Source organism: Myripristis murdjan, chromosome 10, assembly GCF_902150065.1.
Source record: "Myripristis murdjan chromosome 10, fMyrMur1.1, whole genome shotgun sequence".
NCBI classification, from domain to species: Eukaryota; Metazoa; Chordata; class Actinopteri; order Holocentriformes; family Holocentridae; genus Myripristis; species Myripristis murdjan.
The window spans coordinates 5870547-6014725 of NC_043989.1; the positions used below are offsets into that span (position 1 = coordinate 5870547).

Below are 144179 nucleotides of genomic sequence, written 5' to 3' on the forward strand. Positions count from 1 at the left end.
GCAGGTAAACATGCGGCATGTTTTCTCCAAGATTTTATTATTTTCTTGTTTAACAGGCGATGTTTGTTCAGCTCGGAGGTGGTGTCAGCTACAAAGCTGCACTCATTAGGGACAGGGACAGTGGAACAAATCTTATTTTGTTTGGGCACTGATGATTTTAGCACGCAGCACTGGCTCTACAGTGTGTGGCTCAACGGGCAGAGCAATGCAGGCACTAAAAAAAGGCAAGGTTTGGGGTTAGATTCCCATAGGAGCCGTGTGTTTGCTGACTCATGGTGCTTTGGATAAAAACATTCAGCACATGGTGTTGGTTAGCGATATTTTAAGTTTAACTGTATATAAATATACAAAGCAGACAAATCTTACCATCAAATGTCTGAGCAGGTCAGCTGAAGGCTCAGACACTCTCTGGACTTTGGATTCAAGTCATGGCCAGGAGAAGGGATTTTGTAATAGTTCAAATTCAGTCAATAGAAGAGACTTGGTGACTCCTAGGTCAGCAGTTCTAATTCCTTCAAGGAAGTATAGTTTCCTGCACAGGTCAGGAAATTCATGGAAGAAGAATTTTGACATTTCCTTGTTTGAGAAGTTTGTAATTTGTCAGAAAATTTGGGAAAGTATGGAGAAATATTCATACTGTGGTGTTATATCTCATGTTATATCATCTATAGAATGATATGGCAGAGGTAGAAAAGGCAAGAAAACTGCAGCTGTAAATCAAACTGAACCCCAAAATCGTATTGAGGAGTTCAGGTCTGGAAAATAATTGAGATTTGAAAGGCGAAGCAGCACAGAGTAGCCTTCTTCTTCTTCATCATCATCTTCTACCGAACATGCAGAGCTGTGTGAAGAAGGCTGTTGCTAAAAATAAGAGTACGCTGTGTTCAGCCTCTCTTTCTTTGGATAAATAAAGGTTACAAGAACAATAGAGGTACCGCAGTGTGTCTGTCTTCCCCCTCAGGTCTCACCCCTCCCACCACCCCGCCTCACAAACCCGTGGAGGACGAGCTCTTCAAGCCAGCCGAGGGAGGGAAGGGCGGCGGAGGAGGCGGTGGCGGTGGCGGAGGGGAGTGCGTCCACCCCACCGCAAACACCAACGCCAACGCCACCTCCAAGGGCTCGTCCTGGCTGAGCCGCAGCCACCACCAGCGGAAGCTCCCGGAACAGACGGAGCTGTACGCCCAGCTGCGCCGCATGGGCCAGGCCGGCGACGGCGACGTCCACCGCACCTTCGGCGACCACGACTACTGCGCGCTGAGCCTCGGGGAGAGCCGGAAGCGCAGCGCCGCCATGCTCGGCGCCATCCTGCGGGCGCAGGAGGGAGGAGGCGAGGACGCGGGACGGACCCAGGCGCCCAGAGGAGCCGAGGGTCAGGCGTCGGCCGAGGAGCACGAGGAGAGGCTCTCGCTGTCGGAGATGGTGCTGGAAAAACGGGAGGACGGCGGCGTGGTGGTGGTGATGTCGTCGCCGCTGCCGTCCGACTGCCAGTTGGCCGCGGCCACACCGCCAGCCTCGGAGGAGGAGGCGGAGCGCTCGTCGGCGTCTCGCTCGCCCTCGCCCATCCTCCATTTGTCCCCCGACTCCCCCGCCAGCAAGACAGACTCCAGGTGAGAGTGTGTGGGAAAATGTGGGAGGAGTTACGTCATGAGAGCAAAGAGCAGAGAGAGAGAGGGCGAGACAAAGACATAAAGCAAAAGAACACTGCAAAAACGCAAAATCTTACCAAGATTATTTGTCTTATTTCAAGTCAAAAATGTCTTATTTCTAGTCAAAATAAGACATGATCACCTCAGAAGTAACTTGTTTTTAGACAATTGTCATTGACATTGGCAAAATTTGTTTCTTGTTTCTAGCTAATTTTCACTTATTTCAAGTGAATTTTCACTTTTTCCACTGGCAAATTTTGCCAATGAAACAAGCAAATTTTCACTTGTTTCAAGTGAATTTTTACTTGAAACAAGTAAAAATTGTCTAAAAACAAGTTACTTCTGAGGTGATCATGTCTTATTTTAAGTGTAATGAGATATTTTGACTAGAAATAAGACAAATATTCTTGGTAAGATTTTGAGTTTTTGCAGTGAAGACATAAAAGAACCGAGATAAACAATCAGAGCAGCGATGACAGAGAGACGAGAGACAGAACAAGGACAGTAACGTCTCATGACGACTCGCGTCTCGCTGCAATCAGCGCGAGACGCTCTCTCCTGTTTGTTCCGCCGCTCACCTGTTTCCTCACGTCTGACATTTTGATTTCACCTGCCTCGTCTCACAACTTTCCTCTCTCTCTCTCTCTCTGTTTCCCCCCTCAGCGAGAACTCTGAGATCTGCGCTGACGACAAGCAGAGGAACAAAGCCACGTCTGACGAGGTACGCCGGCGCCGCGCAACTCCCTCCTCCTGCTGCCTTGTCATCGTGTGTTAAGGCCACGTGCAGCTTTTTGCCTTGAGTCAGCGAAGCATATTGCTCGTCCCACCCTTCTTCCTTTTCACTTTTCCCCTCTCACTTGTCACTCGTCCTGCGCCGTAAGATCAACTCTAGGATACTCACACTGCTGCATTACTATGTAGAAACCCATTACTGGAAAAAAATGGCGATGTTCAGGCTGCTTTTTCTTAACTACTTCCTGGCATTGCCGTAATAGCTGCAACCCAGCTCATGGGTAGCCGCGGTTTCCAGGGCACCCATGAACCACATATCAGCTCTTAAGTCCTTACCGCAGCAGCCCGGGCTCGATTTCAAGCTGAGCCCTTCGCTGTGTGTCATCCCGTCTCTCTCTCCTCCTGCCTTTCCTGTCTCTCTCTACTGTCACTATCGAATAAAGCAGAAATAGCGTTTTGTTTCCACATCATTGAAAATCCAAATTCAGGCAAAGACAGGATTCAGGCACACGAGGCCACAGGCTGATCATGCCTCACGTGTCTTAAGTTGCATGTTGCAGCTGTGAAATCACATCGTTGAAACTGAAGTGCATGTAAATGTGCACGTTTGGCATGAACACACGGGCGTCTGAGGCCGTCCTGCACTCGGCATCCAGCCTTCCCCGCTTGAACTCCCCTGTCTGTCCGCATCCTTTATTGTCGTTCCTCCTGACTGTTGCCATGGTTTCCCTGTTGCCAGGACAACTGCCAGGTGTTTTACATCCACAACCTGCCGAGCAGCGTGACCCAGAACATGCTGAGGAAACGCTTCCAGGTCTTCGGCAACGCAGAGGACTGCAGCGTCATCATCCGCAACGAGTAAGTGTCCGGCTCCGCTTGAATTTCTTTGAAAAGGTGGGACATGGTGAGGGTTTTTTTTTTTTTTTTAAGGCCCTGCAGTCCAGTTTTTTTTTTACCACTGCATCACCTCTGAAAAGATGGGACGTTGGAACATTATAAGGCATCATTTCTGGTAGGATTTTGAAGGCAACTCATCTTTACCACCACAGAATTAGCACCATACACACCTTAAAGGGAAACTCAGTTGTCATGGCAGCGGCATACTGTTAAATATCTTAAAGGGAAACTCGGTTGTCAAGGCAGCAGCTCACTCTGGCAGCGCTCTCATACAGTGTTACTATTAACAACCTGTCAAGTACATTTTGTTTTTGGATTCATTTCGGGCGCTGATGCGTGAAGCCGGTGACTCTCGCCAGTGTGCCGTGTTCAAATAATCAAACTTTGATGCAAAAGCATGTCTTTGAACTAAATTTACCCCTAATTCTTTGCACTTATTATGCAGCACATTTGTGCTCCTACAAGGCAAAGTGTGCCTGTGACGACGTACACTGAACAGAAAAGAGTTTAAGAGAGTTTTTACACCTGTAGTCTGTTTGCTGTGGTTCAGATCTGTGGAGAAGTTAGAATAGAATAAATCTTTATTGTCCTTTATTGTCTTTGGCTCACCAACATGTAAAACAGACAACTCTAAAAATACAGACAACAACATACAAGATTGCATAAACACACTAAGTGAAATAACAAATAGGAATAAAAATAGAAGTTGAAGTTGAGATTTTGTTGCCCCGTTCATTTGCTTTCACACAGAGATGAATTGAAATCAACCAAAATCTATCATCATCAACTTTATTTCACCAGGATAATCCACAATAAAAACAATAAAGCAAGACATTCAAATCTCTTTAAACACATTACATTGCAAAGCAGGAAAAAAACAATGTAAAAGTCTATCAGATTCATGTTAATGTAAATGTCTGAGGCCAAGATTCACGATACAATTGGGCGCCGACTCTCTCCCAAGTGTTGCTCAGTGCATAGGGCAGCCCGTAGTCTGGAAGAGGAAAGATACACCTGAACTCACCTGAGTCCAACATGCACACCTGAGCTACAGAAGCCGCTTGAGGCCAAAACTCACGGTGGGTTGTTTTGGCCGACGCCCGTGTGCAGTCGCTGGTTTCAGGCCCGCCCAGTTCAATCAGACTAAACAAAGGCCGGTGTGAAAATGCCCTAAGATGCACATTTGATGTTCACATGGAAATATACTGATGTTAATGTTGCATAACAGATTGAAAAAAACGTGAGGAAATGTCAGTAACAAGTCATGAATACACTTCCTCTCTAAAAGCACATAAAGAAATAAGCACACTGGTCCAAATGCCTCTAAGTAGATGGGTCACCAGATACAGCTAAAATGATAATCCTGGTAATAATTGTAGATATTATCACAATTAATTACCTCATCGTGATTCTTAGTCTTAAGGATTTTGTGCAACAATTTTTTTTTCTACTCCCAGTATCTGCTTTCAACATCTGGACTGTTTGCAACGACTTAGTTTTTTTTTTTCAATGAAATGAAATGTCAGCATTACTTTCTGTGTGGTCGTGCAGTAAAACTGCTAATCCTGGAAGCTGCAATTGCAATATATAATTGTACATGATTACTGATGCAGCCCTCCAGTCTTCCTGTGTTTGTTCCAGTGCAAAGTCATCATTGTGCGTGACCTGTTTTAAATCTGTCTCTATCCGAAAAGTTGGGACGTTGGAACTTTTTTAAGGCACCAACATTCGTCACTAAGAAATGAAGTTCGCCCTCGGGTTAATGCACAAAAACCCTCAGAACAGAATGCAATTTGGATCGCAATTAAACCTATTTTGGCATTTGTGGTTCTTGTTCATGTTTGGCATTTATTTGGAGATTTTACTCTTTGAGAGCAACGTTCTGGTGGGAAAACTCCTCGCTGCAGTAAATGCCAGGGTTTCAGTTCAAAGACGGCTAAAATCAGTAACCAAGCAGGAGTCTGTGGTTTCTGTAGATCCCATTCTTCACTGGGTCTTTGTGGTGGGCTTTCTCTATACAGGACCAAACTCCATTTACTCCGTCCCTGTGCATTCGCTTCACAGGGCATACAGGATGAATATTAATGCACATTGATTTCATGTCTTATTCACCAGTCGCCGTCTCTACAGAAGGTACTATTAACATAATGCATGTGTCTGTCTCTTAACCTGTCTGTCTGCCCGCCCTTGTTTTGTAGGGAGCGCTGCGGCGTCATAAAGATCCGCCAGTCGGGGCTTCAGAGACACTGGAGGGCACGGGAGACGCTTTTCCAAAGCGGCACTGGAGGCCTAAGGAGGGTGACCAGGAAACGCTACATAGACCTGGGTAACGAACAAATGAACTCTGCCTGGCTCAGACAGTGGCAGCAGCTAAATCACGGTGTTGCTTCATATTTAATGACTTTTCCTAATGTAATGGGTTCTACCGGGTAAACATGAAATTGACAGGATGATATGTTTTCAATGTCCTGTACACACTTTGTAACGCATTGGTTATAAATAACAAAAATCTGTACTTAGAAATAATATATAGCTATTAAAACACAAAAAATTAATATTTCTTTCCAATTTTAGATCAATCAGTGAGATTTTATGGTGATTTTAATATTTTTTCATTGTCGTGTAATAGGAATACTGGATGTATAAGTGCGGGTGGTGGGGAGTTATGTATTATTTAAAGGACTAACAAATAAACATAAAGTATTTGACACATAAACTTTAGTAACAATTTTAGTTATAATAATTTTGTGAAAGTTTAAACTGCAGGGGTCAAATTGACTCCAAACATAAAGGATGTTCAAAAATGTGAACATAACAGGAGGGTTAAGATACTTAGGATGACTGTTTAAATTTGTGAAAGTTTGAAGGACCTCATTACCTACAAATCTGGGTTCCATTATTGGAAAGTGAAGCGAATGTGTATCAAGTCTAACAGTTCCTGAATCCCAGTACCGGGTGTCAGGTTCTGTTACTTGGTACATTTATATATGCTTCTTATATCTATTCATACACACTGTTTATATTATATATACACTGTTTACATTTATATAGGCTGTTTATATTTATTTACATATACTGTTTATAGTTTATACATACTGTCTATATTTATACATATTGTTTATAATTGATATATACTGTTCATACTTATATATTTTATATTTTATATTTACATTTCTTTTTTTTTTTTTTTTTACCTTGCTTTATTTATTTATTTAGGCTTATACTGGGACCTGAGTTCTAATTTCGTACCACTAACGTGTAAATGTGAGCTGGTATGACGATAGAGTTCCTTGAATCTTTGAATCCTTGAAAAGCAAAAACTAAAGTCACATTTTGTTCAAGGTTGTAAAATTCAACCTCGGCTCCACAGTCTTGAAGTTTGTGAAGGTCCTGATGCTTTCAAAGAGCATGTACAATCTGCACCGTGTAATGGATGGGATTAAAATGCAGCTAAAGTGCAATGCTTCAGCAAAAGTGTGCCGAAGTAAAAGTAAAACTGCTATTCTGATCCGGATTCCTTCTGTTTTATGTCCTCTCTCTCTCTCGTGCAGATGAGGCTGGTCCGGGCCCCGTCAAGAGCAAGTACGATGCGCTGGACTTCGACACGCTGCTGAAGGAGGCGCAGAAGTCCCTGCATCGCTGACAGCACAGCGCCCCCGACTGGCCAGCCTTAGTAAACTGCAGCGAAACAGCTCCGCCCTCAGACAGGCCTCTCAGTACCTCCACGCAAGGCAACCTCGCAAAATGTTTACATTTTTACCATTGGAGTAAAGTAACGAAAAGGACCTTGTTTTTTTTTTTGGTTTTTGATTTGTTTTGTTTTGTTTTATTTTTTTTTAAAGTTTCTTTCACTGGAGGATACTGCTTAAAAATGAGGAAGCCGCGGCGAATACGGGGGGAGTTAAGAGACAATAGAGGAAATCGGACTTTTAACAGCAATGGTACAACAACTTCAAACAATAACAACAAGTTCTGTGCTGAACAACAATAACAACAAAGCTGCTTCCTGTCTGTGTTGGTGACATCATCACCCCGCGTCGGAAGAGCGGGGCTGAGAGACCTCTGTAGCAAAATACCTTGCTATCCCTGCGTTGCGTCGGTCGTCGTGGTGTGTGTTTCTGCGTGTGCGTGTTCTTTGTTTTCTTTCGTTTGTTTCGTAACAAAAAAAAAAAAATCCCTCCCTCTCTCTGGTCACGGGTGGTGAAACTGCAAGCTGTGTTTGCCATGAAATCGTGCGGTGGTATCACGAGAAAAAAAAAAAAAAAATTAATAGTAATAACAATAACCCTGCTTTGTTTTAGCGAAAATTTGTGGATGTTATAAAAGTTAAAAAATGAAAAAACAATCTGTGTGTGTGTTATGGACAAAGAAAATAACAAAAAATGACATTTAACGTAATCATTTGATGACTGAAAAAGTTTACAAATCTAAAATGAAGAAGAAAAAAAATCATGTTTTTTTTTTTTTGTTTCTTTTTTGTTGGTTTTTTTTTGTAATTGTAGTGCTTCCTTGATTTGATCTATGCACTGTAAGGAGGTAAATGTCTCCACTGTCCTCCACCTTTCCCCCTTGACTCGAATCTCTAACTCTGCCACGCCGAATCCGGGCTCTGCTACTGGCTGCTGCAGGCTGCGTTTGGCAGGCGCTGTATCCACGGCGACGAGACTTCGACTCCGATCTGGAAAAATCACTTCTGAGAATGATTCCCAACCCGTTCAACCTAAAGACCTCAACTGATGATGAAGCACTTATTTGAATGTCCCATGTGTTGAACTAGGCTCAAAACAAGCTACCCCCAAGCTGACCCTGTATTCTTAAGATTATTATTATTATTTGACCGCAATAATTTAATTTATTAGTTGGATTATTTGCTAATGTGCTCTTGGCCGGCACTCGTTCTGAATTAAAATGTCACCCCCCTTCATTAACTAACTGCCAAAGTGCCATCCCTGAAATTTTCAGTGATGCCAAAATATAGACAACATTGTTCATCGTTGGTCCAGAAGTGATGGGTCTTCTATGGACCAATCGAAAATTTGTTTTTTTTTCCTCTACTCACATGGGTTTGGCCCCGCCGTTTGTTTCCCAAAGTATGCCCGAGCGGCTGGAGTCAAATTTAACTTGGGCCATCCCGCCGGTGAACGTTCAAGAAACGGACCGCCTGTTCGCGTTGAGGTTATTTTTCCAGATCGGGAGGGGTCTTCGCGTCTCTTTGATGGGGTCCCACTGAACATGTGTCCGCTGAAGGCCTCGGCCTGTTGACACCCTATAAATGCTACAGCCAATGCAACAATTACCGTTTACATGTGGACTTCAGCAAGCAGGTCTGACATGGGGAAATGAGGATGGTAGCTGTTGGCGCTTTCATGCCCTGAGTGCAATACTCAATTCATCATTCCTCCACCCACGGTTTGTCCGAACCACTCCGGTCTGATGTCTCGCCGCACAAAAGTCGTCCACCTTGGCACAGAAATCTGAATCACTTCGATTGTAAAGGTGCAACATCGGTGCACAAGACTCTCACACACTCGCATCTTGCCGCTGAATCTCAAAGGACAACGAACGAACGACAAATCCTCCGCAGTTTAACACGCTCTTCCGTGATTCGTCCCACCACCTGCTCCACCCGATGAATCGTCATCGCTCGTCACAGACAGATCTGTCAGCTTAAATGGAATGTATTTCAAAAAAACAAAAAAAAAAAAAAAAAAAAAATCTGAATGTATCCGCCCTCGCTTCTGCTCGCCCCCCAAGATTGTGGAGCTTTTTTGGTGCTTTAAAAGGTAGACTTGCTAAGTCGTCCGGTTACCTCGACACAGAGCTGATGCTGGCTTGAAGAACAAGCTCGGGTAGCGCCTGACCCCCCCCTGATGCAGCCAGTAGCATCGGCCCTTCGAGGAAGAGACAGCCTCCAAGCCTGCCAATACGGTGGTCACCGAAATGCCACAAACAAAAACACTGCAGCCAGGGCACGAGCGAGGGATGGGTCTGAAAATACCGATAATGAGCATCGGTCGGGAATCCGGTTTCTCGTCCGGGAGGTGTTGTATCAGCTGAGCCTCACTACCTCACATCCACCCATCCCTCCTCCCGTCTTTTATCCTCTCTGTCTCTTGGACACTCTCCTCCTCTTTTATACGTCTGTCGATCTTCATGTAATTGTCCAAAAATGTTCTCTGTGTGAGGGTTTTCCCCGACCGATGGGTAGTCATGGGGAGTTTGGGGGTTTTTTGCGTGGTCGGTTTTTATTCTGTAACCTCTTCTGCTACTGCTAAGCCCCTCTGAGGGAAATAACTCTCGCTCTCTGTCTATCTCTTTCCCCGTCTTGCCTCACGGCGAACGGTTTTTAGCGTGTCAGTTCGTTGGCGTCTCGACTGTGTGTCCTAGTGTATCCGAGTGTCTCGTCTTTGTCTCGTGTTTCCAGTTGGACGCTGTCGCTGCTCGGGGCGGCCGGTGAGGAGGAGTTTGCAGCTGATGGTTGGTTTGTTGGTTGGTCGGTCCTTGAGTTGCGCTGGGAGGCGAAGACTCGCAATCTTCTTCCCCTCCCTCGTTTTCTAATTTTCTTCCGGGGACATGCCAATCCTCCATCTCTCCCTGTCCTCCTGCTCGTCCTCCTCCGCTTTGAGCATTTCAATAAAGCGCAGCCCAACTCGCTCGCTCTCTCCTTCTTGAGCTCTATCTCTTTCTCTCTCTCTGTCTTTTTTCCTCTGTGGGTTCAGGGCTTTGTTTCCTGGCCCAAATCCTGGCAAACTTCCCCTTTTGTAACAGATAATCCCTCTTGCTACTTTTGCGCCCCCTTCATCCTTTCCCTATCTAATCAACTCCTTGGTAACACACACGAAATATTGAATGTTTACATCACTCAATTCTCCTTCGACTTTATTAGGAACGCACACTAAGTACAAAGCCGCCTTATTCAGTGTTGGGAAAAAAAAAAGACTAAATAGCAGCCGAGGCGGCCGAGAGGGACGCGTCCTCTTCAGACTCGTCCTCGAAGGCTCGCTGATGTCCAAAACTAGAAAAATCAATTTAGTGCTACACATACTGATTGAGAAACGAGGTGTCATCTCAAAAAACACACTAATTTTTTTTTTTTTTTAACTGTATCAAAACTAACGCAAACAACTGAATGAGTATTTGTGCTTAGTATGTATACTACTAAAAAGTGAGAGAATGTGCTGGTTTACATATTAAAAAAAAAAAAGAAACTATATTATATGAATATATAATGTGTATATAGCACTATGCCTCGTTGTAAACATAAAATGTATTGTGTGTTTTTTAAAAGGTGGTGGGTCATTGTTGATTGCTAATCAGACAGGAGAAGGTCAGGTCGGTTTTGTTCCAGTTGGTTAATGGATGTTCAGAACAGGGAGAAAAATGAAGGGAAAACTTATGTCGAAACGACTTCAAGCAAAAAGTCCAACACTGCTGTAAAAGAGTTACAAAAAAAAAAAAAAAAAAAATTGAGAAGTATCCCTTTAGACTATCATACTAGAAGGTTCTTATTTCTTTTCTGTCTTTTAAATGACGAATATTTTTGATGATTTTTTTTCTTAAAAAGCAATTGAGATGCAATACGTAATAATATTGATGATGATATTAATAATAATCTTGTTTACGAGACAGCCTTTCTGAAAGACTGAGTTGAAACACGTACAGCGTAAGGTTGGTTGTTCAACCTCAATGCGGGCAATCTCTGAACTACAGATTCAATAAATAGGCTACTGTATGTAGACTGCTGTAAAACACATTAAAAAAAAAAAAAAAACAAAGTACAGGAAGAATGTGGTCAGTTACATCATATACACAGAAGACGTTGTATACAAATATAAATTGTACTAATATACTCTTGCACAAAATAACGCCCCAAGTAATTAAATCTCTGTTCACAATATTTGTTTTTTTTCTCATTGAAAGGAAACTGTAACTGCGCTTTTGCCACATTTTGATGGTGCACAGGTTTGTTTAAATCTGATTGAGTTGCATTGGACACTTAACTTGTATTATGGCAACGGCTAATAACTAATCGTAACTATTGTGAACATGTATGACTCTGATATTGGAACGTGGGAGGGAGAAAAAGAAGAAAAAAAAAGAAAGTTGTTGCTGGTTTGACCCCGTTAAATCTTTTCGGACTGATTGCAGATGTCGGCACTGGAGAAGTCCCGCTGTTATTTTTTTGTTTTATTTTATTTTTTTGGAAATTGTTTGGGTGAAATCAGCCGCAGTTACCAAATATCTGCAGCGCTGATGCGGGAAGATGCAAGACGATGCGTCACGGTTGGGAAACTTCGTGAAATGAGCACGTCCTGAAATGGAAATCTGTTCCTGTACAAAACAGAGGGGAGTAAATGTCCCGAACACGAAGGGGTTCGGTGGCCGAGGCACAGCTAGAGAAACACTTTGACATGGAAACAGCGCAGTGGAGAGTTTTCATTTTCAGAGAAAGTTTTTTTTTTTTTTTTTTTTTTTTTTACTTTTTACTGGCGACCAAAACCTTTAAGCAAATTGTTTTAGATGCCTCACCCTAACCCTGACTCCTCGCGCACCTTAACCAAAGTTCATTTGCCCCAGCAGCTATTAGCTCCTCCCCTTTTCTCATGACATGAAAGTGAATATTCGATCGTGTGCCTCTGCCACGTAATCCTTTCGCTGCGTAGGATTGTAATCAACACGCATTTCGTGTTGATACAACGTTTCAGAGCTGGTGCCCATTTCACGAGGTGCGGCGAGGCGGTGTTGCGTGCGGTGGGATTTCTCCGGTGTCTGCCGCTGTGGCTGTGACAGCGCCTGCGTCGTCACAGAGCTGAAAGACCGTGAAACAACCCGACTCATCCTGGCAAGCCTTAAAAATCAATAGGGGGAAAAACGAAGCTACCACTAGCTTTTACTATGACCGTTTCAACTCCTTTCCAATCCAATGTGGTTTATTATTAAATAATTACTGACGTAATTAAAACTTTTTTCAATACAGCCATATTATAAAAAGGTATATACATATATATATGAATATATATTTGTGTGTTTGTGTAGATATCTAGATGATTATATACTTTCTTATAGAAAACTTTGATGTTGACCATTCTCCTCAGTGTTTTGAGAACACGTTGACACATTTCAACATTATAATACCGCTGTCCGCTCAGTCTAGGGGTCCTAGGTCGAGGGGCAACAAACCCTAATCCAAAAAACAAAAAAAGAAAAAAAAAAATCCTTCCAAAGGGAATTACCCTCGTCAGAATGCAATATCTTTCTTTCCACTCTTCATTTCAGAAAAATGGCAAGAAAACCAGTAGAAGTGATAGGAAAGGTTGACCAAAAAAAAAAACAAACAAACAAAGCAAAACAACAAAAAAAAAAATCAATAATAAAGAGTGAATCTGACGATGGCTCGGGGGGAAATGTGGCGTCGCGAGCGGCCCGTCAGATTCAGTTTTATAGATGTCACAACGTTTCCAGCTACACCGCCCACTGAAATCCATATTTGCTTCATTTTTTTTGTTTTTTGGTTTTTTTTCTTAATGTCACTATCACCTTTTGTTTGGTTGGGAAAACAATGTAAATCTGTATCGAGCTTCAACATCAGATGAGCCCGTTCCAGGACAGGAGCGCTCGCAGCACGGGCCCGCTTCAGGGTCTCTCTCCGTTTCCACGTCGTGTTTCCATCTGTGAGCGGCCGTCTGCGGCGCACGACACTCGAACCATTTGCACGTCACGTTTCGACACCCCGGACTGTCACGAAACACACGGAAACCAGAGGATCATCCGTCAAACATGATGGCAACTGTGATGTCAAATAGGCACTTAGTAGGGACTGCAAACTGTCAAAATCTGCTAAATGTGAGTGGATCTTTTTTTGGTGGAAGAAAAATATTTTGACATAAAGGGCATACATTGTTTTTGTTGTGTTTTTGTTTTTTTGTTTTTTTCATCGCTATTGATTTTATTGATTTTATTGTCTATTTACATCTTACGACTATCAAATTCACATAAATGATTTTTTTTTTCTTTTTTTAAATTAGTTTTTGGTAAAAAAAAAAAAAAAAAAAAGGTAAATACTGCTAGTAAGATTTTATATTTTTACATATGTTGGTTTTATTTTGCGTTTCTTCTTTTTTTATTTATATGCCACTTAGTTTGGATGTCTTTAAATGGTGTTTTTTTTTCGTTTTTTTTTTTTTTTTTTTCTTTCTGTTTTGTGTGATTTCATATGTCTTGAGAATGTGGAGACAAATGCATTTCAGTATTTTTGAATTGTTAAAATCTAGTTTCATAGAAGCGGAAGTATCTGATATTATAAATTATATTTTAATTCATGTAAATAGTTTAAAACAGAAGACTATGGCTTCCTTTTAAACTGAATACATTTCTCTTCAGAGATTGTTTACATTATAAAACTGTAGAGATGTGCTCCTCATATACTGTATAAAGTACATATATTCATTGATTTGCCTCCAAAAAATAAAATCCTAATGAACAGCATTCCCTCTGAGTGTATGTCATCATTTCGGAAGAAGGAAGAAGGCGTACATAGTATTCTAGTACATAATAGTAGTATATATCTAGTACGTAGTATACATAATATCTATACATAGTGTATAGACTGACAGCAGAATAATAACATAATATGCTTTGCTGCTGTAATGCTTGAAATTTCCCCACTGTGGCACTAATAAAGGAATATCTTATCTTATATGTGTGACGTTTAAGCACAAAGTGAAATGGAAGGACAGTTTGAGGTGGAAAATGAGATTTTGTCGGTTTTGTTGGTCAGCACCGGGTCGTGCAATAAGACAAGGCCAATCATCTTTTCTAAAATTTACTTCGATATGAATTTGTGAACAGATAATTAGACAATAAACGAACAATGAGACTGAGAAGCTGCTGATTGTGTGGCTCCCAGGGGCACCGCAGAGAAAACGACCCCCAGGTTTAAACCCTGATGAAGGAGGCTGATCCACCGCAGGAAGCGCATGTCGATTGGCCAGAAGACAAAAGGAATAAGCCAATAAGTGTTAGTACAGGAGGAGGAGGTGGAGGGTGTTTGGAGGGAAATTCAAATGAAGATGCTGGACGGGGGCGGGGCACGGGTAGCCACAGGTGGCGGGAGGCAGAGTCATTTTGACCTCTGGAATAACTTCTGCCTCCACAAGCGCCGAAGGAAAATGACTTTCCTGTTCCACCAGTAACCTAACTTACTGCCTCTTGATGCTCTTCATGCCTGTAGCCGGGGTCGGCAACCTGCGGCTCTGGCTCAGTTACCTTTATTTATTTATTTATTTATTTTTTCACAGTGGACAATTGTCTCATCTTGGAGTTCGAGGTGATACTGTGACACTGACGTAAAAATCTTTTAATGTTTAGTCAACGAAAATATGCATCACATCGCACGACGTCCACGGCCCAGAGCCTTCCCCTGCACGAGGCGAATCTCGAGTTTCCGACCGTCGGCCCCGTTAAGCTCACCACGACTCCAAAAAAGTCTTGCAGGAAAATAGAAAGTTTAATTCTGCGTGAACAGATTCATTTGCTTGTCTGCTTCACACGTGGCGTCATAATTAAATACAAACTGGCCTATTTTCATGTTTACTTTTTGCAGCTATATGTTTTATTTATTTCAAAGTGTGCTCCTTTTTTATTTTATTCATTTTCCACAAATATGGAGAGGACTTAAATAGGCCTGCATAGCTCTGAGTTTCATTTATTTCAGAGTTTGGTGTTTTTCTTTGTTACAACATATAAAAACAGCAATAAAATGTCAACACTTTTCTCTATCGCCGTTCTATAATGTCATAAAAGCAACAAACTATAGCTTCTGTATATGTAGTATTAATACAAATCTTTACCAGCTGTGTTATCAAATATGTTTTGCAGCTCCAGATGAATTTTATTTGGTGGAAGAGTGGGTAAAATTGGAGAGGTTAGGCGTGAGATATCAAGAGTGTCGTTCCTAACACCAAACCCAACCCTGAGCCTAACCTTAACCAACCTCACCAGCGGAGGCAACCATTACGAGCCAATCAGAGGCAGAGAAGAACGGCCGGCGGCGAGGTTGAGGTTTGCAGCTTTGCTCGCCATAACCAGTCGGCGGACAGTCAGCCAGCGGGCGCTCTGCAGACGGCTGCCAGCCTGCAAGCACGTTTCATTTTGCCAACCAGTTTTTAACTCATTTTTACTCACATTTTAGTTCTTTGAATTTTCTTATTTTAAATCGACAGAAGCTTCCGTGGTCGTAAACAGTGTTGGGACCAATTACTCACAAAACTAATAAGTTACAATTACTAATTACCTCTGTAAAAAAAAGTAATTTTGATTACTACTGCAGAAGAGTAATTCAATTACTGGGGAAAGTAATTTTTATGATTACTTTTTTTCTTTTCTTAAATCCTCTTAATGCACATATTTTTGCGTTGCTGTTGCAGTGTGGACATTGCTGTCAAATTTCATCTATCATTGTCAGTGTTGGGCATGTTACTTTGAAAAAGTGATTAATTATAGTTTAAAGTATTGATGCCAGCTTGTCCGGGTGGGGAATTGAACCCCCGGTCTTCTGACTGGCAGGCGGAGATACTACCTGCTCTGCCGTTGGAGAACATATATATTTTGTGTATTTTGTGCCGAGTCATTCTCCATGCATGTTGATACGTTACGAAAAACTGCAAAGTCCAACTTGACCGGTTTGAAAATTGACACACCGCTTTTCCTCCACAAGACGCACATTTTTTGAATAGGATAATGAAATAATAATAATTATTAGTAGTAAGTAACGGCCAGTAACGGCGCATTTTATTGTCAGTAACGGTAACGGCGTTGTAACGGGGGAAACAGTAATTTCTTTGATTAGTTGTTACTGATAAAAGTAACGCTGTTAGTAACACCGTTTCTTTGTAACGCCGTTACTCCCATCACTGGTTGTAAATGATGAAAACTGCAGCGGTTCAGTCCGTGGAAAAAGTTTTAGTCGAGTTCCACTGAATTACTTTTTAACATGTTTCACTCTGTAATTTCCTCTTACAGTATTTGTCTGTATCTTCATGCAGCGATTTGTTCTAAATTCCTCATTATAGCTTCTTGTACTCCCTATCTAACTTCACTTTTATGATTAAACTGCACTAAATATCAAAAGTGAAAGGCGAAGACAGATTTTGCATTCAAACTGAAGAGTTCGAATGCAGATTTCCCCCGAATGCAGCTTTCTAAAAAATGCAGATTTTGCGTCTACGGCTAGCGTCTTCATTGTTGCAGCAGTCTCACGCCCGCCATTGTGTTTGGTGTTATTTAGATACCAACCGAGAGAAAAATGTGAGAAACAAAGGTGACATTTAGAAGACATTTAGAAGTGATGATCATTACGTAACCCTGTCATACTGCTAACTTGCCCAGGAGAATGCCATGATTGATTAATGCTGTGTTGATTAATATTGTGGTTATCACTGAGAGTAAAATTACAAACACTTTGGAAAATATTATATGAAACGTGCAGCTCTGACACCACTTGCAGAAACCCGATTTCCACACAAGGAAGAGTGAAATTTCATCGCATTAACGCGTGCAGCGGCATTTATCCGGCTCTTCGTGCGGGTTATTTGACCGGACACTTAAACAAAACAATTTGCTATCTTCCACACTTCAAAGCTGGAGTGGTTTCTGCCTTTTGGCGGCGTAACAGCTGCGCAGCGTGTGGATTATTTGAACATGTGTGAGCCGATACTAATTTGCATGAGTGTGTTTGTTTACAGCTGGGTGTTAGCCAGCACACGGGAACGCATGTACGTCTGCAGCTATCAGGCTTTCCTTGCTGTAGGGAGGTTCAGCACCACGCTCTGCTACCAGCGCTCTACACACACACACACACACACACACACACAGACAGACACTCCCAGCCCTCCCCTGGTTAAACAGCGTCCTATTAACAGGCCGAAGGCAATTTTCCGCCAGGCTTCACTGTGATTCACATGACAGTGACAGCAGTGACGGTTCCTCGTAGTTTACTACCCCGGCACCCCCCCCGTGTGCTGATGCTGCTCTCTGATCCCCGGCGCTCCCTCGCCAGCAAACACACACATTTCAGTTTCATGCAGCACTAACGCTTGGCTTACACAGGAGGAGGAAAATGATAGATTCTTGGGACGCCTAAATATTCTTGGGAGGGGATCTTTGTTGAGATTGTTTTTTTTTTTAATTATTTTATTTTACATGGGTCAGTTGAAAACAAATAATGTACACAGCTCCTGAGGGGACAGGAGATGAGGATAAAAGGAGGATAAAATAAAATACTAATGCCATTTTTTTGAACTTGGCACTGAGATATTAGAGTCCTTTCAGAAGAGAGTTACACTGCAGTTTGTTAGGAGCGCCGGGCGGGCCTCGTCAACTCATGGAGCTGGAAATTTAGATGTTTACCACTAGAAATGTGCACTGGAATGGCCAACAAAGCTAAAAAAAAAAAAAAAAAAAAAAAAAGTTGGTTTACTCATGTTTATGAGTTGTGATGTATCATCTTGACATGTGGACAGCGTACCAGGTCCATGGTACATTGTTGGTGTATGGTTGCACTGATACAGTTCAATTCACCTGGACACAAAGAAAACTGCAGATGTGTTCAAACTTACATCTGATACTTTAACCAGAGCATCTTAAAACACCAGCAGCCTAACCAGAAAAATAATGCTGATGTGTTTCGGCCTGTACAGTGTCAGCTTTATTTTTCTGGTTAGCCAATAAAATGAAGGCGTAGTAACTCAGTACTCTACCATACTCCGGTATTTTTTGGGATGTGCTACCTTTATCTTCAATGTACAGTTGTTTGGGCTAAGCACTCCAGAACAAGATCGCCTGGGTTGATGCACAAATCTAGCTCCTCTTCAGCCAAAATAATTCATTCACTTTGTACTATTACTGCACGTCCCTGTAAGTACTTTATATAATTCAGTAGATTCTCATTACCTTGAATTTGAGTGTACCTTTTTCTAGGTTAACACACAATTTAATGTCATGGAATAATGCCACTGTGAAGCGTTCACCTCTTTATGGAAGTTAATTTTGCCGCCCAAAGCCAGAGAGCACAGACTAAAAGAAAACAGCCTGACGGCCCTGTCCTGTCCTGTCCCGCTGTCCTCTGGACGCTCGTGTCTGTGGGCCGGTCGTGACTGCAGCAGGCTGAGCTGGTCTGCAGTGCAGAGCACAGTATCGCACACAGCAGGGCTGTCTCTGTGGGCTGCAGCTTAGCTCTGACAGGGACACCACAACAACACGCCGCTGCCATGTATAAACCTCGTAACACTGATTTGTTTCCTTATATCGTCCCTGTTGAAACTGGATGCACGACTATGGATCGGTGGACTTTTCTTTGTTCGCTGATCCATCCTGTCTCACACAGCACTGACTTGATTTGGACAAAACTGGGGGCTTTAATGCAAATATACAAATGTTTCAAATAACACTGATTTGTCCAAGAGCGGCGCTTTACTGTTTGTTTATTCATTCAGACACGGCTAACTGGATTTTGACTAAACTTGAGCTGATGTTCGAGTTCAAGTTCATTCAGAGCCCACACTTACCGTCTCAAAGGACTTTACCAGCCCACAGTTTACACAAAACAAAGCGATACACCCGACCTAAACTCTCATACAGACAAGAAAAAACACGACAAAACCCCCGAAGCCAAAAAGAGGAAAAAAAAAATCAGAATTCTTGGAAAGGAGTATAAAGAGAGGAAAGCCACTTTGAGGCTGGTCCAGAGCGGGCAAACTATCAGCTCAAATCAAACACAATCAATTAGCGAAGTGAAAAGAAAACCAAACAAATCAAAGGAAAATCGTGCATCATGCATGATGATGATGATGCATCTGATGTTGATATTGTGGCATAAAACTACTTTCTCATTTGCTATTTTTTTTTTTTTTTAAATCTCTGCAAATGCTACTTGGGTTTGTGCAAAATTTGGTGCTTGATGCACTTGAAGATTATATTTTGGCATTTTTAGAATATTTCTAAGATGTGCCCGGCGGCGTGGCTGACAATCAGACGGTTCTTGGTTTGATCCCCAGCTCCTCCAGAAGGTGTGTTCAAGTGTCCTTGAGCAAGACCCTGATCCCCTAAAAGCTCCTGATGGGCAGCTTGGCACCTTGCATGGTAGCCCCTGCCATCAGTGTGTGTGTGTGTGTGGGTGTGTGTGTGTGAACTGGTGAATGTGAAGCATACATTGTAAAGCGCTTTGAGTGGTCAGCAGACAGAAAAGCGCTATAGAAGTGCGGTCCATTTGCCATTTTATGTAACTCCGTTTTTTGTTTTTCTCTAAACCTACAATTATCCAAATTGGCCCTTGAAACAGACATGAAACCCTGAATTTAACCTATTTATGTAAAGTTTAAATAAATAACACAGTGATAGCAGAGAGAATAATGTATTTCTGTATCACAAATAGGTTTTCTCATGTCCCATAATTCATATTTCCCTCAGAATCGTGTCATGCCACCTGAGGGGGATTTTGACCCTGAGCCTCCCACCACACCAGCGTTTGGTGTCACTTTACTGCACAGAAGCAAGCGCATTAAAGGCAGTGCAGTTGGAGTATGTTGTTGCAGAGATCATGCATATTGCAGGACCGGTTAGATAAGCCTCTTAGCTGTTCTCCTGAGGAACGCAGAGGCACAGTGCAGCCACACACACACACACACACACACACACACACACACACACACCACACCTGCTGCGATTCACATGATTTGGCATGGCTCTCTGCACACGCTCAGACAAAGTTGGGGGAAAGAATCACGAAATAGGTCACGTCCTCCACGCCTTATCTGCTCTTCTTTGCTCTCTGCTCGTCTTTGTTCCTCTAGTCTCTCTGATGTGCTCTGGTCCTGAACACGAAAAAGAAGAAAGGCTTCCTCACCCCCGGCCCTTATTTCACACATTTCTTTTCTTTGTACACTTATCCCTCACAGGAATCATGTGTGATATATGAGTTGGCCCTGAAGCTCTGACCCTTGCAGCGGCTACTTGCAACATCAGTGATCTGGAAATTTAACATACTGTGGCACTTATAGGGAAGAGAGCGTCAGCAATGTATCTGCAGGCTACATCACGGAAACGCCAATAGAAATGTGTTGCTGGGGCAGGCTGGCAGAGCGAGCGACTCCCCGCGGTCGAAAACCTGCAGCCGGTCCGTGCTCTCTCTCCTTCACTGTGCTCCTATGAAAAAAAAAAAAAAAAAAAAAAAAGTCAAGCATTGCTTTCTCCGCTGTGGCGTGCAGGCTGGCAGCTCTGCAGTCACGACTGCCCCCGATCCCAGCCAGAACGGGGCTGAAGCTCCCGTTCCTGCAGGCGCACCGGCTGTACTGCAGCTGCTCGACTCTCTCTCTCTCTCTCTCTCTCTCTCTCTCTCTCTCGAAGTCTCTCACCCTCCCTCCCTGCCTCCCTCCCTCTATCTCTGTGCCTCGGCTTGCTGCAGTCACGGGTTGCCCCTGCGTCAGAGCCCGGCTTTACGAGCTGCACTCAGCATCGCAGCCGTATACGGCAATCGCCCAGTCCGAGCTCCCGGCGCGCCCTTACGTCACGGGGACTTACGTCATCGCAGCGGTGACGACACACTGGGATTACGTCTGCCATTACTACAGCAGGGAGAGAGGCGGGGGGAGAGGGAGTGATGAATTTAGCGCATGCACCCCCCCCTTCACTTCCTCTCTCCTCCCTCCTCCCTCCACGAGGCTCCAATACCCATCAGATTTCATTATCCTGCTCCACTGGGTTGCAGCTCTGCCTGGCATCACTCTGTGTTTTGTAAGAGTATTATGTATGGCTCTAGGTGGGAGAATTAACACAAGTGCACACATAGACACACAAACGTGCAAGAGTGTGGTGCGGCAGGCGGATATTTATACACCGTCAGCCGTTGTGTAACTTCTCTTTCATGCGTCTATCTGCATTAGCGCTGCAGCCGGCTCTTTGTTGCACGTTATGTTACCGTGGCAGAATCAAACCGCCGCACATCTCTGCACACGGGAAGCCCTTCAAATTAAAGCTGCTTGCACTGCATCGTCGTTATAGTTCGAGGATGTTGTGCTTGTTTTGCTTGACACTGAAACTCATTTGGACCCGAGTTGGTGTTGCCCTAAAATTAGTTTCCACAAAAAAAAAAAAGGAGTGGAAAAAAAAAGTGTTTCCCTAGCTTCTGTCCTTGTTTTGTCCTCGGTGTTTGTTTATGTTTTGACTCTGCAGGAGGAAATTATCATGAGGCAAGTGCACCTCACAAATGACAAGCAGACTAATGTGCCGCCAAAAACTTCCCTGTAGAACAATCTGATGCCTGTGATTTCAGATAATAAGACCACAAGTGTGATCTGATCTCCAGCTAGGTGCACAACTGTCAGCGAGCTAATTTTAATCTCTATAATCCTGTAAGAAAAAAAAAATGTATATTTTAAAAGACTGTTTTGTCATTTGAAAAGACAGCAATAGGGAAAACAATTTCGCTTTTTTCTTCCCTGGCATGGAATCGAGGCGAAGGCACACGAACGCCTGGGGAAACATTTTTTTTTTTTCGGGGGAAAGTTTTGGCACGACACTCGGCCACCTCCTGAACGCTGCTGCCTGTCAAATGTTTGCTGGGTTGTAAACTTTTGATGGTTGGATGAGAGAGGAAAAACTTAACTTTTTTCCCAACAGTTCCTCTTGGGAATAGAGTCGACAGTGCAGCAGTCGTTCAGCAAACACGCAGTAAAAAAAAAAAAGGGATTTGTACAATGTCTGTATACGCAGATACAACAGGAAAATGTATGAATACAGACATTTACACGCACACATACAGTGCAGATGCTCTTATGAGAGTGTTTGCTGCAGTTGACACACAGATAGAGCGAGTATAGATGGTAGTCTCTATTATGCATATGCAGAGCAGTGCAGACACACACACACACACACACACACACTGCAGTTTTAGCTCAGCACAGAGGCAATACAAAGTGCACTTTCTGCAATGGCAACAAATGTGCTTTTCTTTGATTTAAGTGATTTCAATCAAACTTTAATACTTTAATAAGGAGGCTCAGATTTACACACTACACTACGTGAGCTAAAAACAAACTACACACACACACATATGCTTCTCAATGAAAAAGTACAGACACCAGTGCCATTCAATATGAAAATAGCCATGAATCTTTACTCATTTCTTTGCACAGCTACATGCAAGCCATTGCATCGCTCAATATTTGAACACAATTGCACTCGTCCGCTGTAGTTTCTGCACGAGCGTTTACATTCAGCGTGTGTATTGTTAAAAATGACATTTACACCATGAATACAGGCTTCACACACTGATTTCGTCCCACAAATCTTCTCCAAATCCTACACCTCAGTGCAAAAAAATAAGCTCGCAGCGGCTGGTCGACACTATCCGATTCCACACCGATCCGGTCTTTGCAGGATACAGCTAATTCATAAGCCTTGCTCTTTTTTTTTTTACGCCTGTCTGCATTGCAAAGTTATTCATTCTTGTCATTTTACAGCCACTCTTGACAGTGGATAATAATAATAGTGCAGCTAATGTCATGAGAAGCTAGCAAAAAATACAAAATAAATGCTGAGGTTTGGTTCACGGACAGTATAAAAATACCTGGTTTGGATTCTGTGACGTGGAACGAATGAATGTGTTTCCCCACCAGCTTTCTCCCTTCGTCTGTTTATAAAACTGCATCAGAAAGCAAGAATCTACAGTTACACAGGAAATGATGCAAATATCTACATCTGTCTCTGAAATGCCACAGCTGAGCTGCCGGTCTGAGCTCATCGCTGTTTGCTCGAATGTCTATTTGCTCGATCGAGGGCTCTTGAACTTTTTCAATCAGGGGTTCAAGTGAGAAATGGACCTTCTCGTCTTGGGTCTTTGAAATGTTTTGCTCTTTGTGTCACGTTGAAGTTGACCCACGGCCCCGTTTTGGCTCCTAACCTGTTCGTTTATGAAACCAAAGAGCCAGATTTTACAAGGTTTTTAGCCTAATAAACATTATGTTGTAACATGCCCACTGACTAAAAATGCTAATTACAGGCTAAGTGCGAACTGTTTCACAATAAACTCAATGACATGTAAATGCAATGAGCCCCTTAAAATTTAGAATTAAGTGTGTCTGATTTTCAAATTATGTTTCTTTACGGATATGGACTTTAACAGGTCTTAACCCATTCTGAGGTTGTTTTATAAGCCCATCTTGGGTTTCCATCTCACATGCACACTTTCTTCTGTACCTTGTGGGTTTTTTTGTGTGTGTGTACAAAGAAATAAATAAAAAATATTTAAAAAGACCAAGGTCGAGATAAGCGGTACTCTCTCAGACATCATGTCTTTGGGATCTTTGCTTCTTTGGTCAAAGGTTTTCTCTTTAATGAATATTTTTCCATCTGCCTTTCATTCCTTTCACCATCTGCCAGAAGTTGCCAGAAACTCTGAGAGCTTCAGCTCAGCTTGCTCTGGAAGAACAGCGCCCTCTTCCTGTTTTGTGCCGTAAAGCAACACGGCAAATGGAACGATGGAAAATGTGTCAAGTCGGTAGAGGCTGCCGGTCTTCTCAGTGACTGTTTAACTTGTTTGGGGCAATTATATTAAAGTCTGAGTTGATCCAGTGGTGGCCCTAACCCAAGCCCTAAATAGCGAAAAGGATAATGGCCTGGACATCGCTCCTCCTTTAAAAACCGTGTGACAAAGTTTTACATGTTTATGAGGGGCTGCTTGAATCTACCAGTGAACCCTAATAATCTGAAAAGGTTTGAAGAAGTTGTAACAGGTATGTCCAAGTTTATAGGTGAACAAGGAAATCCCCAGGCAGTCTGACATGATCTTCTCTTCCATAAGAAAGAAAGAAATACAGAACAACATCTATGTGGCTAAAAGGGACAGGTACAGCAGATCCTCCGTGTTGGAAAATGCAACAAATCACCATCATCTGTGATTTTACTGAAGACTGCAGAGCGTCCTCTCTCTCTCTCTCTCTCTCTCTCTCTCTATCTCTGCCAAGGCCTGGACTTCCCAAAAGCATTTACATGTTGCCGTCGTTTTCTTTTCATTTCATGTCACCGGGTCATTGAGCAAAGTCTGAGTTACACGTGTTGTTTTGAAGGAATATCAGTGAAACGCCGCAGTGAGTGACCTTGAACGTCTCATATGTTCTGCTCAATGGAAAGGGAGTGAAAGGGGAACATATAATGAGGCACACAGAGAACTGGCTAAAACCATGAAGACTTCTGTGACTGTTTTTCCCATCTCTGGAGATTAACTTAATGGGCCATATGTAATGGCATATGTGTCATATTTATAGAATGACTGATTGGAATTTGCTGCATTTGAGAGTTTCATCCCTGAAATCCAGTGAAGACGCTAATGAAATCGACTTTGCAAATACTTACCAAAACTTCTGCACCAGGATGCATTTAACTCATAAAAAAAAAAAAAAAAAAAAAGATTTTGGTCATTTTGTAATCCAGTCACTGGGTGTTTTTTTTTTTTTGCTTATTTTTTATTGATTTTATTGATTTTTTTAATATCTACAGTGCCACTAATACATGAATCACAAATGACTGCAGTTGAAAAGTTACCACATTTCCAATTACAATTGCGATTCTACATACAATTACTTTGCACTGCTATACATATTCTGGAAAAAAAGAATCAAGTCCAAGTGGACCTATAAGAAATGTGAAGAGACGGAGAGGAAGAAATAATGCAGAGAAATGCAGAACAGGATAAAGTAAAAGAAAAAGAAACATGCAGGTAGAGTTCAGTGAGATGCATGTAAGACGTGTTGAGATGTTACGTCACCGAACTGAACTGCCAGTAATTAAACGAGGTCTTAAAAATGGGATCTAAAAAAATCTGAAATGGAATGAAGAGAAACTGATTTGAGTGCTAAAAGACTTTTGGGAAACCCAGCGACCAGCGACCCGCAACCAGTAGTTAGTGAGCTGGAGGTGTGGCTTCATCTCTAGCAGATAACACACGTCTTTGACTGTGACTGGCCTCCTGCTGCTGCCCCTGTTCACAGAGAAGGAAGCAAGCAAGGGAGGAAAGAAGGAAGGAAGGGCGGAAGGAAGGAAGGAAAGATAAAACAAAGACGGTTGAATTCAAATCGGTCATCGAAAGAAATGCCATAAAAGTTAGCATTACCTTTTTACAGCTGTGTGTGTGTGTGTGTGTGTGTGTTGTGTGCACGAAAGCGTCCCACCTTGCTTGGCCGCCGTGGCTTGCTGAGTTGCCTCCTCGGCGGCCTTCTTGGCCTCCTCCAGGGCAGCCAGCTTGGCTTCGTGCTCCTCCTTCAGGGCGTTCCACTCCTTCCTGTTGTTCAGCAGACGGTCCAGCATGGGGGTGATCTCCACGTGGAAACGGCTGAACTCCTGCGGAAGGCGGACGGGACGGGGCGAGGCGGCTCGGTCAAATCGGTCACACACACTGTAATCTGTGTAATCTGTAATCTCGACTTCCTGAGGTGAGCCCAGTTCAAGTCTGGGACCAGAGCGACCCGACCAGTTCAACACCACAGCTGCCATCACAGTAAGTACTGTTGCTTCTGAGCATAACTTGTTATTTTACCAAGTTACTGCTCCTAAATAGTGACTAGTTACTTTAATTGATACTCTTTATTAACAGTACGGTAACACTTTACAATAAGAGTACAACATTTAACGTTAGTTAATGCCATAATAAACATTAAGTAACAGGTAATATACATTGAGTAACAGTTAACTAACCGTTAACTAATGTGTCTAAGAATCATGTACTAACGCTGTTCATGCTAAGGTATTAATTTATATGTTATTTAAGGGTTATTGTAGAGATTGTTAACATTAGTAAATGCCATAATAATCATTAACATAATAATCATTAAGTTAATTAACCATTTCAGCATTAACTAACGTGAACTAACGTTAATTGTTGTACTCTTATTGTAAAGTGTTACCAACAGTACTTTTACGTTACCGATGCTTTTTAAATCTGCATTTTGCTGAGGCCATTCCTGCTGCTGAAAAAGAAAGCCTTACTGACCATCAACTCAGCAAGAAAACCTTCATTTACATTTATTGAAACAACTGAGACTGACCGAATGTTGTCAATGTTTGCTGACAGCAAATGCACAAGTATCACATAGGGAGGAACGATGTGGTATAAAAAAAAAAAAAAATCTTTAGTTTTGCTGGGGTCTGTGCCACACAGACATGTTTTCTTTTCTTACATCTGGAAAATGCAGTTTGTAGGCCGGGGTGTCTCTGTAGCACCATCATATTTTATTTACAACGTTCTGTCACACATTTCACCTTTATCAAACAACTGCAGCATTTAAACAAAACATTTTAAAAATATAAGTAGGTTACCTGTTACTACAAATAAGTAATCTGATTAGTGTCACTCATTACTTAGTAACTCACTGCCCAAAACGCTGAGTGTGCAGTCAAAATGTAACCCAATTTCTCTGATAATAGTTTAAAATAAATAAATAAAAACCTTTATTTAGGCACTTAAGCCCTTAAGTAAAACAGAATTGGACATATCATAGAGATTTTTTTTTTTTGGACAGCAGAATTGTGCTTGGTGGAGTAGATGAGATTTGCAGACTGTACTCCAAATCTACCAGCAGTGTGACCGACTGGTTTCACTTCTGAAACGGGTGTGAAGCCCGGTGACTGACCTTGTAGACGAAAGCGCAGACGAAGTCGATGAAACCACACTGGAGCTTCGGCAGATCGGCCGCCTTGTTTCTGTCCATCATGGGCTGCACGAAAGAGAGGAGAAGAGGGGAGTTTTTGCCATTACTTTCGGTTTCATTTCAACGCTTTAGTGAGATTATAAACGAGCAATAATCACCATTAAGGTTGTTATTACCATCGTATTACCATCGCAGTTTGGCACTATCCCATTAAAGCTCACCTTAGGGTATTATGACTTTTATACAACAGTTACCAATGTGTGTGTGCTGTCTGTAAAGTTTTCGTCGATACAGTCAGCAGATGTATACAAATAAAAAAAAAAAAAAAAAAAAAGAAATATTACTGACCCGCTCCTATGTTGTCATATGTTCCCCAAATAAATTGTTATCCATGTTGTAAAGACTTTGTGGCTCCAGCAGGTGTCGCTGTTTCTACGTGGAGTACAGTACAGTCCATATCGACGATCAGTTATTCCTAACAACGGTCATCGTTCAGAAATATCGGCCTACAGGAAGCCCTCACCGACCAATCGTGTTTGAGTATTTAACGAGGTTATGCAATCATGTGAGAACTTGCAAACAGATGCCTCTCTTTAGAGGCAATTAAATCTTAAAGGGTAACTCCACACTAAATCACAAACACCAAAAAACGTCTGCTACACTGCCCTCTACAGGCTGAAACTCTCAGGCACGCCGCACACCCAGGCAGGGATGTGGCAGCCGGTAGTTTTAGCAGCTGTCCCCTAGGGGGCAGCGCAGCAGACGTTTTCTGTTTTCTCTCACTCTTTAAAATGAAACCAGACCCAGAATCATCTTCTCATCTGGCTTTTTACAGTAAGTTCTTCCAGGTTGGTTCTCCCAGGTGAAAGTTCCCACCAAAGTTCAAGCCCGGATTTCAACAAGCTGCTGCCCCTGCTGAAGAGCCCTTGAGCAAGACCTCTCCTCTGACCTCAGTTTCCCTATAGAAATGATTTAAAGCTACACAAGGCAAAGCTTTTATGTAAAAATACAAATTAAAATCGGGTGTTGCGTGCCGTCACGTCTCCACCCACAAATCAAAACTTGGACATTTGAGGTGAGAACCATTTAGACTCAACTTAGACTTGGACTAACTTAGAATTTAGACTTGAAGTGCAATATAAGGAAAACGGTTCTTGTTTTTTTTATTGTCGCCCTAAAAGAGATCAAACTGTCTCCTAACAAAGGTAATTATAGTTTTGCATTTTTCACCAGCTTTGAGTTTTATTTTATTTTGACTTTTGGTTTTCAACTTCAGTTGAGTTTGAATTAATTTGTGAAGCAGAGTTGCTAGTTGAAAAAGCTTACTTGTAGTTTTGTTTTTACTACTTTCAGTGTTACTTTTAGTCTTTTTGTAATGTGATATTTGTCAGGAGGGGGATTCAAAAAGGTCAGAAAAAATTTTGTGTAACAAAATCTGAACAAAATAAATAAATAAATAAATAAATAAAAAATATATTCACTTAAGATGAGCGACCAAATAAAATAACAAAGACAAAAACTAAAGACATTTTTCCTGCAATTTTAGTTTCTCTTACTAGTTTTGGCAATAGAGGTATCTTTTTTGTTAAACCTCTTTTTTCTTTTTATTTCAATCCACAAAAACGTTCTTCACACCTAGTTTTCGTTTTCCTCTCTCGCCTCGCTGGTTTTCTTCGGAGCGAAGCATCACACACCGGCCAGGTCTGTAAATCTGAGAGCGCGACGTGCGGCGCCGCTTGACGAGACGTCATGTTACAGGATCACGGGGGCTCAAGTTCAAATTTCTCAAATAGTTACTTCTCGCCGCCATTTGGAGCCGCCGATGTTTGACGTTGCCCAGTTGCAGCTTCATGTTACCAGCCACCTCCAGACGGTTTCCAGCACATGGTGGGTGTTAGCTTCCCTGCTGAGGCCACATAAATAACTCTGGCACACAGGTGGATAAACCAGAGTTCACACTGGCTGTAATTGCCGGCAAAATTGCCCGTCTACATCCACTCAGAAAGTTGCTTGAGTGTCACTGCCTCCGTAAGCCCTCTTTATTTTTCTTTGCGGTGAGTCACTGAATATACTGGTAGGAAAATATGAACTGACCGAAATGAAAAGTTTCCCCTGCTGACATAGATGCTATTAAATTCAGAGCTCTGTGAAGTGAGAGAGAGAGAAAAAGAGAAAGAGAGAGAGAGAGAGAGAGAGGGAGAAATATAGAGCGATATGGTGCTCAAGCACATCAAGTGTCTCAAGGACATAAGAAAATGAAAGTGGGGGGCGAGAGACATAGAGGTAGGGAGGTGGAGAGAGAGTCAGGGGATGGTATGGTTGGCTAGGTTAGGGCCAAAGTGACCGCTCTTTCTGTTTCAGTGCACCACATAATGGCTTGTACATCAGTCACTACCAGCGCCACGGGGAACTAAATCTCTTCTCATTTGGCCTTTCATCTCTCTCTCTCTCCTTCTGTCTCTGCAAGTCTCCCTCAATCTCTTTCTTCTCTCTTTCTGTTTTATTTGCTCGCTCTCTCTCCCTTTTGTACTTTTTTCCCCCCTCATCTCTCCTCTCCGTCTCTTACCCCCTCCTTCTTCCCACTCTCGATCCTAAATTGAAGCCCCGAGGACAGTTGTGTCCTGCCTTTAATTTGCATGATTCCTATCCACCCACCAAATCCTTTTTCTCGTCCTAGTTTGTTTGAAGAAATTGATGAAAACGCTGGAAAAAGAGAAAGGATATGAAATATAAACTGGGCAGGTGAGACCAATAAATCCCAGGGTGCCACTGATATTGGTCTCTTTGGTTGCAGCAATATGTCAGTCTCTTTAAATTTGACCGTTTTCACGCCAAAAAAAAATGCTTAATGTTAACAAGGATTTGTTTTGACGTGAAATAGGATTTATACCATGGGACGCAAATTCTCCCCTGAAACCTGATACAATAACAATAATAATGAGTAACAAAATTATTTTACTGCACTTTTTTCACAGTGATCATTTTCAACGGCTGTTATATTCACATTATAAGTGAACTATTTGACACAGACACAGCCCAGAGGATCATCGGCTGCCCTCTGCCCTCCCTGGAGGAGATCTCTGCCTCCCGACGCCTCAGCACAACCAGATCCATCCTCAAGGACTCCCTTCATCCAGCTCACCACCTGTTTGACCTGCTGCCCTCGGGGAAGGCGCTACAGGTCAACAAAAGCCCGCACCACCAGACTTACAAACAGTGTTTTTCCCCTGGGTCACACGTACACTAAACAAACAATAACCCTGACTATATATTAACTGTTAGGTGTGATCACGAGGACTTCCATGTGCAATTTTCAACGAGCCTCTACCTCATTACATCATTATTTATCTATTACTTGGTTATCACATCTGATCATCCGTTTAGTTTTTACTTTGCTGCCTTTTATATTGTGACTTATATGTTATGTTTTACTTCGTTTTCAGTCTTATTGTGTGTTTTTTAGTCTTAACTTATTGTGTCCTTAGCACTGACCAGAGTACCACTGCAATTCTGTCATATAAGTACGCTGTATTCAATATGATGACATTAAAGATTCATTCATTCATTCACTGATATGGGTTTTTGAAGGCTGACAACAGTATTTTTAACTGAAACCGGTGATGGCCTTTATTTTGAAATGAAATTCAATATGATTTTAATGCAAAAAAACCTTTCCCCTGTAACAATACTAGTCTAAATCTAATAACGGTAAAACCTGCACAGGTGTATTTGTGCAGAATCTGGTAAAACTGATGCAACAGCATCAATTCATGCTAAGGTCCGCCCACAGCCCCCCAGTGGAGTATTGATTAGTTCAGTGAATATGCAATCAATCACACTGCGCCGTATCAGTGATATGAGAGGTGAAGAACACTGACTGAACCAGATCTCGTCAATATCGGCCTCACATTTCAGTTTTTTTTTATTGTGTTTTTGCTTGTTTGTGTTTCCCTTTTCCTCTGAGTTTCTGTCTTCCTCTCAGTTCCCCCTCGTCCTCCCACATCCCCCCGTCAGCCCTCTAATAATAACTGCAATGTGATGCGTCACTGATGACCGCAGGGAAATCCTCTCTTTGAGGTTAGAGGTCAGGGTCAGCGGGTACAGATCCGGTGTGTTGCTTAGGGGCACTTCAGTAGGATGAAACCCCCCCCCACTCCCCTCCACCCACCCACCCCTCCCGCCCTGGCTTGCTACGCCCCCGTTCTTCCCCTCCCCAGCCTCTCTGTCTCCTTACAATGGGCTGCTGCTCCAGGACGGTCCTCTCCAGGTCTCCCTGCTCCCAGAACTCTGCAGCTACAGACAGCGCCACCTACGGGACAAAAGGAAAAAGTCACTGAGACAGGAGGTTCACGGTGTTGATCATGCACAAGGAGTTTCTCTCAGTGAGGCTGGTGCAGGAGCAGATCGACAGCTCAGTGTGACATGAAGTACATACTGACGCGCAAAGGTAAAGGTACAAATTCAGACCAAACCAGCAAACAAAACCAGTCGAGTTTAACAACTTAACAACCCCACACGTCTTAGTTACGCAGTTGGCGGTGAGAGCTTTCTTATATCTAAAGGTTGTAGAATTTTGTTCAAATTTTAGCGTTCAAATAGAAGTCCGGTGCAGGTTGCATGCCGTAGGAACCCATTTTGTTGCTGGACTCCTGCTAGTGGAAAAGGCCAAGAAACTGGTTTGTCACTCACTGATATACCGACTTTTTTTTCCCTTTTTTTTTCATCAATAAAATACTGGAGCCTCCTAGTGGTGACAAGTAAACATTGCTGGGAACAGGGTGAGGCAACCCCAACCCTGCCTGCTGTAGTATCCAATTCATTATTATTATTTTTTTTATCTTTATTTAATCAGGGTATAACCACACTGAGACTGACATCTGTTACTAGTGGGCTCTGGATTCCTCTCGACATCAGATCAGACCTTTTACAGATGATTGTAACTGAATCGGGGAGCTCTATATCCTCACAAATCCATTTATAATTACATTTAGCCGACACGCAGAATGAATCACCAACCGTACAAACAATACACCACGATGATGCATCTTTCAACATTCATGTGAATAACATCATTACCTCTCCTCTGTATTTTGGGGGAAATTCTCCTTTAAGACCCAGTTAGTCATAAAGCTAGTGTTGCAGCACAGTTTCGACGTGGCCGATGTGAGTGCCATTTTATTGTAGGACTGGCAGTTATTGAGTAGAAAATGTGTCCATACTCCTTGTTAAAATCACCTTGCAAGGCTTTCACAATGCCCCATAAATGAATATATTATTCATTGCCAACCCGGCGGCATCAGGTTGTGTGACTTGATGAGATCCAAGACGGAGTTGTCTATCCTTACAACCTAAAAATGGCGCAATCTTGTGAATAATATGTGAATTCGGTATCCAGGGTGGAAACCTAATTTTAGAAGGAGTTAGTCATCAAGCTTGTCTCGGAGCACAATTGCCATGAGGCTGGTGGATACTGTCGACAGATATCCTGACTGTGTGCCTGGGAGGCTGGAGCTTGCTGAAAAAATAAAATATCAGCCATAAAATGTCAGTGGAATATCGTATCGCGGATGGAGCAGCTCCAGGTTTTGTCATTCGATGACATCTAAGATATCTCTGCGAGACTTGGATGTCTTCCATGTCTTCGGTGACAAATCTGAAAGTGACAATCTACAATGTTCAAGCTGTTCTAGGCGAGATGTTTTTGGATAAATCCGACTATTTTACCAGGATAAAATCACAAAGTGGGGCTGTGGAGGAGAGGAGAGTCGCATCCCTGCTAATTGAGATGCCGTGGATTCACCGAACTTGTCCAAATAAAGTTCTGGGGTCGGACACGGTCACTTCTTCCTTCACAACAAGTGCCGAATTCAAACTTAAAGTATCATAACAGTGTGTCTGCATATTTTAACCCATTCACTGCTCACATACCTTATATTACTACCAACCACAGCCCAAAGCATGCCATATATTTTTCGATTTACCTATCTCAAGCAAGTTTCAAGACTCTGCAAGTTGATTGTCATACTTTTCTGAGATGACTGAACTCCAATCATAGCCTTGAAGGTTGGAAAAACACAATTTGAAAGAGTGGAAAAAGAGTCAGCAGTAATGTAAAATATATGTGAACTGTTATCAACGGACTAAGACATGCAAAAATATTGTTGTGATCCTCTAAAAGTGAAATACAAACTTTATATTTAACAGGAGCAAGCCATCGCTCTGTGCAATATTTTACCTCCTATGAAGCATCACACACTGGCCCGGGGTGGGAAAAGTTCAAGCCGTTTTCAAGCGGTTGGAGATTGCACGTGCAAGCTGCAATATGTTACCTCCTCACCTGTTTTCAAGGTGGAATTTATCTTTAAGTCAAAAAGTTAGTCATCCGAGAAGTTTCAGAGCTTGATTCACACAAGGCTGGTTGATATCCTGACTGTGTGTGTGTGTGTGTGTGGGAGGTGCAGCTGAGTCACTCACTCAGGTTCAGAAAAGGGTGAAAATGAATATATTTTTCTGCCGGTGACACACTGACAGTTCTGGTGATTGTGAGAGGAAATGATTATTCTATTATTAGTCATTATTGTACTCAAATGTGCAACTGATTTTTCCTTCTTCACAATTGGGAGGTTAATTATTTCCCTGCACTGTTTTGATGTATGTTGTGTTGCAGAATATTGCATATCATTTGGTGGTTATTCATTCTTCTTTTTAATGTATATTTTCCTCTATCCGTTGGCCCTCTGGCCTTTTGTAAGTCCCTTTGTAAAGTCTGTTTTCAGGCGGTATGTAAATCAACAGTGTTATAATAATAGTACTGTACTGGCCTGAATATAGGAGAATATTTTTATCTGGACATTGCATCTGAGAGAGTGAAGTCGTCCTATACTCGAGGACTAGACAGAGAATGTTACTGTACATCCAAAACAGCAGGTGGCGACACAGTGCTAGTTAGGGTTAGCGGTGAGGATGAGGGTTTATGGGAGGAGCCGGTGGAACAAAAGCGAGCGTGAACGTGCAGGGAAAAAGCTGAGGGGCCAGTTTGGGCCAATCCGTCACATTGTCTTTGGCCAAAAAGAGTTAGGCTAGTTGGGCTGGCAAAGCGCAGGCAAAAACAGAAGTCATTTTTTTTGTCCTTGTTTGAAACACTCCGACCGAGGTGTGCAAAGCGAATTTCCGAGACATTACTTGCCACAAACAAAAAGCTAATATTATTTTTGGATGAGCTGTGGTACAAATTAACATTTTCGAAACATCTCAGCTCGTCTGTCTTTTACCTGCTTGCCATGGAAGTTTTACCTGCTCCATGTTGTGTTCACTATCAGTGGAAAACAATCAGACACACGGGGACGCACCAGACCTGTCGAAGCTCTTGCAGTCTTGCATCACCCTTCATGCTTCAGGTGCAGTTTTGAATCATGAGCTGGCTTTCAGGTTTTCACGACACCACATACGATCATTTCTCACCAACACAAACACTGTGGACTTCCCGTATGGCCAACAAAACTAACCCTGGATAAAAGCATGTCGTCGTGATGCTCTGTATATATTTACTTTGTCCTCTTTCTCACAGCTTTGGATAAAAATGGTTAAAGGATTACACTGTTGGTAAGCCTGTATACACATGACACACTGCCAAAACTGATGAGCATGGGATGCAGACTGGAGCAGCAGTTTGCAAAGTTGGGTATAGGAACTCCCAGAGGTCCTCAGTGGGCTGCCAGCAAAATAAAAAAATAGATAGATAGATAAATAAATAAATTTAAAAAAAGAAATGAAATACAATACAATAATAGTAAAAATAAAATAAATTAAAATAAAATAAAATAAATAATAAAAATTACAATAAAATAAGAAAAAAATCTTATAAAAATAAAGTAAATAAATGTGAAAAATAAATAATTAAATAATTAAATAAATTAAAGCTTAACTTCATTATAATTTAAATAATTCAAAATTTTACAAAAAATAAAAAAAAAGTGAATATTTAAACATAATGTTTTCATTTGAGTGTTTTGAACACTTTTTCAAATCAGGGTCCCTCAGGGAAAATTCATGCAACATCGCCTCAGGAGTCCAGAACATGAGAAATTTTGAAAAGCCCCGGTCTGGAGATTAGAGATACTTGTGAGCAGATGTGGCTGGTTCAGATCCCCGGGTGCATGCAGAAGTCTGGGCAGGAACGTGACCGAGAAACTCTTCCATCGCTTGAGCCTGAACACTCCTGACCTCCCGTTCGCTTTCGTCCGCAGAGCAGCTGCTCAGAGGCTGAGAGCGGACGGCCGCGGCTGTACGGGGCGGCAGGTGTGCAAGTTTATGAATATCAAACAAGGCCGAGCTGAACAGCGTGGTGCTTCTTTTCATTTCTTGGATAAACAGCGGCTTATGATTATTATTCTAAAACCTGTTCACGCCTCTTATCAGACAGTGTACTGGTGAGGATTCAGCAGGTCCCGGTCTGTAAAAGAACGATTTGCCCTAAGTCTGTGTTTTGTCACTGCATGTGAAAGCGGAGAAAATACAAAAACCTGGAACTCTTTGTGTGTCGCTACAATTTCCTTAATTAAAAATTACCAGCTCAAATCTCTTTTCTCATTTCATTTCAACCCCTCCACCGAGGCAGCCAATCAGGGCAGCGGTTCATTCAAATAATCCACAGAAAACAGAAAAGAGCTTCACAAGAGTTCCCACTAAGTCAAAAGTCAAATTCCCTGAGTTTTGCACGACTTACAATTCCATGACGAGTTTTGTTTTCCTTTACCAAAATTTAAAGCACACTTCAGATTCAGAGTAGGGCCGTGCAACAGAGTGCAGACTACAGCGATCTCTCTCCACAACGACAAACAGAGCAGGAAAAGTGTTTCCCACACCATGCAGGTGGATTAGCAGCTACCCAAATATAATTCAGCCCATTCCCTTTAGATCCATTAGTTTCACACCAACCACGCCTGCCCCTTGTGGTCACCGTGGTCAGACGCACGGTCTTAAACATTTTATTAGTAGGGCTGGGTATCAAAACTCATTTCCTTTATGGCACCTCAAATGCCTCGCCAATGCACATTATTGGATAAAGGAAGTGTCATTCAGTACAACTTTAGTTTCGATACATCTTTAATGACAAACCGCCTCCAAACGCAGCTGAAAAAATCCGAGTTGTGCTTTTTGACTTCATAAAACACGCCATCGACGGAAAAAGGTGACAGAATAGACACACACACAGGAAAGAGACGGAAAGAGAGGGGCGGGGCAAGCTGTAAGGTGCACAGTGACACCGAGAAGCGTGTATGTGTGTGTGTGTGTGTGTTTCCTAATAATCCTTAACTTGTCTCAAGAATTTATAAAATTCTCCATCTTTCCACGTCCGTGACCCTGGGAGCTTCCACTCTGACAAACACTTCACGACTACAAAGGGCCGTGTAAAATATGAGACCTTTAAATCGCTCTGTTGTTATTATGGCTAAAATATTGATGTCGGAACAGCTACGGGACTCGGTGTGTGTGTGTGTGTGTGTGTGCGTGGATATGAGAGTAGACATTTTCAGTCAATCTTGGATAAATAAAGCAGAAAAAAAAAAAGTTACTCTAACAGCGCCTCTCAAACAGCGAGCCATGCACACAATTTATACTGATACAACTATGCATGGTGGCTAGATGGCGATGTGTATATTACATACTTTGCTGAAATAGAGCGCTGAGGCTGCCGCGCCGTGATATGAGTAATGAAAAGCGGCACGTTGATTTGATGCATGGGGCCGTCAGGATTCACCGCCGAAAGCTGTTGAGAGGAATGGCGGCGCTGACAAAATGTCATTCTCTATCTAGTTCATCATTGCTATCCGTCTCATAGAAGCCTATGTGTGTGTGTGTGTGGGTGTGTGTGTGTGAGTGTGTGTTTGTGTGAGCTATTACTGTGAACTGCTGGATACTAGCGAGGCTGGATCGCTATTTTACTATTCTGAAGTATGAAAGGCTCAGTGGTGCTTGTGTAGAGATCACACACGCACACATGCACACCTGTACACACACACATGAACGCACACACACACACACACACACACACACACACATATATATATATATATACCTTGCTCTGGACCTCCCATGGTTTGGCGATAGCAGACAGGTCACAGGCGGTCATCATCATGGCCCTAAAAACACAACACATAACTCAGATTGGATCTCTCTCTCTCTCTGTGTGTGTGTGTGTGTGTGTGTGTGTGTGTGTGTGTGTGTGTGTGCGCGCGCGCTCACATGACGATCTCTTTGCGCGTGGTCTCCAGCATCATGTACTTGGTCCAGTCATTCCAGTTCTCGTAGGTCTTCGACTGATCCACGATCTTCTGGAACATCGCCCTCTTCCTGCCCAGATATAAAATCCACTATAAAATCATTTTTCCATAACTGTGCAACAATAAAAGTCCTTGGAATGAAAAATAAATACCTAAATAATCATAATAATCATAATAATAATAACCAGATCAAGCTCCACAACAGGTTATCTCAACAATATCCCAAGTTATTATGATTTTTTAAAATATTGCTGCCATATTGACTTACTGGCTCTACTCTGAGTATCTTAAATTTTGGCATCATCCTGCACTAGTGGGTGCAAATTAAAATTTCAACCCGTAAAACCTTCACTAATCTTTACACATCCTCTCTCCTCCACCTTTTCCCTTCAAATTAAATCGTGTTTTCTCTCCCAAACTGAGATGCTATTGGCATGTGTCCCGCCCAGACTTCCTGTTTCAACAGGAACGGCATGAAATCCGGACAGTAAGAGTCTGTTTCATGGGGTCTTTGAAAAACTTAGACCCTGGAGGGCAAAGTCAGATGTGCAGGAGAAACTCTGTGTGATGAAATCGTCAGCGGCTTCACCGTTTAGCTGAATTTAAGTTAAAAACAGCCTTTTTAAACAGAACAGGAGTGACGTGTTGTACAGCAGCTGTGGGTCGGGGCGCGGGTCTTGCATTATTGGGATTTGGTCAGGTTCAGAGCTAATTTACAGCAAAATTGCGGGTCGGTGCAGTATTGAGCTTTGTGCATTCACGTCGAACACGGGTGTGTAAAACTGGACCTGTGCTGGACTCTGGACTCCACCCATCAGTCGAGACAGACAAATGGATGGAACGAGCCTGTAATTTATCGAGCCGCTAATAAATTTTGTGCTTTTCATCAATTTGAATGGTCTGTGTTTTTTGCAGTTTCAACCACTGTAGCTTTAAAAACCTGAGGTATAAATTGCACCCACGACAAAATTTAAGATCTGATCATCCCAGATACTGAAAACTGGCCACCCAGCGGAGCGAGCTGGGGTTGACACGTGCTCGCACAAGCAGCTCAGCTGGCTGACAAGTTGTACAGTAAACAGAGGAGGCCAGGTTTCTGGTTTTGGTTACCAACCTACACAAGAAAGAGACATAATAACTGGAATCACTCCAAGTCAGAGATGTCAGGGATCTGGCCCAGGGGTCAAATTCAACCCGAGAGCTCATCTCTTCCGGCCCCCAAGATGTTTTAGAGGGACAAGGGGAATTAAACAAAAATATCTTTAAATCAAAGTACTATTTCATACACTCCTGCTCTAAGTAATGAGGTAAATCTGAGCCTTTTGGACATTCATTTGCCTGCAAAACATTTTACTCTACATTTCAATTTTTATTTGGGCGAGGGCTGAGATAAACGTGTGGCAGCTGACTTGTGGTGTGTTTGCTGGTCACACAAACTTTAACGGAGTCTCAACAGAAATCTCAGGTGAGCGGATAATAACAAGTTTCAGGTTGGGGTGAATGTTTCTCCCAGTGGGGCCTCTCGTTGTTCTCTCACTTAGTTTTCTGTCCTCGTGGCGCACACATCACAGAAACACAGGACAAAAAATCACTTCTTTCTGTCTGTTTGCTGAACATGCCTTGTTCGGTCAGCTTTCTGCACGGTAAACAGCCCAAAATCACGTTTTACTGCTCTCTGTATTTGTCTTTCTGTCTGTTCTTGTGTAGTGTACATACTCAATCCTATTGTGCCTTTGCTGGTCTTTTTCTTTTGTTTTTTGGGGTTTTTTTTTGTTATCTAAATTTTTCTAACTTCTCTTTCTTTCTCTCTGCATAACAAGACTTTGAGTCGTGGACGTACAGGTGGAAGAAATTGATGGATAAAGCACTGAAGTGAGCAACGGATAGATGAAATGGATGGATGGAGTCAGATGGATGGACGGGCGGACAGATAGATGGACAGACATGTTTACATGCTGCGGTACTGACTTGAAGTAGAGAGCCAGGTCGGTGGCGATGATGGCGATGTCCATGAGGTGGATGACGGTGTCGTGCTGGCGGCGGTTCAGATTCTGATAAATGTTGAGTGACTGAAACACAGAAACAGAAAGTCACCAGGTAGTTAAAGCCAATCCCCTATAAAATAATCTGATCAATATTACAAATTAAAAATTTTTTTTCCATGAAAAAGCATCCCTTACTACCTCAAAACCGCTTACAAACTCTAAATCTTCATTAAAAATACGCAAATCTATGAACCTGCTGCCCACTTCCTGCCAGCTGGCACACTGGCTCAGACATATTTGAACATCTAACCATGAAAAAAATTATATTTTAGCTCAGCGAATGTCTTACTTATGAATGAATGAATGAATGAATATGTTTATTTCGATCACAGCAGCACAACATATTAAACATAATTAAAGAATTAAAGAAAATGAATATGGCTGGTCGAAAAGGGTTTTCGGCTGAAGCAAAAGCTTATGGCTGCCGAACCCTTGCAATCAATTTCATTTCTGTTTCATCCCGAAATTCTTCATAACGATAAGCAAACAAAACACAGATAAGATATTAATTCTACTGTTTACATATACATACATGCATAAGTGTGTACCTGAGTGCACATATATACATATAGTACATGCCAGCTGTCATACAAAAAGCATACAAACCAACATACATACTTTTTTTTTTTTTTTTTTTTTACACAACCAGTATCCAAAACATTCACTAAACAAAAGGCCAAAAATCTAAATTTTTTCAAAGATTAAATTATAAGGCATCTGTAATTTTTTTTTTTTCATGATTTTGATCATTTACTGTTATCAGCATTTTCTATTTTGTATTTATCAAATATCTTATTTTTAATAAGATGTTGTTCATGTGAAGCAGCCATTTCATGTTCATGTGTTTGAATTTTAAGGGTGATGGGGCTGCCATCTCTAAGAGTTGAAGGTTGCACACATAAACAAAATGGTCCAAACAATTTATTGCATCTGTCGAGCCACTGCTATCGTTCGTGCCGCCTCCATATGACTTTATTCAGCTGATTCAATCTCGTCACTCTTCTGCATTTATAATTGTGGAGCCGAGTTTGCATATGTTACTTTTACAATGGCTGCATTTAGCTGCCAGTCTACTTCTCTAGGAGTTCTTCACGTTTAATCTCCTGATGTACCCTTGGTGAATAAAGGTAAGAAAGAAATGACAGCCAACAATGTTTGCCATAAAGACTTTGTCATGTTGCCAGCTGACATGCTGTACTGAAGAAAAGTGGGCTCGCTCACTTCCTCTCTCAGCAGAGTCTTGCCAAAGTCCAGATGGTGCCTTTCCAAGATGGAGGAGCCGTGAAGCTTTGCCAGAGGATTACCAGACCTGGAAACACACACACACACACACACACAGACACACACAAGCTCAGTGTTACGGTGTGATAAATCACGTGAGCTGACCCCAGGTGGGCTTGGCCTGCTGCGCGCTCGGCTAATAGCGGCTCTCATTGCCTCATCTATCAGCAGCCGGAGCGGAGCGGCCGCAGGTTTATCTGGTTAATATCCAGTCGCTGATGTTCTCAGTGTGTGACATTACCTTCACCTGAGGAGTTCAGGTCAGCTTGTGCACATACACCAGAACAGTGGCATTTGTTGGTGTGAGCAGGTTACACCGGCTTGGGCTTAATGGAAGAGTCTAAATTTCCCCAAATAAGATAATGTGGTAAGTGATCCTTTGTTATGTGTAAGCACTGCAGGAGGAGCCACGTGCAGGAGGCGGCAGGCTAGCAGGCTCCAAGTGCTGAATTTTTAATGGGAATGAAGGCAGGGAGAAGTCACGAACAGGCAGGCTGACAAACTCACGACGAACTGAGAAAGAGCTGAACTGAAAGCGAGACTGAAATACAAACTGAACCGATTGGCAAAGTGGAGACCCGTGGAGAGAGGCAGGGACACAAGGAGGGAGGGGACAGAGGACTGGCTGACGAGGAGGACAAAGAGGGAGCAACTCAGGGGAGGAGCAAACAGGACCAATACAGAGCAGGTGTGGAGGAATCAGAGATGGGGACTTGAGTCATTGCGACTTGGACTTGAGTCAACTCAAGTTGCTGTTTTAATGACCTGTGACTTGACTTGACAAAAAATAAAAAACCTGAGACTCGACTTGGACTTGGAAGTTTAAGACTTGGTTCTTGTTCATTTCATGTTTTCAGTTTGAATATAAAATATAAAATAAATATCTCTAGCCTGTAATATTACCCGGTATACAAGCGCACTCTGGGAACGGTGTTGTAATGATTGGATAACGACCCTGTCAATCAGTCATGCCCTCTCTACTCCCCACCTTACGTTTTGGAGAAACACGCCCCCCATATCAGACGGTCATCATCATGTCGGTCCGTCATTTGAAGAGCCGTTCTGCTGAGTAAGTGCTTGTAAATTAGCCAATAGCCTATTACCCTGTTAGTCGATAGTTAGCTTAGCTAACATTAGCTTGATACAAGCATGGTTACGAGATGGTTTGCATGTGATTTATAGTCTCTTACTGACTATTGGCGAGTTAGTGCATGACATGTAGGGCCCCATTGACGCTAGGAAAGCAGATCAATAAAACAGAGCAATAAAGCAAAAAGTCATATTTTTTAAACAGGTTAACTCAATTGGCCGATAATATTATTTGATGGTTACTAATATCTTATATTTACTCTTTATTAAGACCGGATTCTGCAGGTAAGATTGTAAAAATGTGACTTGACTTGACTTGATCTATTACAGGACTTGACTTGACTTGACTTGACATAACCTGTGACTTGACTTGACATAACCTGTGACTTGACTTGATCTATTACAGGACTTGACTTGACATAACCTGTGACTTGACTTGATCTATTACAGGACTTGACTTGACATAACCTGTGACTTGACTTGACTTGACTTGACTTGACATAACCTGTGACTTGACTTGATCTATTACAGGACTTGACTTGACATAACCTGTGACTTGACTTGACTTGACATAACCTGTGACTTGACTTGACTTGACTTGACATAACCTGTGACTTGACTTGACTTGACATAACCTGTGACTTGACTTGACTTGACATAACCTGTGACTTGACTTGATCTATTACAGGACTTGACTTGACATAACCTGTGACTTGACTTGACTTGACTTGACATAACCTGTGACTTGACTTGACTTGCCCAAGAAAAAAAATACTTGGGACTTACTTGAGACTTGAAGGTTTAGACTTGAGACTTACTTGAGACTTGCACATGGGTGACTTGATCCCATCTCTGGGAGGAATATGTGTGTGTGTACAATATTCTGACAGCAAGCAAGCTTATTGAAATGACATGTAATATTACTAGAAGTTGGCTGAAGATTCAACCTGTCTTCGAAACAAAAGCACCACTTTTGGTTTTAACGTATTTTACAGAGTGATTTGTGAATAACACTTTTATTTTGTGAACAACCGGAAGTGTGCTTATTTTGTACTGTGGCTGGCTTATGAGCTGTTTTGTCAGAGCAAATTTCCAAAACATGCGTTGTTTGGATAAACTGATTACATGTTGATAATCTACATGGCTACTTTGTCACCTGAAATTTTTTAAAAACATATTAAAGTTTTTGTATTTGCAGCGTTAGAACGAAAAGTGTAGCAGCTTTTAGAGCCCGGTGTAAAGTCCTGATTTTGTGCCGCTCGGTGTGAAATGCATTCTGGGATACTTAGCAATATACGTCAGCGAAATTTTGGCTCACATTATCTAGTTATAGTCCGGTGCTTCTTCCAGATTTTTATCGGACAGAAACATGAATAAAAATAAGAATATCTTTCATCAAATAGCACATCACTATTATAATAACAAGGAACGAGTTAAAAAATAAATATATATATAAAAGTCATTCATGAGTTAAGTAAACCGTATAAAATGTAACTTTACTACTTATCACTATACTGATGCAGGAAAACAGCCAAGCTTCAACACACACACACACACACACACACACACACACCTCAGACCACTTACTTCATCTGGTAGAGGTTGTTGGTTCCTCTGTGGTCGATATCGTGGCAGAGGCCAGCGGTCACCATGGCCATGCTCTCCAGATCTGTGTAGTAGCGCTTCAGATCACCTGTCTGCACATACACACACACACACACACACACACACACACACACGCACACACACACACGCGCGCGTATACACAAAAAGGTATGAGAGAAGACGGTGAAGTTATTCAGTGTCTGTTAAATACATGCACAAAAACATGTACACAAACACACACACACACACACACACACACGTGTACAGAGCCCCGCATTCATGTATGTGCACACACATTCACATACATATACATACACATTCACATTAATGCACATAAACATAGATGTGTAAATGCAGGTTTGCACACATAAAGGAACATATTTCAGTCAAATGCAGAGAGATCATTACACGCACACACACACACGCACACGCACACACACACGCACACACACACACACACACACACATACACACAACCAACCACTAGTGGTTAACAGGGTTTCCCAGCAGGGGCTGTATGAACAATAATGACACTGATTCACTTTTCATGTACAGATGATTCTCTCTTTTGCTAACTCATACACATGAATGCATGCAAGCGTACACACACACACACACACACACACACACACACATACATTTATATGGGCCCAGACACACACATTGTTAAGTGTGCAATATTATTACATTTCAGGCATACATGCATAAAAATCTCATGTAAATGGACACAAGCACACACACACACACGATCACATACACACTCAAGGAAATGAAGGCGGAGCTCAGGAGGCCTCATTATAGCCAATGAAGCGTGGAGATGGAAGTGAGGGCAGCTGAGGAGAAGTGATTACAGGAAATGAGAGAGGAGGGGAAGATGGATCATTACTGAAGACAGGAGGAGGTGAGGAGAGGAGGGAGGAGAGAGGAGGAGGAGGAGGAGGAGGAGGGGACGGACCAAGAAGAACATGGAGAGAGGAGATATAGAAGATGAGGAGGAGGAGGATGGGAGGTGGGGGAGAGGGACGGAAGAATCATCTACGGGGTTTCAATCCACCTTTGTGAATTTTGAATTTGTGCCTGACAAAACCTGAAATGGAAACACTGGAACTTGGGGGGGAAAAAAATCCTAAATCCTAAATTTGAAAAACAAAAACAACAACAACAACAACAACGACACAAACATTTGTTACACTTCTATCTATCTATCTCTTTCTTCTCACCATCAGCAGAGTGAACATGGTCTGTCCGACGTTGAATCCGTGTCTCCAGTTGTGGTAGGTGATCCTCCTGTAGCCTTTACTGAGTGAATAGATAAACCGCACCAGGACCTGCAGAACACACACACACACACACACACACACACACTAGGGCTGTGAGCCAAAATACAAAACCAATTCTGAATATTGTATTACAAAAAAAAAACAAAAAAAAAACAACAACAACAGCGATTCAAACATATTTGAATATTTATTTAAATGTAACAATAATAATATAAATATTAATATGAAAACATTGTATCAAATGCATCATTAAACTGCAGCATGGCCATAATATTCTCAGGCCTGTTGTTCACGAGACGTCCACAGGGGGGAGCAAGAAGGGCAGTACGATCCAGTACGAGGTACGTCGAGAGCCTAAGTCACATTTTTTCAGCGCACATTCGTTATCGTTCACGTAAATCATTGCACATTTGAAAGTTAATTTAGGATGAACGAATGCTGAATATTTTTTAGACTAGCAAATATAAATTCATCAGCCCTAAAAGCAAAACTTGGTTAAAGGTACAATAGTAAACAGTGCTGGTGCTTTCACTTTCACTTTCACTTTTCCTATGGCTATCTGTTGGCCTGGTGCTTCATGCAGCTCTTTCAGCATTTCTTTTTTATGTGCCAACATAAGTTGTGTTGTGGAATAAAAGCATATCCTTTAACCACGATAAATGAAGCTTATAATTGAGTCTGTGTCCAGCGGGTATTGCTGTACACATCTGTTTTATGTTCTAACACCACCCTGGGGGTTAGATGGGACTTAAACGTTGTAAAATTACAGAGTATGCCTTTAAGCAGCGCAGTGTAAAGGGCTCATCCTACTGCGCTAATGCACAGTGTGTCTTTATCAGAGACGAAGCATTCGGGGGGAAACAAAGTCGAAAACTTCTACTCCCGTGATATAAAATACATGGAGGATCGCCCCAGCCACCATTTTCCATTTTCCTGGTGTCTTCACGCTGTTTTTACGTCCACAATTCAAGAGGTGAAAGGCACTATAACCAGTATGACCAGGGCTAGGTAATGAAAAACAACAACCAATTTAGTGTAGTACAATGGCCTGTACTACACTCAAACTGCCACTTCCACACAGTAGTCCAGTCATTGCAAGAGAAGCAAACTCAACTGATTTTGTATCCTCAGTTTGTCCTGAGTGAGGGGAAAAAAAGTCCCAAGGAATCCCATTGGTGGAAAGTTTTGAAAATCACCTGTATATGATCATATAATACCAAAAAAACACTGTTTTTAACACACAGGGGAAAGGGGTTCAAAATTTTACTTTCAGATATCACTATAAAAAATCACAAGTTGATTACACACACAAAGCCAATTACAAGTTCTTTGAATTATTCTGTTTACACATGCATATCACACATTATCTGATTTGATTGTTCATATTTCTATTTTGTTTTTCTATATTCCTTTTTTATAATGTTTATATTGCTTTTTGCTATTTATTATCTGTTTATACTGTTTATAATGTAAATTTTGCTTCATATCTTGCTATCCACTTTGCTGCTGTAATGCGTGAAATTTCCCCACCGTGGGACTAATAAAGGAATATCTTATCTTATCTTATCTTATATTGATATGCACTAATTGGAATAAATGCCAGAACAGATATTTAAACAGTGAATTAAAAGGTTACTATATATATAGTAACCTTTTAATTAACTGTTTAAATATCTGTTCTGGCATTTATTCCAATTAGCGCATATCAAATCAGATAATGTGTGATATGCATGTGTAAACAGAATAATTCAAAGAACTTGTAATTGACTTTTTTTCTTGTCTTTGTGTGTGTAATCAACTTGTGAATTTTTATAGTGATACCTGAAAGTAAAATTTTGAACCCCATTCACCTGTGTGTTAAAAAGGGCGTTTTTTGGTATGATATGGTCATATACAGGTGATTTTCAAAACTTTCCACCAATGGGATTCCTTGGGACTTTTTTCCCTCACTCAGGACAAACTGAGGATACAAAATCAGTTGAGTTTGGTTCTCTTGCAATTTGCCCTGGGTTGACCCCAATTTTGGCCTAAAATGACTGGACTACAGCATAAACAAAACAGTGGTGGTGCCATTCCAGTGAGATCTTAATGTGGATCAGAACGGGCGCGTGGTTTTGCACATCAGTGACACACAGAGGTGAAAATGCAACACATGCTTGTTTTTTTTTTTTTTTTTTTTTTTTTTTTTCCACAGTGACCACCTAACCACCCCCGGTGACGCCACACACACACCTCTCTGGGAATGTGGAACTTGTCCACCACTTTGAGCTCGTAGTACATCTTGATGCCGCACTTCACCAGATCGAGCTCGGTGTGCCAATAGTCGTAGAAGTGAAACTCCAAGATCTCAGACTTCTTCGAGTTCGGCAAAACCTCCGACTGTGAGACAGAGACGGACAGGGACAGGGAGCGACAGTTGCTGTTATTGTGGATGCGGGCTGTGTGTGTTACCATGGTTACCGTGTCGTACTGTAAGTGTGAGTGTGTGTATCGCTGCTGTTATTGCGGTGGTCGATATTGTCGTGGCTGTTTGTTTGTTGTCTTGTCTGTTTACCAGGATCTCTTGGAGCTCCTCCTCCTCGCACTCGTCAGGCTCCTTCCCCCATCTCTCCCTGGTGTTCTGGAGGAACACACGCACACACACGCGCACACACACGCACACACACACACACACCAAATGCATCATCAGCCCTCACCTTGAATGTAATAATTCAGTATCAATCAACTCAGTCTCTCTTTAAGGCCAAACTAACTCCCCCCCCCCCCTCTCTCTCTCTCTCTCTCTCTCTCTCTCTCTCTCTCTCTCTGACAGATCACCTCATAGAGAATCTGACAGCTTGTTTCGGCTTATAAATGATGCTCACCTACTGCTTTATATCGTCCCGTCCACCAGCTGTTTGCGGGCTGGTTTTGTCGTGTCTGGCACTAACAGTCATGGGGTCGGGGCTCCATTCCCTGTGTGGTTGATCGCCCTCTTCCTTCTCTCTCTCTCTCTCTCTCTAGTTACCAACCAGTCTGTTCTTAATCTCGTCGTGGTGACGCTAAACCTGGCTGAGCGGCAGTCACCAATCATTTGCCATTTGTCCAACCGCACACTCCAGCGGCTCATTCTCCATGATTAGTCACTCTTCCTGGCTGGGGTCTGATAATTAGTGAAATGATCTACTGAAGTAGTTAGAGTGAAGCCCAGCAGGCCCTTAACCCTCCATCAGCCACGTTTAGACATCCCTGTGGCAGAGCACCAAGCCTTTATCTCTCTCTCTTTCTCTCTCTCTTTCGCTCATACTCTGTCTCACACACACGCACTGTTTCACTGTAGTTATGAAACTGTAAATTACAGATTTCATCCTTGCCCCCCTCAGTGCTTACAGTTGCTTTCCATAATGTACAGTGTGTCCTTGTACACTGCTGACTGCCGTTCTCTCGTCTTTATGACTTTTTTTGTGAAAAAAAACTCTTTTTTTTCTCCCTTTCTCTTTATTCTGCATTTGAGGAGCTCGTTTGCAAATCACACGTCTCCAACTGTGTTCATTTCTCTAAACCATCTTTTCTCTCCAGGTAATATAATAATAATAATAAAAAAAAGATCATACAGGTAAGCTAATGCAGAGGTGATTTGACTTTCACTGTAGACTCTATGGGCTCTAGTTTCCCGGCGCAGCGCGGGGTGGCGCAGTGAGGCGAACCCCGCGCAGAGCTAGTTTCGACCGGCGAAACGGCAGAGGCGGACAGTGTCCAAGTTTCGCAGGCGGAGGTTCGCCGAGATGGGAGTGGCGGCGCAGCGAGGGGAGGTGCCGACAGATTCGGCTTGGCGCAGTGACAGTTTCGTGCCAAAAGGCTTCGCCGAGGTGCGCCAAAAGCTCGCCATCTGAAACCACGTCTACTTTCAGCGCAAGGCGGAGCGGAGCCGGCGCAGTGGAAGTTTGGCTGACTGGCGCACATCACCAAAACCTCACGATCAGCACAAACGGTGCCAATCTCCTTTGATCTGACATCAGCTGTGACGGGACAGTTGATATGGAGATATATGTATGTGCTGATTGTGATCGTAGCATTGAATAGTGTTTTTGTCAGTATTTATTGCATCGTTCATGTGTCTAACATCCCGGAAGCCTGCCTGTGAGGTTTTGGTGACGTGTCCGCACTGCTCGCCGGTCTCCGCTCCGCGCCTGTCTCCTGAGCTCCGCTCCGCCTGCGGCAATAGACCTCCATGTCAGCTGTGTAAACTTTCATTACGCCTTCACGCAGCGCATTTTAAAGGCAAGGACAGGGGCTCATTTGATTGGTTAAATGTGAATCGGCTGTGTCAAACCCACTCCACGACTTCTCTCCTCCCTTGCGCCGGTAGGAGGGACGGCGGAGTACTTGCACCACCGAGAACGGCGTGCCAAACTTGGAAAATCCGCCTGGCCACTCCCAGTTGGCGAAGCGCATCTGCGCTACGCCCCCGCCTCGCCTGGTCTGCGAAACTAGAGCCCTATGTATTTGTCTTTATTAGCTAAACAGTAAACTACAGTTTTGGCCCTTGTGACACCCTGTAGTTACGAAAAACATCCTTGTAATATTTCTTGCAATTTCTTTAGTGTTTTTCAGACACGAGGATTTGACAGATCAGTCTTATTGCTGACATAATAAGGCGATATTGCCTTTTCAGTAAAATCCAGACGTCGCAATGAGAGGTGAGGCTCTGATTTTACTAATTTAAGAGTTTTGCAATAATCTAAATAGTGTTTCTGAGGCTTGTCCACTTTACAAATAATGTAATTATGGGAAAGAGTTGGGAATATTTGCCATTTTTTGGCATCAAAATGCTGAAACCTAAAGATACAGGCTATTAGGACAGAGTGTCAGCTATCAGCTGAGTCGATCCAAAAATCTCTGTACTGTCGGGCTGCAACTAAGGAGTATTTTTATTGTCGACTAATCCAATGAGTGCTTTCTTGATTAATCGATGATTTCATTTACAGAATTTTTAAAAATTATAACAAATGCCTATCTGAGGCCTGTATGACCAGCAGCCAAGAAAGTTTTCATTTTACAGTACAGCAACATGAAGCAAGTATACCTTAGCATTTGTGAGGCTATATCCAGAAAAAGTCGGTATCTCAACTTCATAAATGACTAAAACAATTACGAAAATTCAGTTATCAGAATTAAATCATTTTCTGTAACTGGTTCAGCTCTTCTGCGCTGGTGTCGTGCTGGAAAACCCAGATCTTTCAGAATATCAATATCTTTCAAAAAGTTACCATCAGCATGTTTGGTGTGTAAAAGTTCGTGTTGTGTCAAAAGTCTGTTTTTACTGACCAGAACGTTCTGGATTTCGTCCTTGCGACACTTGACGTGGTACATCACCATGTCCTGGAAGATGTCCTTCCTGTTCTCCAGCTTGTTCATCTTATCGTAGGTGTCGGTGTTCAGCACCGACCAGCCGAGGAACTGGGTCATGGACTGGATGTGTGTGTGTATGTGTGTGTGTGTGTGTGTCCATGTATTTGGGATTGGGGAAGAGAGGGAGAGAGAATTAACATAGAATACATAAACGCAGCAGATTATTTATAGTGCCCATTCCGCCCAAACAACATAAAAATCTCCCAATTCCCAAAATCAATTCCCATCTTGTGCTTGGCACAGCGCACGCAATCCTGCATAAAGTGGAGCATAAATTATATAGAGCACATGAAGCACACCAGTCACTGCTCCAGAAACACATCCATCATTTTTACCCCACTAATATCATCAAAGTGGCGGTCTGCGTGAGATCCTCCTCTCTTCCCTTTTGGTGACGGCTGTCTTTGCACTTCACTTCCCAGAATTCACTTGTTTCATTTACACAAACGGCGCGGCTTTACTGCACTTTTTCAGGCAGTCATTACATTAGCCTCCTCCTCTCTTTGCCTTTTCACGGGGATTCAGTCTAACATTTCTCTTTTTAGACTTCTTTGGCTTTACCCACTGAGGTTTAACTTAAAGAGGCCATAAAAAAATTTGCAACATAATTTCTTGATTTGATGTATTTTTTTAGTAGTTTGTATTTTTTTTATGTAGTTTTATTTGATGTGACAGACAGTGGGGAGGGATTGCTAAAAGACGTGCTAAGATTTTATTTAAATTTTTTTAATATATGCCCACTGGTGCAGCATGGGGTCACAATTAACAATTACACTGTTTTTCCAAGAGGTCAAAGTAATTAAAGTTCATTTGATGGGACTTTAAGGAGCTCTTTGGGTTAGTTTACTCAACCTGTCCTCATCAACGCATAAATTCAGAGATTTACAACAGGAAATTTGCACATTAACAGGCCATAAAGTCAAGGTAAACTCAAGTACCAACGCATCACCTTCACACATGTGGACAACTTAAAAACAAATTCCCAGCTCAGTGGTGAATGCTCTACATGTGAATCGCCTTTTGTGATCATAACGTGTTTAAATGATTGCTCCAAAATGGAAAAGTTTTCATGAACTGGCTATAGGCTGAATCACTAATTGCGCCGTATACACGGTGAAATAGCAAAAGTGACGTTTATTCAAATTGAAATGTAGGAATGGAAATTATTACTTTAAAGCGCTTTGACTTAGAAGAACAGCTGCAGATAAAACTCGGAGCAGAGAGGCAGATAGAGAGGCTTCAGTAAAAAGCCTTGAGGCCCAGTGATAAATAATGCAGGCACTCTGAATGGCCTGGGTTTATTTATAAAGCAATGACTCAGTGTTTGTCTCACGCACACACACACACACACACACACACGCACGCACACAGACGTACACACAGCTGTGGTCACCCGCAAATACACAACTCCGCCATGCACATACCAACACACACGTACGGTGCGAACAGAAATGGAAGCACGTGCACGAGCTCATACAAAGACACGCAGACATGTGGACGGATGCCTGCACACGCGCTCGCAGGGTCACGTGCACACATGCTCGCAAACTTTCTGACACACACACACACACAGCATGTACCTCCATCAGAGTTTCGTCCATTTCATCAAAGGGTTTCCCGTCCTTCCTGTTATAGAAAGTGGCCACGCCCACAATTTCTTCCTTCTTGTTGACGATTGGCATGGAGAGGACGTTCTTTATGGTCCAGCCAGAGTTGTCCAGAGGCTCTTTCTGCACACACACACACACACACACACACACACACAGGCCGATATATAAATGACAACATAACTTCCTCTACTCTGCTGCTTCTGCGAGTACAAAATGAAGAGGGAGCAGTTTTCAGGAGATGTTAAAGGGCTTCATCATATCATTATTATACCCGCACTTTTTTCTTACATCAGTATCATCATGTCATCATTAATATCATAAAAGTGGAAGCAAATACTACACAAAATTCATTGTCACCGTTTAACTTGAGGGAAAATCTGAGCAGAATCAGTCTTACTGCCCACTTTGTCAAACGTGAACCGAGGCTACAGACGGCTGAGCTGTGCAGGTCCCACTTTTTACTGCATGCTTGTCAACTACTGCTGCGTTTAGGTTTCATCTCCAAAAAGAAATGTTTTGGGGAAGTTTTTGCTGTTTTCATGCATCAAAGCGAGCAGTAGATCTGCCGATGCAGTGTAGGAAAGCGTGTCAGCGTCACGTTGTGCATGAAAAATGCACGTCTGTATGCATGAGCGGCTTCAGGGGTATGACTATGCGTTTTTTTCTGTTTTTACGGTGCTCTATTGCTATTATAATGTCATGTAACAATCACTGTATTGATCCGTCAGTTAGAAATTTTACCGATTCAGCTGCATCATTTTAGATTCTATGAACCAAAACATTTTGGAACAATAATAATAATAATAATAATAAATACATACAATTGTGACAGCCCGACAGAATACTATGAATTGCAGCTTCCTTTCCACATTTTTGAAATTGAAATCCACTTTTGTAATTTGCAAAGTCTAAAAATTTGGATTTGAAATATGGAATTGAATCGTTGACTCAGTTTGTGGTTTACAAATTTGAATTGAATAGTTCCAGACACACACAAAAAAAATCGTTCTTAAATTGAATCAAACACCCAATTTTGGTCTCGTTCTCTCCGCCTGAGCAGCCGAATGCTGCGTGTTGTCGGAATTCCTTTTCGAAAGTCATTTTGGGAATCGCTAACTTCAAGCAGAAGCCAAAGCAGGCCAGTCGCCAGGAAAAGATGTTGGGTCTTTTACGTCTCTGCAAACCCAGGATACATTGAAATATCACATTTTCAAGGTTTGTGATAACATATTGTGAGTGAAAAACACCGCATGAGGACACTGGCAGATGGCACAGTCAGTCGGTAACATTAACCGTGACCTTTTCCCCAGGGCCGTCTCAAGGAATTTGGGGGCCCCAAGCAAAATTGACTTGGAGGCCCCCCACCTCCCCGGCGCTGACACCCCTGGACCACAGCAAAATAAAACTTACGCCCCACGCCATCCCACCCTGCCTGGCCAAAGCCTACAGGAACCACAGCAAAGACATACAGTTTAAGTTCACCCACACTTCATTACAATAAATAATTTCTGACAGTGCAAATACCGCTTTAATATGTTGCATACTGTACACATAGTAATATTTACTTTTGAACGTTTGCAAAAAAAACAAAAAAAAAACACCACCATCCCAAAACAACGAACATATAAAGATAGTGCAAATTGCATAGTAACTATAAAATCACACTCAAATGGACATTTCTCCAGTTTGTCGTTGCATTTAGTTCATAACCAGTCACTGTCTGGGGGCCCCCGGCCAGCTCGGAGCCCCAGGCAATTGCTTGGTTTGCTGGCCTTGTTGCTACGGGTCTGCTTTTCCCAACCTTAACCGCGTCGCTGGCGGCTAACGGCGCTGACGAAAGCGGCAGAAGTGGTTAAAGCAGTCGAGGTGTTAACGTGAAATTGACTCAGGCTGCAGCACATCGGCTGTAGCTCTAAATGTTCGTATGAAATGTGATTTTGGCTCCGAGACGTTGACATTTCAACGTGTTTGCTGGTTCGCAGAAATGTAAAACGGCGACATTTTATTTTGCGGGTTAGAATAAGGGGTTGGGGCACTTTGAGGGAAAGTTATGATGTCTACCAGAGTAAGACGATCCGACGGTGGATTTTTGCTTTTAAAATTCAGCACAGAACCGAATGAGACACTGAGTATAATAATGATAAATATAACAGGGGCTTTATCGGCCTCCAGGAGCCAATTTAAAATGTTATGGTAAGGAGAGAAGCGAATGGGGGGATATATTACTTATTCAGGTGGAGCTATATGGCAGGCCGTGTCTTTCTCATTGCTCCCCAGTGAGCCACTTACAGCACATTAGGGCACATTATATAGCTACATTCATTTTTTACACAATACTCCTGCATATGGCTCTACATTATTTTTCTTAACAGGCTGGGAAGGAAACGTTTACATGTGATGCCATTACTGCAGTGATGTTACCAGCAGCTGGTGATGTCATCTATTCATTTCTATATAGTAAAAGAAAAAAAAAAACTGTAATCTGATTACAAGCACTTGGGCAAAAAGGGCATGAGGCTACCTCAAAAGTGCGACACGTAAATGGATGTAAATGAAGGAATTGTAAGCTGAAAAAAATGTAAGAAAAAAATGTTTAAAGAAAAGTATAAGTTAAAAAAATAAGAATATTTTATAATTACATACTGATTTTTTTCATAACTTCACGTCATTTGTAAAGTGACCTTTATACATGATAACACTGAAAATTTGGTTTGTTTGAGGCTAAAAGCATCCGCTTTGCACCAGCTAATTTTTTTTTTTTTTCACATTTACCCCAAAGTCTCTTGTAAATTTGATTTACAAATTAAAAACACATGTAAACTTGGTTTAACTGTTAGAAAAAAATCCTGCCTTTTCAAAATACTTCCAGCCATGGAAAGCAAATCTTTCCTTCGGGATGAATAAAGTATCTATCTATCTATCTATCTATCTATCTATCTTTCAATTCCATAACTTTCCATGATTTTCATGACCGTGGGAACTGAAAACACGTTTCCTGCATATTTGTTGGGTTTGGAGCTTTTAGACCCACAATGTATTTGATTGTGATGCTGAATCTGGGCTTTCATTAATTTAATAGTAATTTAACAAGCACTGGATGTTGAAAATGAAGCTTCCTGTCTCCATGTTGTTTTGGGGATAATGTTTTTTTGTGCGTGTGTCCATCTTACCTGGAATTCAAAAGTTTCATCTTCGGCTGCGTTCATTATGTTGCAAATCTGTGGAGAAAGGGAAGCAGAGAAGAGAAGGATGAGAAGATGAAGTGATGAGATGCAAGGTAAGGCTATTTGACTTTTCATTGGGTTCAGTTTGGATTTGAGGAAAAAGGAAATCTACATCAACAAACGTCTGTCTACAATGCACATTTACAGTTGTTCAACCCCTTAAATTAAAGCTGTGAGTCTGCACTTCAATCACGTCTTGATTACTCCATTTCAAATCCACTGTGATGGTGTACGAGAGCAAAATTATGAATATTGTGACGCTGTCCAAATACTTATGGACCTAAGTGTATTCCCAGAGGACATTAAATATCAGATATGAGCCCTGAGGTGAAGAAACAAAGGTGAAGATGAAGAAGATGATGAAGACATGAATGTTGGCACTTAAAACAACAGCGAATGACCAACATTTTGGCTCTTTCAGCCGTCATATTTGCAGGATGACAAGCTGGTCTGCTCTTTTACGAGGTGAGCATGTCTTAAAACCTCCGCTATAGTCTGACAAAAAAACATCAGTGTCAATCTGACGTGTCTTTTTTCCTCAGTTACTGAAAAGTTGTCCGTATGGGCGAATTAGGCTTTCCTCTCATGTGAGGAAAAGGAGGAGAAGAGGAGGAAGATGAGAGTGGGAGAGTTGAAAAATGGGAGAAACCGGAGACAATGAAAGGAGAGGACACCGGGAGGACAGACGAGGCGTGGGAGGAGGGCGCGGAAAGACGAGTGACGAGGAGCTCGGCGCTTTTGCGTGACGCACAGTGTGATTAATTACAGCGGCCGCAGAAATTACAATTATACATCACAAGCTGCGTGCGAGGCTGTGCACATTTCATTTCCACAACGGCGTGCACACCGACAAGTGTGTAATAAGGCCTAATGGCGTTCTGCTCGTCTGGCCACCTGCAGCTCGCAATGAAGATCTTTTAAAATGAAGATATTTTAAAGCATGCTGGTCTTACATGGACTCCCTCGCCCTAAAAACGAAAGCTTTGATCTAAAACTTGGGATGAGAGAAGAATTTTGCTCTGAATTAAATATCAGGAAGGCTGAGGACACAGAAAGAAACTTAAGCGATTTAAAAAACACACATGGTGCCACATAGATAACTTCAGATGTGAAGGATGTGCACAAGGATACTGATTTTTTTGGGGGAAAACCAGTTGTATTTATCCTTTTTTTCATCCACAAGAGTGTTTTACACATATGAGAATGCAAAAACGTGTATGCCATCGTGATATGAGCATGTGCAAAGAAACTGAGGAGCGATTGCAGCAATTTGTTAGTGTTAGCTACATCTGCAAGTGTAAATACGGTTAAAAACGTCTTAATGACACCCAAAACTGCAAAGAAAACACAGCTGGAGGATGAAAACAAGGATGAGATGTTGAAATGAACAGAGAAAGGAGTCAAAAATGAATGCGATAACAAAGGAAAATTGCATCTCAAGAAAGCATTTAGCAAAAGTTGAATTTTCGGGGACCAAAAATGGACAGTGGACAGGAGGTTGAAACGAAAAGAAAAAAGTTGCATTTTCCAAAAAAAAAACAAAAAACAAAAAAAACAGAAAAGTCTCCCTGTAGACGTAGCGTTTGTCATAAATGTGCTCATGTGAGGTGTGATATGACATTTGAATTTAATCTCTTAATCAAAATTATAAACACACTTCATATTCAGAGGGTTTATTCCAGTTTTTTTATGATTGAAGTTTTTACTCTGCAGAGGAAATGAACATAAGATGAGCACAAATAAAATACACACGTTTGGTAGTTACTGATTTTTAAATTGAGGCCGACAAAATACCAACATATTCCCTGACTCGTCCTTTCAAAATTCCTTAAATTTCCAGAAATTTCACGACCTGTGGGAACCCTGCACTGCAACGTCCGGGCAGATGTGGTGTAAAATGGCACGGTCATCTTTTAGCGTGTCCCCAGCCTAAACATGAGTCAGCGTATTGGTATTGTTTTACTTAATCACGCCCGTGCTGAAAAGAGCAGCCGCTGTTTGACCTATTCACCGGCCAATTATTCATTTGTTCCTTCCTTCATTCATTCGGCCCGGGCAGCGGCACGGCACGGCGGCCACAGAAACCGTCTCAGCAACAAAAGGTCACATGTTCAGGAGCTGCGGCGGCCAAAAGCGTGTCCATCAGCGGCCATGTGACCTGTCAAAGCGTCCTTCAGCAAGACGCCGCTAACCGCCACGGCGTCTCTCTGTAAATCAGACCGAATGAAAGCCTCAGCCTGCAATCTGAATCCAATTACACCTCTTGACTTCATCCGGTCTGATTTAGGAGCTCTTACATGTTAATTTCCCATTGTAATCTAAAAAAAAAAAAAAAAAAAAAAAAAAAAACGCCTTTGTTAGACGGGCAGGTTACACAAGGAGGGAGAATAAAGGAACTGATGTGAGCTCCCACTGAAAACTAAAACTCAGCCTCACGGGGTGTAAAAGTGAAAGTTTGGTGGTTCAGTTTTGCGTCCTCTGAGATGCGTGACCAAAATCATAAAACATTACGTTGCACATATCCATCTGGCGTATATTCTTGGTATTTACAGCTGTTTATGCATCACTTAATTATGCAGCAACTTGTCCTCTGTCCTGTTGGGCTTTCAAAACCTGAACCTCACACAACATGGACCTCAAACGAGGAAATGTGTCTAATTTAATATTTTTACGGTGAATCAGTTTCATGTAATTATTCCTTTCCGGTAGAGGATTTGCCAAGTGTGTTTATTACCATGTAACATTAATCAACAATAATCATAGATGGTTTACTTCGCTCAATATTGGTGATGATAGTTGCCGACTCTTAAATATATCAACTGTGAAAAAATGAAATCATTATTACCTTCAAACCCCGAGCGCAGATTAATCTCTAATCTCTAATCTGAGAGTTTTGATTGCATTTGAAATGCTGAGTGCCGCCGTTTACTTGGATGAACATTAAGCAGCTTGCAACTCGTAAATGCGACCAAGTTGTGTGAAAAAGTTTCCAAAAGGCCTCAGATTTGACTCGGTATTTCGCTGGTACCCCGGTATTGACTCTGGAGACATTTCTACTCATTTCGCTAAATGTCGAGTGTGATGATAATCTCACAACAAAAGTATGCTCGAATAAAAAGGATGAAAAATGTGGAAGAGAAGCCACTGACCAGCCCAGTCTCGGCCACGTAGGTGGGTAAACCGCTGATCAGCGCCCAGTGGTCAGGCGGAGGGCTCCTGGGGAAACACAGTACATGACAAGTTCAGGTTCATCATCACCATCATCATCATCTTCAACAACAACAACACCAACAGGTAAACAACCAACAGAGCTTCCCAAAAACGTTCCCCTGCTGCTGCTTCTTTCTTCCCTTCCTTCCAAACTGCTCGTCTCCCAGGAAACAGGATTCTCACTCATGTCAAACTTTTCCATGACTTTCCACGACTTGACTTGACTGGAGCCCATTTAAGAGCCAAAAGTTGGATTATTTCCTATTTTATGAGGCTTGTTTTCTGTCTGAATGAGTAAACATCCTGGTTTCCACTATGCTTGACTTTAAAAGCTCCATCAAATGCAATGAAAATGCGCAGTCTGCAAAATATATCAGGGTGCATTCCCGTGAAGTGACCCACTTTCAAAGTTTCCTGATATTTCAAGCTCTCTCTGATCTTCCCTGTCTGGAGTTCACCTTTTCCAAATTCAGTGACATTCCAGAAATCCCATGGCTGTTTGAAAGTCTTTGGGAAGCAACCAGAAGATTTCAGGAAAAAAAAAAAGAAGCTAGGTAACAAGGAGATAAAATTAGGATGGCTATGTCTTCTAAGTGTTGATCTAATTGTTGTTTAAGAAAATGATGATGTCAAACAATCCTGCAATTTCTCATTTCTTAACACATCTTTTCATCTGAGCCTCTCAGTATCATCATTATTATTGTTATGATGATTAAAATCTGTAAATAATTGCTCAGCCTGGTTAATGCAAGATGCTATAGAAAGACTGATAACACAGGTGATGTTTTGACAGTGGTTATTCGTGGTAAAGGAGCCGCCATGTTGGATGAGCAATGAGAAAACAAAAGGCCACAGAGTCATCACCTCACAGAGCCAGATGTGTGTGACGCTGGGATGCTGCGCTCGGTAAAATCATCTCTTTTTAACCCCTTCACACACCAAACCTCTGGACATAAACTAATTTTTCTCTGTGTTGTTAATCTCTTCATCAAAATTATAAACACATTTCATTTTCAGAGGGTTTATTCCAGTTTTTTATGATTGAAGTTTTGACAACATCACTGTCCCGCTGTTATCACTCCTCCGACACGGCGGCGTGCCCCTCGTTACCGTTGACAACCACCCTCCAAACGCGCTGTTACACATCTGGGTTGAGACTCACGGTATGACTTTGATGTCCTCTTTGCCGTGGAGAATGTAGTCAATCACCTTGTAGAAGATAACTTCCTTGGGAAGACAAACAATATAACAATTACAAAACGGCACAATCCTCATGAGATAAACTGACTGCAAACCCTCCCAGCACAGTGAATTTACATTTTATCACTGCTCATGACAACAGTCGCTGTTTTCTTATTGCTCAGTATTTGAATACTAAATGTGGTTGAATCTGCAAAAATATTCCTGTTTTAGAAGTTCACAGCACAGGAATAGTGTGTAAAGTAGTGCTCTGTAAGTAAATACTGTAATACTGAGGCGAACTACTGTGTCAATACTACAATACTAGGAGAAATATTAGCAAAAGTAGTGGAGAAAATACCTAAAATCTGTAATTAAGTCCTAGAAAAATACTCCAGTCATAGTCCTGCATTCATAATTTGACTTAATAATTGAGTAAAAGTATCGAGGTATGATCATATTTCAGTATGAAAAGTAAAAATAGGTTTCTTTCACTGTTAAATAGTTGATGCATTAGCCTGTAAAAGGGATTTTAATGTTGTGACTCTGATTGTCCCACATCCTGTTGGCTGGTTGACACGCTAAGAGTGCAGCACATGAGATGTTTTGCACGGAAAAGCTTCTTCTGCAAAGGAACTCCTGCCGTCAGATAAATAACAGCGCAGGAAAAAAAAAAGGACAAGATTTCCCTCTGGAGCGTCGTGCAGGAAGAGGAGAAAGTCACACTAAATGGAAATGCTCAAGTCCCAACTCCCAAAGTTGTACTTAAGTGCAGCAGATGAGTAACTGTACTGTTACTTTCCACCTCTGATAAGCAGTAGTACAAGCAGGACTGCATGTACTCTACATTTGACTACATTTGATAAATATTTCTACAGCTTCAAGATCCTCACCCTGCCGTCAGGAGTTTTGGGTCCATCATATGGAGGAACTTCTCCCATTAGAACTGGCCACAGGTCAAAGAACTCCTGCACACACACACACACACAGGAGAGAGAGAGAGACACACACACACACAGAGAGAAAGAGAGAGCAAGTAGGATTAGAGTTGCATTTCACAGCCAGCTGTGTGACTGTAAGTGATGTTTCTGTTATTTAGGTGTGTTTTTTTTTTTTTTTTGCCTAAAAAATGCCGACACACAGCACAAATCTGTGAGTGTGAGATGGGAGGGAAGCAAGACGGTGCGTTCACTGGCAGACCTGAGTGCACAAAATCAATGGGTTTGGACATTTCTGTGCTTTTTTACCAATGATTGGTTGAAGCAGTTTATTTGAAATATGTCTGATCGTAGCAACATTTTACAAATCAGAATGTCATTGTGTACATTTTTTAAGAAAACAATTTAAAAAATCAGCGTTCTGTGAGCAATCTGATGCCGTATGGTGTTTCAAACACCCCTAAAACCAGAGCTGTCTCCTGCCTCATTTGTGAAGGAGGTGTGAAATAAAGTTGCGTGATGCATTTGGTTGCAATATCCATCGGTCTTCGAATCTCCCAGAATTGCCTTTTCCTACCAACGATGCACAACATGTATGTAACACAGGCTCACGTTGAATTTATATGGAGTAACAGCATTCTGCTCACAGTTTGAACAGCTAATCTCAGCTTCACACTTGAGCTCGACTGCAAGATAAAAACCAACTCTGCTTCTGCACCACGTTGAGGACTTTGTCTTTCTGTAATTTCCAGCTCTTCCCGATGCTCAGCCGTCTTGGGTGATACTTTGTTCTGTCTTTGCAAAGCGCACAATTCCCCCTGCATGGGAGCCCAAAGCTTCTGCTCTAGCTATCCTTCAACGTTAAGTGTTCACTTCAAGAAGCCCACTGTCGTTACCAGAGAGCCATCTGTGGTGGCAGACAACACGTGCTTGTTCTCAAAATAACAGGTGTTAGGATTCAAATGGCAGCTGCATGTATAATTATGTGACAGAGGCGGCCAATGAGTAGCATTTATGACAATATGTTAGCTCGAGACACAATAGACTTCTGAGCTATTTGCTCGCTTTATTGACACAATTGATTCAAAACTCTGGAAACCAAAAAAAAAAAAAAAAAGGGAAGAGAGGAAATTCAAGCTGCGCGGATGAGACAAGGAAACCCCAGAGGAGCGTCTGAAAATGTCTCTGCGAAAAATAGAAGGATTAAAAAATATCAGGTCAGTAAACAGAGACCCAAAATGACGTAAAAATTCAAGCAGGAGGAGAATGGTATTTGGTATTTGTTTTCCAGCATGTTTAATTAAAGAGGTAACCTGTGAGAGCCTCTTTTTTTTTTTTTTTTTTTTTTTTTTGGACTTGTTGTCATTGCTGTTGTTTTATTTCTGCACTGTACTTTGCAGAGCTCATCATTATACTTGATCCAGAAAAGTCTTTTAGTTTGAAAAGACACCCACTAAGCATTACTCGGCTTCTGTATTCCTTTTAGCATCGCTGTTATCGGTCCTAACAGGAAAAGAGTTTGCAAAACTTGGCCGACCGTTAAGATTTGGCACATGGAAATCTAAAATTATGAGGTTTAAACTTGGATCTTCCTGCATGAGAGGACGGCGTACTTTGTTGAGTTTTTATTTGTTTGCTTCCCTGCTTTTCCCGTGTGCGTCTCCGTGGTAACCCACCTTGTTCTTGGTCATGTCCAGCAGGCCCACAGAGTAGCGGTCACAGTTGAGGAAAGCTCTGACGGTGTACAAGGCTTTGTGGAACTGCCTCTCGATGTCTGTCAGCTCTTCAAACACCTTGCTGGCCGACCACAGCAGCACCTGAGCAGCAACAACACAGGACGCGACACGAGGCTTCAGGACAGGCCGTCACGTTTATTCTCTAAACTGTTTTTCAGACATTTTTTGCTAGACTGTTCATCTGTTTAAAATGAAATCCATATCAAACATGAGCTGACAGTGATGTTGAGAAAATGTGTGCAAAGTAACAATACCCAAACTTCTGCTTGTTTCCAGAACATTTTGGTTAAAGCCCTTTGATATTTGGCTATCTGGCTTTCTTTCTACGGCTTTTCTATTGTGGTGTCCAAAATAATGAGAGTTCCCTCAGCTAAAGGACTTAAAATGTATTTAGAGCCCTCGGAGACTGTAAACAGTCTCCAAATAAAGCTGAACTTGAGCTTAAACCTGAACTCATTTATTGTCATGACAAAGGTGAGAAATTCCCACATGACTGTTCTCACATCGAGGTCACATGCCATGAGATCTGATTTTGTATCACACATCATTATGTTTTGGGGGGGGGACTGAAGTCCATACAGCTTTTTGCTGTTCACACTAATTAGGAAACATCTGATGTGTGTAACATACGGGGGGAAAGTCACGAGCACTGGGACATTTTAAAGTCGATTTTTTAATGAGGTTTTGTGAAAAAGGAAATCCCAGCGCTCAAAACAAACGAGACTAAACCACATGTTGTGTGTGAAGTGTCGCTCACTTGTCCCCTCCTGGTCTCACAGTTGTGCAGGTAGCTCAGGTGGAAAACCCTCAGCACCAGGTTGCCAAAGTTCAGGTACTTGTTCATGGTCTGGAAGAAAACAACACACACGTTCAACATGCAAGTTTCATCATTTGACACTTTTATTTGGTCTGTGAGCAAAGTCATGCAGAGCACAACCACAAAGAGAGAGAGAGATGTGTGACACACCTGCAAAGACTCTATACACTCCATTTTCCTTTTATAGTTGAATCTCAACACGTAAACACCGCACATCGTTTTTGCATTTTCTTTGTTTTGTCAGGGAGGAAGGACGAGTAACGCACAGGCCAAATATTTACTTTCTTTGTCACTCTTCCAGCATCTCCTCTCCTGACTGAAAAATGTGCCCCTTCCAGCTCTCAGTGGGGAAAACGGCCCGGTCTATTAACAATGATTTGAGAGGCTCGTCTAGCAATACATCAGGCGAGTTTGACTTTTACAACAGTTCAATAGAGATCCAAACTAATGCAGGACTGATGCATGAATGATGCATTATGGGCGACTTGTAGAACAGCTACTACTTGGACTTGGCTGCGAAGCTCCAGTTCAGACAGAGTCAGGACGTGTTGTTATTGTGGCCCGAAGAGAAACACACTAATGCAAAATTAACGATGGTATAAACTGACAGAGTTAATCACACTGGTTATGATTTTTTTAAAAGTCGGGATCGATAATATTTGATGCTATTTGGAGGTTTAACTATGTCAAATCGAATGGTTCAAATTCAAGAAGTAAATAACGATCAGCTGGTTTTCAATGTACAGTGGTCCCTCGTTAATCGCGGGAGTTGCGTTCTAAAATCGCGAAATCCGTGAAGTAGTCAGCTTTATTTTTTACAATTATTATAGATGTTTTAAGGCTGTAAAACCCCTCACTACACACTTTATACACTTTTCTCAGACAGGCATTAACATTTTCTCACTTTTCTCTCTTGTTTAAACACTCTCAAAGTTCAAACCTTCGTAGAAAAATAAGTCCAGTAGTATTATAGAATGAAACCAAAGATCAAAACCTCCCGGCACGGAGGAGATTGATTGACAACGGTCTACAGTCCCTTAGCCAATCAGGATGCAGAACACAATGCGCTGTAAAAAAAAAAAAAAAAAAAAAAAAGCATGCAAATTTGCACTAAAAAAAATCGGCGAAACTGAGAGGCCGCGAAAGGTGAACCGCGTAATAGCGAGGGACAACTGTAGTGAGAAAGATCTTGGAAAAAGCCAGGATCAAGACTGTGTCTGATGTTAAGACGTTATGTTTGATTAACTGTTGATTGGTGGACATGAGCGCAGGCCTCTTACACACTCCTTCTCGTTCCTGAGACCCGCATAAAATGCAGGAACAAACAGCTACGAGGCGCTGATGAAAACCGGCTTATATGAAATGTTTAAGAGAGAACTTCACCCAGGAGCCATAGTATATATATTTTACATCATTTGCTCACACCATGTTGTCTTGAATGTCAGATGAAAAAACTTTCTCATCCCATGCCTCATGGAAAACAAAGGGCCCTAAAACTGGAGCCACTCGGTGACTGACAGCAGCAAAAGGGACATGAAAATATCTGTTTTTTTATCACATATATTCACCTCTATGTGACTGGCCTGCATGTTCACTGAAAGTACAACCGAAAACAGAAAAACAAAATCTGCCTTTATGCTTTCTTCCTTCCTCTGTGCACTTTATTCACGCGACACACTCCCTCTCTGCTCTGCCTTGTAGCTGCTCTGTCCTTTGGACCAGAACCAGAGCTTTACGGCTCTTCACGTCGTCGTTCTCTCATGAATAAATCTTTGTTTGTGCTGTATAAAAACCTCATATGTACGTTGCTCCGGATAAAAGCGTGTGCCAAATGTGAACTGTAAGTTGTAAATTGTAAGACCCGCCTTCAGCTTGTTCATTGGCCAGGAATCCTGCTCGTCCATTGGCTAATTTTTGTCGAAGTCGCCGATCAACTTTATTTTCTATTCTAACAGAAATGGCTTCAGTGTTTGGAAACGTTGTTCTCCATGAGGCCCTTGCGATGAAACCGCTTTCAGTGGACATTCAAGACAACTGTGACTGACTAAATTATACGAAACACATAGTTTTACATGAAATGTTCCTTTAAGACTAGTGTGAAGTTATAGACGGAGCTGGGTGTGTTGAACATTTCTCAGTCGGGCAGTTCTGAACTTTCAGGAAGTCACAGACTATGACAAAGGGGGATGCAGATTGTGCAGGAAAACTCGAGACAGACACATTAAAGGGTAGTCAACGTAAAGAACGGCCGTGTTATTAAACTGAGAGGAAGGACTTTTGTGTCTTTTGTGGCTTCATCCTCCAGTAAGTACATTTAATACGTCTCGCACAAAGGTTCCTCTGTGGAGTCAAGGGAGGAATCAGAAAGCCCAGGCAGGTTTTTTTTTTTTTTTTTTATGTGAAAAGCTTTTTGTTCGTCTGGCTATCCTCTGTGTTTCAGCAGAGCTCCAGTTCAAACCGGGAAGGTGGGATTCATTTCAGCACAAATGGAAAAACAACTCATCAGGGGTATCTTCGCCGAAACACACGGAGGGGCTACAGTAATGAAACGCTTTTCAACTTCTGCACATGAAAGAGTGCCTTTGGCTTTAATTTTCCAGGTGTGCACAACAGATGCCGCCGCTGTTGGGATCGGTACAGAGGTACATATAATTAGTGAGTCTTGAAACGTAGTACGACAAAAAGTTTTTGTGTTTACAAAAGGCGAAGGAGGCGCTGCATGGCTCTAATGGCTCTTTAGTGGGGCGGGTACAAGTCCGTTTAGAGACAAAGCCCTGGACGTCTTGCTTGATATCAATTCATAGATTATGGATAGATTGATATCAACCAAGACGTCCAGGACTTTGTCTCTAAAGAGTTTTGTGTTTCCATGGGCAGGCTTAAAATGAGCATATTTTGAAAATAATTGAAAACCAAACGAAGAGAAACCATAGGCATAAATGTGTAAATTCATAAAACGATTGTGTTGTTGTGAGTGTTTAATTTGCTCACAACACTGATTGCAGGAGCCGACGTCATGCAGCAACACGATTGGCTGGATGTGTTTCCCTCTAAACACAGATCTCACAATTTTGCAACACTAAGAAAAACTGATCCTGAATCTGTGCATGAATTTATGCATTATTTCTCTGAACTGGTGACATTATCGTATGTTGGTCACATGTTGGCATTACTGAATGTCGTGCAGAGGGCAAAATTATTGCACAACTATGATAATTATGGTACATCTGGCAGCGCTGACTGAGTGTGTTTCACATATTTCTTTACACAAACCAAACTCAGTCCTTGTTAAGTGAACCAGCCGCAAATAAACTCAGTCGTCTTTGGCAAACCACATGCCAAGTGGACTTTAAAGAGGATTTAGCGCTCATTTTGGGTCATGACATGATTTTGAGGTTTTTGAGACGCTAATGAGAAATAGAGAGACGGAAGCTAGAATTTCAGAAGCGTGTAAACGAGAACTTAAAAGAAAACAAGGATGAAGGAGATACTGTCCTTATCCCCTATTTAAAATAAAGCAAGAGTCTCTTCGTGACTCCACATGACCCCCCGCTCTCCATGACTTGCCATTTTGCCTTTTGTTCTTACCCACATGTGGGTATCATGGCGGTGCTGAATATGTATGGTAAACCTCGGTGGTGAAACAAAATGCAAACCAGACCTGGGCCACTTTTGTGTTCAACCACAAAGGGGAACCAAACTGAGACCACCTCAAAGGTTACATCAGTTCGGTTCGTGTTTTCGGGGGGAGTCTGAGCTCATCCGGTATGTTAACATATGCAAATAATTTGCTGAGTCAAGGCGCTGAATCGGCCTGAGGAGCTGATATGGCGTAAGCGTGGAAACACCCTGAAAGCGAAGGCGGTCGGCGTCTGTCTTTACCTCCTCGTCCTTCTCAGTGAAGTGCGGCCCGTCCAGTTTGTTGATGGCCATCATGACGGCCACCATATCTTTGCCGTTCAGGATGGGGACGGCCAGGACGTTCTTGGTCTTGTACTCCATCAGTTCGTCCACAAAGTCGCTGAAATGAGGATTCTACAAAGAGAGAGACACAAAAGGGGTGAGAGACGCACACACAGGACGGATGAAGGGGAACTTCTAATGACAATTTTGATGTTTGAACGCATCACAGACGCACAACAACGCTGCCAGCAGAGGCCGTTTCATCCGGAAACCCCAAACCCCGTGTGTGTCACTCCAGTAAAGCACTGCTAATCCTGCAGGCGTATACACACACAGGTAATTTCGCCCATTTTTCTGAGTTTGGCTGCAGTCAACAAAGGTTGGGCACAGATAAAAACAATAGGCAGTATGCATGAAATACAGTTTTCAACGATTTTTTTTTATCTCCTGTTGCTCCCACATTGTCTGTTTGCTCTGTCAAGCTGCTTTGCTGTTTTTCCACTTTGATCCCATTTGCCACCATATCAACCAGTCACACCACCAGTGCGCCGTTATGTGCCAGCAGCCTCGGTTCTACATGGTTTGTGGATCAAATACTGTTGTGAATGGCCAGAGTAGGTCTATGCACTCTTACTTTACTTCATACAGACCTACTTTGAGATTTTTGGCAAATGTTAACGTCAAGCCTTTCATATCAATGTGCTGCACATAAGATTTTTATTTATCCAAATCAGCCATGGACTTTTTTTTTTTCCAAGACTCTGCCAGCATTAAAGCAAGAGGCCATCAGGCTCATGCTGGCCGAATTTCGTAAACACCATCCACACTGGAACCATACTGTTGTCTGCACTGTGCATGTTGTGTTTTTATTATTGTATGAAGTATGTATGTAAGTATCTATGAGCAATAAAGATGATCTATAAATTTGATAAGTGGACATTTTATTTGCTAAAGGCCAAATAAACTGAATCAAGATTAATTGTTTTATAGGCATGGATAATATGGACATGTTATAGTTGTTTGTTGTTGTTTATGCATTGTATACTTTGTCTTTTTTAAGCAATCTGTGAAAACAAATCCTGTTTTGATATTGCAATAAACTAATCATTAAGACTACATAAAACACACGAGCAGATATTAACAAAGGTTAAAATTTAAGACTAAAATGAAGCAGCACACAGGAAAATGTGATGAGTGCGTTTAAAAGGCAGCCTGCAGCACATTTCACATGATTTCGATCTGCCAGCGCCAGCGACTGCAGGTTTTACAGTTGAGGTGTTCAGGAGGTGAACAGCCTCTAAATATCTGCTATGTGCATTTGACAACGTGACGCTGACAGCAGCATCACGGCGTCAGGCCCATCTGCTGCTGCACCAAGAGAAACAACCCCAAAAAACACACACACACACACACACAACCCTCCTCCCCGGGTCTGTAAAGGCGCTTTGTGCCTCTTTCATCGACCTCTTCATACATGACAATGATGACTGTAAGCGACTTCAATCTACAAGCTGTGAAATGAATGTCACTTGTTTCCTGTGTTACGGTTCTTTGATGCTCTCATCTACATGCTGAGGAAATGAAAGAACTATCTGTCTTTCTTGTCATATCTGCCTTTCTTTCTTTCTTTCTTTTTTTTTTGACTTTGTATATCCATTTGATCATCGTCAGTCGACACGTCTGAGCAGTGAGCTTGTCACGGAGATTCGACGATTTGTATCTCACACTGCATTAGGATTTAATTAGTATTTTATAACACAAAACCTGAACATCTTTCATCAATCCCAGGTCATCATTTACGATTTTTCCACACATGGAGATGGAGCTGCAGTGCAGAAAACGGCACCCGAAAAAAATTTAGTCTCTACAGCGGCTACATCTCTAAATAAAAAGTCAATATGATAATAGAGTTGCACAGATTGCCTGAGGTCAGTTTGAATGTTTTCTGCAGCCATGGGCAAAATCAGTTGTGGATGATGATTATGATGATGATGATGGTTCTGGTTTGACAACAGCCCCGACTCAGCCAGTGAATAAACTCTCACACACTGTGCCAGCGGTCTGGCCTGTTTGACAGCTTGTTATTGGCCGACCTTTGACCTCTTAAAGCCCACAGAGGGCTTGATCCTGCTTGTTATCCTTAGCAGAGGCAGTGCCTCGACCTTTAGCCCAAGAGCTCTACACCATAGGATCTATAAGATAGGAAACACTTTTAGATAAAAAAATATAGCTATAATATTTATACTTGTTTATGGAGTTATTTCTTACTAAAAAAAAAAAAAAAAAAAAAAGCTCCTCCACACTTACAGCTGGGATTTGTGAAGGTTACAGAGCGAAACATCCAGGTAGCAAAGAGACTTGGATAGCATTTGGAGCACTGTAGCATTATAATTAACTAAAATGGGGGTTTAAAGATAACATTGCACTTTACAAATAAACTATAAAATAAATGTCAAGTGATAAATTCATGCCATAAATCTCCCCTCCACAAATGAGCAGTTTGTATCTATTCTGCACCTGCTTTTCTCCGTGTTCACTCTTTTATCACTGGGTTTTATCTGGTTTATCACAATTAACGGTGCAATTAAGCTATAACTAATATGTATGTACACGCGGGCTAAATCGCCGTTAAAATCACCCCCCTGGGTTATGACACATCGAGTGGGCGTTATCTGTGCCACAGTAGAAAAACAGTAGAGTGCAGCAGAATAGATTAAAGGTGTGCTATTCTGCTGAGTCTGTGAAAATGGCTTAGGGCCTATGTGACCTCTGGGAGTAATCCAGGATCGCTCTAATTCAGGACAGATTAACCGGCTTCAGATGCACCACACACACTCACTCACACACACACACACACACACACACACACACACATACACACACCAACCTCCCTCTCTCCCTCCCTCCCTCCCTCTGTCTGCGTGTCTTCAACCATTTCTCAATTTGAACAGTGTGTACAATTATTTTATTATAAATCACAGTTTTCCTATAGATTGAGGTTCTTTACTCAGTCCTACCTATCTTCAGATGGAAACACAGATAGATAGATAGATAGATAGATAGAAGGCCTCTGCTCTTTTTTTTACTATTACTATTACTGTTTTATTGTCATTATTACTATTATTATCGTTACTTTTTTATTTTTATTATTTTTTTTTATTTATCTCTGTATTTATTTTTATTATTAATTTTTTAAAAATTATTTATTTATGTATTTATTTATTTATTTATTTCTCTTTCCTGTTGTGTTTTTGGGTGTTTGTTTGCTCTACTACAAGAGGACGGAAGGACAGAGTGAGGAAGATGACAAGATGGGCTGAGGGAAAAGGCCGGCAGTGCTCAATAGGAACGACGTAATCCCAGCAAAAGATAATCCCCAAATTCCTCTCACACACAGGACCAGCGGCTGGCTGGCTGGCCGGCTGGCCGGCTGGCTGGCCGGCTGCTTGACCAGCCTGTTCTGGTTTGGACTGGGATGAAAAGAGCGCTGCAAGATATTGAACTGCGTCTCTGCACTACTTGTGAATTGCCCTCCCCGGTGCATTAGCATCATAAAGCCAGCCAATTATATGGGAATATTAATTCGCACATAACGCTGGCTGAAGGCTTTGATATCAGCCCAGTTGCCACATCTCCCATTTTGCAGCCAGGAGTCTCTGCGGCGTGACGGAGGTTTTATAAAGCAAGATGGTGTTTTGTTTCTGTGGCGAGCTGGTAGATAAAACACACACACACACGCACACACACACACACACACAAACAGAAACAATCAGTTTTGTGCGTCCAGTGGCTGAGCTTTCTAATCTCACATGAAGGGAAGTGATTGGACTGATACACAGGGAGGCTTGTAATCCATCAGTTATTTGGAGTGGGCTGCTGCCTTATTAACTGTGACCTTTCATGCAGGTGTGGGCAGCGGAGCCCGGTGGCCCAGCAGGAGCACCACAAACTCGCAGTGTACATGGGAATAAGCTTGCCAATCATTTTCAAATGTCAAAGGTATTGGCTATAATGGGATTGAGCTGGCTTTGGTAGGTGGAGGGAGGAATTAGCGCAAGAGACACTGTGGTGTGATGTCACCCTCTGCTGGCCACGTGGAGGCAAAGCAACAGCAGACTGGTTTCCACTCACTTTTTTTTTTTTTATCATTATTTACATAGCAGTGAGTAATATTTGTATGTGAATAATATTTAGGGGTGATCTGCGAGCTTCAAAATCAACAACCTGGATTTCTGACTGCGTTGTATAACAACTTTGAGTAATCCCTGGCCCTGCAAGCCACTGTTTTGGCTCAGAGAAATGAGTCAACAGGCTTAGCATTTTAGTGCTACCTGTGTAAACACATAGTTTGCCCCCGTGAAGCTCAGTAACTACAATCTTATGCAATATGGATTAGTATTTGAGTACTAATGGGGTTAGGGGTTTGATTCGTACGGGGGCAACCCTTGTTTAAAATGCACGCACTCTCTAAAGGAGCATTAGACAGGGAGTCAAAAAGTCAAAAAGTATCTTTAAAGGGAAAACTTGGTTTAAAAAGAAAAAAAGGTATGCTTTCTCTTTTTTTTCTTCTTTTTCCAGTCACGGACGAGGTGATGTCAGGTTTTAGATGGCAGAAAATGTTTCAGCCATCTAAAACATCAGCTGTCAACGCCTGGTTTTGGTGTCAGTCGCTCACAATCAAAGAGGCTTCTTTCAAGAGCCGCTGTTTTGCACTGATGTTCGACAATCAGTCAACAATCAGGAGGAGGAAGGGAAAATCTGCTGTAGTAGAGACACACACACCAATTTCTCCACCACAGGAGCAGCGGACAGAGCAGAACGCAAAGGAAATCACTCAGGGAAGCAGACGGGGCTGTTTGGTGTGAAAGTGGGTTCATCAAAAAGGTAAATTATATCACTTGATGACAAAATAATTCCTGAATTGCACTGAAAATCACATATAGAGAGATATCTAACAATGTAAGAGCATCAGATAAGAAAACGGACTAAGTATGGTGAGAAAGTAAAGACTTCCTGCTCGTCAAAAAGCTGCCGTGGGTCCCACTGTTGTCTCTCATCAACTACAATACAATGTGAAACACACACACACACACACACACACACACATAAAGAGAAGTTTTGTCTCCCTACGTCTGTCACATCAGGAACGTTGACCATCTTCTTGGTGGTGGCCACGTGGCCCACGATGCCCATATCCAGCGGGTACACGATCTCACTGTCGGGCGGCACCAGGCAGTCGTCCATCACCGAGTCTTTCTTGACGTTGAATAACCTGGAAAAAAAAAAAAAAAAAGAAATGGCTCATCTCCGTTGAATGATGGAAAACGTCATAAAAAATGCAAACAACCGTAAATAATATCGAATAATGAAATCCAAATATGCGATCAAAAGGTCAATCGAAGAGCAACACAATGAGAACCTGTGACATCAGACACAGCGAGATCTTAAAAAATCGCCTAAATGTAATAATATCAACATAAAGCTATGTTATAGAGGCACAAACTTTTTCATGAATGGCCTCATGCATCGACAGGTGTGTTAATACAGTATCTGTAAAAATGTGATAGCCATCGCAACCTCAGCTCAGATAGAATAAAATGAAATTCCAATAAACCCAAATTATATTTTATCTCGGCCCAGAAACCATTTGAGGACTGGCAAAACATTTTCTCTGGTCATAATTTGGCACTTAAACCCAAATTAAGCGTAATATAATAACAATAATAATAATAATAATAATAATAATAATGATAAATGCTTTAAACTGATTTGGCCCTGTGAATAAACTTAGTGAATATTTGTGTACTCCTTCCAAAGGGCTTTAAAGATACAAATACAAACTATAATATGGTGTGACAGTGAGCACAGAAACCAAATAAAGCAGTTGTTTTTAGTCGTTTTTTTTTTTTTTTTTTAATGTTTTTTTCCCAGCCAGGGTCAAGCAGGACAAACAAAACTGTCATGACAGAAAAATCCCGATCATCATTTATTAGAGCCATTCATCCAAACACATTTTTGTACATAGAATATAATTGTCTCATGTTTCAACCATAATAACCTCTTTTTTTAACTTCATTGTGTCATTTAACAATAACTGTAACTGTATGTCCTCCTCTTCTTTTTTTCTTTATTGTGTGACAGACATATATTGCGCCTGTTGCTGTAGTTTTTGTTGTTGGTGTTGTTTTGTGTTTTCGTGTCTCTGCAGTGCTTTTTTATGGCAATAGGAGTGTGTGTATGCATGTGTGTGAGTACTTAATATACGTATATTTGTGAGAATAGATCATGATTCAAAGTTGGGATTAAAAAAAAAAAAAAAAAAAGCCATCAACTCATTTATATTACACACCGTGCACAGCTATGACTCCTCCAGATGATTGTACATGACCACTTAAGCGCTTCTGTTTGCACTTGAGAAATATCAGGTGACCGAAAACTGACCAAACTACTGCAAAAGTGATCATGAGTGAATTGAAATCTCTTATTTTTCCTTTTGACTTGGACAATGACACATCAGTCAGCTTTGGTGTGCGGTAAAACCCAGAGCAGGAGTGAGCAGTGATCATAATATGGGTGCATTACTTTTAAAATATAATAGAAGGCAATGTTTAGAGGTTTGAAAATGCAGGTAGGGACATCTTTCACTGAGTTAAATCAAAATCACCACACGGTAGAGGTGAACAGCACAACACTGGTCCCGTATATGAAAGTGTGCAACTGTATGACTGTGAAGTGGGAGTTTGCAGAAGCATAAATACTCAATGAAGATCCTGGGTGAATGAAACTGAAAATAGAAAGTAGTTGAAAGCAGTGTGGCTTCAAGAGTGAAATGAGTAGTAAGCGCTAGAATGCAAATAATGTAATCATAATGCATAAAACAAATGACCTGGAGATGAGGAGAGGAGGGAGGAAGACGACTAGAAACAGGGCGTAGTTTTGGGTGTAACAACTTTTCTACCTTGTAAAGTTTTCATTTTCAAGTTTTTCTTGTTTAACTATAACAAAAACCTTAACTTAACATTAATCAAAGCAGCCAAAACTCAACTTATGTCAGCTGATGTTTGATGTGGTGAAAACATACTCTCATACTCTCATGATGGAGCAATGTCAGCTTCACATTAGTTGTGACTATAAACACATGAAATCTGCTTTAAAGAGTTTGCCACCTCTCATGCAGAGCTTGTGTGTGTGTGACATAAAGAGTAAAGCAGCAGAAACTCATGAACCCTGGAAGGAGAAAAGCCCACTGACCTGGTGGCGAGCTCGGCCGTACCGTTCCTCTGCCGGTACATGAAGAGGCTCATGCAGTCGGCCCGTAACATGAAGCAGAGGTGCTTCATCAGGTTGAAGACAGACTTCTCCATCTGCACATTGTCCTGGATGTCCCGCACCAGGTCAAACAGGATCTCGCTTTCCTCCACCGATGACAACTCGTGGAAGGTGCCGATGTTGACCGCCGTCACCCGGTTGCTGTCCAGCAGCTTCGAGATGACCTTGGGCCTCATATAGGTGTCATAGTACGCCTTGGCGAACGATGGGTTGGCATCCAGGAACTGCTCCACTGCTGCTGCGTCCACCATGGCTGCTGCTCTTGGGGCGCAGCGGGAAACAAACAGATAATGAACATAAATACAGCCGGGCCTGGAGGGTTACCATTTCAAAACCCACAACCAGCAGGGAAAGATGAGAAATGCTTCCTCTCCCTCAAAAACTACCAGAAAGTAGCCTTTAAGCAAGGCATTTAACCCCCCTATCTGCTTCAATAGAAGACTGTGGTTACAGTGGGCATACCTGATAATTACTATAATAACAATAATTTCTCATATGAGTGGCACATGACCCTATAAACAGCATTTTTCATCACCGCCGCCCCCAGTTACTTGCAGTAAGTATATACTCAGGGTGGAAGTAACATTCACTGCTTTTTACTGTTCACTCCGGTTACTGTAACCCACCAGCTTCTTTATGTACTTGGCACGTTTGAAACCTAGAGTCAGTAATTTTTGCTTATGAATGTTTTTGCTGAAGTATTCCACATTTTGAATCACAGCCATTACAAAGTACAAATTTTGTCAACTCTTCACAGCATCAGCTCTTTTTTTTTTTTTTTTTTTTTTTTTTTTTTGGAGGTAGGCAGGGTAGAGTTTCCTTGCTGGTGGAATCGGGGGTTCAGATTTAGCCCATTGTGTGAGTCCCACTTTAAACTGCATGCTTGCCAAACTATTGCTGCACCTTTAGCTTGGGGAAATGTTGAGGAAAATGTTTGGAAAAATCAGTGTCAGCCAGCTGAAGAAACAAGGAATGGGATGGGGAAAAATTCAATTAAAACTATAATATAATATCTGCAGTAATAACACTGCTTAGTAATGTTTTTCTATAACAGCTGTATTCTACTTTTGCCTTTATGAGTTAGCATGAAGAAAATGAAACACATTTGTTTAATGACATTAAATATGCTGTAGGTGGGTAAGTATACATATTATTGAGCAATGTTAGTTTATTATCCTCCAGCTTAGTGCAGTGGTTCTCAGTCTTGAGCCTTGGGACTCAGATCCTGCTTGTTTTCATTCTCATAATCTAATCAGGGATTATTCCACACCTGGGATGCAAGTGAATGCAATTAACTGCAATTAACTGCTAAACTCCCACCAGGCTACTGCCCATAGACTCACTGCCAACACTCTCCAAAAGCTACACAGCTATACTGGACTCTGTTTGCTCCATTAGTGAGCAATAATCATGCTCACTCAAGTTCAAGTGCTGAGACTAATCCCTGTCTAACCACTGTTGGGGTCATGCGGGATGATCTCATTTTCATACGAATTTTCTCATTACTTTGAGAAGATTTGAATCATTTGGGTTTGCCAAAGCGATGTGTGCCGTGTTTCCCAAAAAAGGCCATGAGATGTGGCTCCATCAGTTCACTAAGCCAAACGTCAGAGAGACTTAGGCCTCTTAGAGCTTGAGTTACAGCTGGACAAGAGCTGCAGTGATTCCGGGTCCACAGACGCTCCATTCAGGAACTGAATGAAAAGCTGAGCTGTGCAGGAGAGACCGACTAAAGTTTAGGAGCCTGTGGAGACGCTGCGCTGCCAGGGTGAATGCCAGAGGAGGAGTTCACACAACACTGAGCTGAGCTAAGAAGAGATTATTAAATCAAGAAATTGAACGACTCAGGTGATTTGAAACATCATGAATTTTTCCTGTTTCCTATTTTTATTTTCAGTTTGGACCCCCACATGCCACTGGATCAGCAGTCACAGCTGCTGTAGACCTTCACTGAATATCGTTTAAGTGTTTTTCTGTTTTCGTTCTTTTGCACAAATTGAAGAATTTACATTTGCATCCATAAATAAATTAAGTTATGAACAATAGGATTAGCATGCTAAATATGCATACATTCAGTCAAAGAAATAAGCATAGTTTTTATTCTGCTTTTCCATGTCTTAAGTTCAGTTGAGAGACACTACGTTTTTCTATGGGTTAAGAAAATTCAGCTAACTTTGGTGTTATGAAACTCTTGCAAAAGCCACCAGATAAAACCAAAAAAAAAAAAAAAAAAAAAAAAATCCAAGGTGGTCAGGCTGAAAAGAAAACTGTTTTTTTTTTTTTTCATTAGTTCCTGAAAAACTGACACTTTCGAAACAGGGGGTTTTGAGAAATAAGACGTAACTGGAGCAGAGCAAAGGAGTCAAGTCTAACTATATCTGATGTAAATTTAGTGACTTCTGACGTGTGGGTGGGAAAACGAGCTAAAGATGAAGAGAATGAGATAAGAAACTACCACTCCCTCTTAAATGAAAAAAAAGTCTTGTGGTTTGTCATCTAACTTATCCAGTAACTGTGCTGTTTCCACTCAGTCTGACATTTCATTCTCATGGGAAAATACTACATAATTCTCCTCTATCTCTGCTCTCTGCGTAGCTCTCGCCTCCGATATCTGTCCACTATCACGTAATCATAGTTTTGGTGGACATGTTGTGTCATATGTGGTGTATTTTGCGCCTCAAATGTAAGCCAGCAGTCAGACAGTGCACAGGGAATTTCCCTACAGGGAAAATAAATCATAATCGGCATCTACAATCATAATAGGATTACAGGAATATTCAGTTTTATCTATTGTCAGTGCACTGAGGCTTTGACCCTTGACCTCATTACTAGTGGGTGTTTGTAATGTTGGTTATTTAGATCTTGATCCTGATACATGATAACAAAATGTACCCTCCTTGTCTCAGGACTGAAGTGTCCACAAAATGAAAACAGGGTGGGACATTTTCTGCTGTTATTCTTACCGTAGGTTGCTCTGGATAAAAATGTGAGTTAATATAAGATTTCACTAGGTTACACTTTATTTCAATAGCCCCAGATTGACATTTAACTTCTTTATAAACTGTTTACAAGGTCTGCACAGTTTCAAGTGATACTAAAAAGTGTGTTAAAAGTAACCTGGCAGATATTCAGTGTCTGGCTGGGGTTTATTTTGAGGTTAAGGTTAATTTAGGGCTGGGTTTAAGTTTTAAAATGGGGATAGGTTTAGGCTGAGGTCAGGTTAGGGTTACACAGTCTGTGGGAATACATCAAATAGGTAAGTGACATTCTTTCGCACATCTGCTTTTTGACTCCGGACGACTGAAATAAAGTGCTGCCTCAGAATAATAAATGAAAGCGAAGAAAAAGCAGAGTCAATGACAAACCTTACATTTTCCTGATGTAAAGCTTTTACTCTTAGGTTATAACCTGCATGACCAAGCTTTTACAATGGTCACAAATTATTTTTAGCAGTCAATTTAACCCACCTGGAGTGTCCAATGTTGGTGTAACCATATACAGTCAATGTAGTTTAAGGTCAGGTGAATTCAAATAAGTTATGGTAAATGGTAAATTCACTTTGAATACCTTCCTCCTGCCCTATAAGGGGAAGTCATCTCATACCGCACTTAGGACAGTAAAAATGATCAAACATATTATGAAACACTGTCTGACCCAGGCCTAAATCCTGCAGGCCTCACACACAGCAGGGCGGACACTCTTATACAGCAAGAAAATACACCAAGTAAAAAAAAAAAAAAAAAAAAGCATAAAAAGTTGTTTTCTGGAACAACATCATCCATTATGAAAAATTATCTTAGGTTAATCTTTCATTATCTCTAAAGTATAAAGGACCAGACAGTAAAATCTGCTCTCATCTTTGTCACATTATGATTTAAGTGACTGAATGTCCCTGCTAAAAGGTCCTACAACCTGACTCAGTTTTGCACCATCAATTAATTAGTAAGCGTATCTCTGTTTTTAAGTGGTAGATCTCACTTGGGAGCAAAACTCTTTAAATGTGCGTAATATATGGAGCAGACCTACCTGCTACAGTGCTTGAATTGTCTCCAGCAAAGTGTGTAATCCCTCTGTCCTGCTAACCAAGCCTGCAGGTGGCTGAGAAAAGAATAGGGATTACTGGGATGGTTTTAAATGGTCATGTGTGGACATAAGCCTGCATCCAATTACAACGCTGGGATTATCACACCTACAAATGTTACTGAGGAACAACACGCCCGGAATTCCCCGACCTGTGACGCTGAGGAGGTCTGAGGAGGCCGCTGCGTGTCTGGGCCGTCTGCACCGAGCTCAGACTCACCACTGGGGCCATGTGCACTGACAGATTTTTTTTTTTGTTTGTTTGTTTGTTTGTTTGTTTTAGCTTCACAGTTTTGGTTGTGTGAGCAGTTTCAGCAGGGATTATGACGGTAATTTTATTGGTTGTGTTAATTAGAGTTCTTCAATGGACGGTGCCAAAAAACTACAGTTTTATCAAGCTATTGACAATTTAAAATGACAAAACCCCAAAAATATACATAAAAAACAATGACTTATTATTATTATTATTGTTATTATTATTTTAATTCCTGGCTGTGTCAATAATGGTCTTATACGGTCAAACTATAGCCAACTATCTTATATAGCTGTAAGTTAATATAGCTTGTTTGAAGGTCAACCCAGTGCTAATTAGCTAATTAACCCAGATAATTTAGCATGATTAGCTCACCTCTCTCTGTTTTACATCTTGACTTTTTCACTGGGTGTCATTTTAATGTTACTTTGCCAGAGAAACTGTGGTTTGGCTCCACCAGGTGATGTTTAACACAACGAGTGAGGTTATTTCTGCCTTCAAGTGCTGTCCCAATTCAGTTTTACTGCGGCGGGGTCCTGCAAATGCAGCCGACAGATCCAGCCTATTTTTGATTAATTTGCAGGAAACACCTCCACGATGCTCCGCGGCCGACATCACAGCCTACTTCCCAGGTTACCTTTCGGTCCAGTTGAATTTCTGGATCACCCACCGTTGCTGGAATTATTATTATTAAGTACTATTAAGTACACTTTATTAATCCCACAAGGGGAAATTCCAATTTAAGTTACATCCCGTGATCAGGAGAACTTCGGGTCAGCCACCGTGGGCGCCGAGCATGTTTATGAAGCATGTTTTATGCCCCTTTTCCACTAGTACCTACTCAGCTCGACTCAGCTCGACTCGGCTCGACTCTACTCGGTTTAAGAGCTTTTCCATTAGGTCGTAGTACATGCTAGCAGGTCCCATTTTAGCACCTACTCAGCCGGGGTTCCAAGCGAGCTGAGTCGCGCTGAGTCGAGCTGAAAATGTGACGTTAACGCCGTGCAGGCAACTGATTGGACAGGGAGTGACGAGAGCGACTCCCGAACGAAAACAAAACCCGACATTTAAAAAAAAAAAAAAAAAAAACGGCAACAGTGGCTGTGCGCATTGATCGTCAGTGAAGTTGTCAAAGTCGGAAAGTGGCAAGCAAACCGCGACCGCGGTCAAATAAAGAGGTGGAGACTTTTCTGAGCTTGGTGGCGGCCCAAAGAATCCAGAGGGAGCTGGACGGTGCGCCGCCTTGCTATGGCGACTCCACCCACGGCGAGGTGCTACTCAACTGTAATGGAAAACCACCTAAACCGTGTCGAGGCGAGTAGAGTCGAGCCGAGTCGAGCTGAGTCGAGCCGAGTAGATACTAATGGAAAAGGGCCATTAGACCAGGGATTGTCAACCGGTGGTCCGCGGCCCTCTGGTGGTCCGTGGCGGTATTGCAGGTGGTCTGTGAAATTGTAAATGGAAAATAATAATAATGTAAAAAATGATTTATTATTTAGACTTAATTTATTTTCCATTTACAATTCATTTTTGTGAATAATTTACCCTCTGAGTCTGTTAACCCTGAAATGAGGGAAACTTTTTCCCGTTTCACAAAGGGAGGTAACTCCAAGCAGAAACAGAGGGGTAATTGTAGCCTGTTTCACAGAGGGAGGTAACTTAAGCTCTCGGTCAGTTACCGCAGTAACAGACTCCATGAAACTAACCTGGTCGGGACCAGGTTTTTCTCATGAAACCTAGAGTTTCTCTCTGTGTCCGCCCTCTTTCAGCCACACACTGTATTTAACTTATTTAATGGCGTATTAGTTCTGCCGTCTGTTATTTAAAAAATAAATAAATAAAAAAAAACAGTCAGTAGGCCTTTATTAGAAGTCCATTAGTAGTTAGGTGGTGACCTTTTTTCACGAGCATGGCATGTCCTTTCGACAGCGATCCCGTGGATGAAGTTTCAGTGTTACTGCGCAGAGAATTAAATTTTCGTCGGGAGATGGTTATAAGACCGCGCATAGATGTTTATGCCGAGGTCTTACCTGTTTGAACAATGTTTTTATATTTCATCTAAAGCTGCTGCCAAGTGCGCTTCTCCCCCGTGGGATTGCACCTTAAATGAAATAAATTAATAGGCAACCATTCAAGCAGTTTTCCCCTGTAATATTATTGTGATGGCAATGGACTCCATTTAAACTTACGCACTGACCCGAGCAGCAGTGTTCTCCCACGCCGTCTCCCTCTGCTTAGCCGCTGCAGCGGTGTTGCAGTATAAAACATGTTCAGACTCGCTGTATGAATCCATTAAGATTTCCAATTCAGCTGTGGTGAAAAACGCAGCCCTCCTCTTCCCCGTTGCCATGGTGACTCGTCAAATCGGGGCTCCACTGACGCTGTCTTTTTACAGCTGTGGTGCACGCGCTTAACTCCAGGTGAAACTACTCCGAGTTGATCAAACTCAGATCAGCTGTTCTGGAGCCGAAAACTCAGAGTTTCCTGTCTCAGAGTAGATCAACTCAGAGTTCGGGGTAAGACACCAGGGGCCGGATTCTCCAAAGGTTCTTAAGATTAAATTTCTTCTTAAGTTCCACTTTTTTTCTTAAGTTTGGGTTTAAGAAGAATCTTAAGATATTTTCGAATTCACAAACAAAATATCTTAAGAATCCAAACAAAAGATCTTAAGAATGTTCTCAACTTTATTCTTAAGATTTTTCTTAAGAATAAATGGGATTCTTGAAAGAAATTATCTTACTATTTTTCTTAAATAGTATCGTAACTTTAAGACAGGTAAAGGTTGTCTTAAGTAACCACATGCTGTGTGAAGGTAAGCTATTTTTCAAACATCTTTGATTAATTTAGAGCAGAATTTGATTATATAACATAGATTAATGTAGTAGGCTAATACCTTAATAATTTTACATTGTATATGTTAACATAGTGATAATCGTTATCGAAACTGTAATTCAGCCTAATATCTAAACCAATATTTAGACACTTGTAGGCTATTGTTTCTGAGTCTATGAGGACATTTTGTCAAGTGTCAGTTATATTTAGATTCCATTAACTAATAGGTTAGTAATATCGTCGCTGTCCAATACAAAGTATGTATCTCAATTTTTGAGAAAACACTTTTATAACATCAAATCAAAGTTGAGACTATAATGGATATTGTTTTGTTGTATTTTAGATGGAACTGCTGTGGGTTGCAGCTCGAGGTTGTTTGTTTACATAAAGGTAGATAGTTGAGAAGTTCGTAAGTGGAAAAAATTAAGAAGTTCTTAAGATAATGTGCAGTTCTTAAGAAAATAATGGGGAATAGCACTTGAGAACATTCTTATGAACTTCTCATTTTTCCTCTTAAGAAACGTCTTAAGATTATTAGTAAGAACTTTTTGGAGAATCCGGCCCCTGCTTCGTGAAACGGACCCGAGAAGCAAAAAAAAAAAAAAAAAAAAAAAAATGGACTGTCTCTTTGCATGACTTCGAGCCGAGCCCTGCCTAACTTAACGTAGGCTGACTGTTCAGCACAAGCCCTCTTGGCCTCCCACATCCTATTGTTGTTCATTATTAATTGACTGTTTTTCTTTTTATTACAAGGTGCAAATAAATAGCCTTCTTTACATATATAGGCCTATATACTCTTTTATTTTAAGCATGGTGCACAATAAAACAAACGTCCCCCAAAGCAGTGGTCCCCGAGTTGCTTCTTGGTTATAATGGTGGTCCCTGGGACAAAACCAGTTGAAAACCCCTGTTTTAGACCGTCTTAATGTTTACATCATGACGCTTTGATAAGTTTTCATGCCTATAATTACCACCATAGATTCGGTTTAGCTGTTAACTGTATCCCAACAACGCCTGTAAATGCAAGTTTAGTTAGATGAGCTAGATAGGCATTTTGCATGATGTTTCCATAGCAACCATCAGCGCATCAGGTACGTTACAATGTAGCCATGTGTACAATTACTTTAATTGTAACATCCTAGCCTGTTGCAATTTGTGAGGTGTAACAATTATCTTAATTTTCTGCATCTTCACGAAGACAAAATAAAATAAAATACATAAAACTACAGAATCAATGTTGTCCACCTTGAGAGCGTTGAAGATGCTTATCGTTTGGTTTCATGCACAGGTGTTCACTGACACACCTCCCAAACCTACTTCGGCATCAACCTGAAAAGGTGGTCGTCCTGCAGGTGAACTGTTCATCAGTGTGTACGCAGCCCGTGACAGGGCGTCCAATCAGTGGAGAGGGGCTGATTCTCTCTTCTGATTGGCTAAACGAACCGTGCTGCCAGAGTTCCGGGATAAAGGCCAGAGAGATGAGCTGTGAAACTATATTTAGCAGACCACAGGTCCTCAAAACCACAAATACATCATGCTAGGGATATCAACAGTTAAAATAAAACCCTGGAAAAGTGGACACCATGGGGCCTTTAAGAGTCACGAGCCAAAAAAGTTGAGAAGCACTGCTCCAGCCTGCACTCGCCTCCTCCACGGCCTCCACGTCCCAGCTCCTCCTCATCCTCTCCCTCAGCCACTCGGCTGGGCATCAGCAAACAGAAAAACACAACAGAGCTGACAGGAACTGAGTTAAGACTGTACAGTTTAATGGTAATGTAGGAGGTTATGTGTGCATGCATACACACAAAACCATATAGCTGACCTATCACATCACTTCAGCCAGGACATTATGTGAATGTCAACACATCATTTTGCCCTGGAACTGTAACTTTTGGAAATAAATTGCATGGAGTGGAAATTAATCCACAATGGTAGCACTTTACAATAACAGTACAACAATTAACCTTAGTTAATGCCGTAATAAACATTAAGTAACAGTTAACTAACTGTTAACTAATGTGTCTAAGAATCATTTACTAATGCTGTTCATGCTAAGGTATTAATTTATATGTTATTTAAGGGTTATTGTAGATATTATTAACATTGGTATATGCCATAATAATCATTAACTAACAGTTACTTAAAACAACAACATTGCCGTGTGGATGCAAAACTTTTTGAAAGCACAAAGGAAAAAACTTTTCTGTTTTTAGCAAAACCATTGTCGTGCAAAGGTACCATCAGCTCCTGACGGGGCAGTGGAGGATTTTGCAGAACACAAAGATCCATGCATTTCATCATATTATCATCTTATCTCTCCTAAGTGTGTCGATTGGTTGCATTTATAAAACATGAGTTGTTATGGATGCTTTTGTGTCATCAAATTGCTCTGTGTTATGTCTATAAATGTTATGTAATTTGTTGCTATAATTTGGATGGATAATGCACACGGGAGTTTGTGTACGCACATAAATTTACATTGTGATTCAGCTGTGCAGTTTTTCTTTCCATAGTCAAATATTATGTCATTTACTTTCACTACTATTCCGTTACAGCAGGGGTGTCAAACTCGTGCCATGGAGGGCCGAGAGGCTGCAGGTTTTCATTCCAACCAACAACTCCACCAGGTGATTTCACTGATTAGTCCCGCCTCTCTGTTCGGAGGTAGGGTGATCAGTGAAATCACCTGGTGGAGTTCTTGGTTGGAATGAAAACCTGCAGCCTCTCGGCCCTCCATGGCACGAGTTTGACACCCCTGCGTTACAGTGTTTGACTTGCCTGCGCCCTGTGATAAAGGGGGACAGGGTGGATTTGCATGTGAATATGAGCACAAAGCACCACGGGCTTGTGTGCTCAAAACTTGAAAAACTAGTTTTGTCTCATTTTACAGCTGCAGCTCAGCAACATGACCGGGTTTAATAGTTTTCTGTTATATTTGTCTTAGATCGGATGATACACAGGGCCTTCCGCTGCTAATAGGCCAACACACACACTCACACACACACACACACACATACACACACACACATACTCCACCATCACTCCCTACATCACAGGTGACTTTTTCTCAACAAGCACCTCGACATCATCACCAGTCAGAGCCTGAGCACACACTTGGTTCATTTGTCAAAAAAAAAAAGTGTGAAGATGGCTGCTCATAAAGTGTAAGTGTAAAAAGTGTGTGAAAAAAAGTGTGTGTATGTGGCACTGCGACTGGTTGAAGACAGGAACTATTTTGCTGACTGGCATGACAGTCTGGTGCCTCTTCACAGCAAAATGGAAGTGAACCAGATGCCGGTAAATAACTCAAAACTCCCGGTTAGTTGAAGATGATAAAATGTAAATATTCCAACATGTAAAAAATGTGGACCTCCACACACCCACACCTTCTTTTTTTCGCTTTTACATTGATAACAATTGTTAGCATTTGGGAAAAAATGTGCTACATAAAGATTCCCTTTTTAATTATTTGTTAAAATAATTATCAAATAAATTAAATTTGCATGTTTCTTTTATTATAATTTATGGCTAAAATGGTGTTATGCAGCACAAAAGACATTTTTGATTGCCTCCCTGCTTCAGATTGTGCTGTTGTGACTGTAATGTATGTTATCAAATTGTTTATATATGTGCATTTTCTCCATGGTCATTGCATCCATGTCATTAAATGATGGACTAGCTGGAACTTAGTTAACCTTGACCTTAACAAGTAGTTAACTTCACCTTAACCAGCTAACTTAGTTGAAGTAAAGACAAAAATAAAAAGCGGAGTAGTTTACCTCCCCAAGCTCTCCTGTTTCTCTGTCTATTCAAATATCTTTCTTTCTATAGTTCTGTATCTTTTTTTCTTGATCTTATGCAACTACTTCCATAGACTGTAGTGCAATCTGGGGGGAAAAAACGACTGTAATAGCCAACCTGTTTTATTTTACTTTATTTGCCTTAATGCTGAACATACTATCACTTTCTTCCAACTATTTTTTAAATGATGTTTATTTGCAGAGCAGTTTATATTTGTTTAACTTTTCCCGTTTCAGTAATGGTTTTGTCCTATTTCTGCTTTTATGCCAATACAAAGTCAAACACAAGTAACTTTGCTGTCTGAACAAGTAACAGACACAAAATACACATCCCTATTGCTGCACATCCCTATTGCATTGAATATAAAGCTCTTGCAAATTCAAATTTACCTTTATTTTAGACAACATGACTGTTATATGCATTTTTTTTTCATTTTCCTCATAAGTATTTTTTCTTTTACTGTATTTTTGGTATTGTTTATCTCCTATCTTTGTTTTGTTACTGTGCAAATGAGCAATGGATGAAATAATAACAATAATTTAAAAAAAAAAAAAAAAAAAAAAAAAAACCTTTGCAAGTAAGTGAAACTTTATCTTTGGCCACAGATTATTCAAACACATCCAGTCAACGTGATGTTGTCACACCGGGACCCGGTCAAATGGGTCACAGCGTTTAGTTTGAGAAAGCGGGTCATGTGATGCTGTGGCCCTGAGGTGTGTCAGGCCCCATATGGTTTGGTGTGTTTGCTTTGGTCTGTTGTACCAAAGCAGAGAGATTGAGTTGCGCTGGGGTTGCCATGTCTGGCCGTGCAGCAGCAGCGACTCTCCACCAGAAACATGAGATGGACAATAACAAACAGTAACCACAGTAGTCACACTATTGGTGTTAACACAACAGCTTCTTCTAATCTGCTCAACTGGTTTTCATTCTGTGCCACAGTGTCATGGGTTAAAGAGATTGGCTGCAGCAGGAAGAGAAAGAGGTCTCACTCTGCTCCTATTTATGGATCAAAATGTTGGTTACAGCACAGTGTCCTCTCCTGTTTGTTTGTCATCTAATGAAGGCCCTGTTGCAAATGTGAGGTGAAAGGTGAGTTTTTAATATGTGGCCTGATTATAAAAATCTGTATTTGAGCAAGAGCAGCACCTTTCTTTCATCAAGCATGAATTGCATAAATAAATGGACATAGCTGTTGTGATGTTGCCCGCTGGTTTCTGTTGTTTTGAAGCTACAATGGCTTCAGCAGCTCACGGTCACTGCCGTCTTGAGATTTATTGCAGCTGGAAAACAGGTAGAGAGCCAAACTCAAGGCGACCGGAGGGGAGTGTGTTAACAGAGGGGGAAAATGCAAAATTTCAGTTCAAGTGCAAGTTTATTTAGAGGTTAAAGTCTGTCGAGTCTGATGAGTTAGACAGTGAATGAAGAGAGGGAGCAGATGTAGTAAGAAGATTTTTTTTCAAAGGTTTTGAATCACTACAATCACAGGAGGTTCTTCATCATGCAAGTAAAATTTATTTATAAAGCACATTTACCAGCTGCAGCTGACCACAGTACTTTGTTATGGGTTTTGATTTTGTAGCTCTGTACCAGACTATAACCGGGTTATGATTTATTATCCTCATGCTGCTGCCACCTGAGGTAGAACTGCACGGTGAAGGTGCATAAACTCTGCCCATCGGCTATTTGTGCAAAACATTGTCATTTATACCTCCATTAACAACCTTGGTCTTAATTAATGGGCAGGTTTTCAGGTCTGATATGGCTTACTGATGCACACATTGCAACAGTGATATCAAATCATGCTGCAAACACGGTGACAGTTGTGATATATTTCATTTATTTCTGATTAAAACCCTACTATTCTCTGTTGGGAAAATTCTTAAATGAACATGGAGTCACCAAAGTCAAAGCAGTTGCGTTTATTTATCTTGCAGCAAGGGGACAAATCAGTACAATAGTACAGAGTTATCTGAAGAAAAAGTTGAGCATGTGAGTCTTTATGTGCATGATTGTTGTTCAGTCATACATTGTTGCCAGTCATACACGTCATTGTTGCTATGGAGACTCATCTAGGAAGTGAAATAAGTTGGGTGCAATGCAAGATGCTACGGTGCAAGACGCTACAGTTGCATTCTATGGTGAGAGTGACCATGAACAACAAGAAGAGACATGAGAACGCTATGTTTGGACATTGTGCACTGGCATAAGATAAGATAGGCAGCACATTTTTCTAACATTCTCTCAGCTAATTACAGTGGTGGAAAAAAGTTTTCGGACACCCTTAAAATTTTACACAATCTCAAATATTATCATGAAATATTTGTGGGAAAATCTTTTTTGTGTTTCAAAAGGTGTGGCTGCATTAGACAGATACAAACAAATACAAATTATATATATATTTTTTGTTTATTGTTTACAAGAAAAACTAACAAAACTAAATTCTTGACAAATTCTTCTGACCACAGAATCTTCTTCCAGTTCCTGGCTGTCCAGTTCTTGTGTGCCTGGGCCCGACGACGCCGGGCTAACCTCTGTCTCTCATTGATCAGGGGCTTCTTGATAGCCTTGTAGGACCTTAAGCCATGATCTAAAAGTCGGCCACGTACAGTGCGGGTGGAACACTGGACACCAGTTTGGTTTGACCACTGCTGCTGAAGCTCCTGTGATGTCATTCGACGGTTGTGCCTGCACATGTGGATCAGGATGCGGTCGTTTCTTGCTGAAGAAACCCTTGGACGCCCAGACCTTGGTTTGTCTTCCAAGCTGTTGGTTCGTCTGTATTTCTGCAGAGTGGATCCGACTGCTGAAGGACTGCATCTGCACTTCCTGGCTATCTGGCGGCAGCTGGACCCTTCCTGGCTGAGAATCTTTATCTTCAGGTGTATTTCCTGTGTTAGGTTCCTTGTTTTAGCCATTTTTGTGTTCAAATGTGCTGGCTTTATATAGACACGAAGCTTGGCAACAAAAATTGTGTCTTTTAATAAAAAGAACAACCTTCATCACTGCTACCAAAATGACTCTTTTCTAAATTTCTTATGTATTTTTATGGAACCAATCAATTTTAAGTTTTTAATGGCTTTTTTAGGATTTGTTTAGTATTTTGGCTGTGACTGTACTAAAAGAAATTGCACTTGAAGACCTAAGAGATCCTTAATGCAATATTTCACAAATGCATGGGGTGTCCAAAAACTTTTTTTTTCCACCACTGTATAACCACATAGTTTAACTTAGTGTAATTGTGTGGTTTGAATTGCAACACAATATCTTTTCTGCTCATTGTATTTTATTTTCTCACTAATGTAATAAAAATCCAAAGAACTTTAATCAAATTACATTTTTATTAAAATTTAATAGTTTTGTTATCTTGTGATTTATTGAACTACTCAGGCAGGAAACTTGCAATATCTTAGAATGTGAGTGAATGAGGAGTGTATGTGTATGCGTGACTGTTTCTTTTCTCTCACTTTTTTATTATTCATTATTCATTATGTTTTTTTTTTTTTTTTTTTTTTTTTCTGTACCGCACTGAAGGATGGCACCTAATTCCGTTGTTAACCGTGACAATAAAGGGATTCTTCTTCTTTTTCTTCTCCTTCAGTGCTGTTAGGCCACATCCGAGTGCTTCGTCTTTCAATAGAGAAACGATCTTTGTCATGCGCTCATGTGACGTTGGTTGCGTTGTTTTTAAACGTCATCACGCACGGAGCAGGATATCAATGTAAACTGAAATTGACGCGGAATGAGACGAACGTGAACGGACCGCATTTCCTCTCAAAACTCTTCTCTGAACCAAGACCTGATCCGGGCTCCGGTGAGTTTCTGTGAACTTTGACCACATTTAACTAAATACGGAGATTAAACGTTAATTCGACGGTTCGTTGGCGAGCCTTGTGCCCGCTGTCCACGTTGACAACTTGTTTACAATAGTCCCCATTCATCCCTGCGGTGCTGTTGGCCGCCCGCAGCAGATTGAGATGAACTGCATAATTCAGATTAACATCACAAATGACCCAAATCAACTCGGATTATTCGCGGTTTTTATTATGCGGGAAGTCGCCTGAAAACTTTGTGCAACTGGTCATTCACTGGGAATTTACAAATCAAATGCAACATCCTGTTTTATTGTGAGAAAATGTTTTAAATCAAGATCAGAGTTTATTTAAGATGCTGAATAAATCCTCACCATGATATTCCTGCACTGCATTTGGTGACTAATATAGTGAGTTTATAGAGTCTGTATTGGTTTATTTCTGTTTGGAGTGGTGGAGGGTGAATAAGCCACCAGCAGACAATTAAACAAGTCATTATTTGAAAAAAATAAATAATTTTTCTGTGCAGTTAGGCTTTAGACTGCTGAGTGTTTTTGTAAACTGCCAACAAAATGATTTTCATTTTGTGCACAGGCTTTTCCTAGCAGCTTAAACCATGTGGCATTCGTTTTCTGTGTGCTGGTGTGATGCACAGGAAAATGTCAGAAAAATGTCACACACACTCCCTGTGACTGTCAGCAGCCCTCCACCCTTCTCCTCCTCCAGAGCCGCTAGAGACTTAAAGGAGTAGTTCACTGTAAAACTGGAGTTTGTGTCATTCACCTCCACCCTGAGCTGTCTTGTTGACTTGTCCTTGATGAATGGCCTGTGGCTGGAGCTTTAATCTCAGGCCTCATGGAGAACAAAGATGCCAAAAAAAAAAAAAAAAAAAAAATGCAGCCAAGGATAAGAAATCATCTGTTTCAAATTCTCCGACTGAGCAGTGAAACCAAATTGCGTACTAGAGCCCGACCGATGGAGGAGGATGGTGGAGTTTTGATGCCGATATCAGGGAGTTGAAAAATGCAGATACCGATATATCAGCAGATATACAGTATACATAAACACACATGACTTTGCAAAGATACTTCAAATGTGCTTATCAAACACTTGTGACAAAGACATGTAATGGAGATAGAATATTTTACGGTTTAATGATAAACTTTATTGTCCAAAATTATATCGGTGCACTGATGTCCAATAAACTTCACTGGGCTTGTGATCATTATAAATAGCTATAAATAACAAAAACACACAAATAAAACAATCATTTGAATTAGGAAAAGGGATCAAATATCCATTTTTAAATTACCCAAAGCATCTGTTTCTGCATTAAACAATATCAGTGCATATCGGACAACATGATACTGATATATTGATGATAGGCCAATATCGGCTGACTGATATATTCAGGCCTTGTTACACACTATGGACTACATGTGCTTTATGTGTATTATCATTCACCATATTTTTGTGTCTGAATAAACCGTATGAAGCTTTTCGGACATACTGACTTTCTCATTACCCGCGTCACTTCCTCCAAGCTCCTCGCCCGGTGGTGACATTTCTTTTTCTAGGATGGTGAAGGCATGACCTAACTGACTTACATTCATTCTCCATAGCCTTTCCCTAATCCCTCCCACCAATTGATGCCAAACTATAACCATAACCCTAATCCTAATCCTAATTTTAACCAATAGCCAAAAAGGTCAAATTGTAAAAAAATGACTTTGCCATCCTCGGAGGAAAAAGAAATAGCTGCTGGATGTGGAAGCGTCACCATGGTAACGTGTGCCAAGTGACAGCGCCGGGAACATGATGCATCATAGTGCTATGTTGTGTTATAAATTCATTCATCTTCATTAATTTTATTGATTTTTTTTCCATCCAGCACATGATTGGACACTTTCTGATGACAACATGTGCTTAAAATGTAAACACAGAATTCAGCACCAAAAAATAAATAAATAAATAGACAATGTATAGGTTTTTGGTGATTTTCTGACGTCACATGTGGGAATTGTTCTGATGAATCGGATGACAGGAGCAGTTCAAAGCAGACTCTTGTAAACATGTTTTTAATGTAACCTCAGAGTTTTCTGGGATGAAGCTGCTCTTAACTCTGCTGACCTCTCCACAGGTCCCGGCTCGATCATGACTCGGGGAGAGGACTGCTTCCCGGCGGCAGGAGATGGAGCCGAGAGCGACCAGCAGCATCCTCTCATCCTGGAGCGAGTGGAGAAAGATGATGGAGAGGAAGGAAACTGGAAAGCCGCCGCGTCCCATCACCTGAAGAAACACTGCTCGTGCTCCGCAGAGAAGGCCAGAGCTAAAATACTGGGCTTCTTCCCGATTCTCAAATGGCTGCCGCGCTACCAGCTCAGGGATTGGCTCCTGGGCGACGTCATGTCAGGACTGATCGTTGGAATCCTATTGGTCCCCCAGTCCATAGCCTACTCCCTATTGGCCAGCCAGGACCCCATCTACGGTCTGTACACGTCCTTCTTCTCCTCCATCATCTACACCCTCCTCGGCACCTCCAGACACATCTCGGTGGGGATTTTCGGGGTGCTGTGCCTGCTGGTGGGCCAGGTTGTGGACAGGGAGTTAGCCGAGGCGGGATACCTCACCGAGGGCAGTGGTAACGACAGCGCCGTCCTGCTGGCTGGCCAGGGGAACAGCAGCTTCGCCTCGGAGTGCGACAGGAGCTGCTACGCTATCATGGTGGGAGCGACCGTCACCTTCACCGCGGGGGTCTACCAGGTCGGTTCATGAAACGAGCCTGTGATTGGCTGAACAAATAAGGGTGTGGAAGATGTGGCTGAGAAATGCAAGGAATTGGCCAGAATAATTGTTTAGTCAGTAAACAGCTGATAACAAGTAGGCTTATTGATTTTTTTTTTTTTTTTTTTTTTTTTTTTAATTTAATGCCTGAAATGTATTTAAAAACATCAGCCGTATTATTTGAGATGGCATCCGACTTTTGTGTCCAGTGTTGCAGCAATAAATATTGCCGTGTCCCATCAGTTAGTTTTATTCGACTGTACAATGGCTGATTACAAAAACCATCAAAAGAGAGAAGCTGCATGGTTGACATCCCCCAGACAGGTGGTAAATGATTATAATAATGATAACAATAGAAATAATGATGATAATAATAATAACGATAATACTAATACTGCTACTACGAATGATAATGCTGCAAATAACACTAATAATGATGATGAGTAACATTAAATGTAATCTTAATTTCACACCACATCCGATCACCGGCCATTTTCTCTCCCTCAAGCAAAGAAAATTGTTGGCTGAAAATTGGTATGAATGCTCTCTTAGTTCAAGGTAGCTACACACAGACCAACCAGTTAGTGTTTTAAATTTAAATTTTTTTTTTCACCCTGCAAGTTGCCTGGTCACATCAGCATAAGGAGCTGTTTTCAATATGACTGCAAAGGAAAAACATAGACCACAAAGACCTTTTACAGTTGTCTTTTCCGTTTTTCTTGATGAAATGAAATGAGCCCAGTTACATTTTCATTTCACAGGCAGCAAATACATTTTCTCATGCAATACCAGGTTTCCCTTTGCTCCCGTTATCATTAAAGCTGAGGCTCTAGTGCGATAAATGTTTTTAATCATAATGTAATCATTACTCCTAAAACACTGGGCTATCCTTTTTTTAGGGTTAGATAATAGTAAAACACAATTACAGCGTTTCTTTTTATTACAATATTTCTCTTGCAGTGGTGGTAAATTCTCTTGTTGCAGCACAACTACTAAATGAATACAGAGAACACCCTGCTCTACTAATATATCTAATTGTTCACCCTTTATACACCCTTTGTAAACACTCTGACCTCGGTCAAACACGACTTTTGAAATGGGAAAACCCAACAGCAGATGATAGTGTGAGACTGAACAAGTGTGTATTCTTGCAGGCCTATCTCTAATGAATGTAAGTTCAAGAAAAATATTGATGGTGCAATGCAAAGCAAATGCAGATCTGTGAGATAAGGCCTCTTGAGTATTGCTAATGGGGTTAAAGTGCTCGCTGTCTTTGAGTGCAGTGCACCTAAAGGGCATGGGGGAGCAACGGGGGTTTATCGGAAATGTTGTCGCAAGTCTAAGAAGCAATAAAGTTTGCATGAAAAATGCCGCGAGGCCTTTTTGTCACGGTCTCATTTGTTTTATGATTGCTGTTTCAAGTGCATTGCAGTTAATTTGACTATGATAAATTGATGGTGAAATGCTATACAGGGCATTTTTAACAAGGAGAGCGTTTGCACACGTAAGCTTTTTCTTGGTCTTTTGCAACCTTCGGCATGCTATACGGTTACACGCAATCATAGTCTTACGTCCGTTTATGTGCCTTGTTCACGGTCAGTTTGATGATAGTAGGTTAAAATCTCTCCCAGTCTGCAGATCGCTTTTCTAGCCATCACGCCTCTTTCATCCGGCTAGAAAATGTTCCAGCTTTGGTGCAGAAGTTGTGCACCTAAGGGAACTTTGCTTAGAAGGTGTAGCTTGTTTATTCCAGTTAGATTCTCCATCCATCCCTTCACCTCTCTCCTCTCTCTCCTCCTTCCCCATTCCCTCCCAGGTGCTGATGGGAGTTCTCCAGGTAGGCTTTGTCTCCGTCTACCTCTCAGACTCTCTTCTCAGTGGTTTTGCCACAGGAGCGTCCCTGACCATCCTCACATCCCAGCTGAAGTACCTGCTGGGCCTGCGGATCGCCCGGCCGCAGGGCTGGTTCACCCTGATCAAGACCTGGTACAGTCTGCTCACCAACCTGGGCAGCACCAACATCTGTGACCTGGTGACCAGTTTGGTGTGTTTGCTGGTGCTGGTACCCACCAAGGAGCTCAACGATCGCTTCAAAGCCAAGCTGAAGGTAAATGAAGCCAAGTGTACGATGTGGTTTTTGTGGATGCAGTTAATGTTCGATGTGTTTTTTTAGTAAACGAGAGTCTGGTGACAGAAAAATCCTCATTTTTCATTGACATTCAAAGTGTTCTTCCCCAAAGCCAGTGAATGCTTCAACAGGATGAGCTTATATTCCAAAATCACGAACATGACCAGCTGCAAGAAGTACGATTACAAAACAAGAGCAAAATACGCCTGTTCCTGGAACCCAGTCCCTGAAAACTAAATGAAAGCTGGAGAGAAAAGGAACAGAATAATTTTAGAGGAAGTGAGAGTAGAGGAAGAAGCAGGGGGAAGATGTGATTTATTCTTGGTATTGTGTTTGTGGAGGTTCCCAGTTTTCACTCATCCAGGTCATGGTTGTCTAGATAGAGCTCAATCCAGGGCAACTCTGTGTGGATAACCATGGCCTGGAGGACTGAGGACATTGACAGACATCTTACCAAGCATTTTGGGGTGGACCTCCTCAGAAATGTACGGGAGTATGAAATGACAGCCAGAAAAATTGCAGACTTGGAGAATCTACAAACAAGTCCAGCTGCTCTTGATTCAGTTCTATGTGCTTCATTCTCAGTATTGTGAAAGAATTATCCTTGTCTATTCCTTGTATTTTTGAAAATCAAGTTTTCTACTCTTGTCCCACTCAGGCTCCAATCCCCTTTGAGCTCTTTGTGGTGATCGCTGCCACCGCGGCCTCTCACTTTGGCAATTTCAACACTGAGTACGGTTCCAGCGTGGCAGGCACCATCCCCACCGGCTTCCTGCCTCCCCAGCTGCCCTTGTGGTCTCTCATCCCCAACGTGGCAGTCGATGCCTTCTCCATCGCCATCGTTGGCTTTGTCATCACCGTCTCGCTGTCAGAGATGTTCGCCAAGAAGCACGGCTACACGGTGGACGCCAACCAGGAGATGTATGCCATAGGTTTCTGCAACATTCTGCCGTCGTTCTTCCGCTGCTTCACCACCAGCGCAGCGCTGACCAAGACCCTGGTCAAGGAGTCGACGGGCTGCCAGACCCAGGTGTCGGGCTTGATCACCGCCCTGGTGCTGCTGCTGGTGCTGCTGGTGATAGCACCGCTTTTCTATTCCCTGCAGAAGTAAGCACATAACACATACTCTACTTAAGTGGTTATTAACTAATGCAGGTATCCAAGAGTTTTCATTAACTCTTGTGCAGGCCATCAACTAATCATTTCATTGATTAGCTCCACTTCTGTGGTTGAAGGTGTGTTAATCAGTAAGCATGTTCACACAGAGATTCTGGCAGATTACCCGGGTCTTTCATTCAGGGAAAAGGGAGTCATTGTTGGCTGTTCACACATTCAGTACATTTCTGGAGCATTTCCATGTGCTCTTATTCACACGGGTATCGCAATAACATGTTCTTTATTGTGTGCTATATTGATGTATGAGTGTTTTCTTTAAATATTTGCTTTAAAGATTAGAGCGGCTGCTTTCAGTAACGTTATTGCAGCAAATATTGTTGGACATTGAAGCAGCAAAACTAAAAACTGTAGATTTAAACTCGGAGGAACAGAGGAAACTCAGCGGAAACAGAAGTAAACTTTTAGTTTCTGAAATAATTTTCTTTAGACAGCTCTGAAGTATGTTCAATCGGATTATTTTTTATGACCGCAGATGTAACTGCAGTCCATGCATCACTAATCCAAATATATGGGGGAAAAAAAATCAGCAGAACACAGTGGGTCAATCTCTAACTTTACACGTATTGAAGAAGCTCTTTAATTTCTGATTCTGAACAATTTCCAAGACATTTTCTTCTTTGACACTCTAAAGTGCTTAGGAAGAGCATGCGAAAACAGCAGATCTATGTCTGTCCTCAAATCTACGTCACAGTATAATTGTGTGTCAGCTGAGCATGATGTGAATTATTCTCTTGCATGTGCAAAAGCGTGTTTCGTCACATGGCTGCACGGGCTCGACACAATAATCTTGCAGGTCATGTTCATTAACATTCCAGCAATTTTACTTCCAAGCAGGAAGATTTTGCTGGAGTAGTGATACTGCTCCCATTGATACTCAGATGCACGCCCTAACAACTGCTAAAACATTTCCCAAACAAAGTGCTTCTGTAAAATGAAATCAAAACCTGCACAGACTTGTGTTTTCTGATAGGATGAAACCTCTGAAAAATTCACTGAAATCAGAAAAGTCCTCCAACTGTTCGCCATGCTTCTTGATAGATTTTCGTCATATATTTTCACATTATCTTTATCGCTTTACCAGGAAACCTTTTGCTGCAGCCACATTCAGAACAAACGTGATATGTGTCCCGATCAGAACGGTGCATTAAACTCAGGACACGGACGGCAGCTTATCAGCGACAGACTGAAATCTCAGCAGTGCAAATGAGTAGATAAAATTCCATGTGTGCAAGAGCTATTTCATGTGCACATTCAGCAAATCAGTGGCCGTGGTGGACAAAGTGCACGACCCCTGTATTTGAGTCAAAGTATAGATACTCATGGTCAAATATTACTGCACTACCAGTGAAAGCTGTTTAAGTACCAGAGTACTTGATTTTAAAAATACTAGTAAGTATTCAACAATAATTTTATTTTTAATATCAAAGCATTGCTGTATTGTTTTAACAGTTCATTTACAGAAGCCGTTAACTGTCTGAAACCACATAATCAATGCACTGACTTACTTGTAGAACCACTATGCTGTGCAAATATGCACCGCCGGGTTAGTTGTTTGACCTTGGCTAACACGAAAATGAAACAGAGGCGTTTTACTTTGAAAGCAGATGTCTTGCTTGCGCCTGTTTCACCGAGCTGGATGACAGATATATCCACATTTACGTCAAACCGAGCTGAGAGCGGGTGCTGTGATTGTTTCTTCTCCTGTCAAGAACGCCGTGTTCCTGTGGCTGGTCACATTTTAGAAAAAGAAACAATTCAACAGCTGACTTCAAAGCAATGTTTCACAGTAACGAATAACTGCAACCATAGAAATGCAGTGGCGTCAAAAGTACCATATCTGGAGCTAGAACTTGAAGATAAAGTCAAAGACACAAACTGCTGGGGTTGGTCAAGAAAGCTGTAAGCATCTCTGAGGTCATGTCTGCGTGACTCCAAATACCTTACCAGCTTCTAACAAGGCTACCAACATCAGACCCCAGACCCCCGTTTAATAAGATTTAAGATTTTGTCGTGTGGAACCCACCCCCATCTGAGCAGATTTTTGTCATTAGATATGACTTGATATACGTTTATATAACTAGTCCTGTATGTTGTAGGTGATGTGATACTGCTCCAACAGTGCAGATACTACTAAAATAGAGTAATAGTGAAATTAAAGCAATTGTCAAATTTCTGTGGAGCACCTGGAGGACTGCGGACCACACATTGGGAAACACTGCGTTAAAATATTAAAATGCAGCCACGCAGAATCAAGAGCCATGTGTATGCAGGGTTTCATTCCAACGAGACACAACGGCGACTGATTTCACAGATTAGTTCCTCCTCTCGTCGTGAAGCTGCTAATCAGGGCAATCCATGCTCGCAGCGTTGTAATGTTGGTTGATATGAAAATCTGCGCACACAAGGTGGCAGAGCGCTGTGCTAAACAAATTTACTTTCCTGAAAAGTACAAACATTGACACCTTTATGCCAAGCGCTGTATCTTAAGGAATGCATTATGTGGTATAATTTTAGCATAGGCCCCACCCAACTGGGAGCTCGAGCCCAATTCCAGCTCATGAGCAGTTTCCTCGTAGCTCAAGTTCCCAGTAATGACAGCCAGTCAAACCAGAGGAGCTCATTAGTCTGACTTAAAAAAAGAAAACATGCAGCTGCAGAGTCTGTTAACTCATAACAAACCAGGGGCAGCAGTGAATGCAAACAGAGATCGAAACGTCTCAACAGAACATCGTGCAAACCTCAAGCATGTCAGCACGGCTCTATTACTCAGGAGCTAAATTTAGGAAACGGAAGTAAAACTGTCACCGTAGCCGTAAATTAAGCCTCAGCCTTTTTTTTTTTTTTTTTTTTTTTATCCGAGGCTCTGAGCTCAAGTTCAAAGATGTGTTTGCACGTTTGTCCTTGGTTCTTATCTCGTGTACCACGAAGAGAGGTTTCAATAGTAGACTTGCACAAATACACACACCCCAAGGCTGTGCTCCAGGGTTATTGACTTTGTAGTTCTACTCTCTTTGCACCAGCTAGTCTGGTTCATTAGTGCAAACATTTTAATGGGGAGTTAGATTTGGAAGAAAAAGCCTAAGATCACCAGTACCACAAGCAACCAGAGTTAAAGGAGGCGCGGACTGAGCTGCACCACCTGCAGAGTAGAGTAGTAAAAAAAAAAAAAAAAAAAATCACTATAACACCAGAACAAAAGAGAAACGTGCCAGAAGGTGAAGTAAGAGCTGAGAAGAGACAGATATTCCTGTTCAAAGAGGCTTTCAGTCTCAGGCACTGACTGAGTGGAAATGATGATTGGTATTGATTTACCTCTGTGTTGTCTTATCCACACATGCTCCCTGACAAACAAATTCAGTGCACAGACTTGAACGCTGGGCGTTCAAGTCTATGCGTCAATAATGCCACTCATCTGGTTTATCGTTTCTATCTGATTCTCTTTCTTTCTCTATCTCCTTTCTTTTCATTTGTAGACTCTGCCTTTCTCTGTTGTCTGTTTAGTTCTTTGACTTTTACTCGATTTGTGTTTCTCACATGGTCACATCACACAGTTACCCTGTGCCCAGCCCCTGGTGAATGGTAAATGAGCCAAATTGCTTGTTTTCTTAACAGTGTCTAAAGAGGATTTCAGAGGCTCTGAAGCATTTGCTGTGATGTGAAGGTTGCATTATTTTTTAAATCGTATTTCACTTTGCCACTTTATCAACAACTTGAAAAGGTCAGACTGATTTTCAAACTGACTTCCTGCCTTAAGCACCCTGACGAAGGCTCACCCAACCTGAAACATGTTGGTCCAGTTCAATTTTTCAAATTTTCCGTATGAGATAAAGTGTTTTGACCTTTGGTGTCACTACAGACCTTATACGTTGTTGTTCCACTTCACACATTACCGTAAAAGGTTTTGATAGTATTGATCCTAATCTTTGGTTTCTCCCACGTTTTCTTTCTTTTCCCTCCTACCCAGATGTGTATTAGCCGTCATCATTGTGGTGAACCTCCGTGGTGCTCTGCGCAAGTTTGCAGATGTTCCCCGCATGTGGCGCATCAACCGCATCGACGCCTTCATCTGGCTGATCACCATGGCAACCTCGGCACTGGTTAACACCGAGCTGGGTCTCCTTGTCGGGGTTTTGGTGTCGGCCTTCTGCGTTTTGGGCCGGACGCAGCGGGCCCAGGCCCTTGAGCTGGGCAAGGCCGGCACCAGGGAGCACTACGAAGACCTGGCAGCCTATCGGGGGCTCCAGAGGCAACCCGGAGTGGCTGTTTTCAGATACGAGGCTCCCATTTATTATGCCAACCAGAGCTTGTTCAAAACATCTCTCTACCGCCGTCTGGGGCTTGACCCGGTGAAAGAGAAAGCCCTGCGCAGGAAAATGGAGAAGAAGAAGAAGAAACAGAAGGGGAAGGAACTGGAAAGGGCGGAGGAGGGTGCAACAGGGAAGTCAGAGGAGAGGGAGGATGGCGTAGAGGCAGGCATGACCAAAACCTTGATGAACGAGGAGAAAGTTCCTGGTAGCTTACACAGCTTGGTGATTGACTGTAGTGCCATCCTGTTTCTAGACACTGCTGGGGTGAACGCCTTGAAGGAGGTCCGCAAGGATTACGGAGAGCTCGGGGTCAGGGTCGTCTTGGCCCAGTGTAATACCTCAGTACTGGACTCCCTGCAGAGGGGGGGGTACTACTCAGAAAACAAAGGAGGTGGTGGAGGAGAGAGCGACGCGACGTTCTTCACCATCACCGATGCCGTCCGTTACACCCAAAGCCTCTCCACTCCCAATGGAGACTGTGACAGCAGATGCTGAGAAAATTCGTATTTATCCAAACCCGTCTATTTATCTTAATGTATTTGTTTACATATATGCAATGTATATACTCGTAATCCAAAAACAGCCAGTCTATGTGCCTTGTGATGCTACAGTGGCAGCCAGTGCTGAAGTCCCTCCTTCATGTTGTACATTTATCACACACATATTGCAGACAATTCTTTGTTGGATGTTACACAGCAGAAAATAGTTCAGTTACATGCAACTCTGCCTCTTAGTGACTGGCTGCTATCCTTTGTACGTCCAGCATTTTTAAAAGGATAAAAACTTTTTAATAATTTTCCCAAAGATACCCTTTGGCTATGCAACCAAAGCACAGCAGAGATACAGCAAGTATGCAGTAAACAGCGGGACTTCGACAATGGCTACATCTGTATGGCAGGTCGGAAGAACTTTTTCTCTTTTTTGCACAAATGCATCCAAATGAGTTTATAATCACCTGTACTAAATATACAGGGTTAGTAACATCACTGACCCGCTTTCAGCACAAAACAGTTTAAAGCTGTTATGTCGTACATATAGACGGTTGATAGCAGTATGGGCCGGATGTTTTCTTTTCTGCCGGTGTTGATTGTGAATCCTCAGGACAGTTGGTGCCGGAGGCTGTGTGCAGGAATATGTGCAAATGAGCAGAAGTTCTGTCATTGAGACATGTTGCTTTAAAGGGCATTCCACTGAATTTCAGAGTTCACTTTAGTGAGTTTTCATACCACTGGGGAAGTGTAATGGACATTGTAAAGGGCTCATTATGAAACACAGTGTTTACTGTTTTTACAGATGAGTTTTGCCACTTGGTGGGACTTCTACAATCATTACATTTGTACAGAATATTAGTGCAATGTCAAAGATAAGACAAAATGGTCTGTCTTGTTTGTGGCTCTGGCAGATACTCGTGAAAGTTCACTAGAGTAGAGGTTTTATTATTATGGCCCCCACTCCCCACACCCTGCCTTTTTTCTTTCTTTAATTTGTGAAAATACATAATTCAGTTTCCCCAGGTTTTTGCAACCTAAAATACCTGATTTTATGGCAGCTCTTTAAAAAATTGCGATTCATTTTGCAATGTTTTGGGGCTTTTTTTTTTTTTTTTTTTTTTGCAATGAAACTGCAGGAGGAATTGAAAATTACAAAAATAGTTCTGATTTATTTTATTTTGTTTCTTTATTTATTATTTTATTATTCATTAAAAGTTTATTGCAACTTGTTGCAATGACAATAAAAACAGTAGCTCACTGTTCTGAGAGTTCTCAGTAATGTTAATAATAACTTCACCTCTTTGGTTTCTCCTCTACCTCACTCAGTGATGTCTCTCACACACACACACACACACACACACACACACACACACACACACACACATTCTCCTTCTCTAACGTCGTTACACATCCAACTTGACTTTTTTAATCAAGCTTTCACACCTTTTTTTAAGCATTTGGAATATTTTATTCCAAATCTGTTTTCTTTCACTCATTCACAAATGCTGCGTATACTCAATCTAACTCACCCCGATGAATTCAGCACTTGCGACAGATCTGCATGAGTGAATCTTGCAGGAAACAGCAACAATTGGTCAAATTTGGAGGAGTGTTGCGGTGATTGGACAAAACTGCCAGGTTGCACAGAATTCATGGGAACTGGCTGAGCTTGGATTGTTGCGATTACACCATTTCCTCAGTGCTGAAATTCAGTGGAATTTCCCTTTAGGTTTCATGCCCATATGTTGTTTACATGTTTCAAAATGCAGTGCCTTTAGAGATTCTCTGGTACTTTGACTGTACTACTGTGAACTTTTACAGCGCAGGTCCTTTGACATTTGAATGTCTGTCACTCTCAGCTGCAGGAACGTTGAGATTTCAGTTTTCATCACAGAAAGCACAATCAAGCTACGGACCAAAACTGCCTGTTATCTCTGTTTTTTTTTTTTGTTGTTGTTTTTTCTCTATAGCTGGAATTCAACTCGGTGGATAGAAAGCATTAACAGATATTCGCCTGCAGTTCACCAGTCGAAATTTCATAAATATAGACGAGCCAGTAAGTTAAAGTGTTGGCTCTCACTGCCCTGCACAAACAAATGTATCATAATGAGTTAACATTTTTTGTATTAATCATTGTCATAGAGCAACATTTTCCAGCAATTCTTCCGCTCTGGCTTTGTGATTGAGATGATTTAATGTCCTGCTTAGCCTGGTTGAGTGATTATGATTTTAGTGCTGTGCCGTGTCTGTCCTCTGTCTGTGTTTGTAGAGTCTCAGTGTCACTGACGGGGCTTTAGCCTCTTGTTACCGGAACTCGGTAAACACACAACCGTCAGCTTTGTGATGAATGGGGACATAGTTCAAGGTAAAGGCTTTAAGGATACTGTCTTGCAGGGAGCGCCACGTGAGATCGGGCCAGCCAAATAGCCTCAGCGTCTTGTTTTGCTACATCCCGATCCCATTTGTGTGGCAGAGGCTGTCTCATCAAACTACAAGTCAGAGTTTGCCGGTTTTTAATTATGTTATGTCTGTGGGGCGATGACAAGTTTTGCCACAAAGATTAAAATTCTTGTCCTGTTCTGTCCCACACCAACACTGAAAGGGAACCTAGCACTTTTACCGGAAAAACTTGTGCCAGTGGATATTTAAGTGTGTGTTGCGTCTACATTGCCATTTGTAGATTTATTCATTTTGTAATGCACAAACCAACCTGATGGGGTTTAAGGTTACAGCAGCTTTTCCTGAAACTTTCAGGCACAAAATCACTTTGTTTGCTTTAGGTGTTGTCAGGTTACAGTAGCTTTTATCTGTATGGAAACCAAAGTTTAAGCACAAAGTAAACTGAAATGTTGACAGTCATTTTAGTGGTGTGTTAGCATGATTCGATGCAGTACAGATGGGCAGTTTGGGTGGTTATAGGTATCATCTCTGATAGCCTATTTTGTTAAGTAGTCATATTTACCTTTTTCCCCATCTATGCCAGACTGATTACCAAAGCAAAAAGTATACCACAATAAAAAATGCTGAAAACTGCTTAAAACAATTTACTCTAGCCTTACCTGTACAGGATTTTTCAACACAGAACTGCAAAGTACTCAACAGACAATAAAGCAGCGATGAACCCAAAGCTGCTTGCTGTTTTTACAGTATGCAAATATTATTCAGTTTCTGAAATTTGGACAAGAAAGCCCTCAGCAGAGCTCACACTTCTGTCGACACTGTGCAGCCGTCGTGGCGGGCCAATTTCCACATGTTGGATATTGGCCAAAAGGGGTAATCACACACACGCACACACACACATGCCCTCCCACTAGCCGGTTGATGTCAAAGACTTTTCATATAACATATCGAGATATCCTGCTAGCAAAGCATAACCCCCGTCCTGCTCTGTCAGCGGTGGTAGGCCTAATAAATATTTGTATCAGGGTCGTTAGGGACAAATGAAGTAAACTGGAATATGAAACTTTGAACTGAACCTCCAACTCGGCGAAATGTTTGACTCAATAAAATCATTCTGTTACCGAAGAGGTTATTGTGGTCTTCTGTACATTAAGTATTATTATTACCTCTATGGAAAGATTGTATGACTAACAGTGCATGTCTGTCCAAGAGGGAAGGACAGTGTGCATAAAGCTGCACATCATATCAACAACATATTTTCTTAATGAACCATATTGTCAGTTGATGTACATGTTAAAAAATCCAAGTTGGAGATTTAACCTTAAAAAAAAAAAAAAAAAAAAAAAAAAAAAAGATAACAGCAAACAAATCCAGTTAAAGAGACTTTATTGTTTAAACATCAGAGATGCAGATGTATGGATGGGTGATGTATACGTCTTTGGAGTGTGGGAGGAAACCCAAGCAAACCCAGGAAGAACACGCAGACTCCTCAGGGACACACCTGAGTGTCCAGGAGAAACATTTCAACTGGAGTCACTGAAATTATCGACAAACTTTGCTACACACTTTGCTGTACAAAGTGTACAACATTCACTTGGTGCTGTTGCCCCCTGCTGTTGGGTTGGGGAAGGTGCAGTCTGCCCTGTTTCCTTTGAGTCGAATAGAGTCTCCAGACATGTATTTTGTTTGTTTGTTTGTTTTTCATCTGACTGGTAGACTGGGACACTGGTAGACTGTAATGTGCTCAATGTGGGCAATGTATAAAACTGGCTTTAATTCCTAAAAGGTTAGTGCCATTTTTGTTCAATCACTTAAATGAAAGCAGAAAAGTCTGCACTTCAGTCATGTCTCGATTACGCCATTTCAAATCCGCTTTAGTGGTGTACAAAGGCAAAATTAAGAATATTGTGTCACTGTTCAAATACCTAACTGTAAATACTGAGATACCTGCATCAGGTATCTTTTCTCAGCTTACCTATATTGTATTGGCCCGATCAAACTATGCAAATAAAATGCTACCAGGAGTGACGTGTTACTCACAAAATCCAAAAATCAGAAAAACAAAGAGTCAGGCAGTGATCTTCATCACAGCAGGGCTGAGAGAGAGAGAGAGAGAGAGAGACACACACACACACACACACACACACACAGAAGAGAGAGAGAGCATGTGTGCAGCTGAGCTCAGTCTCTCTAGTGCAGGGGTGTCAAACTGGTGCCATGGTGGAGAGCCGAGAGGCTGCAGGTTTTCATTCTAACCGAAAACTCCACCTCCAAGCAGAGAGGAGGGACTAATCAGTGAAATCACCTGGTGGACTTTTTGGTTGGAATGAAAACCTGCAACCTCTCGGCTCTCCATGGCACATGGTTGCCCACCCCTGCTCTAGTGTGTAATGTGATGGGGCTTCAGGTGAGGAACAGGGGTCCATTTCACGAAGCCGGTTCAACAAACTCCAAGTCTTACCCCGAACTCTGAGTTGATCCACTCTGAGATAGGACAGTTTTCAGTTCCAGAACAGCTGATTTGAGTCAGTTTAATCAACTCAGAGTAGTTTCACCTGGAGTTAAGCGCGTGCACCACAGTTATAAAAAGCCAGCATCAATGGAGGCCTGATTTGACCATTCACCATGGCAACAGGGAAGAGGAGGGCTGCGTATTTCACCCCAGTGGAACTAGAAATCTTAATGCGCTCATATGGTGAATTTCAACACATTTTCAGAAAGAAATGCAACACCGCTGCAGCGGCAAAGGAGAGGGAGACGGCGTGGCAGAACATTGCTGCTCGGGTCAATGCGTAAGTTTAAACGTAGTCCGTTGCAATCACAATAATATTACAGGGGACAACAGCTTGAATGGTAGCCCTATTAATTTATTTCATTTAGGTGCAATTCCGCGGGGGAGAGGCGCACTTGGCAGCAGCTTAGGATGAAATATAAAAACATTGTTCAAACAGGTAAGACCTCGGCATAATCTCATGGTTGTACCTCATTTTGATCATGTTTTACACTGTAAAGTAAATTTTAAGTGGATGTTTGACCGTGCAGTTGTTCTATCCCCAACATAATGCTGGTTTCACACACATAAATGTCTTCTCATCTATATCATGTTCTATGAAATAATTAAGCCTATTTAAACTAACACAGACCTCTACTCAGCCAACAGAAAGAAGGCAGATGCCCATAAAACAGGTGGTGGCCCAGCACCACCACCTCCAACAGAGGCAGAGGAGCTGGGCCTAAGCCAGAATTTAGGAAGGCCAGTGGCTGAGGGAATCCCTGGAGGGAGCTCGTCATCTGAGCCCACCCCCCAAGACACAAGTGCCTTTATAAAATGTAATATGCCCAGGCCTATATATCTTTTTTGAGCCTATTCATACAAATATTTATTTCCCCTTCATGTGTTTTTTTTTTTCTTTTTTTCCCCAACAGATTCTGATGGTGCTATCTGCCTGGTGGAGTCCCCTCACGCCACAACAGACCTTGTAACTGTAAGTAGGCAATACTCCAAAGATTTTGCCAAATGGTAGTTTAAGTATACCGAAACATATCACTCATCTAGGATGAAGAGGACAAGGAAACGGTGTCTGCTGCTTATACAGAGGGGGATCCAGAAAGGCCTATAGAGGTAACATCTTGATATGTTACTGATAGTTCTCTTCCCATTCACATTTCTTACCATTCTGGTGGAATACAGAGTGTGACATTTATGCTACACTAAAGTATTAACACATTCTCATCCTTTTTAACAGAGCATGGCTGGACAGCAGCAGGAGGGTCCCTCAACTTCCACGGCACAAATTGACACAGTGAGATAGATGTTCAGTAAACACCAGAGGTTCATTCTGTGGAATTCATGTGCAACTGTATAATTTAATGTCCTCCTTATGTATTCCCAGTTACCAGTAAAAGAAGTTTACAGAATGCACCTGCTGAAAAAAATACAGAAAACTGATAAGGAAATACTGTACTTGGACCGCCAGATTAGGAAGGCAGATCTGGAGATTGAAATACTGGAGCACAAGTTAGAGGTGGGTGCATGGTCACAGGTGAATTATGTAAATTAAGTTAGCCATTGGAACGTTAACTAAACTAGCTTTTGTATTTGTAGGAAATAAAGAAGACCAAATGAAATGTGTATTATGTCTTTATTTGACTGCTGTGGTGGTGGTGGTGATGATGGTGACTTAAACTCTAAAGTGACTATGGCATATGGTGTCTCTTTGTAGGGCAGGGTGTTGCTCTCCTATAATAGTGGCAATATTATGAAGAACAACATATGCCACAATAATATCACAGGCCCTCTCAGGGGTCACCGTGAGGCACATTTATGCTGTGAATGGACTTCATATTCACGTAATCGGCTTAATTATGTGAGGGAGGCGTGATGGGAATGTGTGTGCCATCTATGCAGCCAATCACACTGGGAAATCCTAAAAGAAATAAAAATTACTAATCCCAGTCTGAGGTTGCAGCACAATGTCATTAACAGTATAATTTAAAATTAATTTAACAGATCTCTACATCATTCACCTGCAATCCTGTGGAACTCCTCCTTGATGGCTCTGACAGGTTTATGTCCAGGGAAAACTACAAAGATGGGTAAAAGCCGTTTCAGGGCGAGGCACACTTTTCTGACCACCCTGCATACAGTTGCCTTACTCAAGTGCTCAGCATCTCCAAAATTATACAAAAAACTTCCGTTTGCAAAGAAACGCAGCGCAACACACGATATCTGCTGGGATGTGAGAGCATGACTACGATTGATAACGTTGCAAATGTAAGGACGGATTAGGTTGTGTGTGTAGATGATGGACTGTGACGTGAAACGGTACCGCTCTAAAAGAGAACTGTCTGGAAATGCTAGAACATCTATGTGCGGTCTGATAACCATCTCCCGACTAATATTTAATTCTCTGTGCAGTAATGCTGCACCTTCAACCACGGGATCGTTAACAAAAGGACATGCCATGTTAGTGCCTAATGGACTTCTTATATACGGATTCTGATTTTTTAAAATGACAGGCGGCAGAACTAGGCCAAAACTCGCCTGCTGACTGAATGAATGAGGAAATCAAATGGATTGTGTGGCTGAAAGAGGGCGGACACAGAGAGAAGCTTGAGGTTTCATGAGAAAAACCTGCCGTGCGTTCCAATACTCATACTACCATACTATTAAGTAGGGGAAAAAAAAGAATTGGTATGTCCCAATACATAGTATGTCAGATGCAGTATGCCAAGAGTACCAGGATATTCTACTACATCTGGTCAGATTTTGCAGTATGCATTTCAGCATGCTGCTCTGGCCATTCTGACCCACAATCCTTTGCGCAGCGGACGTTACGTCGCACTGACTGAGCTGCGTGTACAAGCCACGCCCACATACAGAGGACAACAAAACATACATATCACACAAAACTCGCTCAGTGACAGCAGAAGCGGCAGGAAGACAGAAGATCAGAAATATGACAGACAACAGCGCAGTATGAAACAGCACCGCCATTTTGACAACAGCATTCAAATGTGGCGCTACGGACGGCGGCGGAAGTGAGCAAGAGGGTCGGACTTCAGGGACGATGTATGTAGTGTGTCCCAATAGTATGCATTCGCATGCATATTGCATACTAAACTACATACTTTGTAAGGGCAGCTGCAGTTCATACTAAAAGTAAAAAGTGTAAGTATGTGATTTGGAACGCAGGGCTGGTCCTGACCAGGTTAGTTTCATGGAGTCTGTTACTGCGGTAACTGACCGAGAGCTTACTCCCTCTGGGAAACAGGCTAGAGTTACCCCTCTTTCTCTGCTTTGAGTTACCTCCCTTTGTGAAACGGAAAACTCAGAGTTTCCCTCATTTCAGGGTTAACAGACTCAGAGTCTTCACTAAACCTGCTTTGTGAAACGGACCCCAGGACTCACCTCTGCTGCTCCACCTGGAGGCTCCACCAGGACCAGCAGCCCTCCTTCCCTCTCTGAAAACCGTAAAAGAGATGTACAGAAAATTACATCTGAACAGTAATAATCTTTACTCATAGAGCACAGTGATTTATAATAATAATGACAATAATAATAATAACAGTAACAATAACAATAGTTGTGGTTACTCATGTGCACGCACACACACACACACACACACACACACACACACACACACACAGAGGCACACACCAACTTACCTGACGGGAGTCTCTTTGTATGAAATAATGGTTGTGAATCCTTCCTCAAGATAATATCCTTTTGTCATTAAACGGTTGCTGCATTGCAACATTTCTGGCAACTGGTAAAAACAAACAACAAAAACAGTAAGAGAGAGAGCACATTAATGGTCATCCCATATATATTTTACTGGCACACTACTGTCTATTTTTAAGGTAAAATTGAATATATATATATATATATATATATGTGTGTGTGTGTATATATACTTGTGCTACGCCCGGACGTTTGAGAGGTACAGGGAGCTGGGCACGCCCTGGATGGAGAAGTGCATGCGCCGGCTCCCTGCTACCCTCAACACCGGGCAAAAGCTGAAAGTCCTCACCCTCCTGTCCTCCATCGCCTTCCTCGAAAACAACGACTTTGTCTCGTTCAAGGCGTTGGAGGACCTCCTGCGGGACGTGCCCTTGACAACAGCCAGGCTGCAGGAGCTCCTGCTGCTAAGCAAACACATGCTGCCTAAGGGGACCCCGTTCAAACTGTGGAGGCTGCACGAGACAATCCCCACCAGGTTGCCACCCAAACAGGCACCAGCACCCGGAACCCCAGACACCCCCAGCAGGAAAAGGCGCAGGGAGGAAAAGAGTGACAGCGAGGAGGAGACAGATCCTCAGGCTGTGGAAGAGGGGGAAGAACAGCAGAAGGTGCGAAAGGGCATCTTGAGGTTCATCCCAGCCAACCTCAACCCTCGCTGGTCTCCCCAGGAGATGTCGTTCATCAGCCTGGACAAGACTGTCCCTCAAAAGGCTGCTTATGTCCTCTACCTGAAGAGCTGCGAGTCACACTTATTGCCAGCAAGGACAATGGCAGCATTTGCAAAGAAGAGGCTGTGCTTGTTGGCAGACTTGTAAATACTTGTAAATAGTTGTAAATAGTTTTAGGATTTTTGTAGTTTTGTAGTTAGTTTGCAGTTGGCTAATTGGCTCCGTTGGGTCGCCCCCGCTACCGTTAGCCTCGGCTCATGCCTGTGGAGGCCTAATTAGCATGTTAGCATTAGCATGCTAACATGCTAACATGACCATCTACTAACCCTAGCAGGCTAGCACTAGCATGGGCTAGCCCTAGCATGCTAATGCTAGCATGCTAACATTAGCATGCTAGGCTAACCCTAACCACCCAACCCAAAACACTTGCTGCTCTAACCCAACACACCCAAGCCCCAAGGTCTGCTGCCCTCCGCTGGACAAGCTTGGTAAAACACCCAACCAAAACAGAGCAATATTGGACAGTGTCATGCAAAAAAAAAAAAAAAATGTTACTTTGAAAGGGGGTCCATTCAACTCCAAATGGTCTGAAACATGCTCCTAACCACTTTCTGGAAGGTCCATTTGGGCTGTGACACTTATATTAGAAAAATTTCAGCCCCAGACCGGACCTCATTTATTTTGAATGGGCGGCGTTTTTCGCCCATAACTCCCGACTTACCGTTCCTGAGATACAAAAGTTTTAAAGTTTTTTTTGCAAGTCCCGCCCACTTCCCGACGTCACAGATGGTCGAGCTTGAGCTCGTTGGAAAGCCAACCCATGAGTATGGGGGGGTAGGACTTGGTTCCAAATCGATAGGACGTATCGTTCTCGAGCTATTTCGTTTTGTCCCGATGGGACAAAGCCCCGTTCACCCCCTAACCTAACCCTAAGGGTTAGGTACATATATATATATATATATATATATATGTACAGTACAGGCCAAAAGTTTGGACACACCTTCTCATTCAATGCGTTTTCTTTATTTTCATGACTATTTACATTGTAGATTCTAACTGAAGGAATCAAAACTATGAATGAACACGTGGAGTTATGTACTTAACAAAAAAAGGTGAAATAACTGAAAACATGTTTTATATTCTAGTTTCTTCAAAATAGCCACCCTTTGCTCTGATTACTGCTTTGCACACTCTTGGCATTCTCTGGATGAGCTTCAAGAGGTAGTCACCTGAAATGGTTTTCACTTCACAGGTGTGCCTTATCAGGGTTAATTAGTGGAATTTCTTGCTTTATCAATGGGGTTGGGACCATCAGTTGTGTTGTGCAGAAGTCAGGTTACTACACAGCCGACAGCCCTATTGGACAACTGTTAAAATTCATATTATGGCAAGAACCAATCAGCTAACTAAAGAAAAACGAGTGGCCATCATTACTTTAAGAAATGAAGGTCAGTCAGTCCGGAAAATTGCAAAAACTTTAAATGTGTCTCCAAGTGGAGTCGCAAAAACCATCAAGCGCTACAACGAAACTGGCACACATGAGGACTGACCCAAGAAAGGAAGACCAAGAGTCACCTCTGCTTCTGAGGACAAGTTCATCCGAGCCACCAGCCTCAGAAATCGCAAGTTAACAGCAGCTCAGATCAGAGAGCAGATAAATGCCACACAGAGTTCTAGCAGCAGACCCATCTCTAGAACAACTGTTAAGAGGAGACTGCGCCAATCAGGCCTTCATGGTCAAATAGCTGCTAGGAAACCACTGCTAAGGAGAGGCAACAAGCAGAAGAGATTTGTTTGGGCCAAGAAACACAAGGAATGGACATTAGACCAGTGGAAATCTGTGCTTTGGTCTGATGAGTCCAAATTTGAGATCTTTGGTTCCAACCGCCGTGTCTTTGTGAGACGCAGAAAAGGTGAACGGATGGATTCCACATGCCTGGTTCCCACTGTGAAGCATGGAGGAGGAGGTGTGATGGTGTGGGGGTGTTTTGCTGGTGACACTGTTGGGGATTTATTCAAAATTGAAGGCACACTGAACCAGCATAGCTATCACAGCATCCTGCAGCGACATGCCATCCCATCCGGTTTGTGTTTAGTTGGATGATCATTTATTTTTCAACAGGACAATGAGCCCAAACACACCTCCAGGCTGTGTAAGGGCTATTTGACCAAGAAGGAGAGTGATGGAGTGCTGCGGCAGATGACCTGGCCTCCACAGTCACCGGACCTGAACCCAATCGAGATGGTTTGGGGTGAGCTGGACCGCAGAGTGAAGGCAAAGGGGCCAACAAGTGCTAAACACCTCTGGGAACTCCTTCAAGACTGTTGGAAAACCATTTCAGGTGACTACCTCTTGAAGCTCATCCAGAGAATGCCAAGAGTGTGCAAAGCAGTAATCAGAGCAAAGGGTGGCTATTTTGAAGAAACTAGAATATAAAACATGTTTTCAGTTATTTCACCTTTTTTTGTTAAGTACATAACTCCACATGTGTTCATTCATAGTTTTGATTCCTTCAGTTAGAATCTACAATGTAAATAGTCATGAAAATAAAGAAAACGCATTGAATGAGAAGGTGTGTCCAAACTTTTGGCCTGTACTGTATATATGTATGTGTGGGTGTGTGTGTGTGGGTGGGTGCATATGTATGTATTTGTATATACACATATATGTACACACACACACACACACATACACATACACAAGGGGTATAAAGGGTTTTGGAGCTATTTATAGTTCACTAGCGTGCTATTTTTTGCTCATGCTGGCTGTTAGCATGTCGCTAACGGTAAGCACAATGTATCACAATATCTAGATGTGTAAACAGCTATAAAAACTTACTAACAGCTTGTGCTAAAAACACTATTAGCTGTAAATAGCTCACATTAGCCGACGCTAGCTCGAACTAGCACAAACTATTTATAGCTCCTGTAATTTTTTCCAAATTTGGTCAACAAACAAATAAAATCAAAAATTATTATTATTATTATTATTTTTTTAGTGGAGATTCTGACACCACGGTGCGAATAGTGTGTATTGGCAGAAACAGAAAATCAGTGGATTCAAATTTTCATAGATCGTTGTAGGCATTTCTTTAGCATTTTCTTTGTTCGTACTATCATAAAATTAATATCTCAAGTAACCTTTGCAGTTATCACAGATCACTAAATCTCAGGACACAATTCAGAGGCAGCTTCACTCCATTCAACACATACATTATACTCATGCACATAACAGCAGAACAAATACTAAGTAATTAACTAATACCTAATAAATCAATAATATATCAGTGAATATTTTTTTATTTCTATTGATGAAATTTATTGAAGGGGATGTGGTTTATGGGTGAACAAGAAGTTGGAGGTGAAGGAGGTCTGGTGGCAGGTTGGAAAAGTACTCTTGTGACATGTTTAATTGACAACAGCTACTAGCTTGTTGTCAATTAAACATGTCAGAGGGACTCGCCGTGCTGCTGAGGTCTTCACTTGTCGGCAGACTTCTTGGCTTTCTTGAAGGGTTTCTTGAGGTTTTTCCACATTCTGCCAAAGAAAGACTGCTGGGATTTCTTTTCTTGGCCATCGGTTGCCAGCTCGCCTGCTAGTTTTTCCATTTCTGCTTGAGTACTGGAAGCGGCACAGGTCCTGCTCAGGGTGGCCATCACCTGCTCTGATATCAGCTGAGAACAGATGCTCACCACCTCATCATGGTTGGTCATGCCATTCATGTCAGAGGATGGTAAAGGTGGGAGGAAGGAGATGAGGAGATGTCTCACAGCGTCCTCCACAAACAAATACACCTGCTCAGTACGACTGACACCACTGGGGGCACACAGTCTCATATCGGGATGTGTGAGCACAGAGTCAGAGATGGCCTTTCTGGTTTCAAGTCCTGGGGCGCAGTGGAGGAGTCTCTTATGCCTCAGCAAGAGGAAGAGCTTGTCAGCCAGCGGGCGGGACAGACTCTGCAGCTGGTTCTGGCTTATCAGTGCCTCCAGTTGAGCCAGCATCACACCACCGTCCTGGTCCTTTTGCAGGTGCGGCTGCATTTCGTCCAAGACAGCACCCAAGATGTTGTCCATGGCCTGAGCCTGCTGTCCTGCTGACAGATCGTCAGTACACCGCAGTGTTAAAATGGAGTGCTCACTGATAGCCTTCCTGACCTGACCATAAGTTCCCTTGGCCTTTGCTTTCTTGGTCCTCAGAAGGTTCTTTAGTTTTCTCTTGGCTTTTTGAATCACACCCTCCTGTTGGTGCTCCAAAGCTATTTTGTGGCAGGTGAAAAACTCTTTGAGTTTCTCCTGCACAGTGTACTTGATCTTTTTTGCTGTGGACAATGACTGGAGTTCAGGCACTCTATAAGTGGAGCGTTGCCAAGGAAATTTAAACTTTCTGGTCTTAGGCTGACACATTTCATTAACATCACTGACAACGGAGTCTAAAATCTCTGTTGCAACAGAATCCACAGATGGCACTGTGCATCTAAACGGATTACACTTCAGCTTGAAGCTCTCCGGGTAATGCAAGGCCAGTGTCTTAGTGAGTATGGCTGTTAGCACCTGTCGGCACCTGCCATTGAACCTGGAAGATGACAGGTCCTTGACGACCTCCTCAGGAGAGATGGTGATGGATGGACCAGCTTCAGTTTCTGACAGCCTGGACGGGACTGGAGTTTGTACTCTGGAATCAGTGTGTTCATCAAGCTGATCGGTGATGCCTGGAACACACTGGCTCACTGAGGGCGAAATCTCCTCTTCAGTTGAATTAAGGCTGAGACCCCACACTGCGTTCATCATGTCTGTGATGCCGAAGATCATCTGCATGGTCTCGTTCTGTGTATCACAGTGGTCCCATTTGGCTGATGCTGGTCTCATGAGCTCAGACACTTTGCCTTGAATGCTGAGGTCAGTGTCAGCAGGTGAGTCAGGAGAAGCACTGCTTTGTTTCTCTAGCACAGCAGAACTAGCTGCCATCTTAATAAAACCCTGGAGCAGACTTTTAGCCTCAGACTCCAGGCTGAGTTGATCTTCTGTGGTGCTCTCCTTGGCATGAGAGCCATCCTGTGAGGTGAGTTCCATTATCTCGGTCAGATGAGACAGACTACTTGTTTTATCCTTGTGGTCTCTGTCACCATCTACCTCGTCACTGTTTTCTAATGCACTGACGAGTTTGTCCATGTAAATGTTTTGAGTGCAGCTTGGTGAGATGCTGTCACCGGACTCCACTTTCTCAGGGTCCGAGGGGCATGGAACTGGGGATTTCTTGCGACTTTCAGCCTTTTTGAGAAGGCTCTTTATGTTTGATGCTATTGATGTTGTCACTTTCTTGCTAAGGGATGCAATATGTTCATCAATAAAGGAGCAGCAGCCAACAGTATCTGCACTCACCTGAGATGGGCTTGACTGTCTGCATTCAGAGGTGGGTGTTGCTGCTTTTTTGCCATCGTCAGCAGGCTCCGGGGATTCAAGGTGTCCTCTTAATTCGCTGTCAGGAGTTTTTGATCCAGACAGGCACCCGAAACTCTGACTCGTGGGCTTGTAGAATGCCTGAATTTGAGCTTCCATTTTGGAAGAAATCTCTTTGGCATCCAAGTGGGCCCTGGTAGCCAGGCTGTCCTCATTAAGGATTTCAGGCTGGACTTGCTCCACCATGGTGTTCACTTCCTGTGTGAAGCTCTCCACCAAGATGGAAGCTATGGATTTTGTTTCCAGCACCGAGGATGGCTTTTCTGAGTGCCAACTCTGGGACTCCAGCACAGGAATCAGGCTTTTTGAGGCCTGCGACTGGAACTCAGAATCTTTCAGCATGTCCAGGCTTTCGCTTATTAGAGAACTAAGAGACTTCTCTTTCACTGGTTCTGTTGCTGCAGTGGTGGTGACAGTTTTCTCCTCTTTCTTTGCTGACTTAAAGTATTTAATTTTAGTGGCCAGGTTTCGGAGAATTTTACCAGTCATTCTCTCTTTTTTTCCTTCTGTCTTCTCCTCACAGGTCTCCATGGTGTCGGCGATGGCTGACACCACTTCTTCTGTTACGTGCTGCAGGAGGGACTTGGGGTCTGGCACTGTGGACTTGCCTGCCACGTTGGCCAGGGCCTTCCCAGCAAATCCCAGGCACTTCTTTGCAGCAGACATAATTTCGGATGCCTTCTGTTTGGTCTTTTCAATGCTGAACTTGGCACTGTTGCTCTTGGCCACTGGAGAGTACGCAGCCACCACAGAAAGACCCTGGTTCAACTGCTGGACCACGTCTTCCAGCATGCTCTTGGAGGGAGAACTGCCCAGAGATTCGGCCAATTTTTCAGCATCAATTTCAAAATATTTCTGCAGTGGATCATCAACAACGGGCCTCATGATGGTGGGTGAGGCCTGCTGAGAGGTTCCACTTCCAGATTCCCTGGCAATGGCCCCTTCATCATCTGTCTTGTTGATGATGCTCATCGCGCAGGTGCTCTGTTGGGGCTGAGCAGAGTCCTCCATATGCAGCTGCTCCATTAGCACTGGAACCAGCAGCTGGAAGACCAGCTCGGCCACCACATGGACTATCCGCCTGGAGACTGTGACGAGGTGAGCCTGGGTATCAGGGTTACTCATCTTGTCACGGATGGAGGTCCAGTGGCTGTCGTTGAGGGATTCGATGAGGGATAAGAACATGGCTTGGCAGAGGTCCTCATCACCTTGGTGATTGTTGAGCACTCTTTCCTGGAGGAATTGCATTGCTGCAGCTCTGTCAACAGACGGACGCACCGCCTGTGCAGAGTTGGTGCTCTGGTCACTGGTGTTCATTGTATGTTTGGGCTCGTTTGTCATTTTGGGGGTTGAAAAGTGGGGGAACGATAAAGCCTCTGAAAGCCCCTTATAAAAAAAATGAGGCAAACCAGCCGATGACATCACAATAATCTATGACATCACAATGCTTGACGATGTCATGAGGGGTCTATGATGTCATAATGACTGCTTTATGACATCACAGATCATTCACATGGGAGGCGATGATGTAACAAAGGCTGTATAGCGTGTATGACTGAACTCTCTCGTTCTCTTACTTTCCTTTCCAACTGACTGAACACTTACAAGTCGTGTTGATGGGAATCTTACCGACCGTTGCCTTCATTCCCATGTGAGGCATTAAAACCAGTTCCTGTTCATGTGCATCAGAGAAATGTCCCATCCGAACCTCCAAGATGTTCTGGTGGGAAAGGAGAACAAAAAACAAAAAACAGTATTAAATCAGAACATTCTTTTTTATTGACATATTTGCATCCAGTTACTCTCAACTATGTGTGATAGAAAAAATCCATGGTTTCCATGATAGATTTCCAATACAGATTATGATAAATTCAGTAGAATCAGCTGGAAGTGAAGTTAAAAACCAGCAGGCTAGCCGCTGTGTTACATTAGCTTAGCAAACCCTCTCTCAAAAAAACAAAAGGTTGACATTTGAATGATGATTTTTTTTCCAAAAATGTCAGGAGCAGTTATTTTATTTTCCTCTATATATCTGTCTATCTTCATTCTTGATATTGAAAATCATAATCTGCATTCATCAGTGTCTGAATACAAACTTGCCTTACCTCCAGATGGAGGTAAGCCAAATAATTTTTGTAAAGTTGAATTTGATGCTTTTCCAGATAAATTTCCAAATTATTTACTTTTTCAAATGACCTTGAGGTTCAGTGGAATGTTAAGTGCTGCATGCTTGGTCTTGCACTTCAGTTTCTGGTAGGAATATGTTTGGTTTTGGTTATCAAACTTTTATTTTTATTAACAAAATTTGGAACAGATAAGCAGAAGATATTTGTGGATGCAGATGCTAAGGTGAATACTCTTGTTTCTTCCATGCATGCCAATGTAATGTATAAGAGTGAGTGGAAATTGAGTTAGGTTAATCTACACCCGGCATTTGACCCAACAGGTTAAGAGTAACATGTCAATATAAAGGAAGTATTAAGTTTCAGTGGCAGGTTTGGAGTTTTTTTTTTTTTTTTTTTTTTTTTTAACACCACAAGTTTCCTTTATCAGAAGTATAAATTTCACCAGGTGAAATTTTGACCACCATGTATCTCCACGGCCAGTCTGAGTCACCATAATTACAGGTGATCTCTCCTGGACTTATGTCTCTTAATGCAAACAAACATAAAAGGGGCCTCCTTTACAAAGTGAAGTACTTCATCTCGGCATTAGGGTTTATATGGTCATCATTTACAAGTCTGCCAAGTGACCCATCCTCTTTTGCTATGACAAAAACACAAGTAACAATTTCAGAACAATTCACATACTCTGACTAAACAAAGCCCAGACATAATACACAGCACCACAGTTTTCCATTAAATTGGACTCAAACATGAACACCTTTAGGCGGTCATGGTAAACTCTCTGCCTCCTCGCACATTCCTGCTTGCTTATTAGTTCACCTCTGTATTCCAGCAGAAAGTCTCCTTTTTCTAATGGAGCAGTGGTGAAGATGCCATGACCAAGTTCATACACACACAACAAGTATGTGACAAACACGCCAGTACAATAAAGCATGTCACTCTGTACACAGAGATTCATAGAACCAATGAAAGCTGTCTTTGCTTTTCTGTCTTTTGCATGGCGAGTTATAATATAATTTTGCTTTTTAACAATGAAACAACAGCCCACATCAACAAAAATAAACAAACTATCATCCCTGTGCTGCCATATTGCCTCGCAACAACAGGGACAGATGGGCTCTGCTGAGTTCAGTAAGGCTATACTGCCACCCTGTGGATTCAGGTGGAACTGTTTTTGTTTGTTTGTATGTTTATTTTCCCTGTTCTGTCTTAAATCAGCAAAATCATTTTGTACCCATTTACTCGTAAGAAAGCATTGTTTTACTAGTCGAGTAGGCAGTTACATACCCAGGACTCTTCCAGTGATGTGGCTCGCTTGATTTCATCTCTATGATGTTGCTACAGACTCTGTTTTGTTGATTTGAATTTTGTAGTAGTCTTTGTCCAGATGATGTGACATTGTTTTGTAAATAAAGATTTCGGATTTGGTATTTTATTGGTTAAGTTTTAGATCCATTTTAAGAACATACATGCATATCACCTCCCGAGTCCCGACAAATATCTGTAAAATACTGAAATGTCGCGGTTTTCAATATTCACCCCCACGTTGTCCCGGTTTGTCACTATTCACACATACACATACGCATAACATACACATATTATATAGCGCTTTTTCTGTTGAATCTAACGGTGCTAAAAAGATTTCTAACAATCAGTAGCCTACATATGTTATATTGCACCGAAGCGACACTTGTGTTTTCTGTGTTTTTTGCGCTGTCCATGGTGCTGTCCAAACTTCTCCACTGCTTAAAAGTCTCACCTCCCCACCCACCCACACATACACACACACGATGAATGATGGCCTTATCAGCAAGGGTTAGAGATCACAGTTTACAGATGGCGAAATCTATCGAAATTTCATGTGCAAACAGTTTATTTTGGTGATATTATGCGCAATATCTCAGCAGCCTCTGAAGGTGTGTTCTCTCCGGTCTTAGACTGACGCACACAGGGAACTTCACATGAGAAAACTGGGCTAAATGAATGTAGGCTGCAAAATAATGAGTTACCTTGTTGAAGTCAAAGTCAGTGACGCCTGTGTTGAGAAAAGCGGGCGGCCATCAGCATGTAACACTCCTCTCATCATGTGTGAAAGTGAACTGTTGACATTATGGCGGATATAAAGATGTCGGCTCCTCCTCTGTCTGCGTCCAAAAAAACTAGAAAACATCTGTGTAGGAAATAAAGAAGTATAGCCCCGTCAGCTTAGATACATAATTGTTTCTTCTGCTGGGAAAAAAAATCCGGACAGCTTGGAAATTCTGAGGCTGTCTCGTGCTGACAGGTGACAACTCACGTGGGATTCTATGACGTAATACCATAGGCCATGACGCGGTGTGCATGTCTCCATGGCGTCACAAACAAATGTGTTTAAGTCCTCCCTTCACAGGTTTGGTTGAGAGTCTGTAATAACTGTTACTGGTTCTTACTTGCTCTCACCCCCAAACACACCTCATCCACGATGGAGCCCGACAAACGCAAAACTCAGCCTCCACGCCACCTGAATCCCCAGCCCAAAGCAGGGGGTTCAGCACCCAAGGGCCAGAGGCGCCCTGCGGGCACCGCACGTGAGGACAAAGCGTGCGGGCCCCAGCCCCGCCTCCGACAGCCCAAAGCCCCAGCTGAAGTCCTGATGATGATGCCAAACGCCAGGACACAGCAGGCTGCCGGGCCTGAGGGACGCAGAGTCACAGAGACGCCTGCCTGAAAAGCAGACGCAGCTGGCTCTGACCACTCAGCCCGAACACCCGACCCAGCTCGACGACACCACCCGGCCTGAAGACACCACCCAGCCCGAGGACGCAACGGCGGACATTGTCTTGCTGATTGACTCCAACGGGATATTCCTTCAGGAAGACAGGCTTTTCCCATCACACACAGTGGAGAGAAGATGGTGCCCTTCCATCAAAACCGCCTTGGACATACTGTCAGAGACTAGCCTTGGCTCACCAAGCCATATCCTGATTCACACAGGCGCAGATGACCTGGTGAAACAGCAGGATAACATGGCAAGCTCTTTCAGAGGTGTCATAAGAAGGGCTCATCGCAATTTCCCTGCGTCCAAGATCGTGGTGTCCACTCTGTTGCCAAGAACAGACGTGGACCCACAGATCATTGAGAGGGTGAATCAGAGCATCGTGGCAGATTGCAACAAACTGCAAAATGTCCACGCGGTCTGCCACCCCTCTCTGACGACAGAGGACCTCTTCGACCACGTGCACCTTCACAGAAAGGCTGTGTCTGTGTTTGCGAAAGCCCTCAAAGACGTCGCATTCGACAGACCAGCTACGAGGGTGAACGTGGCTCTGGAGGAAGAGAGCGGCGCCTGCGGGATTGCTGCGGAGCAGACCATCGCTCAGCAGGACGATCTCTGCACGGTCGCCGAGCAGGACATCCCATCTCCCCCCCCTCCTCTCCAACAACCAGGAGCCCCAGCAGAAATCCCGGCCGCAGAGCCAAGCGCTGGAGGACAGGAAGCCCAGGAGGACAGTGACTGCAAGAACAACCAGGCCGCTGGGAAGAGCATTGAAGAGCTCCAGCTGGAGCTTCAAGGAGCTCTCCAAGTCGCCAACCAGCAGGCCATTAAAATGAAGGCTTGTGAGGAGGAGTTGGAGGCGCTTCGCCACTCAATGACCCAACTCAAGGAAATGGTCCTCACACAGAAAGCCGCAAACATCCAAGAAGCAGCCACCTTTGAGGAAACCATCGTTAACCTCCGGATCCAGGTCATGGAGAAGGACCTGAGTGAAAAGAGTGCGGTACTCAAAGCCAAAGAGCTGGAGGACGCCATCGACCAGGAGAAGAAAAATGTCCACACCATTCAGGACAAACTCCTGGCTAACAGCAAAGAGATGGCTGTCCTAACCGAGGAGAAGACACAGCTGCAGAACCAAGTGATGCAGCTCCAGGAGGAGAAAACCTCCCTCCTCAAGGCCAGCGAGGACTTTGAGCGCGCCCAGCAAGAGAAACAGGAGGAGTGGGCCAAGAAGGAAGCCAGCATGTTGGAGAGGATCGCTGAGCTGGAGAAGAAGAAACGACCGGGTGCAGCCAAAAGATTCTGGAGGATGATTACCAGGCCCTTCAGAGCCTGCTTCTCCTCCCGCACAGATGACTAGAAGCCTAGCATCTGTGCATGCACACATACACACACACACACACACATACACCTGCACACAGACACACACAAACCTGCACACACACACACCACATCAATTTCCAACCCCCCAACCCCCAACACTATCCCATTTCCCCCAACCTTTTCCCTACAAAATAAAAAAAAAACAAACCCCAAAAAAAACTATTATCTACCTATTATCTACCTATTATGACTTTACTTCAGCAGGCTAGCCGTACAACAAACATAGTTCTCAGTGGCAGCATGGTATTGCACTTTCAGTAGCATATAAATGATGGCACTCAACATCTCATTATAAAACATGACACAGTTTTTCTCAGTTGCTTTAGTGCATTTCTCACATCATTAACATTTTCACAAGATTTAGTGCATTTCACGACACAATTAGTCCAAACTGCAAAACCTATTGGATAACCTGTAGCCTGGCTTTTTGAAAACTATAGGCTTAAAGTTACACATTCTAACTAGAAGTTACATATGTATGTATTTTGTGAGGTGATCGATTACAGTATACAAGGAATACAAGGAATACAAGGAGTTTATTCGTCATTATACAACAGGTTGTATAACGAAATTAAAATGTGGTTCCCTCTTAATTGATTCATTAAACATGGCATTTTTCACATCATCAGCACATTTGTGTAGTCTAAAAGGTCGATGTGGTTCTCCTGGGTAGCAGCATCTTTGAACATCTGCCAGTCTGTGCATTCAAAACAGTCCTGTAGAGCTGCTGCAGCCTCATCTGTCCACACCCTAACTGTTTTTACAGTTGGTTTGACGCTTTTTGTCAGCTGGATGTAAGTAGGCAGGAGAAGCAAGGAGATGTGGTCTGACTGGCCAAAATGAGGCACACAAGGCACTGAATATAGTATGATTCACACTTTTATTGTGCTCTTTTCAATTGCAACTTGTTTACAGACATTGTTACAGTAGGCTATAACAAAAAAAAGCCTTTTACAGTATTGTGCAAAGGAAAAATGACATGTCATTTACATACAACAAGCACATGGGACCATGGGATTCAGCTGAGTCACTGAAGAACTGGCTGACAATTGGTTACAACTAATTCTTTAACCATTCCTTCTCATTAATTAAAATTGAGATTCACCTGAGGAAATTACTGCGGACATCTCCAGAAAAAACATGATAGACATGTATATAAAGATATGTATGTATAGATGCCTGAAAGATTCACCAATTTTCCATGTAATGACTCAAGTAATAAAATAAGGACTGTTAGTTTTATAGGGAATGACTATTCAACATGCAACCAGTATAGTGTGTTGTGATGGCATGACGTAAGCAGATGATAATGTTACAAAACAACAGAGAATTGCACTAAACAAAACTGCATGATGTACAAAATCTTTTGCTCTTTGCTCAAAGCAATGAGAAATCGCTACTGTGATGCATATTGCCAGTTCTGGGTATTGTAGGGCATTGCATTTGAACAAATTCAACAATATTTTGAAGAAAACTGCATCAACTCAGATGTCCAACATGCCTATAAAGCAGGCTATTCAACCTGCACAGCCTTAACATCTCTAACTGATCACTGGCTTGAAAGTATTGAGTTAATAAGCCGCTTCAGCACGAGCTAATGATTGTTTAGAACTGGGTATCAGAAAATAAGTTGAAATTAAGTGTGTTGAAAACTCTGGTTTCAAGTCTGGTTTTAGGCTCTAGACATGCCTTGAGGTCTGATCCTAAACTATGTCTTTCTTTGCAAGGTGTTGATGTTGAACAAGTTAGAGAGGCGAAACTGTTGGGTGTAACTGTTGATGAAACATTATCCTAGTCAGCTCACATTAATAATATAGTGTCAAGGATGAGGAGTAACATCTCTAATATTAGAAGAAGTACTTATCTATTGAATGATAATACAGTCAAATTATTAATTCAATCTTTAGTCCTGTCACATCTTGACTTCTGGTCTAGCACTTCAAAACAACACCTTGTCAAACTCCAGCTCACTCAGAACAGAGCTGCACGCCTCGTTCTGCATTGTTCAATTAAAAACTGTGTCGTAGATATGCATGCCAGACTGTCATGGATGATGGTAGATGAGAGACTGGCATGCAGACTCATTTTATACCTGAGAAACATCTATGTTTCGAGGTGACCTAATTTCTTGTTTACACAGCTTCTGCAAACCAATGATAGACATTGCTATGACACTAGACAAGCCTCTGGTAGTAACTTCACTCTACCTTTCCCCAGAACAAATGCACTCAAGAAAACTGTAATCCATAGAGCAGTAACTGTAATTGCTGAAAAGTCCTGTTTCAAAAAGAAACTAAAAGAAGCTGTGGTGTCAAAAAAAAAAATAGGATTGGTCACTTAGAACTCTTGCTTGGACTGATTATAGAGTTCCTATGGTTAGGTGTATATGAAAATGTATGTATGTATGTGTGCATGAGTGTATGTATGTATGTACATACAATGTGTAGATTTACATAATGTGTAATATAAAAGGTAATGACATATAAAGTATTGCAATATAATATATGATATTTATACGGAAGATGAAATGATAGATTACAATGTATAGTTTATTACTGGAGATGAATGAGAGATAAAAAAAATAATGTATAGTTCATTTACTATAGAGGGTAGATGATATAACTCATATTTATTATAGACATGCTGTTATATATGTAAAGTTGGTATAATGTATTGTGTATATGTGTAGAAGTATGTATAATATGTATGTGTATATGTGTGAATGTAAGTATGAATGTTAGTATGTACAGTACAGGCCAAAAGTTTGGACACACCTTCTCATTCAATGTGTTTTCTTTATTTTCATGACTATTTACAGTGTAGATTCTCACTGAAGGAATCAAAACTATGAATGAACACATGTGGAGTTATGTACTTAATAAAAAAAAAAGGTGAAATAACTGAAAACATGTTTTATATTCTAGTTTCTTCAAAATAGCCACCCTTTGCTCTGATTACTGCTTTGCACACTCTTGGCATTCTCTCGATGAGCTTCAAGAGGTAGTCACCTGAAATGGTTTTCACTTCACAGGTGTGCCTTATCAGGGTTAATTAGTGGAATTTCTTGCTTTATCAATGGGGTTGGGACTGTCAGTTGTGTTGTGCAGAAGTCAGGTTACTACACAGCCGACAGCCCTACTGGACAACTGTTAAAATTCATATTATGGCAAGAACCAATCAGCTAACTAAAGAAAAACGAGTGGCCATCATTACTTTAAGAAATGAAGGTCAGTCAGTCCGGAAAATTGCAAAAACTTTAAATGTGTCCCCAAGTGGAGTCGCAAAAACCATCAAGCGCTACAACGAAACTGGCACACATGAGGACCAACCCAGGAAAGGAAGACCAAGAGTCACCTCTGCTTCTGAGGACAAGTTCATCCGAGTCACCAGCCTCAGAAATTGCAAGTTAACAGCAGCTCAGATCAGAGAGCAGATAAATGCCACACAGAGTTCTAGCAGCAGACCCATCTCTAGAACAACTGTTACAGGGTTTATACAGGAATCCTCAAGTTGAATTTACTACCTTTTACTACCTTTTTTACTACCTTTCAAATATCTTTTACTACCAACACGGCATTGAGCAGTGGCTTTTTTGTTTTTGTTTTTTTTGGTGGGGAGGGTGGGGCGGGGGGACATTTTTGTTATTGGGGGGGACAACAAACAGCAAAATTTCTGAGAGTAATTGTTGGGGGGGGACATGAAAAAATTGCTGTCTGGCACAACTGTACCACCCTCTTTCTCTGTTACGCTCCTTTGAAACTTGCTGTACAGCGTTGAGCGCTCAGCATGTTGCTCACTGTTCTATTTCCACTACAGTCTGTCAAAGTAGCTTTACAAGAACTAGAAACTCAAAATAAGCTCTAAAACTAGAGGAAATACCTTGAATAATCCAACTACCATATTTCACCAATTAATCGCCCGGCCGCAAATAGCCGCCGGGTTCTTATAAACGCCTGGGGTCTGCACGCATTTTGCGTATTAAACGCCCACCCGAATAACCGCCTGGGCGATTATTTGCATTATATTGAGGTAACCCAAAATAAGGCTATTCACCTTATTTTTGCAGAAATAAACAGTTAGCCGCACAATAACTGTGCGGCGCTTCCGTTTTCTGTCAAAATAAGAGCGCCAGCTAACGTTAGAACAAAAGGGTGTACCGTAATATTAAATCGACAGACTGAAAATATGTTGGACAGTAGCTGTCATCAAGATAATGACCTGGTGCAAAAATAAATGAAGGCCTGCAGCGAATAGCCGCCTGGTTCTTTTAAACGCCCGGGGTACAAGTCGATTTTGCATATTAAACGCCCGGGCGATTAATTGGTGAAATACGGTACATCAAACTATTCTTCAAAAAACATATTTTTTGTAGTGTCAACAAAAAACAAAGCAAGATATGGCATCAAATAGTGACATACAGTATATGTTTGAGCTGTACACAGTCCCTTTTAGATTAAATAAGAAAATGAAATGAAACGATGCCACAAAATAATGCAATTTAAAATGCAAAAAATAGATATATCTAGAGACAAATTCAAAATATCAGTAAAATATGAACTATTTCTGACATTAATATCCTGACAGACTTTTTGAAAGACTAAAAAGCTCAGTATTTGCTCCTCCTGTGGTCTGTCCTCTCTCTCCCTCACTGTCCTGCACTCCCTTCAGCTTGGAAACAATTATTAGCTGTTAGCTTAAACAGTGAGCTGAAAGAGGCAGGTTTTGGACCAAGCAGAGGAAAAATATCGCTTTTTTCACACCGCTTGGTGAACAAGTGGTGTGATAAATGACTCACTGGCTTTCACTTGAGGAGGTTTTCTTGCTAGTTCTCATCAGGCTGCTGTCTCTCAGACTGACGGACTGACTGAAAGTTACCAAGCTGCCGCTCTGCCGGCAGCAGGATGCGGACCAAACCACTTTGAGGCATGGGGGGGGGGTCATAACTTTTTAACACTTAAAAACACACTGTTTTACATTTATAATTAGCACCGCTTGCATTGTACTTTCATTGAATATTATTATATTATTGAAAATTATTTATTAGTGTTAACAATGTTTTTTTGGGGGGGACAACTTTATGGATGGAGGAGTCTTGTCCCCTCTGACCCCCCCGGGATTTCCGCCTATGTGCCACAGCATCACAGCTTTGCTCGGATCAAATCACTGATGTCTGTGGAGCAGAGCTGGACCATCAGGAGATCTGACAGTTTGCCCAGTGCGTTGCGTGTCGTCCTTCTGAGCTGGCTAGGCTAACCCTGGGCTAACCTCACAACATGTCACACGACGTCGGGGGAGCTATTTAAGTGTGACATACAACAAACAGATCACTAGCGCTAGCCGACAGCCTACGAGGAGCTACTGAAGTGCGACACACAAACATCACCGGTCAAGCGCTAACGTCAGCTACCGTATGAATTTAAAGCCACCTCTTGCATAATTTATTGCATGACTTGGTGCAAATATTTACCCGCCCCGTGGCAGGTAGACCTCCAAAATTAACTTGCCAAGGGAATATTTTAGACGCATTTGGCGAGTGGCGACCGCTATTTTACAGCACTGCTCAGAGCTGCGAAAACTTACATTTTCCCATCTCGGCAAGTGGCTTGCTCACACTAACATTTTGAGACCCTACATGAGCGCAACATGCGGCAGGTGAACCAATCGCGTACACGCTACGGGGTGGAAAATGCAGTCAGGATCACTGATTGGCTATCAACGCCGACACAGGTCCTGGTGTCCTGCTCGCACGTATTTTTCGTTTTAATATTTCTTTAATTAAATGAACTGTAAAAAAAAAAAAAAAAAAAAAAAATCAGCATCAATGGAAAAGTCATAATATATTGAAGGGATGATGAAAAAAATTACTACCAATTAAAATTGTGTTAGTTACCTTTTACTACCTTTTAAGGGCCTTAATTTGGGCTCCTTTTATTTACTACCTTTTACTACCTTTTACAACCCCGCGGATACCCTGTGTTAAGAGGAGACTGCGCGAATCAGGCCTTCATGGTCAAATAGCTGCTAGGAAACCACTGCTAAGGAGAGGCAACAAGCAGAAGAGATTTGTTTGGGCCAAGAAACACAAGGAATGGACATTAGACCAGTGGAAATCTGTGCTTTGGTCTGATGAGTCCAAATTTGAGATCTTTGGTTCCAACCGCCGTGTCTTTGTGAGACGCAGAAAAGGTGAACGGATGGATTCCACATGCCTGGTTCCCACTGTGAAGCATGGAGGAGGAGGTGTGATGGTGTGGGGGTGTTTTGCTGGTGACACTGTTGGGGATTTATTCAAAACTGAAGGCACACTGAACCAGCATGGCTACCACAGCATCCTGCAGCGACATGCCATCCCATCTGGTTTGTGTTTAGTTGGACGATCGTTTATTTTTCAACAGGACAATGACCCTGCCACAAGCCATCACACTGTACAACAAATCACATCTGTCAGACAGAGACTTGCAACTGTCTGCTGTATAGTTCTGTTCTTAACACTGCATTACCAGCACCTTAACTGTTTTTGTACTTATTGTACATCACCCAGCACCTTAACTGTGTATTTACTATCCATCACCCAGCACCTTAACTGTGTATTTATTATCCATCACTCAGCACCTTAACTGTTTATTTATTATTTATTTTTTTATTTATTATCTGTATATTACAGCCTAAGTTAATATACACTCACACTGTTTTTCAGACTGGAGGGGAAGTGGATTCCTTAAGAGGCTGAATCAAGGCAGTTAGTTCCTTGTCCCAGTCCCGGGCGTTCAGGTTCTGCCACTTGGTTCTTAGTCTCCTGGTTTCATACTAACTCTCCTTATCTATACAATCTATACAATCATGCATATACTTCAGCGCCATCTGTATATTGTCATACTCACTCCATATGTATATTTTCACATCTCGTATCTCCTTTCCTTAGGTTAGCCCTTATTGTATTTTTTGAGTCTTTAGTCTTTATAGTCTCTATTGTATATTTTTAGCCTTTATTCTTTTTTAGTTAACTTTATTGTATGTTTCTACTGTTGCTGCTGGAACACCAGAATTTCCCTGGTTGGGATCAATAAAGTATATCTATCTATCTATCTATCTATTTAATTTTTAAAACATAAAAACTTAACTCCACTTACAGCTGGAATTCAAAACACCAACATAAATATAAAATGAAATAACTATGTACAGTATGAAATTGCAATTACATAAATAGATTTAATAAACTACTATAATGAATAACAAAAACTAATTAACTATATACAACATATACACAAAGCTACCACCGCTCCACCAGTCTCTCGAGGAGAGAGAAGAGCCTCTCCATCCTCTCCCGGCTCTCTCTCTCTCTCCTCTCCTCTGCCTCCCTCTGCTGCCTCATATCCTCCCTAAAGAGGTCCACCAGCTCATCGTCCCTGCTCCTCTTCCTCTGGGGCCCGGGACTGGCTCCCCCTCCTCCTCCTCCTCCCATTCTCTGCTCTCAGCCGTATAAACTTTTCTGTTTGCTCCTTGCTCCCTAAAACACAATAAAACATGTTTTGTGTTACAACAAAAGAAAAAGGGGTAAAATATTTTTTTAAAAAATCAGAATGATTGATTGACTGATTGATTTATCTATCTATTTATTTACTCACTCCAAACGTTTTACTAGACTTTAAAATTTACAGTCTGTAAAATAAAATAAATTTTATTTTAAATCAACATAAAATAATATAAATTTAATGGTCTTTTTATGTACATTATATGAAGCAACCTCTGAATCTCAAACATTTGAAAGTGAAGTTTATATAGAATCAAGCTAACCGTTACTCAGCATTACTAGTCACATATTTTAACTGAATTTTTGGGTTTTGGTTTAACATATATGGCGTTGGATGTTCAAATGAGTAAAAACCGAATATTTTATAATGTGAAATCTGAATACTTACATTTATATGTCGAATCGCCACAAGATGCCGCCGTTGGCGTTGCCATTTCAGTTCACTTTTCTCCAACTGAGCAGCAGCACGCAAAGCATTTTGGGATACGGGAGCCTGCAAAGGATAGTCGCGGTGCATCCTCCGAATTGGCTACCAACGGCTGAAAAGGAGAACGCATTTGAAGTGCGAATTTGAAGGATCCTTCGACTTTGGATGAATTGGGACAGGCTGTTGTGACGTAACTGGCCTTCAAATGCGGACTTCGAAGGATGCAGACCCTGAATTGGGACACAGCTATTGTGTCATATGAAGCCAAAGTCATACATAAAGACTAGACAATAGCTAATTAATGTGCACACTCGCCACCAACTGGGTATGGGTGCTGATTGAAATGACCGACAACGAGATGCGGTTTATCATGTTTGAACTGGGGGCTTTCAGTTTTACCTTGTAACTGAAGCTTGTCATCAACCTTCTTTACAATAAAATGATCAATATATCCCTCCATTGCGTAGTTAGGATCCTTTTGGTGACTTCTTGATAACAACTGATCTTTATGTCCCTAGAAAACATCAATGATCTCCTGTAAAATGTCTGGTACGGTGACTACTGCCATAGCGCCTGTCGGATTTATTTGTCCGAATGAGTGAGGGTGGTGTGGCTTAGCCATAGGTCCGATGAGCCGTGCTCTGTTAATGGCCCTCTAACTCCGGCTGTGATCACGTAGGACATCAGTGGTGGATGTATTAGAAAGAGGAGAGTCTCCCGGCCACAGCAGTGGTTGAACCCCTTTTACCGCGTAAAATGATGGAAATATAAACGATACCGGCGCGCAAATGTGCCAACATGTGAGCCGACGTCAGACGGTTAACACTAAGCTAACTAGCTAGCATTTAGCTGACTTGTTGACGATGGACCGGTCTTATAGCTCCTCAAGTTCCCCACAAAACTGTTAGAAATGTGAGAAATCACTTCTGCAGAACCTAAGAAACACTATTTTGAGTGGACACTAGCTAGTGTTAGCCACAAGCCATGGAAAAAAGCTGCGTCGAGTTATCCCCAAGCTTTTGGCCTCAGTTCCAAACGTCAGGCAGGTTTAGCTAGAAGCTCTGTCTTGCTTCATCTTAGTTTATTTCTGTATTCGTCTCCATACTTTTAAACAAGCATACATTATCATGATGAGCTTCAGTGCGAGCTAAAGGGTTTTGGAGCTATTCACAGTTCACTAGCGTGCTATTTTTTGCTCATGCTGGCTGTTAGCATGTCGCTAACGGTAAGCACAATGCATCACAATATCTTAATGTGTAAACGGCTGTAAATATTAACGGCTTGTGCTAAAAACACTATAAGCTATAAAGAGCTCACGTTAGCCAACGCTAGCTAACAAAAAATATTTATGTCACACTGTTAGCACCGTGACATCGATGTGCACAGCCTTGACCTGTGTGTGTGTGTGTGTGTGTGTGTGTGTGTGTGTGTGTGTGTGTGTGTGTGTGTTTGAGAGAGTGAGAGAGTGAGGACAGGTCCATCATGTTAGAGGGAGTTAAAGAGCAGATTGCAGGTTGGAGACCCCAGTGAATCAATGTGTAGGAACTGAATTTTCATTGAAATGCATATACATATAAGTGTGTGTGTACACACACACACACACACACACACACACACACACACATATATATTTATAGGGAGTGCGGTCAATTTGAACAATAGGCAAATAAGGGATCTTAATGCTAGTTGTGACACTGAAGAGGCTGTGAATGTGTATTCATATCAATATGACGGACCACAGCCTTATAATTCGCTCTGTGCACAAGACGAGTGACGCACATCCGGTTTCGCCAGATAGCCGCACTTCAGTTTCCGGTCTGTGTAATGGCTAAGCCTAATGCTTACATATTCTCCCGGTGCCTCACGGATTTGCCCAGACTAACGATAAACTATGTCCACCGAAACGTTGCTGCCACTTCCCCTGCCCCCAAAAGCAAACGAGAAAAGGGTTTTAAGTTAGACATCTCCAGCTATTTGCATAACATCGAAGGTATGTAATTTAGAGAACGTTAGCTAACGGTCATTAGCTAGCTTTAGCTAACTAACGTAGATGGTTAGCACCAGGCGAATCACACCGTAACGTTTGTTGTGTAGAATGAATCTCGTTTTTGTATCCAGTGGCAAGTTAGCTGACTATACCTGAGGCCTGTATCACGAAGCGGGATTAAGGTGTTAGCGAGATAACTTCAGGCTCAACTCCAGATTTTCTGTATCAAAAAGCTGGTTCACATCTCATCGGGATAGGATACCTATCCTAAACCTGTTCTGAAAGCTAGCCTGCTAGGGTTAGGGATAGGGTCGACCCTGCTATCAACTTGATGTACTGACATGATTGAATTTTGGCGTCCGCTTTATTTTATTATAGCCTGTAAAACAGACACGCAACACGTCTGTGCAGTGCAGTGAGTTCAGAGATGTCAGCGTCAGATGTGGGCTACTTGAGCCACTGATGTGTAGTTTGCGCATTTATGCCGTGGCTGCCTTCTCTTCGCGGCAGCCACGGTGTTCGATTTAGTGTGTAAATTTTGTTTTTCCTCCTCATACTATTCCAGTCAGCTGCCTCGGAACCCTCCCTTATACATGCGCGTTCACGGCGCTTGATGAGACAAACCTGGATCGAGTGAGCGAGTTGATAACCGGCGTCGTGATACTGGTTATTCCTGATCACCATGATCTCTGTTAGTGTAGCCGGATAGGTCTGAGAAATCCAGGGAAAACTGAGCTTGCTTCGTGATACAGGCCTCAGGTATAGTCAGCTAACTTGCCACTGGATACAAAAATGAGATTCATTTTACACAACAAACGTTACGGTGTGATTCGCCTGGTGCTAACCATCTACGTTAGTTAGCTAAAGCTAGCTAACGACCGTTAGCTAACGTTCTCTAAATTACATACCTTCGATGTTGTGCAAATAGCTGGAGATGTCTAACTTAAAACCCTTTTCTCGTTTGCTTTTGGGGGCAGGGGAAGTGGCAGCAACGTTTCGGTGGACATAGTTTATCGTTAGTCTGGGCAAATCCGTGAGGCACCGGGAGAATATGTAAGCGTTAGGCTTAGCCATTACACAGACCGGAAACTGAAGTACCACTATCTGGCGAAACCGGATGTGCGTCACTCGTCTTGTGCACAGAGGCTATTACGAGCCTGTTAGGCATCAAAGAGACCAGGAACAGATCAGGGTCAGAAGAAATAACGGACATGCAGTTGAGGTGCAAGGAGAACCAGTGGAGGACTGGGCAGGTGACCAGGGTTAGCTTGTAGATACGTATATACGCATATATCTATGGACGTTAGCAAGCGTTGTCTAACACTGTGTTCACATCACAACATTGTAAAGTTTGCTATCACGTATCAGGCTATAACTAGTAATGATCGTCTAATACCAGCAGGAGTATTGATACTTACCCATAACAGAAACTAATGAGCTTCTATCATCTATCTTACCATCTTCTATCATCACTGCATAATATAACTCCGCACTACGTTGTATAGTACTTTACCGTTACCGCAGGAGAGAGACAGAGATAAACAGCTTCCTGATAAACGATAACCTGATTTTAAAGCCCTCCACCTTGTCTTCTGTCCATATTTTGCATGGATTAAATTACTCTTACTTGCTTTTTACTCACAAAGCTTTTGTTGCACTTGCAGTAAAGTAATGCAACTCAACCTGGTTCACTGTCTCTCCTCTGCTTCGCTCAGTGAAGACACACGGAGCGCTCAGCTCTGCCCGCGGTCAAACAGAGGAGAGGAGAGAAACTCAGCGCAATCATAAACGACAGCAAAACGCAGTAGGGCCTGTTTATTTATGTTATTTCAAAACTCTCAAGTCTCACGCATTAGGTGTGAGACACACACATTTCAACCCGTTCACATGCTCACACGCCACACCTTGTATTTCCCAGGCAGAGAAATTACAAGGATAACGCCCACCAATTTTTTATAACAGTGGAACAGGTAGAGGAATCCGTATTTTCTGTATTTTTATATTTGACTGTATTTTCATTATTGATAATACAGTCTAGGCTATGTTTGGTCTGCTTGGCTATTATGACCCTGACACACACGCGTTTTCGGCCGTCGTACGTCGTCAGTGGTAGCTTTTGCGCCTGTTATTACTATAATTATTATTACACGTTAAATAGGCTGCTTGTCAGGTTTTTTCTTTTTCACGTATCCAGTGTTGCAGAGCTAGCCGGCTAGATAGCAGGAGCACTTGGGGTGGCACATTATACCGATTATACCGGGCTACTCTGAACTCAGTTCAACACTTGAGAGCCCTGGTTATTTACCTAATTTCTGTGAACTTGTTTCATTTCAGCTCAGTGTGAGCGTCTACTGTGTTTTGCTGTCATTTATGGTCGCACTGAGTTTCTCTCCTCGAAAACGGTGGACCCAATGTCCTGACAGGTTGGAGTTTGTGCAACCAGCACAAACACAATAATGTACCATGATGACGATAAATAAATGCTATGTAAAACTACTGAAAACAGACCCAACTCTCACGCATTGGCCGTGACAGTCACGCATTCAGCCTCAATCTCACGCTCTCACGCTCAAGAGAGAAATCTCACGCCAAATCTGACTTCGATTGTAAATTTTTCCACTCATCATGTGTACTCATTTGTGACTATAAACAAGCTCAAGTCTTACATAGGCTCTAAACCACTCCAGTGTCTGATGTGTTATATTTTCTCTGATTGTTGATTCGCTGAAAACATGACTGTCATTACGTCAGTGACGTCCGTCTGCTGCTCGGGTGCTGCTACTTCAGTTGGTCAGAGCGGCAGAGCAGAGGCATGCATGGTGGCGAGATATGAAATTCGAGCGTTTATCCGATAAACAAAAGTCGGTTTATAATGAAAGTACGGCAGTCTGTATGCGCAGCACACCCGTTAGATCCGGCAGACCTGGTCGCAGCACTGCACGGTGTGCGCGGCCACCCGGTCAGGTCAGGTCTGCCGGATCTGACAGGTACCGCTCCGGCTGTCAGTTTGACGCATTCTGAAGAAGGAGGAAGTTATGTCTGATAAAAAGAACAAAAACGTCTTTTAGTTAAAAGGAAGACATGACAATGTATTTGGACTATATTGATTTATGATGACTTCGGGCCATGCGTGTGTTGTATTTCAATGTGATGACGTGCATACCGGGGGCAATCGCGCTTGCGCGTGTTGTAACAGAGAATTTCAAAAGGGCCTTTCACATAATGCGGGGTTTGGGCAGCGCGCTGTGCTGGGTATGGCGCTGGGTACCGCACTGACTGGCGCAGAGTAGGTCGCCGAGTAGGGCACACGTGTGTTGTGCACGCATGTGGCGCTGGTTGCCATGCGACCAATACAGATGCCAGGAAGTAGTCAATCATCTAGATTTCTAAATACATACACCTTCTGTCCGTTTAGAAAATCATTTGCTTCAGTTTACAACAGTATTGGTCTTTAATTGCAGAAAAAAGAAAAAAAATTGCCTATTGTGGAAAGGAAAAACATATATCTCTGCCGGTTTTTAAACACACCTGGTATTCCTAAATTGTGAGATATCTCTCTCCATGCCTGGGCTTTTTTAATGACACGGTATGACTGCAGTCTAGTGTCCCACAGCTGTGCATGCAGAGAGACAGCCATGATGATGCTTTCCTCCATTTTTGTTGTACCTTTCTGCCAAAAGGCTCCAAGATTTGTGAAAAGTTGGCAGCTCTGCCAACTCATTATACCACAACCGCTCAGACTCAGTATCACCTACGACTGCACACTAAGCTGGGGCAAAGCTGAGGAGACCGACTCCCTCCCGTTACATCATTTGACGCGATGTCCAGAGGGGGAAAAAAAGCGTTTTTAGGAGCTTTGCTCAAAGCGGCCCCTTTTTCCTCTGAATACGTGCCCTTATGTCTTGTAAAATATATTAAATCCTGCATTACCTTTTCACATGGTCATTTTCACACAAGGTTAAGTATAACTTTTGTAAAAATTTTAACCCGCAATATGCTCTTTAAAGTCTGGTCTCTAACCTGCAGGATGCAATTACTGCTGAGCTGATTAATCAGGTCAACATTTTGTCTGACAGAAAATCAGTGGATTCAAATTTTCATAAATCGTTTTTTGGCATTTCTTACATCAAAAAACATTGTCTGGTTCAAGCCTCACTAAGATCCCTACGATGCTATTCATGCACATAACAGCAGAACAAATACTAAGTAATTAATTAATACCTAATAAATCAATAATATATCAGTAAATATTTTTTTATTTCTATTGATGAAATTTATTGAAGGGCATGTGGTTTATGGGTGAACAAGAAGGAGGTGAAGGAGGTCTGGTGGCAGGTTGGAAAAGTACTCTTGTGACATGTTTAATTGACAACAGCTACTAGCTTGTTGTCAATTAAACAGTCAGAGGGACTCGCCGTGCTGCTGAGGTCTTCAGTTGTCGGCAGACTTCTTGGCTTTTTTGAAGGGTTTGAGGTTTTTCCACATTCTGCCAAAGAAAGACTGCTGGGATTTCTTTTCTTGGCCATCGGTTGCCAGCTCGCCTGCCAGTTTTTCCATTTCCGCTTGAGTACTGGAAGCGGCACAGGTCCTGCTCAGGGTGGCCATCACCTGCTCTGATATCAGCTGAGAACAGATGCTCACCACCTCATCATGGTTGGTCATGCCATTCATGTCAGAGGATGGTAAAGGTGGGAGGAAGGAGATGAGGAGATGTCTCACAGCGTCCTCCACAAACCAATACACCTGCTCAGCAGGACTGACACCACTGGGGGCACACAGTCTCATATCGGGATGTGTGAGCACAGAGTCAGAGATGGCCTTTCTGGTTTCAAGTCCTGGGGCGCAGTGAAGAAGTCTCTTATGCCTCAGCAAGAGGAAGAGCTTGTCAGCCAGCGGGCGGGACAGACTCTGCAGCTGGTTCTGGCTTATCAGTGCCTCCAGTTGAGCCAGCATCACACCACCGTCCTGGTCCTTTTGCAGGTGCGGCTGCATTTCGTCCAAGACAGCACCCAAGATGTTGTCCATGGCCTGAGCCTGCTGTCCTGCTGACAGATCGTCAGTACACCGCAGTGTTAAAATGGAGTGCTCACTGGCAGCCTTCCTGACCTGACCATAAGTTCCCTTGGCCTTTGCTTTCTTGGTCCTCAGAAGGTTCTTCAGTTTTCTCTTGGCTTTTTGAATCACACCCTCCTGTTGGTGCTCCAAAGCTATTTTGTGGCAGGTGAAAAACTCTTTGAGTTTCTCCTGCACAGTGTGCTTGATCTTTTTTGCTGTGGACAATGACTGGAGTTCAGGCACTCTATAAGTGGAGCGTTGCCAAGGAAATTTAAACTTTCTGGTCTTAGGCTGACACATTTCATTAACATCACTGACAACGGAGTCTAAAATCTCTGTTGCAACAGAATCCACAGATGGCACTGTGCATCTAAACGGATTACACTTCAGCTTGAAGCTCTCCGGGTAATGCAAGGCCAGTGTCTTAGTGAGTATGGCTGTTAGCACCTGTCGGCACCTGCCATTGAACCTGGAAGATGACAGGTCCTTGACGACCTCCTCAGGAGAGATGGTGATGGATGGACCAGCTTCAGTTTCTGACAGCCTGGACGGGACTGGAGTTTGTACTTTGGAATCAGTGTGTTCATCAAGCTGATCGGTGATGCCTGGAACACACTGGCTCACTGAGGGCGAAATCTCCTCTTCAGTTGAATTAAGGCTGAGACCCCACACTGCGTTCATCATGTCTGTGATGCCCAAGATCATCTGCATGTTCTCGTTCTCCAGCAGTGTATCACAGTGGTCCCATTTGGCTGATGCTGGTCTCATGAGCTCAGACACTTTGCCCTGAATGCTGAGGTCAGTGTCAGCAGGTGAGTCAGGAGAAGCACTGCTTTGTTTCTCTAGCACAGCAGAACTAGCTGCCATCTTAATAAAACCCTGGAGCAGACTTTTAGCCTCAGACTCCAGGCTGAGTTGATCTTCTGTGGTGCTCTCCTTGGGATGAGAGCCATCCCGTGAGTTGAGTTCCATTATCTCGGTCAGATGAGACAGACTACTTGTTTTATCCTTGTGGTCTCTGTCACCATCTACCTCGTCACTGTTTTCTAATGCACTGACGAGTTTGTCCATGTAAATGTTTTGATTGCAGCTTGGTGAGATGCTGCCACCGGACTCCACTTTCTCAGGGTCCGAGGGGCATGGAACTGGGGATTTCTTGCGACTTTCAGCCTTTTTGAGAAGGCTCTTTATGTTTGATGCTATTGATGTTGTCACTTTCTTGCTAAGGGATGCAATATGTTCATCAATAAAGGAGCAGCAGCCAACAGTATCTGCACTCACCTGAGATGGGCTTGACTGTCTGCATTCAGAGGTGGGTGTTGCTGCTTTTTTGCCATCGTCAGCAGGCTCCGGGGATTCAAGGTGTCCTCTTAATTTGCTGTCAGGAGTTTTTGATCCAGACAGGCACCCGAAACTCTGACTCGTGGGCCTGTAGAATGCCTGAATTTGAGCTTCCATTTTGGAAGAAATCTCTTTGGCATCCAAGTGGGCCCTGGTAGCCAGGCTGTCCTCATTAAGGATTTCAGGCTCCACAGCCTGGACTTGCTCCACCATGGTGTTCACTTCCTGTGTGAAGCTCTCCACCAAGATGGAAGCTATGGATTTTGTTTCCAGCACCGAGGATGGCTTTTCTGAGTGCCACCTCTGGGACTCCAGCACAGGAATCAGGCTTTTTGAGGCCTGTGACTGGAACTCAGAATCTCTCAGCATGTCCAGGCTTTCGCTTATTAGAGAACTAAGAGACTTCTCTTTCACTGGTTCTGTTGCTGCAGTGGTGGTGACAGTTTTCTTCTCTTTCTTTGCTGACTTAAAGTATTTAATTTTAGTGGCCAGGTTTCTGAGAATTTTACCAGTCATTCTCTCTTTTTTTCCTTCTGTCTTCTCCTCACAGGTCTCCATGGTGTCGGCGATGGCTGACACCACTTCTTCTGTTACGTGCTGCAGGAGGGTCTTGGGGTCTGGCACTGTGGACTTGCCTGCCACGTTGGCCAGGGCCTTCCCAGCAAATCCCAGGCACTTTTTTGCAGCAGACATAATTTCGGATGCCTTCTGTTTGGTCTTTTCAATGCTGAACTTGGCACTGTTGCTCTTGGCCACTGGAGAGTACGCAGCCACCACAGAAAGACCCTGGTTCAACTGCTGGACCACGTCTTCCAGCATGCTCTTGGAGGGAGAGCTGCCCAGAGATTCGGCCAATTTTTCAGCATCAATTTCAAAATATTTCTGCAGTGGATCATCAACAACGGGCCTCATGATGGTGGGTGAGGCCTGCTGAGAGGTTCCACTTCCAGATTCCCTGGCAATGGCCCCTTCATCATCTGTCTTGTTGATGATGCTCATCGCACAGGTGCTCTGTTGGGGCTGAGCAGAGTCCTCCATATGCAGCTGCTCCATTAGCACTGGAACCAGCAGCTGGAAGACCAGCTCGGCCACCACATGGACTATCCGCCTGGAGACCGTGACGAGGTGAGCCTGGGTATCAGGGTTACTCATCTTGTCACGGATGGAGGTCCAGTGGCTGTCGTTGAGGGATTCAATGAGGGATGAGAACATGGCTTGGCAGAGGTCCTCGTCACCTTGGTGATTGTTGAGCACTCTTTCCTGGAGGAATTGCATTGCTGCAGCTCTGTCAACAGACGGACGCACCGCCTGTGCAGAGTTGGTGCTCTGGTCACTGGTGTTCATTGTATGTTTGGGCTCGTTTGTCATTTTGGGGGTTGAAAAGTGGGGGAACGATAAAGCCTCTGAAAGCCCCTTATAAAAAAAATGAGGCAAACTAGCCGATGACATCACAATAATCTATGACATCACAATGCTTGATGATGTCATGAAGGGTCTATGATGTCATAATGACTGCTTTATGACATCACAGATCATTCACATGGGAGGCGATGATGTAACAAAGGCTGTATAGCGTGTATGACTGAACTCTCTCGTTCTCTTACTTTCCTTTCCAACTGACTGAACACTTACAAGTCGTGTTGATGGGAATCTTACCGACCTTTACCTTCATTCCCATGTGAGGCATTAAAACCAGTTCCTGTTCATGTGCATCAGAGAAATGTCCCATCCGAACCTCCAAGATGTTCTGGTGGGAAAGGAGAACAAAAAACAAAAAACAGTATTAAATCAGAACATTCTTTTTTATTGACATATTTGCATCCAGTTACTCTCAACTATGTGTGATAGAAAAAATCCATGGTTTCCATGATAGATTTCCAATACAGATTATGATAAATTCAGTAGAATCAGCTGGAAGTGAAGTTAAAAACCAGCAGGATGGCCGCTGTGTTACATTAGCTTAGCAAACCCTCTCTCAAATAAACAAAAGGTTGACATTTGAATGATGATTTTTTTTTTCCAAAAATGTCAGGAGCAGTTATTTTATTTTCCTCTATATATCTGTCTGTCTTCATTCTTGATATTGAAAATCATAATCTGCATTCATCAGTGTCTGAATACAAACTTGCCTTACCTCCAGATGGAGGTAAGCCAAATAATTTTTGTAAAGTTAAATTTGATGCTTTTCCAGATAAATTTCCAAATTATTTACTTTTTCAAATGACCTTGAGGTTCAGTGGAATGTAAAGTGCTGCATGCTTGGTCTTGCACTGATTTCAGTTTCTGATAGGAATATGTTTGGTTTTGGTTATCAAACTTTTATTTTTATTATTTATCGAACAAAACTTGGAACAGATAAGCAGAAGATATTTGTGGATGCAGATGCTAAGGTGAATACACTTTCTTCCATGCATGCCAATGTAATGTATAAGAGTGAGTGGAAATTGAGTTAGGTTAAACTACACCCGGCATTTGACCCAACAGGTTAAGAGTAACATGTCAATATAAAGGAAGTATTAAGTTTCAGTGGCAGGTTTGGAGTTTGTTTTTTTTTTTAACACCACAAGTTTCCTTTATCAGAAGTATAAATTTCACCAGGTGAAATTTTGACCACCATGTATCTCCACGGTCAGTCTGAGTCACCATAATTACAGGTGATCTCTCCTGGACTTATGTCTCTTAATGCAAACAAACATAAAAGGGGCCTCCTTTACACAGTGAAGTACTTCATCTCGGCATTAGGGTTTATATGGTCATCATTTACAAGTCTGCCAAGTGACCCATCCTCTTTTGCTATGACAAAAACACAAGTAACAATTTCAAAACAATTCACATACTCTGACTAAACAAAGCCCAGACATAATACACAGCACCACAGTTTTCCATTAAATTGGACTCAAACATGAACACCTTTAGGCGCTCGTGGTAAACTCTGCCTCCTCGCACATTCCTGCTTGCTTATTAGTTCACCTCTGTATTCCAGCAGAAAGTCTCCTTTTTCTAATGGAGCAGTGGTGAAGATGCCATGACCAAGTTCATACACACACAGCACGTATGTGACAAACACGTCAGTACAATAAAGCAGGTCACTCTGTACACACAGATTCATAGAACCAATGAAAGCTGTCTTTGCTTTTCTGTCTTTTGCATGGCGAGTTATAATATAATTTTGCTTTTTAACAATGAAACAACAGCCCACATCAACAAAAATAAACAAACTATCATCCCTGTGCTGCCATATTGCCTCGCAACAACAGGGACAGATGGGCTCTGCTGAGTTCAGTAAGGCTATACTGCCACCCTGTGGATTCAGGTGGAACTGTTTTTGTTTGTTTGTATGTTTGTTTTCCCTGTTCTGTCTTAAATCAGCAAAATCATTTTGTACCCATTTACTCGTAAGAAAGCATTGTTTTACTAGTCGAGTAGGCAGTTACATACCCAGGACTCTTCCAGTGATGTGGCTCGCTTTAGGATTTGGTATTTTATTGGTTAAGTTTTAGATCCATTTTAAGAACATACATGCATATCACCTCCCGAGTCCCGACAAATATCTGTAAAATACTGAAATGTCCCGGTTTTCAATATTCACCCCCACGTTGTCCCGGTTTGTCACTATTCACACATACACATACGCATAACATACACATATTATATAGCGCTTTTTCTGTTGAATCTAACGGTGCTAAAAAGATTTCTAACAATCAGTAGCCTACATATACTACTCACAAAAAGTTAGGGATATTCGGCTTTCGGGTGAAATGTCAGGATGAACCTAAAATGCATTATAACCTTTACAGGTGAACTTAATGTGACCTTCTGTAAACTTTTGAATGCATATGTCCAACTGTTCAGTGTTTCAGTACTTTTTGCACAAGTTGCTGTTCTCTAACAAGGAGTTTAACGGGAAAATTCACATCAGGTGTTTGATGCTCCAGCTCATCGAGGTCGTATCATTAGGGAACGGCTGCTGGAGACTGGGGTACCTCAGATGGAGTGGCCTGCACTTTCTCAGACCTGCATCCCATAGAAAACCTATGGGATCAGCTGAGTCGCCGTGTAGAGGCTCGGAGCTCTGTACCCCAGAACCTCAATGTCCTGAGGGCCGCCCTTCAAGAAGAGTGGGATGCCATGCCTCAGCAGACAATAAGTCGACTTGTGAACAGCATGAGACGTCGTTGTCAAGCTGTAATTGATGCTCAAGGGCACATGACAACTTATTGAGACACTGACATTTTTTGTTGTGGTATATCCACCACTGTTGTTGGCTTTTGTTTCAATAAATTGTTTGAGATGAGGAAATCACCAGTGTATGCTTCTACTTAAATGCCCTACTTTCATGATATAATATCACTGTAGCGTGAACATTTTCCATTTTCCATAAATTTCACCCAAAAGCCAAATATCCCTAACTTTTTGTGAGTAGTGTATGTTATATTGCACCGAAGCGACACTTGTGTTTTCTGTGTTTTTTGTGCTGTCCATGGTGCTGTCCAAACTTCTCCACTGCTTAAAAGTCTCACCTCCCCACCCACCCACACATACACACACACGATGAATGATGGCCTTATCAGCAAGGGTTAGAGATCACAGTTTACAGACGGCGAAATCTATCGAAATTTCATGTGCAAACAGTTTATTTTGGTGATATTATGTGCAACATCTCAGCAGCCTCTGAAGGTGTGTTCTCTCCATTCTTAGACTGACGCACACAGGGAACTTCACATGAGAAAACTGGGCTAAATGAATGTAGGCTGCAAAATAATGAGTTACCTTGTTGAAGTCAAAGTCAGTGACGCCTGTGTTGAGAAAAGCGGGCGGCCATCAGCGTGTAACACTCCTCTCATCATGTGTGAATGTGAACTGTTGACGTTATGGCGGATATAAAGATGTCGGCTCCTCCTCTGTCTGCGTCCAAAAAAACTAGAAAACATCTGTGTAGGAAATAAAGAAGTATAGCCCCGTCAGCTTAGATACATAATTGTTTCTTCTGCTGGGAAAAAAAATCCGGACAGCTTGGAAATTCTGAGGCTGTCTCGCGCTGACAGGTGACAACTCACGTGGGATTCTATCACGTAATACCATAGGCCATGACGCGGTGTGCATGTCTCCATGACGTCACAAACAAATGTGTTTAAGTCCTCCCTTCACAGGTTTGGTTGCGAGTCTGTAATAACTGTTACTCGTTCTTACAGGCTCTCACCCCCAAACACACCTCATCCACCATGGAGCCCGAGAAACGCAAAACTCAGCCTCCACGCCACCTGAACCCCCAGCCTAAAGCAGGGGGTTCAGCACCCAAGGGCCAGAGGCGCCCTGCGGGCACCGCACGTGAGGACAAAGCGCACGGGCCCCAGCCCCGCCTCTGACAGCCCAAAGCCCCAGCTGACGTCCTGATGATGATGCCAAACGCCAGGACACAGCAGGCTGCCGGGCCTGAGGGACGCAGAGTCACAGAGACGCCTGCCGAAAAGCAGACGCAGCTGGCTCTGACCACTCAGCCCGAACACCCGACCCAGCTCGACGACACCACCCAGCCTGAAGACACCACCCAGCCCGAGGACGCAACGGCGGACATTGTCTTGCTGATTGACTCCAACGGGAAATTCCTTCAGGAAGACAGGCTTTTCCCATCACACACAGTGGAGAGAAGATGGTGTCCTTCCATCAAAGCCGCCTTGGACATACTCTCAGAGACTAGCCTTGGCTCACCAAGCCATATCCTGATTCACACAGGCGCAGATGACCTGGTGAAACAGCAGGATAACATGGCAAGCTCTTTCAGAGGTGTCATAAGAAGGGCTCATCGCAATTTCCCTGCGTCCAAGATCGTGGTGTCCACTCTGTTGCCAAGAACAGACGTGGACCCACAGATCATTGAGAGGGTGAATCAGAGCATCGTGGCAGATTGCAACAAATGGCAAAATGTCCACGCGGTCTGCCACCCCTCTCTGATGACAGAGGACCTCTTCGACCACGTGCACCTTCACAGAAAGGCTGTGTCTGTGTTTGCGAAAGCCCTCAAAGACGTCGCATTCGACAGACCAGCTACGAGGGTGAACGTGGCTCTGGAGGAAGAGAGCTGCGCCTGCGGGATTGCTGCGGAGCAGACCATCGCTCAGCAGGACGATCTCTGCAAGGTCGCCGAGCAGGACATCCCATCTCCCCCCCCTCCTCTCCAACAACCAGGAGCCCCAGCAGAAATCCCGGCCGCAGAGCCAAGCGCTGGAGGACAGAAAGCCCAGGAGGACGGTGACTGCAAGAACAACCAGGCTGCTGGCAAGAGCATTGAAGAGCTCCAGCTGGAGCTTCAAGGAGCTCTCCAAGTCGCCAACCAGCAGGCCATTAAAATGAAGGCTTGTGAGGAGGAGTTGGAGGCGCTTCGCCACTCAATGACCCAACTCAAGGAAATGGTCCTCACACAGAAAGCCGCAAACATCAAAGAAGCAGCCACCTTTGAGGAAACCATTGTCAACCTCCAGATCCAGGTCATGGAGAAGGACCTGAGTGAAAGGAGCGTGGTACTCAAAGCCAAAGAGCTGGAGGACGCCGTCGACCAGGAGAGGAAAAATGTCCACACCATTCAGGACAAACTCCTGGCTAACAGCAAAGAGATGGCTGTCCTAACTGAGGAGAAGACACAGCTGCAGAACCAACTGATGCAGCTCCAGGAGGAGAAAACCTCCCTCCTCAAGGCCAGCGAGGACTTTGAGCGCGCCCAGCAAGAGAAACAGGAGGAGTGGGCCAAGAAGGAAGCCAGCATGTTGGAGAGGATCGCTGAGCTGGAGAAGAAGAAACGACCGGGTGCAGCCAAAAGATTCTGGAGGATGATTACCAGGCCCTTCAGAGCCTGCTTCTCCTCCCGCACAGATGACTAGAAGCCTAGCATCTGTGTACACATACACACACACACACACACACACACACACCTGCACACACACACACACACACACACACCACATCAATTTCCAACCCCCCAACCCCCAACACTATCCCATTTCCCCTTTCCCCTACTAAATTAAAAAAAATATATATATATATATTATCTACCTATTGTGATTTACCGTTTACTTCAGCAGGCTAGCAGTACAACAAACATAGTTCTCAGTGGTAGCATAGTATTGCACTTTCCGTAGCATATAAATGATGGCACACAACATCTCATTGTAAAACACGATACTGTCAAATAAAATAACTGGCAAATATTTACTTCCAATTCAACTCAGTTGTACATACATATAACATTATAACAGT

At 42.4% G+C, this 144179-nt stretch overlaps 3 protein-coding genes and 1 long non-coding RNA gene across 5 annotated transcripts in view; 3 read left to right on the forward strand and 1 right to left on the reverse strand.

Moving 5' to 3' along the window:
• The window catches only part of ppargc1b (peroxisome proliferator-activated receptor gamma, coactivator 1 beta), a 108463-nt gene extending 94703 nt beyond the window's left edge, over window positions 1-13760 (forward strand). The window contains exons 7-12 of the mRNA XM_030061460.1: window positions 1-4; window positions 962-1607; window positions 2310-2367; window positions 3118-3236; window positions 5474-5601; window positions 6827-13760. The exon at window positions 1-4 is cut by the window's left edge and continues 61 nt beyond it. Of these exons, the coding sequence (XP_029917320.1) occupies window positions 1-4; window positions 962-1607; window positions 2310-2367; window positions 3118-3236; window positions 5474-5601; window positions 6827-6918 (1047 nt within the window). The 3' untranslated portion in view covers window positions 6919-13760. The remainder of the gene's footprint in view (window positions 5-961; window positions 1608-2309; window positions 2368-3117; window positions 3237-5473; window positions 5602-6826) is intronic.
• Window positions 13761-24775: 11015 nt separating this feature from the next.
• Window positions 24776-78001, reverse strand: pde6a (phosphodiesterase 6A, cGMP-specific, rod, alpha). 2 transcript variants are annotated; one of them, XM_030061462.1, is made up of 24 exons: window positions 77918-78001; window positions 73814-74147; window positions 71693-71834; window positions 66542-66694; window positions 62600-62689; window positions 61783-61923; window positions 60062-60136; window positions 59152-59216; window positions 57929-57995; window positions 54726-54773; window positions 51526-51675; window positions 49862-50005; window positions 47109-47174; window positions 46787-46933; window positions 44495-44602; window positions 43257-43366; window positions 40521-40608; window positions 39223-39323; window positions 37217-37324; window positions 37050-37113; window positions 31206-31280; window positions 26954-27037; window positions 25496-25664; window positions 24776-25305 (listed from the first exon to the last, which is right to left on the reverse strand). In XM_030061462.1, exons 2-24 carry the CDS (start codon window positions 74140-74142, stop codon window positions 25256-25258), a joined length of 2574 nt encoding a protein of 857 aa, XP_029917322.1. In that variant the 5' UTR covers window positions 74143-74147; window positions 77918-78001; the 3' UTR covers window positions 24776-25255. The 2 variants fall into 2 exon arrangements, with proteins under 2 accessions (XP_029917322.1, XP_029917321.1); XM_030061461.1 differs by having other exon boundaries at window positions 73814-74152; window positions 77918-77988.
• A 10586-nt stretch (window positions 78002-88587) lies between these two features.
• slc26a2 (solute carrier family 26 member 2) lies at window positions 88588-100642 on the forward strand. Its single transcript, XM_030062832.1, has 5 exons — window positions 88588-88668; window positions 90807-91429; window positions 93267-93557; window positions 94237-94685; window positions 98719-100642. Exons 2-5 carry the CDS (start codon window positions 90821-90823, stop codon window positions 99554-99556), a joined length of 2187 nt encoding a protein of 728 aa, XP_029918692.1. The 5' UTR covers window positions 88588-88668; window positions 90807-90820; the 3' UTR covers window positions 99557-100642.
• Window positions 100643-100760: 118 nt separating this feature from the next.
• Window positions 100761-107674, forward strand: LOC115366077 (uncharacterized). The gene is made up of 3 exons (XR_003928803.1): window positions 100761-102270; window positions 107173-107177; window positions 107664-107674. It is a non-coding gene; the product is annotated as an uncharacterized LOC115366077 (long non-coding RNA).
• Window positions 107675-144179: the final 36505 nt, after the last annotated feature.

Excerpts from the sequence above, each read along its gene's own strand:
- pde6a (XM_030061462.1), bottom strand. The coding sequence starts at position 74,142 with ATGGTGGACGCAGCAGCAGTGGAGCAGTTCCTGGATGCCAACCCATCG. Across the intron at positions 39,324-40,520 it reads AGACTCTGCTGAGAGAGGAA|TCACTCAACATTTATCAGAA; the intron begins GTGAGCGAGCCC and ends TCTGTGTTTCAG. Across the intron at positions 25,306-25,495 it reads AGCCACGGCGGCCAAGCAAG|GGGCAGCAGCAGGAGGCCAG; the intron begins GTGGGACGCTTT and ends CTCTGTGAACAG.
- slc26a2 (XM_030062832.1), top strand. The coding sequence starts at position 90,821 with ATGACTCGGGGAGAGGACTGCTTCCCGGCGGCAGGAGATGGAGCCGAG. Across the intron at positions 91,430-93,266 it reads TCACCGCGGGGGTCTACCAG|GTGCTGATGGGAGTTCTCCA; the intron begins GTCGGTTCATGA and ends ATTCCCTCCCAG. Across the intron at positions 93,558-94,236 it reads GCTTCAAAGCCAAGCTGAAG|GCTCCAATCCCCTTTGAGCT; the intron begins GTAAATGAAGCC and ends TGTCCCACTCAG.